General features: G+C 43.2%; 4 protein-coding genes across 6 annotated transcripts in view; 1 reads left to right on the top strand and 3 right to left on the bottom strand.

The window, feature by feature from the left end:
* Positions 1-9,776: 9,776 nt before the first annotated feature.
* On the bottom strand, positions 9,777-54,631 carry nup37 (nucleoporin 37). Its single transcript, XM_043708754.2, has 9 exons — positions 54,377-54,631; positions 50,661-50,785; positions 47,547-47,619; positions 43,044-43,138; positions 17,979-18,069; positions 17,034-17,215; positions 14,396-14,446; positions 12,938-13,031; positions 9,777-10,045 (listed from the first exon to the last, which is right to left on the bottom strand). Exons 1-9 carry the CDS (start codon positions 54,536-54,538, stop codon positions 9,932-9,934), a joined length of 987 nt encoding a protein of 328 aa, XP_043564689.2. The 5' UTR covers positions 54,539-54,631; the 3' UTR covers positions 9,777-9,931.
* Positions 54,632-54,766: 135 nt separating this feature from the next.
* parpbp (PARP1 binding protein) lies at positions 54,767-103,673 on the top strand. Its single transcript, XM_043708752.2, has 11 exons — positions 54,767-54,945; positions 60,171-60,324; positions 65,089-65,322; positions 66,708-66,812; positions 73,126-73,296; positions 78,831-78,985; positions 94,914-95,097; positions 96,909-97,090; positions 97,926-98,010; positions 99,364-99,529; positions 103,137-103,673. Exons 2-11 carry the CDS (start codon positions 60,175-60,177, stop codon positions 103,439-103,441), a joined length of 1,737 nt encoding a protein of 578 aa, XP_043564687.1. The 5' UTR covers positions 54,767-54,945; positions 60,171-60,174; the 3' UTR covers positions 103,442-103,673.
* A 98-nt stretch (positions 103,674-103,771) lies between these two features.
* pmch (pro-melanin-concentrating hormone) lies at positions 103,772-108,507 on the bottom strand. Of its 2 annotated transcripts, none has more exons than XM_043708755.2 (3): positions 108,292-108,507; positions 106,874-107,120; positions 103,772-103,821 (listed from the first exon to the last, which is right to left on the bottom strand). In XM_043708755.2, the coding sequence occupies exons 1-3, from the start codon at positions 108,505-108,507 to the stop codon at positions 103,772-103,774; spliced, it is 513 nt and encodes a 170-aa protein (XP_043564690.1). The 2 variants fall into 2 exon arrangements, with proteins under 2 accessions (XP_043564690.1, XP_087853688.1); XM_087997562.1 differs by having other exon boundaries at positions 108,304-108,507.
* A 13,039-nt stretch (positions 108,508-121,546) lies between these two features.
* igf1 (insulin-like growth factor 1) overlaps positions 121,547-121,896 on the bottom strand; it is a 13,848-nt gene continuing 13,498 nt past the window's right edge. For both annotated transcript variants that reach the window (XM_043708857.2, XM_043708858.2), the window contains exon 4: positions 121,547-121,896. This exon is cut by the window's right edge and continues 4,774 nt beyond it. The gene's annotated coding sequence lies outside the window, so the exon portion shown is untranslated.

Raw genomic sequence — 121,896 nt, 5'->3', positions numbered from 1 at the left:
GAGGTCATTTGTAATGCTTGTTCCAAATTTGCTTGGACTCTGTCCTAAATTAGTATTACCATAATGTTAACAACTATCAGATACACTTGTTGGGAAACTCCTTAAGGAAATCAAATGTGATTTCATCAACGATTACATATTCCAAACTTCTAATGATCATCTTATAACAACTTATGTTAAACATTCCACTTCAACCAAAGATTTGAGCAGATTCCAAATGCAGTCAGATTTCAGCTCAGAGATGTAGAATACCAAATCATTTCCTCATTGGATGAATTCTCAACTAGTGGTTTACATTTTTACTTTAACTACAAAAGTAGATCAAAGGTTGGGAATTCTGCAGTGAGGAACTCACCTCCTGTCTCCTTGAAGCTTATCCATCATCTAAAAGGCAGAAATCAAGATGGCTGCATCTCCAATGACACTGAAGAAACTCATCACCATCCAGGGAAAAAAAAGCAGCTGGCTTGATCAGCACCTTCAACATTCACTGTCCCAAGACTTCAGCATCTTAACAAAAATTCTTTAACAGCACCTCCTAAACCCACAGTCCTCACAAGTAGATGTAAAATAACTCTCACTGCTATTTTTGATAGGTGTTTGGGACCAATTTTTACCATTCAACCAAAGTAGGTTATCAATACCTTTTGTCTCATTGCCGTCTTACACTAACTTTTCAGTTTCACACAAGAGTGACCACATTTCAAATCAAACACAAAAATGTCCTGAAAAAGGGTCACTGGACTCAAAATGGTATCTCTGTTTTCTTTCCACAGATGTCGCTAGACCTGCTGAGTTTCTCCAGCAATTTCTGTTTTTGTTTCAGATTTCCAATAGCCACAATTCTTTATTTTATATTCGCAAATTTCAAAACTCTGAGTTTTGATCCTGAGAGCTGCACAGCCTTTTTCTTTGACAACTAAGATATTAGACTTTCACAGCTATGAGTAACCATTGGACAGCTGTAAAACATTGAGTTATCTTAAGAATGTGAAAAGTGTTACAGGAATGAAAGTTTCACAGGAGGCAAACATTCGTCCCATTAATAACCTTTCTTTCCCCTCTAATTTCATTTCCCTGCATTTTTAAAATATTTCTTGATTTAAATGCTATTGTGATAAAAGATGTACATTTATATATTTTCTACAGTTTAGATTTTAAACTAGTGGTACATGGGTTTAGTTAATTTGTGTGAAGGTCTTCAATAACTAACTAAGTCAGTATTTTCAGCATCTTGATTTAAAATCAATATGTGGCAGAGAGAAGATGATTGGAAACTTATTGGAGTATTAAGACAAGTTTGTTTATATTGTGCTTTTTACATTGCAAGAAAAAAAAATCAGCCAGTAGTTTAGCAGAAGCTCGGATGAGCAAATATTCCGAACTCAGTTCAGAAGATATTTAACTGAACTTAGCTGCAAGAATGGTTTGTCTGAGTAAATAGGAGTTTGTTCAGAGCAGTTAATGAATGAGTTACCTCTCATAAGGGTTTCATTTTGTGAAAACTTCTAAACAGGAGGGCTTGGTTAGATCTCTCCATTGGTTACTCACAGCTGAGAAAGTCTAATATCTTAGTTGTCAAAGAAAAAGGCTGTGCAGCTCACAGGATCTACATTGCAAAGAAGCAGTTAAATCAACCTCCAGAGTTTCCAGGGAAGGAAAATGTCTCTGGATTTCAATTATCTGTAAAGTGATGGTGTTGGGGTTAGATTGGATTTTATTTTGCTGGGGTTTGAACACTTTTAAATTGCCTTATATGTCGATAGTATGGCTTGCTTTATTTCTAGATTAGATTAGATTACTTACAGGCCCTTCAGCCCAACAAGTCCACACCGACCCGCCGAAGCGCAACCCACCCAGACCCATTCCCCTACATTTACCCCTTCACCTTACACTACGGGCAATTTAGCATGGCCAATTCACCTAACCTGCACATTTTTGGATTGTGGGAGGAAACCGGAGCACCCGGAGGAAACCCACGCAGACACGGGGAGAATGTGCAAGGTCCACACAGAGAGTCGCCTGAGGCAGGAATTGAACCCGGGTCTCTGGCGCTGTGAGGCAGCAGTGCTAACTACCGTGTCACCGTTTCCTTTCATGTAATAAACTTCTGTTTTATTATTAAAACCAAATCTGTAGCCTGTTGGGCTTATGTTTCAGGAAAATAATTGAATTGGGAAGGCAATGGCCTCGTGGAATCATTGCTAGACTAATTCAGAAACTCAGCTCATGTTTGAGGGACCCAGGTTTGAAACCTGCCATGGCAGATGGTGGAATTTGAATTCAAATTTTAAAAAAATCTAGAATTAAGAATCTACTGATGACCACAAAACCATCTGGAAAAAAAAACCCACCTGGCTCACTGATTTCCTTCAGAGGAGCAAGTCCACCATCCTTACCTGATCTGACCTACATTTGACTCCAGACCCATAACAATGTGGTTCACTCTCAGCTGCTCTCTGACATCATCTCACAAGCAACACAGTTAAAGGGCAGCTAGGAATGGGCAATGAGTGCTGGCCACCCAGCGATGTCCACATCCTGTGAGTGGATAAATCAAAAACCATTAAAGTAGAAAAAAAATGAAATATGATCTATCAATCTACACTTCATTTTGGAATCTGACTTATCCAATATTTATGAGGAGACAGTGAGGTCTGCTGATGCTGGAGATCAGAGTTAGGAGTGTGTTGCTGGAAAAGCACAGCAGGTCAGACAGCATCCAAGGAGCAGGAGAATCGATGTTTCGGGCTGGAGCCCTGATCCTGATGAAGGATTTTCCTGCTCTTCGGATGCTTCCTGACCTGCTGTGCTTTTCCAGCAACACATTCTTATCCAATATTTACAAAAACTTGGATTATAACAGCACAATAGCTTTAAAATATTCAGCCACACTTAGTTTTATAATAGAAATTGTTATGCAGGGAAACTTGGGATAGTCAGTTATTTTGCTTTTAAGACAATAAGAAAAAGGAACATGAGTAGGCTGTTCAGCTCCTTGAGGCTACTTCGCTATTCAATGGGATCATGGCTGATCCAAAATTCCTCACATCCAATTTCCTACGTTTTCCTAATAACCCTTGATTTCCTGACTCATCAAGAACCTATCTCAGCCTTAAATATACACAAGTCTGCCCCCACACCTCTCTGTGGGAAGGAGTTCCAAAAACTCTAAACCCTCTGAGAGAAGAAATTCCTCCTCATCTGAGTCTTAAATTAGTGCCCCTTTACTCTGAGACCATGCCTTCTCGTCCTAGACTCTCACGTGGAGAAACATCCTCTCAAATTTACTCTGCTAAGCCTCCTGTGAATTCTATATCTTTTAATGAAGTCACAGCTCATTCTTCTAAATTCTATTCATTGGAGTCCCAACGTGTTTAGCCTTTGCATATAAGTCAATCTCAGGGATAGAACATAGAACATTACAGTACAGTACAGGCCCTTTGGCCCTCGATGTTGCGCTGACCTGTCATACCAATCTGAAGCCCATCTAACCTACAATATTCATGTACGTCCATATGCTTGTCCAATGATGACTTAAATGTACATAAAGTTGGCGAATCTACTACTGTTGCAGGCAAAGCATTCCATACCCTTACTACTCTCTGAGTGAAGAAACTACCTCTGATATCTGTCCTATATCTTTAACCCCTCAATTTAAAGCTATGCCCCCTTGTGCTCGCTATCGCCATACTTGGAAAAAGGCTCTCCCTGTCCACCCTATCTAACCCTCTGACCATCCTAGTGAACCTTCTCTGAACTGCTCCCAAAGAAATGATATATTTTATTAAATAGGGCACCTGAGACTTTGATTGATTCATTCTTGGGACATGGGCATTACTGGCTGGACCAGTATTTATTGTCTGCTGCCTAGTTGCCCTTGAGAAGGTGTTGAACTGCCTTTTTGAATTGCAGTTTGACCCACAATGTCCTTAGGGAAGGACTTCCAGGATTTTGACACAGTGACACTGAAGGAACAGCAATATATTTCCAAGTCAGGGTGGTGAGTGGCTTTGAGGGGAACTTGTAGGTGGTGGTGTTCCTTTGTATTTGCTGCCCTTGTCCTTCGAGATGGAAGTGGTCATGAGTTTGGAAGGTGGTGTCTGAACATGTTTGGTGAATTTCTGTAGGGTATCTTGTACTGAGCGTCGGCGGTGAATGGGATGGTTGTTTGTGGACTTAGTGCCAATCAAGCAGGCTGCTTCATCTGTAAGGTGTCAAGCTTCTTGAGTGTTGTTGAAGCTGTGTTCATCCAGGAAAATGGGGTATATTCCAAGGCACTCCTGACTTGTGTCAGTTATTTGATGGACGGGCTTTGGGGAATCATTAGGTGAGTTACTTGCCGCAGTGTTCCTAACCTTTCTCCTGCTCTTTTAGCCACTGTAGATTAGATTTAGATTAGATTACATTACAGTGCGGAAACAGGCCCTTCGGCCCAACAAGTCCACACCGACACGCTGAAGCGCAACCCACCCAGACCCCTACATTTACCCCTTACCTAACACTACGGGCAATTTAGCATGGCCAATTCACCTGACCTGCACATCTTTGGACTGTGGGAGGAAACCGGAGCACCCGGAGGAAACCCACGCAGACAGGGGGAGAACGTGCAAACTCCACACAGTGACCTGAGGTGGGAATTGAACCCGGGTCTCTGGTGCTGAGAGGCACCAGTGCTAACCACTGTGCCACCGTGCCGCCCACTGTATTTATGTGGTGAGTCCACTTGAGTTTCTGGTCAACGATAACCCCAGGATATTGATAGTGGGAAATTCGGTGATGATAACAAGGGTGGAGGTTGGGTTGCCTCAAATTGGAAATGATCATTGCCCGACATTTTTGTACATGCCACTTGTCATCCAAAGCCTGAATATTGCCCAGGTCTTGTTGCATTTGGACATGGACTGCTTCAGTATCTTAGAGGTCGTGAATGGTGCTGAATAGTGTGCAAGCACTGGCACACACATCCCCAATTCTGACGTTATCATGGAGGGAAGGTCATTGATGAAGCAACTGAATATGGTTGTGTTGGGCTAAGACACTGCCCTGAGGAGCTCCTGCAAAGATGTCCTGCAGTTGACCTCCCACCACCACAAGCATCTTCTTAATTGTCAGGTATGTTTCCAACCACTGAAAAGTTTGCCCCTGATACCTGCCACACTCTTGTCAAATGCAGCCTTGATGTCAGGGGCTGTCACTCTCACCTCCCCTCCGGAATTTGGCCATTTTGCCCCTGTTTGAACCAAGGCTGTAATGAAGCCAGGAACTGTGTGGCCCTGGGAGAATGAAAACTGAGAGTCATTGAACAGGTGTTGCTTGATAGCTCTGTTGGTGACAACTTCCATCATTTTATTGATGATTAAGAGTAGAGTGATAGGATGGTAATTGCCAGGTGAGATTTGTCCTGCTTTTTGTCTACAGGACATACCTGGGTGATTTTTTGACATTGTTGAGTCAATGCCAGTGCTGAAGCTATACCAGAACAGCTTGGCTAGGGAAGCAGCAAGCTTTAGAGCACAAGCCTTCAATACTATTGCCAGGACATTGTCTGCCCATAGCATTTGCAGGACGCAGTGATTTGGATATTTCTTGATATCATGTGGAGTGAATCAAATTGGCTGAAGACTGGTACCTGTGATGCTGGGGATCTCTGGACAAGGCTGAGATGGATAATCCACTTGGCATTTCAAACTGAAGATTGCTGCGAATGCTTCAGCCTTACCCTTTGGAATGATGTGTTGGTCTCTTCCATCATTGAAGATGGGGATATTTGTGGAACCCCCTCCTCCAGTAATTGTTTAATTGTTCACAATTCCTGGACTGGAAGTGGCAGGACTGCAGAGCTTATATCTGATTTGTTGGTTGTGGGATTTCTTTAGTTCTGTCTATCACTTACTGCTTACGCTGTTTGGTCTTCTGCGTTTCATTTTTTTTTGTTGAGATTTTATAGCAACTGATACAACTGAGTGGCGAGCTAGGCTATTTCAGAGGGCAGCTGAGAGTCAACCACATTGTTCTGGATCTGGAGTCACATGTAGACTAGATCAGGTAATCAGTGAAAATCAGTGACAATTGCATCTCCTCCACGATAATACTCAACACTGGAGCCCACAAGGATGTGTTCTCAGCCTCCAACCGGGGGTTGGCCCTTCTGGATTAATAGTGTCATGATAATACCATGAGACCATTGCCTTCCCTGATCTATGATGGTGGACCAACATCTTACACTGTTGCAGTTTTTGTTTGATGTTGCTATCACCACACTGGCTTCATTGATTGTCACGTGTACCAAGGTACAGTGAGAAGCTTTGTTTATCAGCAGTACAAGAAGATCATAAAAAGCAAGTGTGTAGAGATCAGAGAGACTTAAAAAGAGGCATACAGGTTCCATTGCACAGGGTGTGCATTTGACGAGATCAGCATTATTTGACGCTACAGTGTCCATCAGTCTAATAAAGGCTGGGAAGAAACACTTCCTGAAACTGCTGGTGCATGGCAGCAAGCCGTGTAAATAGAGCCCATTTGCACTTCAGCCCCACGCTCCTGATCTTTGGGCACCTGGTGCAGAAGGGGGAGGGTAGGTCTGAGGACCTCCTTGTTGGTCTGCTCCTGGGCCTGGCCAAACTGGCCATAAACAGGTTCAGGCAGTGGGCCATGGAGGAGGTTGTTAGGGCTGACTGCCAGTCCCACTTCTGTGGTGACTTTCGAACCCGGGTGTCTCTGGAGAAGGAGCACGCGGTGTCCACCAACACCCTCAAGATTTTCAGGGAGAGGTGGGCACCACAGGGAGTGGAGTGCTTTAATATATAAATATATAAATGGAGCCCATGGATGGAAGGTTGGTTTCCATGATGGTGTGGCCTGTGCACACCACCTTCTGTAGTTTCTTACAGGCCTGGGCAGAGCAGTTGCCGTACCAGGCTGTTATGCACCTGGACAGTATGCTCTCAATGGGGCATCTGTAGCAGTTGGTGAGGGTCCTGTGGACATGTCGAATTTCCTGAGCCAGAGGAAGAGGAGGCGTTGTTGTGCCTTCATTACCGTCGCATGGATGTGGGAGGTCCAGGACAGGGTGTCAATTATCGTCACTCTGAGGAACTTGACCTCTCAACCTCAGCTCCATTGGGGTAGATGGGGTGGGTTCTCTTCCTCTCTTTTTGAAGTCAACGATCAATTCTTTGGTTTTGCCGATGTTGAGAGAGAGGTTGTTCACATTGCACCATTTTACCAAGATTTCTATCTCTCTTCTATATTTTGACTTGTCATTGTTAGATATCCGTCCCATTATGGTGGTGTCATCAGTGAACTTGTGTTGGTGATGGTGTTCATTTGGAATTTGGCAGCACCGTCGTGGGTGTACAGGGAGTACAGTAGGGGCTGAGAACACATCCCTGGGGGACTCCAGTGTTGAGAGTTATTATGGACGAGGTGCTGTTGTCGATCTTCATTAATTGCGATCTGTGGGTCAGGAAGCTGAGGATATAGTTGCAGAGGGCGGAGGTGAGACCGAGGTCACAGGATTTTGAGATCAGTCTGGAGGGGATAACAGTGAAGGCAGAGCTGTAGTCAATGAGCAGGAGTCTGACGTAGGTGTCCTTATTGTTCAATGTTCCAGGGATGCATGCAGGGCTAGGGAAATGCCAACCACTGTGGCCAAAAGAGAAAAAGCTGGAAAATCTCAGCAGGTCTGGCAGCATCCGTAAGGAGAGAAAAGAGCTGATGTTTCGGTCTAACTGACCCTTTGTCAAAGCTCCCACTGTGGACCTGTTACATTAGTTGGCAAATTGTTGGTGATAGAGGCAGACTGGGAGACTGGAGTTGAAGTGGGCCATGACCAGTCTCTCGAAGCACTTCATGATTATTGAGGTTATAGCCACTACACTTCCTTTTCCAGTTTAGTATTGTTCTCTCGGAAACTGGCAGGAAAAATAATGAGTAAATTCCTCTCGAGCTCCACTAAATAAACAGGTCCAAGGTGATTACGATTACCAATACTATGCTAATGAACGTACATGATCAACTTTCCTGCCTCACTTAGCGAATCCCAGTATACTGCTAGTTAGAAATCATCAACTCTTGAATTCCCTTCCTAAACCTCCCCGCGTCTTAATCTCTTTCACTAAGATGCTGAGTGGTGCCTTGACATCTATCTTTAAAAAGGTTCAATACATTAGACATAGAGATGATATTTTTTCTTATAAAATCATAAGATAATTGTGATAAAAGTCAACTGGAAATTCAGAAGAAATTTCTTCATAAAGTGTGGGGAGAATGTGGATATCAGTAGCACAGAGAGTGGTTAAAGTGAATCCGTTTTATAAATTGTTCTATCACAAGGTCAGAAGTGGGGGATGTTCACTGATGACTCAAAATTGTTCAGCACTATTCGCAACTCTTCCATATCCCAAGACAGCAAGACCTGGACAATATCTAGGCTTGGGCTGACATGTGAAAAGTAACATTTATGTTGCACAAATGCCAGGCAATGGCCATTTCCAACAAGAAAGAATCCAACCATTGCCCCTCAACAATCAATGGTATCACAATCACTGAATCAAAGTTCTAGGGTGTTACCAATGACAAGAAACTGAACTGAACTGAACTAGCCATATAAAAACTGTGGTTATGTGAGTAGGTCAGAGGCTACAAATCTTGCAGCAAGTAAGTCACCAACACACTCTCTAAAGTCTGGAATAGAAAAGCATGCCAATGGGGTGAGATGAGATATGACGGGAGGAGGCTTAACATTAACATTAGCATAGATCTACACGGCTTGTTTCTGTGCTGTAAACACTATGTAAGGCCTACCTCTTTGGCTAAGCTTTGGTCATCAGTCCTACTAACATTTCACGTGGCTCAGTGTCATATATATTGTTTGATAATGCTCTTGCAGAGCACCTTGGGACATGTTCCTGAACAACTACAACACTGCCATCTATTCGGCAATGTGGAAAATTGCCCATGTATGTCCTGTCCACAAAAAGCAAGCCAAATCCAACCTGATCAATTACAGAAACAAAAACAGAAATCGCTGGAAAAGCTCAGCAGGTCTGGCAACATCTGTGGAGGGAAATCAGAGTTAAAGTTTTAGGTTGAATTCCTCAGAACACTTTACAGCATCTGCAGTTCTTTCAGTTTTTATCTGGTCAATTCAGTGTACTGTCAGAAGTTATTAATGGTGCTATTAAACAGCACTTGCTCAACAACAGCCTGTTCATCAAAGTTCCAGTATAAAATAAGAAATGAATGTGACTGAATAATTTTCACTTGCTTAGCTTCAACAATGGTCAAAGTCTAGGAGAAAATAACCTGCTTAATTCCCCACCCCCCACCATCTAACACCTTTGACATTTACTAGCCCTATCAAGAGCAGTAGCATGTACCTGATACAAGACACACTGCAACAATTCACCCATGCTCATTATACAGCACGTTCCAAACTAAAATCTCAACCATCTAGAAGGACAAGGACAGCAGATGCATGGAAACACCACCACCTTCTAAGCCACACATCATTCTGATTTGGAAATAAATCTCTATTTTCTCACTGTCACTGGGTCAAAATCCTGGCACTCCCTCCCTTTAACAATATTGTGGTCTACCTACACCACACTGATACAAGAAGGCAGCTAACCACCCAGTTTGAAGAGCAACTATGGATGGACAGTAAATGTCAGAGATGCTCACAGCCTGTAAATGAATGAGAAAAGTTACTACATTTTTAAAAATTACATAAATAGCTATTGTTGCAAATAAATGAGCCACAAAATTACAAGTACAATGGAGAAATCTTTAATTTTCATCTCCAGCTGATGACTGGGTATTTTAGTGCTATGGATTGAGTTAATATTCACATCAACTCATTTCAATTAATCCAGAACACAGTGTGAAAATACTTCACAGTCTGGCTAAAAAACAGAAGTATATTCTTCTACATCTCAGTCATCCAAAATAAAACTTTCCGATCTCCACCAATTGCACATAATGGAAGTGTTCGGTGCCAGCTCAGTCCTGAAGCCACAGACGCCGAGCCAAACAAAATGGCCTGCAGAAAGAAAACAGAAAAAAAGTTCGATTTTTTTTAGTCAAACTCCAGGGTCAGCCTGCCTCAGCTACTATTCTTCATTCAGAGTCAGAGAAGTGGAGGTGCTCTCCCTGCCAACATTTATTTCTCTGCCTCTAGCTAATTATCCTATTTGCTATTTGCAAGAACTTGCTGTGTGCAAATTGGCTGCTGAGTTTGTCTATAACAATGTACAGAGGAACCTCAGTTATCCAAATATCAATTATCCGAATTTCGGATTATCCAAAGGAGATTTCGAGGTCCTGATAGAAACATTACATCAAAGAGGTGTTTCCTACACTGATTGCATCTTTTGTTTACAGTGATTAAATATGAACCCTGCTTGTTGAAATGCTGCGGAGAACACTCCTGGACTGACCTCCCGGCCCCCCTGCCCTCTCTCCCCACACTTTCCCTGGAGTTCTACACAGGGGTGTACATTAAACTCCCCTTCCCCAGATAATCTCTCCAACATTGTCCTGTACAGGACAAAGGTGGAGCTTGGCAAAATGTTGCAGTAGAAAGTTATGTGTGTGGCTGCGCGCACGCTTGTGTGTGGCTGTGTGCGTGTGTGGAGCTCCGTGCGTGTGGAGTGGCATGTGCATGTGTGTGTGGGGGGCTGTGTGTTTGTGTGTGCGTGCGCGCACGTGTGTGGGATTGCGTGCTCGTGTGTGTGTGTGGCTGCTTGTGAGTGTGGGGCTGCGTGTGTGTGCAGGGGGCTGCGCGCGCACGCATGTGTGTGTACGTGGGGCTGCGTGTGTGTGCGTGTGTGTGTGTCGGGCTGCATGTGTGTGTCTGTGTGTGGCTGTGTATGTGTGTGCCTACGCGTGTGTGTGTGGGTGGGTGTGTGTGTATGTGGCTGTGGGTGTGTGGGGCTGTGTGCGTGTGTGGGCTGCGTATGTGTGTGGGCTGCGTATGTGTGTGTGGGACTGTGTGTGTGTGGGGCTGTGTGTGTGTGGGGCTGTGTGTGTGTCGGTGTGCGCGCGTGTGTGGGATTGCGCGCTCGTGTGTGCGTGTGGGTGCAGGTGGGTCTGTGTGCGCGCGCACGTATGTCTGTGTGTATGTCAGGCTGCGTGTGTGTCTGCGCGTGTGTGTGTGTGTGTATGGTTGCGTACGTGTCTGTGTGAGTGTGTGGCTGCATGTGTGTCTGTGTGCGCGCGGGGGGCTGCGTGTGCGTCTGTGTGTATGGGGGTGGGTGTGTGTGTGTGTGGCTACGTGTGTGTGTGTGTGTGTGTGTGTGGATGAGTGGCTGTGTGTGTGGGGCTGTGTCTGTGTGGGTCTGCGTGTGCATGTGTGCGCGCGTGGGGCTGCGTGTGCGTTTGTGTGTGGCTGTGTGTGTGGGGGTGGGCTGTGTGTGTGTGTGTGGGACAGTGTGTGTGCGAAGAACTGTGTGCGTGTGCGCGCGCGCTCGTGTGTGTGTGTGTGTGCGCAGTGTGTGTGTGTGTGTGTGTGTGTGCGCAGTGGGTGTGCGTGCGCATGCGGGGGGGTTGCGTGCACACGCACGCGTGTGTGCGTGCGGCGCGCGCGCTCGCGGGGCTGCGTGTGTCTGTGTGTGTGTAGGTGGGTGTGTGTGGCTGCGTGTGTGTGTGGCTGCGCGCGTGTGTGTGTATAGCTGTGTGTGTGGGGCTGCGCGCGTGTGTGTTGGTGGGTGTGTGTGTCTGTGTGTGGCTGCGTGGGTGGCTGCGTGTGGGTGGCTGCGTGTGTGTGGGTGGCTGCGTGTGTGTGTGTGTAGCTGTGTGTGTGGGGGTGGGTGTGTGTGTGTGGCTGCGTGTGTGTGTGTGTGGGGCTGCGCATGTGTGGGCCTGCGTATGTGTGGGGCTACGCGTGTGTGCGTGGGGCTGTGTGTGTGTAGCTGTGTGTGTGTGGGGCTGCGCATGTGCGCGTGTGTGGGGCTGCGAGTGTGTGGGGCTGCGAGTGTGTGGGGCTGCGCGCGTGTGGGGCTGCGCGCGTGTGGGGCTGCGCGCGCGTGTGTGGGGCTGCGCGAGTGTGTGTGTGTGGGGCTGCGTGTGTGTGTGTGGGGCTGCATGTGTGTGTGTGTGTGTGGGGCTGCGTGTGTGTGTGTGGGGCTGCGTGTGTGTGTGTGTGTGTGTACTTTATTGAGACTTACCCTGCAAAGGCGCAGCAGTCTTTCTGTTGGTGTGGGGGGGGTGTTGGTTGGAGGTGGGAGCTTGCGTACGGTGTCTCCTAAATGGGGAGTGGACGTAGCAAATGCTCGCTGTGTCAATCCCATTGAACGGGGTGGGGGGAGGATGCGGAGGCTTCAGCAATGCTGCAGGTCCCTTACACACAAGTGTGTGCTTGCTCAGAAACAAACCCTGAGACAGAGAGAGAGGGAGCAAGGCAGGAAGAGCAAGGCAAAAGGAAACTTCAGAAAACACTGAGGAGAGGCTTTGAATCATTTAACCGAATAATCAATTATCCAAACAATATACTGCCCACCAATCTCGTTTGGATAATCAAGGTTCCTCTGTAGACACTTTGGTGACAAAGAAATTCACTGCCTCAGAAATGTTTTGGAACATCCTGCTGAATCACATCTGCTCTCGATCGCAAATATAAAAGATCCTGTGATGCTGTTTCAAGGAAGTGGAGGGATGTTTATCCTCAATGTCCTTGACCAAATTTATTGCTCAATTATCACCCAATAACAGATTATCTAGTCACTATCACATTGCTACATGTGAGACTATGCTGAAGTAAAACTGGCTGCCAGGTTTCCTATGCTAGCACAGAAATACTTCAATAAGTGTACTTAATTGACCGCAAAGTAGGTTCCTAAATCCTGATGTAATGTAAGGGTCTAAAGAAACAGAGGTTCTTTTTAAACTGATTGATAGTTATTGAGAAACCCTGCTGGTTGTATTTGTACCATACCTGTGGATGACCCAAATGATGGACAAGTAATTGGCTGTTCGTCTTGCCTGGATAGCCAGTCGTCGCAAAAAGATTCTCGTTGACTTTTGACCATCTAGGAACAAATAGTAGAAGAATTTATAAAGAGTAAATAAATTTCTTTGTCACCAAAGTGTCTACAGAGGAACCTCGATTATCCAAACGAGATTGGTGGGCAGTATTTGTGGGATAATTGAGTATTCGGTTAATTGATTCAATGCTACAAAGTGCAAGTCAGGAGTGTGATGGAGTACTCCCCACTTGCTTAGACGGGTGAAGCTCGAACAACTCTCAAGAAACTTGACAATATCCAGGACAAAGTAGTTTGCTTGTTTGGTGCCATATTCATAAACAATCACTCCTTCCATCAATGGCGTTCAGTTGCAGCAATGTGTACCGTCTACAAGAGGGACTGCAGAAATTCACCAAGGCTCCTTAGATAGTACCTTCCAAACCCATGACCACTGTCACACAGAAGGACAAAATCAGAATACCACCACCTGGAATTTTCCTCCCAAGCCAAACAACAGGATAAATCAGAGCTCTCGCGTTGTTCCTTCACTGTCAATGGGTCAAAATCTTAGTGCTCCATCCTAAATTTCATTGTGGGTGTATCTACGCCAACTGAGCCGCAGCACTTCAACAAGGCAGCTCACTGCCACCTTCCGAAGGGCATTAGGAAAGGACTTTAAACACTGGCCTAACCAGCAAAGCCCACACATTTAACGGAGAAATAAAATTTACCTAACTTCCTGTTGGTCATATGGTACAATGGCAGTGGAGTGATGGACCACTCAGTCTCAATGAACAAGTCAGTGACAGATTTAGACAGGAGATGAAGAACCACCCAACACCCCAGACCTCGAGCGACCATTGTCCAAACTAACTGATACTCTCAAACACACTACACTCAGCATGCATTATCTCACATTATTCACATACTGTATCCAAACCTGGTGTTTTAATGAAGGAAAACCCAGAAATTAATCCAAGTATATCCTCTAATGTAACAACCAGTTACGATCAGGAATGCATTGTCTGACAAAGTATTGGAAGCAGGTTCAAAACTAACTTTCTGAAAGAGAATTATAGATCAAAATGCAGGGCTATGGAAAAGTAAAGTAATGAGGGACTGCGACAAATTAGAGAGCACTTTTGAAGGGACAGCATGAGCTCAATGGGTGAATGGCCTTCATTTGTGCACATTTCCAAGAACAAATCCTGTCACCCACTGCCTGTTCCCAATAATTAATCCAATGAAATCTCTTTATAAATTTTCAACTGTCTAATGCAGGTTTATCTCTGCCCCTCAGTTCAGCCATTTGAAGTGGATCAGCTCTGTACAGTACTCTGCAGTACTTGGATGCTAACCTTTTGAGTAGAAACTATTTCATTGATGAAAGGAATAGGCCTCACATCAATGAATGAACTCTGACTCACCGGAATTGTTGTGCTCCATCCAAGTGTGATGGTCTCTTCTCTTGAGGATAACTAAAAGACAGAAAATAGACATGTAAAGTAAAATACTGCAAACGCTGGGAATTTGAAATAATAACAGAAATGTCTCAACAGATCAGGCAGTACATGTGGACAGAGAAATATAGTTAACTTTCATATCTATTAATTTTTAACCAGAATATGCAAGGACATATGGAAATAACAAGTGGAGGCCTAGTGGTATTATTGCTGGACTGTTAATCCAGAGACCCAGGTAATGTTCCAGGGACCCAGGATCGAATCCCGCCATGGTAGACAGAATTTGAATTCAATAAAAAAAATCTGGAATTAAGAGTCTAATGACAACTATGAATCCATTACCAATTATCTGAAAAAAATACCAATCTAGTTCACTAATGTTGTTTAGGGAAGGACTGGTCTGGCCTACATGTGGCTGCAGAGCCACAGCACTGAGGTTGACTCAATCAGGGATCGGCAGTAAATGCTGATCAAGCCAGCGATGCCTTCATCCTGTGAATGAATACAAGAAAAAACTGGCGAAGGCCCAGAGGGCCTCTTGGACTGCCCTCCCTTCAAAACAATCATTGGCTAATTTTCTACCTCACTATTGCTTAATCTCCTCAGCGCTCAAATATCTATGAACTTCTATCTCAAATTTACTCAACAACTGAGCACATACAGCACTCTCAAAAGTATCATAACCCTCTGAGGGAACGTTTCCTCATCTATGCCCTGAATCACTGACCTTTATCCTAAGACTGTGAGGAGAAAGTGAGGTCTGCAGATGCTGGAGATCAGAGCTGAAAATGATCTCCTAAGACTGTGACCCTATGTTTTAGATTCTCCTAAGACTGTGACCCTATGATTTAGATTCTCCAACTTGGGGGAACATTTCCTCAGCATCATCCCCATCAAGCCCCTTAAGAATTCTACACATTTTCATTAGGATCACCTCCCATTCTCCTAAATTCAATGAATACAAGTCGAGTCTACTCAATCTCTCCTCACAGGACTCCCAGATCTTGTTGCTTTTTCCCCTTTTCCAATCTATCACCATCTAAAGAATAATCTGCCTTCTTGTTTTTACGTACCAAAGTGGATAACCTCACCCTTATCCACATTATACATACAATTGCTTGACTTGTCCAACAGAAAAAATGTGCTTTTCCTCACCTAAACACAAATTTCGAGGCAAGTGTTCCCTAATGCATTCCCCATGGCAACACCTCATTCCCTTGCTTTAAATTTAAACAAATGCTTGAGGAATAACTCACCTGGCACATTTTTCATGGCAAAGCGTGTACCAATCAAAATTCTCTTCTCATGCTGATTTTCCTTTAAAATTTGATATCCTTGCATCTGGCCCAACAAGTGCATAATTTCTTTTACTCATTCACAGAATGGGCATTGCTGACTAGGCCAGCAATTATTGCCCAGGGGACAGTTAGGAGTCACACGTAGGCCAGACCAGCTAAGGACAGCTGTTTATTTCCTTAAAGGACACTAGCAAACCAGACGGGTTTTTCTGACAATCAGTCATGGTGCCATGGTCATCATTAGCTTCTTTAGTTCCAGATTTTTAATCCATCATCTGCTCTGGTCTCCACAACATCACCTGGGTCTCGAGATTAAGAGTCTAGTAAAATACCATTAGGCAATTGCCTCCCTTTGTTTTGATGACTTTAATAGCATGCATCTTTTTTATGCCATGATATATTCGACCTGCCTTATCCTTGCCTACTCACCCAACACATCTATCTTTCTGTATTAGCCTTTGTGTCCTCCACTCTTACTTTCCTATCTAATTTTGTTTCAAGGGAAGAAGATCACAGAGTAAGGAGTTAAGATATTTAAGACTGAGATGAGTTGGAATGTCTTCACATGGAGTAGTAAATCTTTGGAATTCCTTACCTCAGAGAGCCGAGGAAACTCAATATTTGTGCAGGCTCGAGGCAAAAATCAATAGATCTTGGAGACTAGGAAGGAATCAAGGAATATGGGACAATGTGTGGAAGTTGCTTTGATGTATGGTCAGCCATGATCTCATTGAATGGCACAGCAGGCTCTAGAAACTGATAGCCTTACTCCCACGTTCATGACTTGGATATGCACCACACAGTCTCCTCATCCAAGTCATTAATGTAGATTGTAAACAGCTTTGCTAGTTTCCCCTTGCCAACCTGAAAAGTCCCGTTTACTCATAAATCGGTTTCTGGGAAAAGGAGCCCCAATCTGTTTAGTCTTTCTATACTGTCACCCTCTCTGTTCTGGCGTCTTTCTAATCAATCTTATTGTGAGTGAAATTGTTTACAATAATCCAAGTGTGGTCTAACCAAGAGTCAATACAAGTTTAACATAAAGCTTCTCTGACCTAAAAATGAAAATAATTATAATAATAATATTTATACTCTCAGAAACTACATATATATTATACACAAACATGCCCTAAAACTCCTCATCCCAAACACAACTATTTAACTCATTTGATTCTTTCAATCTCTTTGTTTTTCATACACAATGCTAATGGCCATTGAAGGTTTTACGTTATTGTTACAAAGGATTATTTGATCAATTCCCACTGCACCTGCCTCAACCTTCCCAAAAATCCCCAGCAGAGTACCTGGAGCGAGTGATATCCCAAATCAACCAATCATTCCCTGCAACTGCACCAACTTTGATGGTATTGCCTAGGCACCAGTCTGCTGACATCAATGGCATCTGCCCACAATCCAGAGACAGGATGGCCTGCAGAGTGACCAGGTCATAAAACCGAATGATCCCATTCTTCTGCGCCACCATCAGCTACAAAGACAAAAGCAAAGTCACCATTGCATCATCAAGTTGAATATACTCTGGAAGTCAGCAGGTATTGGCTTGACAGGCTGAATGGCTTGCCTCATTCTGAGATGTTTGGTCCTCACATTTACGCTGACAGTAACATCAGATTTATTGGGAGGGGTTAAACTGGCATATCCCATACTGGGGTGACTGAGCAGCAATTTTATAAAGCCTGGGGATGTAACTGAAGAGGCTTTTGAAACAGAGAAATGGGTTTCAACAACTAGGGCGGCATGGAGGTTCAATTCCAGCCTCAGGCAACTGTCTGTGTGGAGTTTGCTCATTCTCCCCATGTCTGCGTGGGTTTCCTCCGGGTGCTCCGGTTTCCTCCCACAGTCCAAAGATGTGCAGGTCAGGTGTATTGGCCATGCTAAATTGCCCGTAGTGTTAGGTGCATTAGTCAGAGGGAAAACGGGTCTGGATGGGTTACTCTTTGGAGGGTCGGTGTGGACTTGTTGGGCCAAACTTTTTCCACACTGTAGGGAGTCTAATCTCAAGGTGGACGTTTTGGGAGGGTTTCAGGGTGAGCTACCCCCAGTATTAATTTACAGAGTTGTTGTGTAGTTTTAGTTTGCTCATTACATGTGAGGTCATAGATATTCCAAAGTGTCCCATATCAATATTCAAATCTTTCCAATTTCTGATTCAATTGATTGCTTTCGCTTTCCATCACAAGGTCACAGCAGCAAACAGAAATATAATGGAGGAAAAAGAAGACCAAGCTAACCTTGTACATCTCCTCAGGATGCCAACACAAGCTCATTCCTGGAGAATTCAGGAGAAATGACGTCTTTTGGTTTCCATCAAGATCCCAGATACTGCAATACATTTCAGAACAATGTCACTCCAAATAATGGTTAGTCAATCTACTTAAGACGCCAGATGCAGAGATGTGATGATTCACCTACTACCTCTTCTGTTGTAATGCAGTTAAATAATCCAGAATGGCTTGTACAAGCATTTTGTGCATGGTAGGATCCCACAAACAGTAATGAAATAAATTGGCTGTCACGCTGTTTTTGGTTAAATCAGTTAAAAGCTTAATAAGACCATAAGACAGAGGAGGAGAGGTAGGCTATTCAGCCCATTAAGTCATTGACATCATGGATGAAGTGAAAATCCTCAACTCCACTTTCTTGTCTTTTTCACAGAACTCTTGATTCCCTTATTGATTAAAATACTTCACAGCCCAGCCTCTATCATCCTCTTGGTAAATGATTCTACAGGTTCATTACTCTCTGAGCAAAGAAACTCCTCCTCATCTATGTCTTATAAGGGGTCACCCATTTTTTTAAAAATGATGCCCTCAGGTCCTAGACTCTCCAACATGGGGGACAACCTCTCCACATGTAGCCTGTCAGTCCCCAAGAATCTTACAAGCTTCAAAAAGGTCACCTCTATTCTTCTAAACTTCACTGAGTACAGGCCCAAACCACTCCTCGTAAGAAAATCAACCCTGTGAACATTCTCTGGACTGCCTTGAATGCCAAGTTCATCTTTGCCTAAATAGGGGGACCAAAACTATTCACAGTATTCCAGCTGTGGTCTGACTGCTGCAGTGTATAGATTTAGCAAGGCTTTCCTATTTTTACACTCCATACTCTGTGAAATAAAGCTCCTTTGTATTTCCTATTACCCACTGAACCTGTATGCCAGCTTTCTGTGATTTAAGCACAAGGACTCCCAAATCTCAGTGTTGCAGCTTTCTGCAGTATTTCTCCATTTAAATACTATTCAGCTCATCTATTCTTTCTGCCAAAGTCCCTAACCCTTCATTTTCAACACTAGGAATATATAGTGTCTTCAAAATGGTATAAAGCATCCAATGCAGAGTGAGTAACCACAGTCCTATGCAGACAGAGAAGGGTACCAGTGTAGTTGAGGACAGGTTAAGCCACAGACGCTAAGTGAGGTAAGGAACCATCATTTTAGTCCCTTTAACATCCTTCAGAGCTCTCTTACACAGACGTGACCAATGGACTGTTTGAAGGACTTGGGGAAATTGACAGTTATCTTGACATAAAAGATTCCTATGATAAATAGAAAGCCAGGTAATCTGAATTAAAAATAGGCATGTGAGATGAAAAAGTTTAAGAGCTAACAAAATGTCAGTTGATGGATTGAAATGACATTCTTTGTTATGTTCCCAGGAAAATATTTTACTGCAGAATACAATAGTCATTAACAGAACAGACATATAGAAAAAACCCAGCTAATCAGTTGTTAATTAATTCCATCATATAAATAATTGAGTTAGGTGGAGTCAATAGATGTGGACAGTCTAACTAAGGAGTATAATATCAGACTAAGGGTTCAGTCATTTTGGACTGCAATGAGGAGAATTTTATTCAGAGAGTTGTGAATCCTTGATATTCCATGTCCAAGATGCTAAATTATTGAGTATGTTCAACTTAAGGTCTATAGGATTTTGGACTTGAATGGAAACAAGGATATGGGAAGTGGCACTGAAATAGCAGACTGACCATGATCTTATAGAATGGCAGAACAGGCTGGAGGGGCCAAATGGCCTCCTCTTGCTTCAATTTCATTTGTGCAAGATTTCCTTTGAAGACATACAGGTAAGATATAAAAGGATGCTAGGACAGTTTTCCTCATTAAATCAGCGTTCTTTGACTGTTGCCCTCATTCTGTTGTATCACACATGCCAGAGTTTTTGTCTATTCTGTGAAAATCTCAACAGCAAACACAGCCACTAGAATAAAAGGTTCAGCCATTGAGGCTGAAGGAAAGAATTCACTGAGACACCACTACATTTTTGCAGGAAGAACTGAGTAGCAGCTCACAGGATTTTATCTCAAGAAGGTTGGAATATAAATGTCTATCTCAAGAGGTTTGGAATATAAATGAAGCGATGTACTTCTGAGAGTTTACAAAGCTCTAGTTGGGCCCAATTTAGAATACTGTGTCCAGTTTTGTGCCCCACACCTCAGGAAGGACATACTGGCACTGGAGCGTGTCCAGCAGAGATTCACACGGATGATCCCTGGAATGGTAGGCCTCACATACGGTGAATGGCTGAGGATCCTGCAATTATATTCATTAGAGTTTGGAAGGTTGAGGGGAGATCTAATAGAAACTTACAAGATAATGCATGGCTTAGAAAGGGTGGACGCTGGGAAGTTGTTTCCGTTAGGACCCGTGGGCATAGCCTTAAAATTAGAGTGGGTCAATTTAGAACGGAAATGAGGAAACATTTCTTCAGCCAGAGAGTGGTGGGCCTGTGGAATTCATTGCCACGGAACGCAATGGAGGCCGGAACATTAAATGTCTTTAAGGCAGAGATCGATAAATTCTTTATCTCGCAAGGAATTAAGGGATACGGGGAGAGTGCGGGTAAGTAGAATTGAAACACCCATCAGCCATGATTAAATGGCGGAGTGGACTCGATGGGCCAAATGGCCTTGCTTCCACTCCTGTGTCTTAAGGTCTTATGGATTGAAACAACTCAGATCAGCCATAATCTTAAATGAATGGGGAACAGGCTCAAAGGCTTTCTCAAGCTGCAAAGTCTAATGTTTCTAACTTGGAGCAGATGAGGAGTAAAAACAAAAGGTTCTATACAAGCCTGCAAGCGTCGAATGCAAAAGTTTAAGCATATGATTAATAAATATTGAAATTGTCCATGTGACGATTCACAACTTTATCAAAGGTAATAATGCTGAGATTGCACAAAACTTCAGGAATACAAATCAGTATTGTTTAGTTTTAACATTTCAAATTTCAGCACTTGTGTACTATCTCTTAGATGTCACAAAGAGGGAGAGGAAACTGGAATATTTAGAATTTAAAGCGTTAGCAATGGTGACCATCATCTTCAATAGTCATTATGATTCACCAAATGCACTAATATCCTTCAGGGAAGGATATCTATCATCCTTACCCAGTCTAGCCAATAGGTGACTCCAGACCTACAGCTGTGTGGTTGACTTCAAAATGCCCTTCGAAATGGCCTAAAAAGCCATTTTGTTGAAGGGCAAAAAGGATGGGCATCAAATGCTAGTCTTAGAAATGCATACATTCCATGAAAGAATGAAAAAAAAACCTATGATTTCTAAATTACATTCATGACATGAGGACATTCCAAAGGACTCCACTGAAACCATTCTTAAAAAAAATATAGTCACTGTTGCAACATAGGAAACATGGTAGTTAATTTGCATAAAGCATGTGGCCAGAATGAGCTAATACTTAAACTATCTGTTTTAGATATTCTAATTTGAACCATCAATAGCAAGGAGAACAGCAAACTCCTCCTCGCACCCTGCTCACTAAAATCAGTGCCACAGGATCTGTTTTTCTCCACCTGAGATGTTCACGTGAACAATCACTGGTTCAGAGAAGGTTCACTAGGATGATCCCTGGGACGGAGGTATTGTCTAATGAGCAAAGGTTAAACAGGTTGGGACTCTACTCACTGGAGTAGAGAGGTGATCTCATTAAAACATGTCGGATTCTGAAGGGGCTTTACGGGGTCAATACTGAGAGAATGTTTCCCCTCCTGGGAGAGTCTAGGACCAGAGGACATAGTCTCAGAATAAAGGGGCACCAATTCAAGACTGAGGTGAGGAGGTGGAATTTCTCAGAGTGTTGAGGGTCTTTGGAACACCTTGCCACAGAGAGCTGTGGGGGCAGAGTCCTTTGTGTATTTAAGACTGAGGCATAAAATTCTTTATCAGCCAGGGAATCAGGGATTATGGGGGAAACACAGATAAGTGGATATGAGGAATGTCAGATTAGCCATGATCCTATTGAATGGTAAAACAGGCTTAAAGGGCCAACCAGCCTACTCTTGCTCCGAGTTATAATGCTCTTGTGGTGTATAGAACAGGAACGGCCTCAGTTTGATGTCATTTCCGTAAGACTGTACTGGGAATGTCAACCTCGACTGTGTGCTCAAATCTCTGGACTGGGACTTGAACTCGCAGCCCCCCGGCTTAAAGGTGAATGTGCTACCCAAAGTGAGCCGTGGTTGCACATAGTACAAGTGTAAGGTAGATGGAAGTAAGCTTGTATCGGCAAGCAACATGACAACTGTTCCACGGGTTATACAGACAATGGAGACAGCTGACCAACTTTGAACAATGCAAATCTTCAAATCACATGTATTTTTGTAAATTTCACTGTCTCTAACAATTATAGAGGATTAAATGGAAAATTTGCAAGAAAATAAATCTACAGTGTTTCTTGGAATCGAAAGGAGTTCTCTGAATAAGAATATTGGTTTCAGCTGTTGGCATACAAGAGAAGAGGCCGTTTAAAAAAAAGTAAAACTGCTTATCCATCTGCAATTCCTTTTCAAAGACTGCATACTGGCGGGAATAATCAGTCAAAATCACAATATGAGTGCACAGGAATTTCACAAAGCCTTGGCTAATCCAGTGTTTTACAGTATTCGGTACCTCCCACACAACAAACTCTTGTCTACTTCACCCACTTGCAAATCCTTGGAGTAGCAAAGGCTTCTCATTGATTCTTGCTTTAAGAGCCAACAAGAGAAATGTAAAGGATTACCTCAGGATTAGATGGTGGTTACTGATGGGGGTTAGATTGGGGTTAGTACATTGGACTGAAAACTATCATGAACTGGTGCCAAATTAAGCTGGCTAGAGAGACAGAGAGAGAAATACAGGTCAAAAAAAGGCTAACTGTATTCAAGGCAGCTGCCACAAAAGAGGTAGAAAGATGTTGCATTTATGCATTACCTTAACAGCCTCAGGAGATTCCCAGAATACTTAACATCCAGAAAATTTATTCCTGGAAGCCCAGTTGCCATTGTGTTGAAAAACCCAGCGGCAAATTGTTCACACAGCAGGATTTAACAAGCAGCATCATCCTCGGTGATGGTGGATGAAAGAAGGGTGTTTGGTCAGGAGAGAGAGAGAGAGAGAGAGAGAGAGAACTTGAGTTTAGACCAGAGTGGTGCTGGAAAAGCACAGCAGGTCAGGCAGCATCGGAGCAGGAAAATCGACGTTTTGGGCAAAAGCCCTTCATCAGGAATGCCCGAAACGTCGATTTTCCTGCTCCTTGGATGCTGCCTGACCTGATTTGTTTTTCCAGCGCCTCTCTGATCTAGATTCTGGTTTCCAGCATCTGCAGTCCTCACTTCTGCCTATAGAGAGACAACTCCCTATTCTTCTTCAAATATTGTTGAAAGATCCTTCCCACCCACCCAAACAGATGGTTTCATGTTTTCTTTTAAAACAACAGCACTTTTTAAAAAAAAATAGTTCTAACTTGGTCTGGCATTGATAGCACTCCACTGAGAAGGACATAAAGTGGGAAGAAAGGAGCAAATATAGCAGCCAAATAGAGCACAGCAAGCTTCCAGAGAGCAACATGATAACCACCAGACAATCCATTTCAGAAGTACTGACAGATTTTACTCAAGAACTCCCCTGCTTTTGTTTTATTTGTTTATGCAATATTGTGTCAGTGGCTGCTCCAGTATTTATTGTCCTTCCCTAATTGCCCAGAGAAGGTGGTGAGTTGCCTCCTTAGACTGCAGCAGTCTTTATGGGGTAGGGACACCCCAGTGGTTTTATGGAAGGTTATTCCAAAATCTTTACCCAGCGACAGGAAAGGAACCACCATATAGTCAGAACGGTGAGTCGCTTTAAAGGGAATACACTTGTGTCTCCATGTAATTGCTGCTCGTGTCTTTCCAGACTGATGTTGTGGGTTTGGGTGGTGATGCAAAGAGCCTTGGTGAGTTTCTGCAGTGCACCTTGTAGATAGTAAACGCAGTCGCTACTATATGTTGGAGGGGGAGAAAATGTTGAAAGTGGTGGCTGGAGTGCCAATTAGGTTTTTTGTCCTAGATGGTGTGGAGCACCTGGAGTGCTGGACTCATCCAGGTAAGTGGAGAGTATTCCATAACTTGTACCTTGTGGATGGTGGACAGGCTTTGAGGAGTCAGGAGGTGAGTTACATCACTGAAAGATTTCTACTCTCTGACATGCTTTTGTAGTCACAGTGTTTATATGGCTATTCCAGTTTCTAATCGTTGGTAACTTGTATGTCACGAATGTTACTTGTCAGCACAAATCTTCTTATTGTCCAGGTGCTGCTGTATTTGAACATGGACTGCTTCAGTATTCGAGGATTCATAAATGGTGCTAAAGATGTACAGTCATTGATGAAGTAGCTGAAGATGGTTGGGCCTAGGACACTACCCTGAGGAACTCTTGCAGAGACATCCTGAACTGAGATTAGTGACCTCCAACGACCATCAGGTATGGTTCCGCTAATTTTACTCAGGCTTCTTGATGCTATACATTATCAAAATAGTGTCAAGCGCAGTCTCCCTCAATCACACTTCACCTCTAGAGTTCAGTTGATTGTTCATATTTGGACCAAGGCTGTAATGAGGTCAGGAGCTGAGTGGCCCTGGAGGAACCAAAACTGAGAGGCAGTGACTCTGTTATTCCTTTGCAAGTGTCTTTTGATAACACTGTCAACAAATGCTTCCGTCACTTGATGATGGAAAGGAGACTGATGGGGTGGTAGTTGGCTGGATGATGAGCAGACAGGATTTAATGCTAGTTTAGACACGGTCATCAGAAACTCTGCTGCCTTTGAGTTTATAGAAGTTAGAACATGGGAGATGTGCCAGGGACAGGGTTCTGACAGTTGTATGGAAGCTGAGAAGAAGGTTGCCGGGGGGGGGGGGAGGAGTCTCATAGAAACCTGTAAAACTTTAGACACATTAAGTGCAGTAGTTGCCCAATGACGAGAGACTCCAGAACCGTAGGTCACAGTCTAAGCATGCAAGCTAGGGCATTCAGGGCTGAGATGAGGAGAAATGTCGGCACCCAGAGAGTGGGGAGCCTGTGGATTCTCTACCAGAGAAAATGGTCGAGGTCAAAACATTAAATGTTTTTGAGAAGGAATTAGACACAGTTCTTACAGCAAAAGGGATCAAAGGGTATGGGGAGAAAGCAGAAACAGGGGAGTGAGCTGGATGATGAGCCGTGACTATATTGAATGGTGGAGCAGGCTCGAAGGGCAGAATGGCCTACTCCTGCTCCTATTTTCTATGTGTCCGTATAAGCCATGATAGTGAGTGGCTCAAAGAGAAACATGCAGGGGGTGGTGGCATCTTGGGCCTGCCTAGGAACAAAGGTTAGCACAAAGTTCATCTCAGGGTAAAACATGGTACCAACTAACAAACAGTCTAGTTTTGCTTCCCCCACTTTCCAGAGAGTAGAATTTCAGTCGGTAGCTAATTTATCCTGGGGAATGAAGACAGCAACTTTGGTTTCTTCAACACTTAGTTGGAGGGGATTTCTGCTGACTGTGGACTGGATGCTGGAGATACAGTCTGAATAATTCTGAGGCAGAGAAGACTGAAGCTGATGGTATTACAGAGCAGGGAATCCACAAGGCACTATCTGAAAACTCATGCACGGTTTCTGGTAATGTAGCAGAACAGAATTGGCAAGACCACTGAGTAAACCCTTCAGGTCACCAGAGGTAGTAGTTCAGGAGCATATTGCCCAGGAACATACAGTTCTTCGAGTCTCCTCCACCATTCAGTGGGATCATACCTAATCTGATAATCCTCAACCCCACTTTCCCGATACCCTTACGGATTAAAATTCTGTATCTCCACCTCAGTCTTGAATGTACTTAATAACAATTGTGAATGACTGAAATGCTTTTTAAAACTTTCCCAGTTTTTAAAACTTTCCCAATTCTCTGGCTTACCTTTATCTTTGGCACATTGTCTGCTTTTTTCATTTCTGTTCATGCTATCATTAATTTCCCTTATTAACCACAGCCAACTTGTCCCTTGCCCAGAAAGCTTCTTTCTCACTGGAATATGCACGTGGTAAGTCATGTTTTCTTCAATGTCTATCATTGTTCCCAATCCACATTTAATGCTAAATCCCTTTCTCAGTTCACTTCAGCTGGCTCTCCCTCATTCCTTTTGTAAGGGATCTATGCTATTCAATGCCCCAATATTTGTCTTTTCACATATGCCTTCCTATTTTGTTAGTGACCAATTTGCAGGTAGGTGAGGGTACAGGGTAGATACAGATAAACTATTTCCACTGGCTGGGGATCCTAGAATGATGGGCATAGTGTGAGAATCAGGGCCAGACCATGCAGGTGAGATGTGTGGAAGTACTTCTACACATAAAGGGTGGTAGCTGGGGTTGTAAGTTTGCTTGCTGAGCTGGTAGGTTTGTTCTTAGATGTTTCACCATCATGCCAGGTAACATCATCAGTGAGCCTCCAGTGAAGCACTGGTGTTTTGTCCTACTTTCTATTTATGTGCCTTGGTCTGTTAAGGTGGGTGTTATCATTTCCGGTCCTATTTCTCAGAGGTTGGTAAATGGGGTCCAAATCGACATGTTTCTTGATGGAGTTTGGTTTGAATAGGATTTCCCGTGCATATCTCTGTTTAACCTGTCCGAGGATGGATGTGTTGTCCCAGTCAAAGTGGTGTCCTTCCTCATCTGTATGTAACGATACTAGTGATAGCTGGTCTTGTCTTTTGGTGGCTCGTTGGTGTTCGTGCGTTTTGGTGGCTAGTTTCCTGCCTGTCTGTCCGATGTAGTGTTTGTTGCAGTCCTTGTAGGGTACTTTGTAAATGACATTTGTTTTGCTGCTTGTTGGTACAGGATCCTTTGGTTCATCAGCTGCTGTTTCAGTGTGTTAGAAGGTTTGTGGGCTACCATGATGCCAAGGGTTGGAGTAGTCTGGTAGTCATCTCTGAGATGTCTTTGATGTGTGGTAATGTGGCTGGAGTCTCTGGGTGTGTTGTGTCTTCTTGTTTGGGTTTGTTGTTTAAGAAGCCAAAGTTTCATGCTGTACTTCAGCTGTGATCTCTTTAAGACCTTGCATAACTGCAGGAAAACATCTCTACTTCTGAACCCAAATCCCCTTGCAATGAAGGCCAATAAACCATTTACCTTCCTAATTGCTTGCTGTACGCCTATTTTCACTGACTAATGTACAAGAACACCCATATACCTTTATGCACATGCTTCCCAATATATCAATGCTTTTTTTTAACAATGAAGTGTATAATTTCATATTTAGTCACATTTTCGTGCAACTGCGATGTGTTTTCCCACTCACTCAACTTGTGCAAATCACCTTGAATCTTCCTCACAACCCCGCCTCGTTCTGTGTCATTAGGAAAGATTGAGTTTTGTTCCTTCACTCAGGTCCTTTTATAGCCACTTTTAGAATACTGTGTACAGTTCTGTTCAACCTGCTAATAGGATGGATATTATTACGTTGGACAGGGTTTAGAAAAGACTTACCAGGATGTTGCTAGGAATGGAGGGTCTGAGTTTTAAGGAGAGGCTGGATAGACTGGGATATTTTTCACTGGACCATAGGAGGTTGAGGGATGACCTTATAGAGGTTTATAAAATCATGAGAGACACAGATAAGATGAAAAGCAAGGTCTTTACCCTTGAGTGGGGAAGTTCAAAACTAGAGGGCACATTTTTAAGGTGAGAGGAGAAAGATTTAAAAAGGACAGGAGGGGCAACGTTTTCACACAGAGGGTAGCTCATATGTGGAATGAACTACAAGAGGAAGTGGTAGATGCAGATACAGTTACAACAATTAAAAGACATTTGGACACGTACATGAAAAGAAAACATGTAGAGGGATATGGGCCAAATGGGATTAGTTTAGTTTGGAAAATTGGTCAATGTGGACTTGTTGGACCAAAGGGTCTGTTTCCGTACTGAATGACTCTATGACTTTATATATCATGAACAGCTGGCATCCCAAGCACTGATCCTTGTGATACCCCATTGGTCACTGCCTGCCAATGGGAAATAGATCAATTTATTCCCACATTGCTTCCTGTCTGACAACCAGTTCCTGATCCGTGGCAAAATGTTATCTACTGTCTCATGTGCTTTAACTTTGCCCCACCACCCTCTAATGGAGGGGCCTCTTCAATAGCCTTCTGAAAATCTAAATATACCACATCCACTGGCTCTCTTATGTCTATTCTACTAGTTACATCCTCAAAAACCTCCAGTCGATTTGTGAAGCATGATTTGCCTTTTATAAACCCATGCTGGCTTTGGCCAATCCCATTAATGCTTTCCAAATGTTTATCATTTTTTAAATGTTAGATTCCAGCATTTTCTATACTACTTAGGTTAGACTAAGTGGTCTGTAATTCTGTGTTTTCTCCCCCTCCCTTCTCAAATAGTGCAGTTATATTTGCCAACTTTCAGTTTGTTGGACCTGTTCCAGAGTCTATAGGATTTTGGAAGGTGACCACCATTGCAATCAATATTTCCATGGCAGCTTCCTTTAGTACTCTGAGATATGGATTATCAGGCACGGGTGATTTATCAGCCTTCAATCACCATTAATTTCCCCAGGATAATTTTCTTACTCATTATGATTTCTTCTAATTCCTGTGTTTCACTAGACCCTTGGTTTCCAAACATTTCTGGGAGGTTATTTGTACCCTCTTGTGATGGTGCAGTGTGCACAGCAATCTCCCACAACAGTAGTAATGTGATAATAGCCAGATAATTTGTTTTTTTGTTGAGGTATAAAATATTTTTAAAAACAAACCGCATTCTTTTTCAAAATGATGCCATAGAGCTCTTTATATTTTCAGCAAGCATGTGGAGTTTTAGTTTAACGTCTCATCCGAAAGACTGCATAACTGTCTGTGCAGCACCCCCCCCGCAAACTCCTGGCACCGGAGTGCTGAGAACACCTGCAAAGGGATTTCTATTTCTCAGTGAAAAGTGAGTCCACCAACTAAACCATAGCTTGGGCAACACAGTGGCTCAGTGGTTAGTACTGCAGCGCCAGGGACCCGGGTTCAATTCCAGCCTCGGACGACTGTCTGTGTGGAGTTTGCACGTTCTCCCTGTGTCTGTGTGTGTGTTTCCTCTGGGTGCTCCGGTTTCCTCCCACAGTCCAAAGATGTGCAGGTTAGGTGAAGGAGCCATGCTAAATTACAGACAGTGTTCAAGGATGTGTGGGTTAGGTGCATTAGTCAGGGATAAATGTAGAGTAATAGGGTAGGGGGATGGGTCTGGGTGGGCTACTGTTCAGGGGGTCAGTGCGGACTTGTTGGACCTAATGGTCTGTTTCCACACTGTGGGGATTCTAAGAGTCACCTGACAGAGCCAGAGGTTGAATTAATTGGCCTGCGAGTCGCCTATACAAGTTGACAAGGCGAAAGTGAGGGCTGGAGATTAGTGTCAAGATTAGAGTGGTGCTGGAAAAGCACAGCAGGTCAGGCAGCATCAGAGGAGCAAGAAAATCGTCGTTTCAGGCAGGAGCCCTTCATCAGGAATGAGGGGTTGATGAAGGGCTCCTGCCTGAAACATTGATTTTTCTGCTCCTTGGATGCTGCCTGACCTGCTGTGCTGTTTCAGCACCACTCTAATCTATACAAGTTGATAGTCAGCCAACTTTAAAGTTGGGCCTTGACATTTCTGTTGCTAAAACTGTGAAATGCTCAATAACTCAATCACAGAAGTTATTACTCAATACTAGAAGATGTCTATAAAAGGTTCCCTACATTGTTGATCTAAATGTACAAAAAGCAACATTTGAAATATATGAGTCTTTGATCTGAATCCAAGTGCAAAGAGATGAAGATAATTGATTTGCAAACAATGTCAGATCTGGTTCATTATAATGGTTTTCCAGATTAGAAATCCTGATCACTTCCATTCATTTCATTGCTCCAACTGAGGCAAGCATCAGGACATCCTGCATCAAATGGGCTGCCAAGGCCAAACAGCTAATAGTTTCAGGCTACAACTTTAAAAGAATTGACAAAATAACCAAAGGCAACTGACAACAGTCTTTTTACAAAACAAGTGGTTAAGATGACAGATTGGGTTACCTGAGGAATACATAGTTAAAGTAGCTTTTAGCAGAGAATTGGATAAACACTTTGGGAACAAAGACTGTGTAAGTGGAGCTGCAGGGTTTTAAGCAATTTTTTTTATTCACTTGTGGGACGTGGGTGTAGCTGGCCAGCCAGCATTTATTACCTGTCTCCAGTTACCCCTCGTGAAGGTGGAGGTGAGCTGCCTTCTTGAACCGCTGCAGTCCATGTGATGTAAACAGACTCACAATGCTGAAAGGAAGGGAATCCCAGGATTTTGATTGAGCATCAATAAAGGAATGGTAATATGTTTCCAAATCAGGATGGTGAGTGGTTTGGAGGAGAACTTGCAGGTGGTTGCGTTCCCAAGGTACCTTCTCCCTTTCACCTTTTATATTGAAGTGGTTCTAACTTTACCCCTTTTCCTTAAACTGTGACCCTTTGTTTTGGACTCGCAGAGGGTGGTGCGTGTATGGAATGAGCTGCCAGAGGAAGTGGTCGAGGCTGGTATAATTACAATAGTTAAAAGGCATCTGGATGGGTATATGAATAGGAAGGGTTTAGAAGGATATGGGCCAACTGCTGGCAAATAGGAATAGGTTAGGTTAGGATGTCTGGTTGGCCTGGATGAGTTGGACTAAAGGGTCTGTTTCTGTGCTGCACGTCTCCATGACTCTATCAACAAGAACATTCTTCCTGTATTTAATCTGTCTTTTCTGTTAGAATTTTGTAGGTTTCTATGAGACTACCTTCCTGATTCTTCTAAACTCCACAGAATACAATCCTAACCAACTGCATCTGACCTCATTTGTCAATCATGCCATTGCAGGAATTAATTGAGTAAACTTTCTGCATTCCCTCTATAGCAAGAACATCCTTTCTCACTTAAATGATGAGACCAAAATTGCATGTAATATTCCAGATGTGACCTCACTAACGTGCTGTATATTTGCAGCAAAACATCCTTGTTCCTGTACTCAAATCCTCTCATCAAGGACTAACATTCAGTTTGTCTTCTTTACTGCCTGTTGCACTTGCATGCTTACTTTGAGCAACTGATGCATGAGGACACCCAGATCTCATTGAACATTTCCCCCCCCTCAATTTATAGCCATTAAAATAATAATCTGCCTTCCTATTTTTGCTACCTAAATGGATAACGTATCATTTAATCACATTATACAGCATCTGCGGTGCCTTTGCCTGCTCCCCCTCCATTTTTTACAGAGTGGGGTGAGGAGAAAGGGCGGAGAGAAGCGAGGGCTGCCAGGAAGGGTAAGTGATTGCTTTTCTTTTGGGCAAGATCTAAACACCGTAGGGTCTTCCTCCCACCCACCTCCTCTAACCTTAATAATAGCCTGTAAATTTGGTAAGTTCTTCAGGTTTTCTTTTCTTCCCTCTTCCTTGTTTAATCCCATGTGGGCTTTCAGAGTAGCAGGGTACGGCTGATAGGGCAGTTGCATGTTCCTCCTGCAGAATGTGGCAGGTGAGAGACAGGACACATGTCTCTGCCGATCACATCTGCGGAAAGTGCTCCCAACTCTCGCTCCTCGAAAACTGAGTTGGGGAACTGGAGCTGGATGAACTGTGGATCATCCGGGAGGCTGAGGGGGAAATGGGAGGATGCACAGGGAGGTGGTCACTACTCAGACACAGGATAAGCTGGGTTACAGTCAGGGAGAGGAAAGGGAACCGACGGTCAGTGCAGGGATCCCCCCGTGGCCATTCCCCTCAGCAATAAGTATATCATTTTGAATACTGCTGGTGGGGACAGCCTACTGGGAAAGCCATAGTTGTTAGGTCTTTGGCACTGAGGCTCAGAAGGGAAGGGGGAAGAATAGAAAAGTACTAGTGGTAGGGGACTCAATAGTTAGACGGATTGACAGGAGATTTTGTGGTGAGGAACGGGACTCCTGGAAGATATGTTGCGTCCCCGGTGCCAGGGTCCAGGATGTCGCCGATTGGGTTTACAAGATTCTGAAGGGGGGAGGGTGAGCAGCCAGAAATTGTGGTACATATTGGCACCAATGATATAGCCAGGAAAGGGATTGAGGATCTGAATAGTGACTACAGAGAGCTAGATTAGATTAGATTAGATTCCCTACAGTATGGAAACAAGCCCTTCGGCCCAACAAGTCCACACCAACCGTCCGAAGAGTAACCCACCCACTCCCATTCCCCTAAATTTACCTCTGACTAATGCACCTAACACTATGGGCAATTTAGCAAGGCCAATTCATCTGACCTGCACATCTTTGGATTGTGGGAGGAAACTGGAGCACCTGGAGGAAGCCCACGCAGACACGGGGAGAATGTGCAAACGCCACACAGACACAGTCACCCAAGACTGGAATTGAACCCTGGTCCCTGGCGCTGAGAGACCGCAGTGCTAACCACTGAGCCACTGTGCCACCCCTGTTTGAAGCTGAAGAGCAGGATGAGTTTGCTACCGGTGCCATGAGACAGTGGGGTGAGGAACAGTCAATGAGTGCAGCTTAACACGTGGCTGCGAGGCTGGTGCAGGAGGGAGGGCTTCAGATACTTAGACCATTGGGATGCCTTCTGGGGAAGGTGGGACCTGTACATGAAGGATAGGTTGCACCTGAACTGGAGGGGCACAAATGTCCTGGGTAGGAGATTAGCTCACGTGGTTCAGGAGGGTTTAAACTAGTTTGGCAGGGGTGGGAACCATAGCTACATATCTGACAGGGGAGTAGTTGTAGATGGGGCAGTGACAGGATGTAGTGAATCTACCAGGAAGGTTTTTCATGTGATGGAACAAAAGGATCAGTTAACGTGTGTCTACTTTAACACAAGGAGTGTCATAAATAAGAGTGACGAACTTAGAGCATGGATCAGTACTTGGGGATACGATGCTGTGGCCATAATGGAGACGGGGGTTTCACAGGGCAGGAATGGTTGCTAGATGTTCCAGGGTTTAGAACATTCAAAAAGAACAGAGTGGGGGAAAAGAGGACAGGGTGCAGCATCGCTAATCAGAGAGTGCATCACAGCTACAGAAATGAAGGTTGGTGAGGAAGGTTCGTCTACTGAGTCAGTATGGGTGGAAGTTAGGAACAGCAAGGGAGCAGCCACCTCATTGGGAGGTTTCTACAGACCACCTAACAGCAGTAGAGAGATTGAAGATCTCATAGGCCAGCAGATTTTGGAAAAATGCAGATGTAGCAGAGTTCTTATTATAGATGACTTCAACTTTCCCAATACGGACTAGAACCTCCTTAGTGCAGATGGTTTGGATGGAGCTGTTTTTGTCAGGTGTGTTCAGGAGGGTTTCCTTACTCAGTATGTAGACAGGCCGATGAGGGGAGAGGCCATTTTCGATTTGATGCTCGACAATGAACCAGGACAGGTGTCAGATCTCGCAGTGGGAGAACATTTTGGTGATAGTGACCACAACTACCTCACATTTAGCAAAGCCTTGGAGGGGAAAGGAGCAGTTAGCATGGGAAAATATTTAATTGGGGAAAAGGAAATTATGACGCTATCAGACAGGAGTTAGGAAGTACAGATTGGGTGCAATTGTTCCATGGAAAGGGCACTATGGAGACATGTGGAGACTGTTTAAGGAGCAGTTGTTGCGAGTGATGCATAAATTTGTTCCTCTGAGACAGCCAAGAAGGGGTAAGAGTAAGGAGCCTTGGACGACGAGGACAGAGGAGCCTCTCATCAAAAGGAAGAAGGCAGCTTTCGTAAGGTGGAGGAAGCAAGGATCTAGCACAACTTAAGAGGATTACAGGCTAACTAGAAAGGAGCTCAAAAATGGACTGAGGAGAGTCAGGAGGGGTCACGAGAAAGGCTTGACAGGAAGGATTAGGGAGAATCCAAAGGCATTTTACTCATACGTGAGGAATAAGAGAATGTTCAGGGAGAAGGTAGGGCCGATCAGGGATAGCGGAGGGAACTTGTGTGTGGAGTCTGAGCAGATAGGGGAAGCCCTGAATGAGTTTTTTGCTCCAGTTTTCACTAAGGAAAGGGACCTTGTTGTGAATGAGAACTTTGAGGAGCCGGGAAATAGGCTTGAACAGATCAAGATTGATGAAGTTGATGTGCTGGAAATTTTGGCAAACATTGAGATTGATAAGTCCCCGGGGCCAGACCAGATTTATCCTAGGCTGCTCCGGGAAGCGAGAAAGGAGGTTGCTAAGCCGCTGGTGAAGATCTTTGCTTCCTCACTCTCCACGGGAGTCGTACCGGAGGATTGAAGAGAGGTGAATGTTCCTCTTTTCATGAAGGGGAATAGGGAAATCCCTGGCAATTACAGACCAGTCAGTCTTATGTCTGTAGTCAGCAAGATTTTAGAAAGAAGTCTGAGGGATACGATTCATGGCTATTTGAAAAAGTATAGTGTGATTAAAAGCAGTCAGCATGGCTTTGTAATGGGCAGGTTATGCCTCACAAATCTTATTGAGTCCTTTGAGGAGATGATGAGACAGACCGATGAAGGTCAGGCAGTGGATGTGGTGTATGTGTACTTCAGCAAGGCATTTGATAAGGTTCCCCATGGTAGGCTCATTCATAATGTCAGGAGGTAGGGCCACGGCCCCATCCTTGGTGGTCATGAAGTGCTTTGAAAGGCTGGTCGTGGCATTAATCAACTCCAGCCTCCCCACTACTCTTTACCCACTCCAATTTGCCTATCGGACCTACAGATCCGCATCACATGTCATATCACTTCCCTTCACTCCTCCCTAGAACATCTTGATATCAAGAATAGTTATATAAGAATCCTACTCATTGACCACAGTTCAGCCTTCAACACTATTATCCCCTCAAGACTGATAAATAAACTTAGTGATCTCGGACTAAGCCCCACTCCCTGCAACTGGATCCTCTGTTTCCTGACCCACAGGCCACAATCAGTGAAGACTGGAGACAATATTTCATCCTCACTAACACTCAACACTGGAGCCTCCCCCCACTCCCCAAGGGGTGCGTACTCATGCCCCCTACTGTATTCATTGTGTCACCAGATATTAGACTAATGCCATTTACAAGTTCGCTGATGACACCACCATAGTCAGTCGAATATCAGATGGCGACGAAACAGACTACAGACAGGAGGTGGATGACCTGGAAAAGTCTTCTAAGAACAACCTAGCTCTCAATGCTGGCAAAACCAAGGAACTCATTATTGACTTTCAGCAGGATGTTACTCATTCCTCCCTAAACATTAACAGCACAGAGGTGGAACAAGTGGAGAATGTCAAGCTCCTGGTAGTGGTCATCCACAACAAGCTTTCTCGAACTCTTCATGTGGACACACTGGTTGCAAAGGCAGAAGTGGGTACTGCAGATGCTGGCAATTAGTTTCAAGATTAGAGTGGTACTGGAAAAGCACAGCAGGTCAGGCAGCATCTGAGGAGCAGGGAAATTGACGTTTTGGGCAAAAACCCTTCATCAGGCACTGGTTACAAAGGCCCAACTATGTCTCTTCTTCCTCAGGCAGTTGAGGAAATTTGGCATGGTGGCGAATACCCTTGCCAACTTTTATAGGTGTGCCATCGAGAGCATTCTGTCTGGATGTATCACTACCTGGTATGGCAACTGTACCATTCAAGATCGGAGTCAGTTACAGAGAGTGATGAACTCGGCCTGGACAATCACAAAGGCCAAGCTCCCATCTATAGAATCCATCTACCAGGCCCGCTGTCAAGGAAAGGCAGCCAGCATTCTCAAAGATCCATCCCACCCTGGCAATGTTTTTCTACAGCTTTACCATCGGGGAGAAGGTACAGAAGCCTGAACACACGCACCAGCCGGTTTCGGAACAGTTTCTACCCTCCTGTTGTTAGAATACTGAATGGACTCTCAAACTCTTAACATTCGCCTGTACCTGTGTTTTTGTTTTTGCCACTGTTTACTAATTATTTACTATCTATGCTACTTAACTCTGTGATCTGCCTGTATTGCTCGCAAGACAAAGCTTTTCACTGTGCCTCTGTACACGTGACAATAAATTCCAATTCAGGTAGTGGATACAGGGAATTTGGCTCTCTGGATTCAGAATTGGTTGGCTGACAAAAGGCAGAGAGTGGTTATTGATGGAAAGAACTGCCTGGAGGTCAGTGTTGAGTGGGATCCCGCAGGGTTCTGTTCTTGGCCCTCTGCTCTTTGTAGTTTTTATAAATGTCTTGGATGAGGAGGTTGAGGGGTGGGTTAGTAAATTTGCTGATGACACAAAGGTTGGAGGTGCCGTCGATAGTATCAAGAGCTGTTGCAGGCTGCAGTGCGACATAGACAGGATGCAGAGCTAGGCTGAGAAATGGCAGATGGAGTTCAACCTGGATAAATGCGAAGTGATGCATTTTGGAAGGTCGAACTCGAATGCTGAATATAGGATTAAAGACAGGATGCTTGGCCGTGTGGAGGAACAGAGGGATCTGCGTGTTCAAGTGCATAGATCCCTCAAAGTTGCCACCCAAGTGAATAGGGTTGTTAAGAAAGCATATGATGTTTTGGCTTTCATTAACAGGGGGATTGAATTTAAGAGCCACGAGGTTTTGCTACACGTTCTATAAGACCCTGGTGAGATCACACTTGGAATATTGTGTCCAGTTCTGGTCGCTTGCCCAGGAAAGATGCAGGGGCTTTGGAAAGGGTGCAAAGAAGGTTTACCAGGATGCTGCCTGGACTGGAGGGCTTATTTTATGAAGAGAGGTTGATTAAGCTCGGACTTTTCTGACTGGAGAGAAGGAAGAAGGGAGGTGACCTGATCAAGGTGTACAAGGTATTGAGAGGCTTGGATAGAGTCAATAGCCAGAGAAAGTTCCCCAGGGCAGGATTGACGAGGTACGAGGGGTCATAGTTCTAAGATATTAGCAGGAAGGTATAAAGGAGACGTCAGAGGAAGGTTCTTTACGCAGAGAGTTGTGAATGCATGGAATGTGTTGCCTGCGGTGGTGGTGGAAGCAGAGTCTTTAGGGACATTTAAGCGACTGCTGGACATGTACATGGATAGCAGTGAATCGAGGTAAAAACAATGACAGGAGATGCTGGAAACCAGGGTCTAGATCAGAGTGGTGCTGGAAAAGCACAGCAGTTCAGGCAGCATCCGAGGAGCAGTAAAATCGACGTTTCGGGCAAAAGCCCTTCATCAGGAATAAAGGCAGATAGGCTGAAACGTGGAGAGAAAAAGGAGAGGAGGGTGGGAGTGGGGAGAAAGTAGCATAGAGTACAATAGGTGAGTGGGGGAGGGGATGAAGATGATAGGTCGGGGGTGGGGGGAGGAGGTTGGAGTGCATAGGTGGGAAAGAAGATAGGCAGGTAGGACAAGTCAGGACAAGTCATGGGGACAGTGCCAAGCTGGAAGTTTGGAACTAGGGTGAGGTGGGGGAAGGGGAAATGAGGAAACTATTGAAGTCCACATTGATGCCCTGGGGTTGAAGTGTTCCGAGGCAGAAGATGAGGCGTTCTTCCTCCAGGCATCTGGTGGTGAGGGGAAGGTGGTCCGGAGTCCGTGTGGGATGAGTTGGTTATGGACGCAGGCACTGAGGAAGCAAATGTGGCTGTGGTAGCGAGTTTGTTTCAGGACATGGTTGAAGAGCATCGGGGCAGAGGAAATGACCTGGGAGTTGCAGTGGGAGAGGGACTCCCTGAGATTCTTGTAGAGAGAGGAGGAAAACTTCAAGGCAGGCATCCTTGCAGTGAATTGAGGGGAGCGTAGGTTAGGTTACTTTATTTTAGATTAGGATTAATCCTCAGCACAACATTGTGGGCCGAAGGGCCTGTTCTGTGCTGTACTTTTCGATGTCCTATGTATTCACTCAGGTAGATAAAAACAAGGACTGCAGAAGCTGGAAACCCAAGTCTGGATTAGAGTGGTGCTGGAAAAGCACAGTAGGTCAGGCAGCATCCGAGGAGCAGGAAAATCAACATTTCGGGCAAAAGCCCTTCATCAGCAATCACTCAGCCTGTCAAATTGTGAAGATGCAAAAATGGCCTTTGCAGTGGTCTTCTTGTCAGATGTGGGAGTTTAAAGAGAGTTTAAGGGTTACTGCGGATTATATCTGCCATAAATGCTGTTGGATGTAAATCTTATCAGATTGAATGGATCGGTTGGAGAGACAGATAGAAGCAATGACGAATTTGCAACAGCAACAGTATGTGATGGATGGCAGTTATAGGAAGGGGGGAAAGTCTCAAGTACAGTCACATTGATGGGTTAACTCCAGGAAGGGTAAGAGAGCTAGGCAGCTAGTGCAGGAGTCTTTTGTGGATATATCCATTTCAAACAGGTATGCTGTTCTGGAAAATGTAGGGGGTGATGGATTCTCAGGGGAACGTAGCACGAACAGCCACATTTCTGGTATTGAGACTGGCTCTAATGCAACAAGGGGTACGTCGGCTTCCAAGAGATCAATTGTGTTAGGGAATTCTGTAGTCCGAGGTACAGACAGATGTTTCTGTGGCCAGCAGAGAAAAAGCAGAATGGTGCGTTGTTTCCCTGGTGCCAGGATCAAGGATGTCTCAGAGAGGGTGCAGAATGTTCTCACAGGAGGGAGGGGCCAGCAAGAGGTCATTGTCCACATTGGAACCAATGATATAGGAAGGGAAAAGGTTGAGACTCTGAAGGTAGATTACAGAGAGTTAGGCAGAAATTTAAAAAGGAGGTAATCAAGGGTAGTAATATCTGGATTACCCCCAGTGCTACGAGCTAGTGAGGGCAGGAATAGGAGGATAGAGCAGATGAATGCATGGCTGAGGAGCTGGTGTATGGGAGAAGGATTCACATTTTTGGATCATTGGAATCTCTTTTGGGGTAAAAGTGACATGTACGAGGAAGACAGATTGCACCTAAATTGGAAGGGGACTAATATACTGGCAGGGAAATTTGCTAGAACTGCTTGGGAGGATTTAAACTAGTAAGGTGGGGGAGGTGGGACCCAGGGAGATAGTGAGGAAAGAGATCGGTCTGAGACGGGTACAGCTGAGAACAGAAGTGAGTCAATCAGTCAGAGCAGGCAGGGACAAGGTAGGACCAATAAATTAAACTGCATTTATTTCAATGCAAGGGGCCTAACAGGGAAGTAATATGAACTCAGGGCATGGTTAGGAACGTGGGACTGGGATTTCATAGCAATTACTGAAACATGGCTCAGGGATGGGCAGGACTGGCAGCTTAAGGTTCCAGGATACAAATACTACAGGAAGGATAGAAAGGGAGGCAAGAGAGGAGGGGGAGTAATGTTTTTGATAAGGGATAGCATTACAGCTGTGCTGAGGGAGGTATTACCGGGAATGCATCCAGGGACGTTATTTGGGTGGAACTGAGAAGTAAGAAAGGGATGATCCCTTATTGGGATTGTATTATAGACCCCCCAATAGTCAGAGGAAAATTGAGAAACATTCTTGTAAGGAGATCTCAGCTATCTGTAAGAATAATAGGGTGGTTATGGTAGGGGATTTTAACTTTCCAAACATCGACTGGGACCGCCATAGTGGTAAAAATTTAGATGGAGAGGAATTTGTTAAGTGTGTACAAGGCAATTTTCTGATTCAGTATGTAGATGTATCTACTAAAGAAGGTGCAAAACTTGACCTACTCTTGGGAATTAAGGCAGGGCAGGTGACTGAGGTGTCAGTGGGGGAGCACTTTGGGGCCAGCGACCATAATTCTATTCATTGGAAAATAGTGATGGAAAAGGATAGACCAGATCTAAAAGTTGAAGTTCTAAATTGGAGAAAGGTCAATTTTGACGGTATTAGACAAGAACTTTTGAAAGCTGATTGGAGGCAGATGTTTGCAGGTAAAGGGACGGTTGGAAAATGGGAAGCCTTCAGAAATGAGATAACAAGAATCCAGAGAAAGTATATTCCTGTCAGGGTGAATATAAAGGCAGGTAGGTATAGGGAATGCTGGATGACTAAAGAAATTGAGGGTTTGGTTAAGAAAAAGGAAGCATATGTCAGGTATAGACAGGATAGATCGAGTGAATCCTTAGAAGAGTATAAAGAAAGTAGGAGTATACTTAAGAGGGAAATCAGGAGGGCAAAACGGGGACATGAGATAGCTTTGGGCAAATAGAATTAAGGAGAATCCAAAGGGTTTTTACAAATACATTAAAGACAAAAGGGTAACTGGGGAGATAATAGGGCCCCTCAAAGATCAGCAAGGCGGCCTTTGTGTGGAGCCACAGAAAATGGGGGAGATACTAAATGAATATTTTGCATCAGTATTTACTGTGGAAAAGGATATGGGAGATATAGACTGTAGGGAACTAGATGGTGACATCTTGCAAAATGCCCAGATTACAGAGGAGGAAGTGCTGGATGTCTTGAAACGGTTAAAGGTGGATAAATCCCCAGGACCTGATCAGGTGCACCCGAGAACTCTGTGGGAAGCTGGGCCTCTTGCTGAGATATTTGTATCATCGATAGTCACAGGTGAGGTGCCGGAAGACTGGAGGTTGGCAAACGTGGTGCCACTGTTTAAGAAGGGCGGTAAGGACAAGCCAGGGAACTATAGACCAGTAAGCCTGACGTCAGTGGTCGGCAAGTTATTGGAGGGGATTCTGAGGGACAAGACTCACATGTATTTGGAAAGGCAAGGACTGATTCGGGATAGTCAACATTGCTTTGTGCGTGGGAAATCATGTCTCACAAACTTGATTGAGTTTTTTGAAGAAGTAACAAAGAAGATTGATGAGGGCAGAGTGGTAGATGTGATCTACATGGACTTCAGTAAGTCATTCGACAAGGTTCCCCATGGGAGACTGATTAGCAAGGTTAGAGCTCATGGAATATAGGGAGAACTAGCCACTTGGATACAGAACTGGCTCAAAGGTAGAAGACAGAGGGTGGTGGTGGTGGGTTGTTTTTCAGACTGGAATGCCACAAGGATCGGTGCTTGGCCCTCTACTTTTTGTCATTTACATAAATGATTTGGATGCGAGCATAAGAGGTACAGTTAGTAAGTTTGCAGATGACACCAAAATTGTAGGCGTAGTGGACATCGAAGAGGGTTACCTCAGATTACAACAGGATCTGGACCAGATGGGCCAATGGGCTGAGAAGTGGCAGATGGAGTTTAATTCAGATAAATGCAAGGTGCTGCATTTTGGGAAAGCAAATCTTAGCAGGACTTATACACTTAATGGTAAGGTCCTAGGGAGTGTTGCTGAACAAAGAGACCTTGGGGTGCAGGTTCATAGCTCCTTGAAAGTGGAGTCTCAGGTAGATAGGATAGTGAAGAAGACTTTATTGGTCAGAGTACTGAGTACAGGAGTTGGGAGGTTATGTTGCAGCTGTACAGGACATTGGTTAGGCCACTGTTGGAATATTGCGTGCAATTCTGGTCTCCTTCCTATCGGAAAGATGTTGTGAAACTTGAAAGGGTTCAGAAAAGATTTACAAGGATGTTGCCAGGGTTGGAGGATCTGAGCTACAGGGAGAGGTTGAACAGGCTGGGGCTGTTTTCCCTGGAGCGTCGGAGGCTGGGGGGTGACCTTATAGAGGTTTACAAAATTATGAGGGGCATGGATAGGATAAGTAGACAAAGTCTTTTCCCTGGGATCGGGGAGCCCAGAACTAGAGGGCATAAGTTTAGGGTGAGAGGGGAAATATATAAAAGAGACTTAAGGGGCAATGTTTTCACACAGAGGGTGGTACGTGTATGGAATGAGCTGCCAGAGGATGTAGTGGAGGCTGGTATAATTGCAACATTTAAGAGGCATTTGGATGGGTATATAAATAGGAAGGTTTTGGAGGGATTTGGGCCGGGTGCTGGCAGGTGGGACTAGATTGGGTTGGGATATCTGGTCGGCATGGACGGGTTGGACTGAAGGGTCTGTTTTCATACTGTACATCTCTATGACTCTAAATCACACTGCAATAGTCTCCCGTCCAGCTTTGGATCATCTGCAAACTTTGAGACAGTACATTTAGTTCCTGCGGAGTGCAGTGGAGGCCGGGACGCTAAATGGCTTCAGGCAGAGATTGATAAATTCTTGATGTCACAAGGAATTAAGGGCTACAGGGAAAATGCTGGTAAGTGAAGTTGAAATGCCCATCAGCCATGATTGAATGGCGGAGTGGACTCGATGGGCCAAATGGCCTTACTTCCACTCCTATGTCTTATGGTCAAGTAAATCATTAACATATATTGTTAATAAGTGGGGTCCTAGTACTAATCCCTAAAGTACCGAAGTAGTCAAGTGTCTGCCATTTAGAAAAAGACTCATTCATTGCTATTCTGTTTACTGTCTGCAAAACACATTTCTGCCCATCTCTCTGCACTACCCCCAATCCCATACATTTTACACATGGAAATTTACACATTAGTGATGTTGCTCAAGGGATGAATGAAACAAGCAAATGAGGGTTCAGCTCCCATGCTTCTTTGAATTAAATACCATGGAATCATTTAAGTCCACTCAAGAGGGAAGACAGAACCTTAGGTTAACATCTCATGGACCAGGCATGACTTTTTTTAAAATCATTATATAAGTATATTGAGCAATCACAGCTATTTCTGCTTGAAATAAAAGGTCTATTTGACACACACTGTAACCGGCAACTTCCAAACTGGCTGTAATATAACTGGCATTATGTTTTGCTCAGCTTTCAATATAAGTAAGAGGCTGCTTTAAGCCTGGGAGCTTTTAGAGCAGTGGCAACCATGGCTCTGGTGTCCTCAACAACAATATCATCCAAAGCCATCTCTGCCAAGTCAGTATGCCGAGAAATCAAAATATCAAAAAGTTTGCCTTGGCAACAGTTTATTTAATCTGGCAACGGGCAGCAGAGAAAAAGAAAATCAATGGAGAAAGACAGAATTAACCAACTTTTCCCTTACGTTAACTGTGAAAGAAACAAAGCACTTCCCCTCTTCCCACACAAGAAAGTTTGTTTGCAGGCTAATAGAGTTTACAGCTTAAACCTGAAAATATGGATAATAAATCCTGTACCTACCGGCATGTGTGATCATCACTAACACTTGCGATTTGTTTCCCAGTGTTGGGGTCAAATACTAGATCGTTGATGTAATCAGTATGACCTTCTATTACCTACATGGAATAATAAATCAGGACACTTCAGTGGAAATCTAAATTTGAACAATGGCCTTATTTCAACTCAGCTGGTTCGATGTCACATTTCATTAATATTTCAGTACTTGGAACTAACTGACGTAGACAGTTCATTTAAGTCCAGCACAACACATTGGCTGAGCAGAGAACTCACTGCAAAATGATTACCTTAACTGCTGCCACTGAATAGCATACAGATAGCTCAGAACCAAATCATCTAACTTATAATTTATCAATTGCACTCATGTTCGGATGAGGTTAACCCTGCCTTAGGGAGGATATCAAAGCTTTGCAAGGAGATTTACTAAACTAGTGTCTGGGATAAGAAACTTCGAAGTTCAGAAAGAGACTGAAGAAACTGGGATTTTGTCTGGACAGCAGAAAAGGAAGAGTGGAATTTTAATCGAGGTGTTCAAAATTATGGAGATTTTTAAAAGAGTAAATCAGGAGAAACTGTTCCTATTGGCAGCAATCAGAGAACATTTAAGATCTTTGGCAGTACAGCTCTGGGGAAGGGGAGATGAAGAGAAATCCTTCTTAATTCTGTGAGCTGTTGTGATCTGGGGCATGTTGCCTGCAAGGGCGATGGAATCACATTCAATAGGAACCTTTGAGAGAAAATACCTCAAAAGATGATATGTTCAGGAGCATGGAAAAGATCAGGGTGGGGGGGAAAATCGGTGCACATTGGCACTTTATCTCAAAACCATACAACCAACAAAGTACCTTTTGAGATGTCCTCATCATTGTGACACAGGAAAACACAACATTCATTTTGTCCACAGCTAGCTCCCCAAAACACCCATACAATAAAACCAGATAAGGTGTTTTGATGATGTTTCACCATGGTCCCTCTCTATCCTATCAGATTCCACAATACTCAAACAGAGTGGCATAACATTGCCAATTTCACAGAAACTACATGATATGCTGGAGTATTATCAGCAAGTCCTGGGTGTAGTTAAGTTTCACAAGTAATTCTTGCTCTGAATCCTGTCTTCTCATCTCCTGAATTCATTAACTCCTTGCTTAGACACAGTTCTTACAACTTAGGGGATCTTTATTCAACTGCAGGTCTGACAAAGTGTCAACGATGGGGGTCATTCCAGAACTGCTACAATGGCCATGCTCTTCTGACACCCAGGGAGAGCTAACGGGGGTGAACACTTCACTCCAGAATATCCTTGATTTGGAGAAGCCTGTGTCGGACAGCATTAAAAAAAACACATACAACTTTCTCCAGAATATCCTGACTGATTGAAATGCCTCCTTTCTTACTATTTATCACTTCAAATGAATTAGGCTTTAAAAATCAGGGTCTGTATATTTCAGGAACTGAACCACTGGGAATCTGAATTTTGTATTTTTAAGAAAGATATAACCACTAATAAAGCACTCCCTCACGTCCTTAGCTTATCTCAACACAACAGGCAGGTAATAATTGTCATGCAGGGGAAAACAGCAGTCAATTTGTTCACAGCAAGCTTATCAAAACAGCAATGTGATAACGAGCAGATAACATGTATTTTGATGATGTTGGTTGCAGGGTAAATATTGGTCATAAATACGAGGGTAAAGCTCCCTACCCTTCTTCAACTAGAAATCTCAACTAGAGAGGCCAGAGGAAGCCCCCAGCTGAAAAGATGTAAGAAAGGAAAATACAAGATTTGCAAAGAGATATAGACACGCCAAGTGTATGTGGGAAATAACTGGAAGACAGATGTGAGAAAATCTGAAGATATTCACTGTGGCAGAAAGAGCAGAAAAGAAGAATATTATTTAATGGAGAGAGACTACAGATTGCTGCAGTACTGAGGGTCCTGGGTATCATTAACATGAATCATAAAGGTACAGCTTGTGTGTGCAGCAAGAGGTTAGGAAGGAGTATGGAATGTTAGCTTTTATAGCAATGAGGATGGAGTATAAAAGGAAAGAGGTCTTGCACCTTCTGTTACAGAGCCTTAGTGAACTGTACCTGGAGTTCTTTGCACAGTTTGGTCTCCTTACTTGAGGGATGGATCTACACTAGATGATGATGCAGGTACTGTTACAATGTTTAAAAGACATTTATAAATACAGAACAACCTCAGTTACCCGAACATCAAATATCCAAATTTTGGATTATCCAAACAAGATCTCAAGGTCCTGTAAAAAAGTTACATCAAAGAGGTGTTACTGACACTGATCACAATCAGGAAATCAGAGTGCATCAGCTAGGAGGGTAATGAGTTGACTGCAACAGCGTATGGGATTTTAAACGATCTAATGTTTATGGAGTGGGGTGGGGGGTGTGGTTGGAAGGATGTTCAGAAGAGTATTTCAGTAATCAAATACGATTGCAAGTGAATTGATAGGTTTTCACCTGGTCTGAAATGGTGAGATGTTATCAGAATTGTGATGAGAATTTTGAACGATCGGTCTCAATTTGAAAGCTGGCAAATGAAATGAAATCAGGATGAGTGAGGAGTTTGTATTGGGTGATGAAAAGGCTGGTTTTGGTATTTCCAGTGTTTTAATTGCAGGAACTTCTAATGAAGCAAAGTTAACAAAATTATCCATATTTACTAAGTTGTAACTAATTTTAAGATAGTAAGTATTTAAAATTAAAAATTACTTCATGTTAGATATAATTATTTTGACTCTTATACCTGCTGTGAGGCATAACGTTACATCTAAAGATATATTCATCCAAGATGGATAAAATCGACACCAACAATATCCATTTAATAGATTACTCATTTGAAGTGGACACAAAGCTGTGATTGGAGCAGGGAAGCAAAGAAACACAAGCACCTCAAGCAACAGCAACTGCATATTTTCTTCAAAAGAGAATAACCGACTTCCACCTCTATGAATTTTATGTACACAAAAAGTGATGTTATTTGTAAAATGTTAAAAGCTTTTAAGCAATACCCAGTGTTTGTGCACAGTTAGAGTCATAGAGATGTACAGCATAGAAACAGATCCTTTGGTCCAACTCGTCCATGCTGACCAGCTATCCCAACCCAATCTAGTCCCACCTGCCAGCACCCGGCCCATATCCCTCCAAACCCTTCCTATTCATATACCCATCCAAATGCCTTTTAAATGTTGTAATTGTACCAGCCTCCACTACATCCTCTGGCAGCTCATTCCATACACGTACCACCCTCTGCATGAAAAAGTTGCCCCTTAGGTTTCTTTTATATCTTTCCCCTCTCACCCTAAACCACACCCTCTAGTTCTGGACTCCCCCACCCCAGGGACTTTATCGATTGAATGAATTAAAAACTCTGTAAACATGCTTTTTTACATAACTATGTTCAATATGGCTTCCTTTGTTTACGATCAGATCAGTAACCTGAACAAAATACTCCCCGCCCATCTCTTTCGAATATTTGAGGTTGTTCTGTACATGGATAGGAAAGATTTGGAGAGACATGGGCCCGGAGCAGGCAGGTGGGAGTAATTTAGTCTGGGATTATGTTTGGCATGGACTGATTGGACCGAAGGGTCTGTTTCGGTGCTATATGACTCCCACTTCACAGAAAGTTCCCTCAACTGCTGCTGGGATGAAGCGATTGCCTTACAAGGAAAGATTGACTGGTTCAGCCTCTATTTATTAGGGTTTAAAAAAATGAGAGGTGATCTTATCGAAATGTGTAAGATCCCAAGAAGGCCTGATGGGGTACATACTGAAAAGATGTTTCTCCGTCCTTGGGACTCTAGAACTGGGTGGGGGTGGTAACACAGTTTAAAAATAAGGGGTCTCTTACATAACATGGAGAGGAGGATTATTTTTTCTCACAGATGATTGTTAATCTTTGTAATTATCTCTCCCAGTGATCAATGGAGGCTAAGTCATTGAATTTGTTCAAAGCTGATTTTGTGTTTTTTCGATTTACAAGTGAGTCACGGGTTATAGGAGACAGACAGAAAATTTCAGTTAAGGTCACAAGATAATTCACAATCTTCTTGAACAGCAGAGGCAACTTGGACGAATGGTCCTTCTGCTGCTGCAACTTCTTAGTATGTTATAATTGAGGGAGATGTGTGTTTTATTTTGTCATTGTGCTGTTAATGTATGTAATGTCCCAGATATTCAAGATTTAGTAAACACATGCTCTCAACGCTTGGTCAGGCCACTGTTTATCCCTCAGTCCAGATTGCAACAGGTCAATCATTAGTTAATGTCTGTGAGATCTGGCTGTGTACAAATTACTTGCCATGTTTCTTACATTGCAAGAGTCATACTTCATTGGTCATAAAACAGTTTGGAATACGAAAGATGCTACTCAAATGCAGCATTGTTCGTTCTCTTCAGTGGATGAATGATATAAATTTCATTTCTATAGTGCCTTTCACAATCAATGATGTATTTTGTGAAGCAGTCACTTAGAAGATGTACCTGCCACCTGGTGTCTTCCTTGAGATCAGATGTTAGCAGCCTCAACTTTCTGTCAGCGTCTGCAGTGCAAAACCTGCAACAATTAAACCAAATTAAAGTATGAAAATTGAAAAGGAAGCACTTTTTACTTAAAAGCAAAATACTGTGCATGTTGGAAATCTGGAGAAATTCCTCAGGTCTGGCACCATCTGTGGACAGAAACAGTTACTGTTTCACGTTCAGTGTGACTCTTCTTTGGACTTGAAAGTGGTTCAAAGTGGGTTCTTTTATACTTTTAATCGAAGAGGAGAAGGTGCAAAGGGAGTCGATAAGACAGTGCACAAGACAGAGGTAATTAATTGTGGAGAAAGAGCAAAAGAGATGTAAAATGGGTAACTAAAATGGGTTTAAATTCAGGTGTGATAGGGAGAAAGTGAGTAAAATATGCAAGACAAGCTCTTTGGGGGTTCGCAGGGGGAAACACAGGATAAGCACTCAGTCTGCGTTTGATCTTGCCAATGTAAAGGTGAGAGGCCAATACATCTGAGCTCTTAAAATAAAGCTGATCTTTATTCTTTCCATTATAGACCATGATACATGTACAGGTTAGAAGTTCCTGGGTTCATAGTGCACCCAGAGATGTCAGCGCAAGGGTAAAGTAGGTTCAGACAAGGCCATAATGATATAAGATGCATGAGCTAGAGTAGACCATTCAGTCCCTCAGGTTTGCTCCACTATTCAATGAGATCATGTCTGATCTAACAATCTTCAACTCCACTTTCCTGCCTTTTCCCCACAACCCTTGCTCGCCTGATTGATTAAAATCTGTCTCAGCGTTGAATATACTGAATGGCCCAGCTTTCAAAGCCCTCTGCAGTAAAGAATTTCACAGATTCACTATTCTCTGAGAGAAGAAATTCCTCCTCATCTCTGTCTTAAATGATAATTGCTTACTTTGAGACTATGAACTAGACTCTCTCAAGAAGGGAAGCAAACTTTCCACATCTACCCTGTCAAGTTCCCTAAGAGTTTTAAGTGCTTCAATAAGGTTGCTTCTCATTATTCTAAACTCCAATGAGTATATGCCCAATCTACTCAACCTCTCCTTATCAGACAGTCTCTTCAGACCTGTGATCAACTGAGTGAACATTCTTTGGACTGCCCCCAGTGCTGGTACATCTTCCCTTTGACAAAGGGCCTAAAATAGTTCATATTCCAGTTATCACCTGACCAACACCTTATATTATTTTTAAGCAAGGCTTTCCTATTTTTATGCTGTCCCTATTACCTGCTGAACTTAGACACTAACTTTTTATGATTCATGCATGAGGACTCCCAAATCCCCCAGTGCTGTAGCTTTCTGCAGTATTTGTCCATTAAAGTAACATTCAGTTCCTCTGTACTGTCTGTTAAAGTATTCTTTATGACAGCAGGTGGGACTTCTGTTTGACATTTCATCCAAAAGTCAACACCTCCAACAGTGCAGCACTCCCTCAGTACTGCACGGGAGAAGCCAGCCTAGGTCTCAAATCTCTGCAGTGGGATTGGTATATACAACATTCTGACTCAGAAACAGACACAGCCACTGAGGCCTGGCCAAAACACAGAGTATCATAAACCAACACAGTGGCTGAAAGTATCCCTTAATTGGTAGTACAAATTCTAACTACACTGAAAAACAAATTGAAAAGCCTCAAAAGTGACTTCTCATTTATAAGCTGAAAGTAATGAGCACATTCTAGTCTGTAATATTTCATATAATTTATCGCTAACTGACATCAGCCTGTATTTACATAGCGACAATCAAGCACATTATCCATTGCATTAGATATATTTAAAATCAATCAATAGAGCAATACTTCTATCTCAATAAGAAAGTTTTTTCTGATTTAATACCTGTCAACATAACTTGCAAACTTGAATGGAAAACTCAACTGTAATTTCTAACAGAATAAAATAGCCTTTTATCGAAAAACATAAAGCAAAATGTGAGTACCGTCACCACAAACAGGCATCGTTCATCACCATCAACTGCTAGAAGTGTTCAAAATCATGAGTGGTTAATACAAAGCAGATGGGGAGAAACCGGTGCCATTATCAGAAGGATCAAAAACAAGGCATTGTTTAGAGTGAAGGGGAAAAAAGCAGAGGCAACATAAGTAAAACTGTTTATATACAGTGGATGTACTATTGGAGACTGTGATGGAGGCAGGCTCCATTGTGTCTATCAAATAGGAACTAGTTAATTATTTGAAGAGGAAGGCTTGCAGGGCTACACAGAAAGGGCATAGTAGTGGGACTAGTTGAATTGTCTTTGTCGAGAGCATGCAAGGATGCGAAGGCTGAATGGTTTCCTCTGTGTTGTCGCCAGTCTATTAGCCTGTTTTAATACAGAAGCACACTAAGGTACTGTTTACGTTCCTGAGATTGTCATCCAAAAGGTCAGGGCTAATAATCCAGAAAACTGAAATCCCACCTTTGCAGTCACAATTCCAATTCAGTTTTACAGGCGGCACGATGGCTGAGTAGTTAGCACTGCCGCCTCACAGCGCCAGGGACCCAGGTTTGATCCCAGCCTTGGGTGATTGTCTGTGTGGAGTTTGCACATTCTCCTTGTGTCTGCATGGGTTTCTTCCGTTGCTCCGGTTTCCTCCCACAATCCAAAGATGTGCAGGTCAGGTGGATTGGCATGTTAAGTTACCCATAGTGTTAGGTGCATGAGTCAGAGGGAAATGGGTTTACTCTTCGGAGGATCGGTGTGGACTTGTTGGGCCGAAGGGCCTGTTTCCGCACTGTAGGGAATCTAATCTAAAAATCTGCAAAATAAGATGTTGGTATTGGGAAAGATGACTTTGACACGATGCTGATTACCATAAAAATTCATCAGGGCCTTGAGGTAATTAAATCTGCCACTTTTACCCAAGGTGGACCTATTCCAGACACACAGCAATGCGGTTGACTCTTGAGTGGCGTTTGCAGTGGCGCAGAGAGATACTCAGTTGTGTTGAACCTGCCGCGTTAAGTCAAAAGCGAAGGATCCATCATACCCTTCTCAATGACAAAGATAATCAATACCAGCCTTCCCAGTGACATCTACATTCTTACAATGAATTAGAAAGTAATCGTATCTCTTACTGGATCAGTTGTGTCAGTGTGTCCATCTTAGTTTCTGGACTCCATGCGATCGAATCTACCCGAATTCCTCGATTAAATGTCTGAAGTGTCTTGAATTCCATACCTCTTATTTCCGCATCTTCTTCCTAAAAGATATTACAATGGAATACTCATAATATTCACAAACAAATTCAGCCCTGAGTTGATAGAGTCCTAGCCTCTGAATCAAAAGGTGCTGGGTTCAGATGTTACCCCTGAACTGAGTGGTTGCTGGGCCATTTCAAAGGGCAGCTAAGAGTCAATCACATTGCTGTGGGCCTGGAGTCACATGTCAATGCCACACTTCCTTCCCTAAAGGACATTCGTGAACCAGATATTTACATGGTCACCTATGCTAAGGTTAGTTTATAAGCCAGGTTTTATTAACTGAATTTAATTTCCCCCAGTGCTCTGATGGGATTTGAACCTGTGTCCCAGAGCATGTGCCTCAGCCTCTGGATTACAAGTCCAGCAATAACATTGAAACATTCAGCCCATTGAGCCTACTCCACCGCTCAATGAGATTAAGGCTGATCACTTACCTTGGCATCTTTTTCCTGGACTATTCCCATATTCTTTGAAGGCATGAGTAGACATTGATAACCCTTTGGCTACTAATGTCTGCCTTCTTGTTATGACAGATCCTAAACTATTATTTTGAAGCTGTGCACTAGGAGTTTTCCCTGGTGGGCATATTAATCCTTCAAACAATGTAATGTATAGAGTAAAAAATACAAACTATGCAATCACCGTGTTGTTATGGTTTGCAAGATCATCCCATATATAAATTGGCTCTTACAGTTTCTATTGCACAAATATACTATAGATATTTTAAAAAGAGCGATGGAGGTATTATGGTAATGTCCTTCATGTTCTTTTGGGAAGGAGATCAGCAGTCCTTACTTGATTTAGACATCATGTGACCCCAGATCATATGGTCAAAAAGACCCTTCAGCCCATCTTGTCTCTGCCAGTCATCAAATATCCATCTATTCCAATTCCATTTTCCAACACTTGACCTTGTATGCTACAGGGCTCATCTAAATACTTTTTAAAAATACCTTGAGGGTTCCCAACTTCACCAACATTTTAGGTAGTGAGTTCAAGATAACCATCTCCCTGTGGGCCAAAGGTTGGGAGGTGTCGTCGATAGTATAGAGGGCTACTGCAGGCTGCAGCGCGACATCGACAGGATGCAGAGTTGGGCTGAGAAATGGCAGATGGAGTTCAAACTGGATAAATGTGAAGTGATGCACTTTGGAAGGTCAAACTTGAATGCTGAATATAGTATTAAAGACAGGATTCTTGGCAGTGTGGGGGAACAGAGGGATCCGGGTGTGCAAGTACATAGATCCCTCAAAGTTGCCACCCAAGTGGATAGGGTTGTTAAGAAAGCATGTGGTGTTTTGGCTTTCATTAACAGGGGGATCAGGTTTAAGAGCTGCGAGGTTTTGCTGCAGCTCTACAAGTCCCTGGTGAGACCACACTTGGAATATTGTGTCCAGTTCTGGTCGCCCTACTATAGGAAAGATACAGAGGCTTTGGAGAGGGTGCAAAGAAGGTTTATCAGGATGCTGCCTGGACTGGAGGGCTTGCTTTATGAAGAAAGGTTGAATAAGCTCAGACTTTTCTCTCTGGAGAGAAGGAGGAAGAGAGGAGACCTGATCGAGGTGTACTAAATAATGAGAGGAATAGATAGAGTCAATAGCCAGAGACTTTTCCCCAGGGCAGGATTGACTGGTACGAGAAGTCATAGTTTGAAGATATTAGGAGGAAGGTATAAAGGAGATGTCAGAGGTAGGTTCTTTACGCAGAGAGTTGTGAATGCATGGAATGCATTGTCAGCTGACGTGGTGGAAGCGAAGTCACTGGGGACATTTAAGCGACTGCTGGACATACACATGGAGAGCAGGGCGTTGTGTGGTGCGTAGGTTAAGTTACAATATTTTACATCAGGATTAAGTCTCAGCACAACATTGTGGGCCGAAGGGCCTGTACTATGCTGTGCGTTTCTATGTTCTAAAATTATTTCCTCAAATCTCATCTAAACCTCCCGCTTCCTATCTCAAAACTGTGAGCCCTGGTTATTAACTCCTACACTAGAAGGAAATGCTTCCCTGTATCAACCCTGTCTATGCCCCTCTTAACTTTCTGCAACTCAATCAGGTCCCCCCTCAGCCTCTCTGCTCTGAGGAAAACAACATCAGCCTATCCAGCTTCTCTTCATAACTGAATCATTTCAGCCCAGACACATCTCCTCTGGACCCTCTCTAGTTCAATCATATCCTTTCTATAACGTGGTACCAGAACTGCACACAGTATTCCCGCTGTGTCCTAACTGATGTTACATTCAGCTCGATCATAAACTCCCTGCTGTTGTATTCAATGTCTTGACTAATAAAGGAAAGCATGTGGTTGACTCTTAACTGCCCTCTGACATGGCCTAGTAAGCCACTCAATTTGAGGGAGGATTGATAAAATTCAGCAAGTCCTGGAAACCAAAAAAAATAGATTCATTGCCTGTAAAGTGCCTAGGGAGCACTGCATCCACACTTTTTTTTGGCTCAGCTCAATTGATCTGCATGCAACATCACTGAACTTGAAGATAAAAACCCCAAAGAACTGTAGATGCTGGAAATCAGAAACTGCCGGAAAAAAATTAACACATCTGGCAGCATATATGAGGAAAGACAATAAAGATAATTCATTCATTCATTCAACATTTCGCCTTCACTGACCCTTCATCAGAACTAATGTAAGCTAGGAAAATATATGCTATATGCTGAAGATGAAGTGGGGGAGTGGCGAAATAAATGATGATTGGAGAGGGAACCCAGAGAGAGAGAAAACATAGTTGCACAGACAAACGAATGAGTATAGGTCAGCCTGGGAGAATCAATAGCTGAATAAGAAAAAAAAGATTAGATCAGAAATCCTGTGGGAAAGAAGAGGAGCGCTTCTTCAAGGTAAGCATACCTGCAAGAAATGTCATGATTTGGAGATGGCGGTGTTGGACTGGGGTGTACAAAGTTAAAAATCACACAACACCAGGTTATAGTCCAACAGGTTTAATTGGAAGCACTAGCTTTCGAAGCGACGCTCCTTCATCAGGTGATATCAGGTGAAAGCCAGTGTGCTTCCAATTAAACCTGTTGGACTATAACCTGGTGTTGTGTGATTTTTAACTTTGCAAGAACATAGAACATAGAAGAATACAGCGCAGTACAGGCCCTTCGGCCCTTGATGTTGCGCTGATCCAAGCCCACCTAACCTACACTAGCCCACTATCCTCCATATGCCTATCCAATGCCCGCTTAAATGCCCATAAGGAGGGAGAGTCCACCACTGCTACTGGCAGGGCATTCCATGAACTCACGACTCGCTGAGTAAAGAACCTACCCCTAACATCTGTCCTATACCTACCCCCCCTTAATTTAAAGCTATGCCCCCTTGTAATAGCTGACTCCATACGAGGAAAAAGATTCTCACTGTCGACCTTATCTAAACCCCTAATCCCCCGTAGCAGTGAGTCAGTTAGTTGAAGCAACCCTTCTTGTTGGGGGTGAAGCTTTGTTTTTTGTGTGCTTGGACGGGACTGTTCCTACTCACTTGTCTTCCTTATCCCTTCCTCACCAACAATCCTCCCCCTCCTCAAAACAATCACACGCTCCCTGGAAGGACCTGCCCGGGCCGCCCACCTGGAAGCGGCAGCTGCCCACCACGATGTAGTTGTCGCCTCCGTAAGCGATCAGGCTGCCGGCGCCGGCGTCCCCGAAAGGGTTAAGCTCCACCACGTGCACCGTCTCCTCGGTGGGCACCGTGTGCGTGGCGCCCCGCGACCCGGCCTCGTTAACCATCATCTCTCCCAGATCGGGTCGCGGAGCCCCGGGGGAAATGGGAGGGAATCCCCGATGGAACTCTCAGACTCGCCGGGGAAACCCTCGGCGGAACGTTGAGACACAGCCGCGCGCCGCTGATTGGCTGCCACCGCTTCGCTTCCGGGAGGAAAGTGCAACATTGTAGCGGCGGCGCTCTGATTGGTTACAGCGGTTCCGGCCCGGGACTTTTAAATTGTCCTGGAGCTCGCTGTGGGGGAATAAGGCTGGCTGGGATCTTTCTTCACCTTTAAGCCGAGAAATAGGGGAGGGGAAAAGATTTACTCGCAGAACAAGGTGTACTGTTCGTGCTGACTTCTTTAGGCAGGGCTTTTGGTGAACAACCTACCTGTCTGCCTAGATTGGGAGTAACTGTACACAAGTGACAGTTGGTAAGTTCAAGAGCTAAGGAGTTGCCCGCTTTCGACTGTCAGCCTCAAAAACTCAGAACAACGGGCTTGACTTGGATAAACGTAGCAAATGGCAAAACACCCATGTTCTCCTCCTTCCGTATAGTCTTTAAACTATAGTGAATGAAGTATTTTTAAACGCTATTCAGCTTGACTGTTTATTGCTTCGCGGGAAAGGTTGTGTGTGGTTGCTTATAGCAACCTGAGCAAGTTTCAGTTCTGGGTGGGTAATCTATTTTTAAAACTGTTACTATCCTTTAGTTTATTAAGTTTTGAAACGTACCCCTGAACCGTTGGGAACTCCTCAAATTTGAGACCACTCGACGTTCCCCCCCTCCCCGAGGCTGGGGGACACCTGGCCTCTTATATACGACATAATTCTCTGGGAAAGAGTTTCCTATTCAGAAACGTATCCACATTGGTGAACGGTTAATGGGGTTGTACCTTATTTGTATACTGTAGGATAACACTGTTCCATTGACGGTGATCATTGTTCCAAGGGAAGTTGGAGTGTGGCTTCAAGTGGAACGACAGGGATTAGATGCCTGATGACTGGCTGGAAGGCATGTTTCCATGCTGTTAAAAATCTATGATTTGCAGGCACTGGTATTCCCGTGAATTGTTGCCCCTGGCCTTCCAGGTGGTCAAGATCATGGTTTGGACAATATTGTGACCTGCTGCTGTGTGCCTTATAAATAGTACATACTGCTTTTGTAAGTTTATAATGGTACATAATCCCAATTACTTTTTAAAAAGTTATTAAATCTACTTTTGCCACACTTTTTTGTGTAGGCAATTCATTAAGTAAATTAAAAAACTTACAGGGGGAAATGGTGAGACTTTATTTTTAAATCCCAAGGCCAGAGAAGCTATGTCCTTACTGGGCCTGGCATATGCATTACTCCAGTCCCAGATGACCTGTTGTGCCTTCATGTCCCCAAGGAATGGGCAGAATAACTGGGCTTCTACTCTTTCCTTTTTATCTTGACTTTTCCCACTTCTATCCAAGCTCCTTGCCAAGTCTGATGCTAGTTTCTCCCTTCAGTATTCTCAGCTTTAAATGTATTCCCACTATGCAGTGTAAGGCAACAAGGCATTGGAGCAGAATGAGGCCATTTGGTCCATCCGGTCTACTTTGCCATTTGATCACAGCTGGTATGTTTCTCAGCCCCATTATAAGAGTCATAGAGATGCACAGCACGGAAACAGACCCTTTGGCCCAACCCATCCATGCTGAATAGATATCTCAACCCAATCTAGTCCCACCTGGCTCATCCTTCCAAACCCTTCCTATTCATATACCCATCCAGATGCCTTTTTAATGTTGCAATTGTACTAGCTTCCACCACTTCCTCTGGCAGTCCATTCCACACATACACAAACTTTGCCCCTTGGGTCTCTTATATTTTTCCTCCTCACCCTAAACCTATGCCCTCTAGTTCTCAACTCCCCCCACCCCAGAGGAAAGACCTTGTCTATTTACTGTATCCATGCCCCTCATGATTTTATAAATCTCTTATAAGGTCACCCCTCAGCTCCAGGGAAAACAGCCCCAGCCTGTTCAGCCTCTCCCTTTAGCTCAAACCCTCCAACCCTGCCAACATCCTTCTAAATCTTTTCTGAACCCTTTCAAGTTTCACAATTTCCTTCCAATAGTAAGGAGACCACAATTGCATGTGGTATTCCAACGGTGGCCTAACCAATGTCCTGTACAGCTGCAACATGATCTCCCAATTCCTGTACTCAATACTCTGACCAATAAAAGAAAGCATACTACACGTTGCCTTCACTATCCTATCTACCTGCGACTCTACTTTCAAGGAACTAGAACCTTTCAGCAACAGTCCCTAGGACCTTACCATTAAGTGTATAAGTCCTGCTAAGATTTAATTTCCCATAATTCAACACCTTGCATTTATCTAAATTAAACTCCATCTGCCACACCTCAGCCCATTGGTTCATCTGACCAAGATGCCATTGCAATCTGAGATAACCTTCGCTGTCCACTAAACCTCCAATTTTGGTGTTATCTGTAAATTTATTAACTATACCTCTTAAGCTCACTTCCAGCTCATTAATATAAATGACAAAATAGTGGACCCAGCACTGATCCTTGTGGCACTCCACTGGTCACAGGCCTCCAGTCTGAAAAACAACCCTCTGTCTTCTACCTTTTGAGCCAGTTCTGTATCCAAATGGCTAGTTCTTCTTGTAATCCATGAGATCTAACCTTGCTAACCAATCTCCCGGGGGAACATTGTCGAATGCCTTACTGAAGTCCATATTGATCACGTCTACTGCTCTGCCTTCATCCATCCTCTTTGTTACTTCAAAAAAACTCAATCAAGTGTGTGAGATGTGATTTCCCATGCCCAACGCCATGTTCACTATCCTCTCCTACCTTCTCCCCATAACCCTAATCCCCTTACGGTCAAGAACTTGTCTTAAAGACACTGAATACCTTGGCCTCAGCAGCAATGAGTTCCACAGCTTGACCATTCTCTGGCTGAAAAAACACTCCCTCATCTAGTTCCTAAAGTGTCATTCCTTTGCTCTGAGACTGTGCCCTCCAATCCTGATGTCTCGTATGAGTGGAAACATCTTCTCCATTCCATTCAGGCCCCTCTGTATTGTGCAAATTTCAATCTGGTTCCCGTGCAGGATCCTGGAATTAATTTCCTAAAGTTGCTTTGGGAGCACCATTATGATATACTGTTGTGGTTCATGGAGAGTCACCAAGAGTGGAAAATAAATTCTGACCTTGGCCGAGAAATATAAAATTCCAAACTTTATCACCATTTCCATATCTCTTCTGGCTCCTCCACTCTCAACTGCTCCAGTGCTGAAGAATCTCCTGAAAGTGTGGGTGGAGAGTTATGTAGTTTATCTTACTCTTCCCGTTACTGATGAGAATTATTGCTGAAGATTGATACAACAGAGCCTAAACTCGTGGTGGATTAATTTAATGTGTTCCCCTTGCTGTCGAGTAGTTGCTTAAGTTGCCTGTGCACCTTCTGGATCTGGAACCTGTACAAAGTCAGTCTAGTCACCAGTTGGCAATGGGGATGTGCAAGGCCTGATTTATATACATGTTCTTTTAACCTCTCCCTCCTGGTGGATTGAGGTCACAGGTCTATCTTAGTCTGCCAGAACTTGCATTCCTGGAACAGTAGAGATTAAAATTAGACAAGGTGTAAAGCAGGTCCCTGAACTGATGCCAGATAGATTAGGATGAAATTGGGGTCTGAGTAATTCCAGGATGACAGCCTGTGACAGTTTAGAACAGTTTCCCGTAAAATCTTGCATGTTGTATAAAATAATAATGATACTACCTGACAATACTGAGTTAGTTGTAGTTGTGGAGATCTACAACAAAGCCCTTCAGCTGATCATGGTCAAAAGCAGTCACCTAACAATTCAAATCCCATTTTCCAACTCTTGGCCCATAGCCTTGTATAACTTGATATCACAAGTACATATTTAAGTATCTCTTAAATATTATGAAGGTTTCTGCCTCTACCATCCTTACAGGCAGTGCGTTATTTCCTCTGATCCAGGGTTAGAAATGTCGCGTTATGTAACATGATGCCTTCCAAGCAGGGTAGAAGCAAAATCCTTGCAGGAAAGTAGGTTCTTTATGCCAAACCTGCCTCAGTTCTTTCATCAAGTTCAATAATATCCCACCCCTTTTTTGTTTACTTTATCATCCAGTCAGTGTTTGATTTGAGAAACTGTACACAGAGAAGGATGTAAAAGTTCTTAATTGATCTAAAACTTATTGAGCATGCTAGGTGGCAGTGATTTACTGAAACTCTGTTCATGGATTGTAGCAATTAGTGTTTGTCATTGGTCTCAAATTCACGTTGAACTTCCTAGTGCATTTCAGAGGGCACTTCAGAGCAAATTGCGTTGCTTTTGGTCTGAAGTCACACAGATCAGACTGAGGAAGGACGACCGATTTCCTTCCCGAAGGACATTAGTGAACCAGATGGGAGTCTGGCAATCTGATAGTCAATAAGATTAACCTTTTTTGATCCCTGATTTATTTAGTTAATTGAATTGAATGGTTTTCTTTGGCTCTGTTGGAACCTGAACCCACATCTTTGGATCATAATGGTGATCTCATGGTTTCTAGCTTGATGTCATATGCACCACAGATTCAACAGAAAAGTTCAAAAGAAATATATGCACTGCCAATTGTCCTTTCTGTCGAAGACTAAGTGGATTGTTCTTTCAAAACAGCCAGGCCATGCATGATATGCCAAATAGACTACAGTACATGGGGAAGGAAACTATATAATATTTCACATTCTTCCATACGATCAAAGTTTTGTTAGAATTAACTTCTGGTAAGTGTCACATTTGCTTTGTGTAACTCTTTTCCCAGTTTGTATTTCGCTGATTTATTATAAAACAGGGTTTGACACCATGGGAAACTTGCCAATAATGTACAGTATTACAAGGCTGGAACTTAGCTTCAAATTTCTGCAAGTGTCATGTTTAATTCCTATTACAGTTTTAAGCATAGCTTCAAATTGTTTATGACCAATGCCACTGGAGATTAGCTAGCTATATGTAATGTTAAAATTTCTTTCTCATTCATGCTGATGAAAAGGAAAATTGAACTGATCCTGTCTCCATCGGTTAACACTTACTTATTATCTCACTTTAAATGCATTAAAAATGCTATATAAATGCAAGCTGTTTCCTCTTGCAAATGTCTAATGGAAACCTTGTGCAAAGTTTCCTGTTAAATGCAGTTTCTGGCTTTTAATTGGTTGGTTAATGTTTCTACAATCCCATTCTAGAAAATAATTGTTTTGTGCATAAAAGCCAAATATTTAAATAAAAAAATACTCCAACATACCCCTGTGATATGCCTGTCACAACATTAATTCTTCAACTCGATAACTAATGATGACCACAAAATCATTAGTCATAAAACACATCTGCTTCATTAATCTTCTTCAGGAAAAGAAATCTCCAATCCCTACCCAATCTGGCCTACATGTGATTCCAGGCCAACAGCAATACGCTTGATGCCTATCTGCCTTTAGGCAACTGGGGATGACCAATAAATGCTGGCCTAGTCAGTGATCCCCCCATCTTGAGAATAAATTAAAAATAAACTCAGAACATCTTAAACAGCGTCTTGAGTTTCTAGATGTTTGCATAATTTATCCTGGTGTTTGTTCACTGTCACACAGAGACATGGATTCTCTTCAGCAGCAAGTATTACAGTTGATAAGGAAATTCCGGAAAGGCTGGTGCCAGTTACTGGAGCGTGAGAGAATGACCATTTGTGGTGCCGATAATATGCTTATGGTTCTGCAGCTTGCTATAGCTGAAATAAACAAAGAGGTGAGTTGAAATCATTAATAGAATAGAACTACAATAGAGGAAGCCATTTAATCCTCCTGTCAATAAAGTCTTGGCTGACTGGGTCCAAAATCCATCTATTCATCTTGTCTTGAACAGGCTGGGGCTGTTTTCCCTGGAGCAACGGAGGCTGAGGGGGTGATCTTAGAGGTTTGCAAAATTATGAAGGACTTGCATAGGGTAAATAGGCAAAGTCTTTTCCCTGGGGTCGGGGAGTCCAGAACTGGAGGGCATAGGTTTAGGGTGAGAGGGGAATGATATAAAAGAGACCTAAGGGGCAATGTTCTCATACAGAGGGTGGTACAGGTATGGAACGAGCTGCCAGAGGAAGTGGTGGAGGCTGGTACAATTGCAACATTTAAAAGGCATCTGGATGGGTATATGAATAGGAAGGGTTTGGAGGGATATGGGCTGGGTGCTGGCAGGTGGGACTATATTGGGTTGGGATATCTGGTCGGCATGGACGGGTTGGACTGAATGGTCTGTTTCCGTGCTGTACATCTCTATGTAGCCTTTTGAAACCATGGCTTGGAAAAGCATTTCCCTCTCCAATTTGGGAGTATCAATTGAGCTTGTGCATGTTGCATTTGGTAACAGAGAATTCCACATTTCTACCACCCCGTGTGCAAAGATATATCTCCTATTTGGTGGTAATGTTACTAGATGGATAAGCCAAAGTCCACATAGATCCCTGAAAGTTGCCACGCAGGTTGATAGGGTTGTTAAGAAGGCATATGGTCTGTTAACTTTTATTGGTAGAGGGATTGAATTTCAGAACCATGAGGTCATGCTGCAGCTGTACAAAACTCTGGTGCGGCCGCATTTAGTGTATTGTGTACAGTTCTGGTCACTGCATTTTGGAAGAATGTGGAAGCATTGGAAAGATGCAGAGGACATTTACCAGGATGTTGCCTGGTATGGAGGGAAGGCCTTATGAGGAAAGACTGAGGGACTTGAGACTGTTTTGGTTATAGAGAAGAAGGTGGAGAGGTGACTTCATTAAGACAGAGAAGATGAGCAGAGGGTTAGATAGGGTGGACAGTGAGAGCCATTTTCCTCGGATGGTGATGGCTAGCACGAGGGGACATACTTTAAATTGAGGGGTGATAGATAGAGGACAGATGTCAGAGGTAGTTTCTTTACTCAGTAGTAAGGATGTGGAATGCCTTGCCTGCAAAAGTAGTAGACTCGCCAACTTTAAGAGCATTTAAATGGTCATTGGATAAGCATGTGGATGAAAATGGAATGTGTAGGTTAGATGGGCTTCAGATTGTTACACTGACCTGTGGAATCATCGAGGGCCAAAGGGCCTGTACTGCAGTGTAACATTCTCGGCCTTCAAACATAGAATAGCATGCTGAGGCTATGGATTCAAATCCCACTAGGGTCCATGGTGAAATTTAAAGTGCACCCTATCCCTGGCAGTCTGGATAGAGTAAAAGAAACAAGAACGAGAGGGCATACGTTCAAAGGGTTGTGAGAAAAACTTTTTCATACAGCTGAATAGTTAGGGTATGGAATGTGCTGCCTGGAAATGTGGCGGAGGCAGGTTCAATTGAATCATTCAAGAGGACTTTTGGATCCAAATAGTGTGCTAGGATTTCGAGACAGTGCTGATTTCCTGGCCTCTGTGATAGATAAGAGAGTTGTTGCAAACATAATGGGCCAAATGGTTTCTCTATGCATCATAATAGTTCTGTGATTGAGAATCTCAATGCTATTCTGAATAGCTCAGCCTGATGTTAAAACTAAGTCTGAGACTATCCAAACTGAGGACTCAGAAACAATCTCCAGCTATTTAATCAACTCCTTTTTAAAGTTCTAAAACATCAATCAAATCTCCCTTCTATATCCCATTAATAATCATTTGAGATTGACATTGACTCAGGAAGTAGTGTCAGTGCACGGGCAATTCACAATGAAATAATTTATGTCCAGTATAGTGAATATGTTGAATGACTTGTTGAGAAAGGCACACGGTATGAGGCAATTTAAGGCATTGGTTCAATATTTGACAGTTTGGGCAATTAGGGGCAAGTGGGGTGTGGGGTTAAAGGATTTCATAGACTAGGTGAAACCCAAACCCAAATTAAAAGATACTATTGACACCAAGTGTTGCGTTTTGGAAAATACCACTGAATCTGCTCCCATTATATTCTGGATGATAACAGAATTCAAAAGAAGGGTATCAAGACCTCGAACTGTAGAAGTGGTCAGGATGGTGCCAGGGCTGGGACCCTCCAAAAATGTGGGCTTTCAAGGGAGAAAAGGAAGGCATTGTGTGGTTCTGGAGGCAGATATAGTGAGTAGGGCAATTTTGATAGCTCTTTTAAAGAGCTGGCACTGGCATGAAGGCAAAATGGTCACTCTCAGAACTTTATTTGAGAATAAATATGTTAATGACATGATCTACGCAATGGTGTAACATTTAACATCAATCACGTACTATCAAGACACTGTGGAGAGCAAAGAGTGGGGATAAATGTATGTTTTTCTGGTTAGCAAACAGTGACTAGTGGTGTGCCTCAGATCAGTGTTGGGACTGCAATTGTTTACAATTTACTATGATGGCAGGTGGGACTAGATTGGGTTGGGATATCTGGTCGGTATGGATGGGTTGGACCGAAGGGTCTGTTTCCATCCTGTATATCTCTATGACATGGAGTTGAGGACCACATGTAGTGTGCCAAAGTTTGCAGATGACACGAGGAAGAGTTGTAGAGCAAAGTGTGCAGAGGACACTGAGTCTGTACAGGGACATAGATAGGTTATGTGAATGGACATTGGTCTGGGGTAGATGGACAATATAATCCGTTTTGGTTGGAATGACAGCAAAATGGGCTAATGTTTAAACAATGAAAAATTGCAGCATGCTGCTGTGCAGAGGGGCCTGAGTATTCTTGTGCATGAATCACAAAAGGTTTGCCGGTACAGCAGGTAATTAAGAAGGCAAATGGAATGTTGTCCTTCATTGCAAGAGAGATGGAGAAGTTTAAAACTAGGGAAGTTATACCACAGCTGTATAGGGTGCTGGTGAGGCCATACTTGGAGTACTGTGTACAGTTTTGGTCTCCCAACTTGAGAAGGCGACATAATGACACTAGAGCGAGTGCCGAGGAGGTCCACTAGGTTGAAAGGGTTGACTTATGAGGAGAAACTGAGTAGACTGGAACTATGCTCATTGGAATTTAGTAGAAAGAGAGGGGGAAATCTTATAAAATTATGAAGGGAATGGATGAGATAGAAGCAGGGAAGTTGTTTCCACTGGTGGGTGAAACTAGAACTAGGGGCATAGTCCAAAATTGGCACCCCCTTATTTTCAGGCTGAGTTGAGGAGGAACTTCTTCACCCAAAGAGTTGTGAATCTGTGGAATTCTCTGCCCAGTGAAGCAGTTGAGGCTACCTTGTTGACTATTTTTAAGACAAAGATAGATGTTTGAACAGAAAATAAATTAAGCATTGTGGTGAGCAGATGAGTAAGTGAAACTGAATCCATGAAAAGATCAACATGATCTTATTGAATAGCAGAGAAGGCTCGAAGGATCAGATGGACTATTCCTGCTCCTAGTTTTTGCGTTCTTATCAGTGGATGGGGAGCTGTGATAGTGATCAATATTCTTTACAATATCTGTGAACAGATAAGCTCATTGGCACTGAGACAAGAATCGCCTTTATGTAAAGCCTCATGATGGGCAGTATCTAGAAGGCTAAAGCAACCTGGAGTTGTATCCATGCAGGTCGCTCAAATTCTGTCAACTCAGAATTCAATTCTGTTTTAATATTTAAATTGTTAAATAACCTCTTATTCCCTTTCAAACCTGAAAAGTAAATTTCCCTTTATCTTTTTGTAATTCAGACATTTTGAAAATAGGAGTCAGGACTGCTGATCCGTTTCACTGGTCTAAACTGACTACTGTTTGTGGGATTGTTTATCAGAGTTATCTTTAAAGAAAGATTTGCATTTGTATAGTGCATTTCAGAATGTCTCAACAGTTTACAGTATGGAATTCCCTGCCCAGTGAAGTAGTTGATGCTACTTTAGTAAATGTCTTTAGTCTTTAAAGTTAAGATCGGTTTTTTTTTGAACAATGAAGGAATTTAAGGGTTATTATGAGGGCAGGAGCAGAGGCCATGATTGTATTGAATGGCGGAGCAGGCTTGAAGGACCAGATGGCCTGCTCCTGCTCCTAGTTCTCATGTACAGTCAATTAAGTACTGCTTGTGCCATCAATATTTTAATGACATGATACAACTAATTTAGATGCAGCAAGATTCCATGAACAGCAATGTGCTTTGTCATTGGTTGAGAGGCAGTTATTGCTTGGGACACCCTCTCTTTCAGGTAATGTTATGGTTGTTAGACTTCTGTCCTAGGTGGTAGGTAGAGCCACCATTCAACACCTCATTCAAAAGATGGCTCACTTGGTAGTGCAGCCTCAATGTGGATTATGTGCTTAAGTCATTGGAGGGGATCTTGAGACTCCAGCCTTCTGACCCAGCAAGGACAGGACCCAGTAAGCCATTGTTGACAGCTGTGAACAGGTAAACTAGGCTAGCATGCAATTCCCAATTTAACATTGAAAGATTCCCACAAATTGGATTGTGCTCCAGTTATCTGGGATCAAACATTTGCTTGTTGAGCCTCCTCCTCTTCAATTTATTAACTTTCTTTGAATCATCTTCCTCTTGTTTTTAACATCATGCCTATAATTTCTGTTTATGCCTTGTTTTCCACTGACTCCTTAGTCCTATGGGGAATTCAGTGTTACCTTGAGTGAACTGCTCCTGTCTTGGAAACACTTACTTCGGGAGAAACTGGAGTCGCTGAGTGAGCTTGATGTGGCACCTGATGGGTACAAGAAAGTCCGAGAAACATATGAGGCTTTTCTGAGCAAAAATAACTCTGTGGACCTGATTGATGTCTACAAGATTTGTGCCAAGTTAAAACCTGAAAGTGATCCTGCAGCAATATTGTCAAAGGTAAGCTGAGAGACTTAGAGAGAAAGAAATGAGGTAAACAAGCTAATTGGGTGAGTTTGGAAGGAGGTGTGTGTGGAACATAAGTAGCTGCTGTGGAAGTTTTGATCCTAATGGACTGTTTCTGTGTAAAAGTGTTTTTTTTAGTATGAACATTGATCAGGACATCACAAACCTTCATGGTCTTGTTCAATATAGTAACCACTGATGCTCACTAACAGCAGTGTATGTTATCTACAAGATGCACTGAAGTAATTCAGCAAGACTCCTCAGACAGCATGACCACTCCTTCCAAACCCATGACCACTCCCATCTCAAAGGACAAGGGCAGCAGATACATGGGAACACCACCCCTTGAAAGTTCCCCTCTAAGTGCTCACCATCCTGACTTGGAAATATACCGCAGTTCTTTCACTATCATCTGGGTTAAATTCCTGGAATTCACTCCCCAAGTGCATTTTACCTTACCTACAGCATTTGTTCTACAGTGGTTCAAGAATGCAGCAATGCCCTGTCACAACAAGTGAAATTAACAAAATGTTTTTAAAAAAAAACATGACAGGATCTTTTACATCCATCGAAGAGGGCAGTTGGAGTCGCAGTTTAATGTCTCATTCTGAATATGGCAGATTTCTTGGTTAAGATTCGCAATCTCCATAAACACAATTAAAACAGCCCACTGTGATGTTACTGTTTCAGTACTTTAGCAGTAAAACACTGAGGAATGTCCTTGGTGTCTCAAGGGGCTATGCAAATATCCAGATGAACAGGTTAACTGGACTAGCATGCAATTCCCAAATTAACATTAAACCTCAATGCACCCGAATTTTCCTTGATGTGGTGGTGTTGCCAAAGCCAGCATTTCTGGCCATTTCAAAATGCTCTTGAGCTGAGTGGCTTGTGAGATCACTTCAGACAGCAGGCAGTAGTCAGCTATCCTGCTGTGAATCTGGAATCACATGTAGACCTGGCAAGTGTTAATGACAATAATCCTATTTTTTCACTGTTCCTTAGACTAGACCATATTCCAGATTGATGAATTGAATCGTTTTGAATTCTACTGCCTCTGAGATTTGAACCTGTGAGCAAGAGCCTGGGCCTCTGGATTACTAGGCTAATGGTTTTCACTATGCCATTGCCTCCCCGACTGACAAGAATTGAACCGCAGCTACTTTGCTGAAACATTTGAAATTGATCACTTTTCCACTATTTCCCTGGAAAGTGCTGAATGGTTGTTAATTTTGGATCATTTAATAAAACAATTGAAAGGTGAAATGAAAATAGCTAGTCTATGTGGAAAAAGCAGCAGAGAGGGATTAATTATTTTTATTTCTGATTTTTGCTAATTTTTTTTTAATGGTTAAGTAATTCATTGCAATTGTTTTCAGATGGAGCTATTGAATTTCCTGTTGGGTACTGCAAAGCCATCGGAGAATTCCCTTTCTCCAGTTCCCACTTCTCCAGCCAATGAGAGTCATCAAACCATTGCTAAGGTGACAGTAACATTATTTGCGAAACAAACTTTTTCTTAGACTTTATTTCAGCTTAATGGTCATCTTGCAACTGAGAACATTTTCCATGGTTGACAAAAAGAACAAGAGAAACAAAGGGGGATTCAGGTCAAAGGGAGGATGAGGTGGGAATCGGTTGTTAGATAAAGTTGAGAATATTCTAGGGACAAAATGTTAGTGATGAATAGAAACAAAATGAAAGTTGATGACCTGCCAGTGTGTCCTTGGCTCAGCTGACTTTCCTGAGTTAGAAACTCATAACCAAGGCTAACACTTGTCTTGTCGTCAGTGCAATATCCAAGACAAGAGGAGGACATGCCCCCATCCACATCAACGGAGCAAAGGTTAATAGCATCAAGTTGCTCGGAGTAACGATACCCAACAGCCTGTCCTGGACTTCCCTTGTTGATGCAATAGTCAAGAGGGCACAACAACTCCTCTTCCTCAGATGGCTCATAAAACCCTCACCAACTTTTACAGATGCACCATTGAAAGCATACTGTCCGGGTGTGTAACAGCCCAGTGCAGCAACTGATCTGCCTAGGATCATGAGAAACTGCAGCATGTGGTGTGCACAGCCCGCAGCATGTGGTGTGCACAGCCCGCAGCATGTGGTGTGCACAGCCCAACCATCAGGGAAGCTAACCTCCCATCAACTTACATGTCTTGTTGCTAGGGAAAGGCTGTCAATATCATCAAAGACTCATCCCATCCTGGTAATGCTCTCCTACAATCTCTGCCGTCAAGGAGAAGATGTAGATCATAGCACGACACAGCGCAGAACAGGCCCTCTGTTGTGCCGACCTGTGAACTATTCTCAGCTCGTCCCCCTACACTATCCCAAAATCATCCATGTGCTTATCTAAGGATTGTTTAAATCTCCCTAATGTGGCTGATTTGACTACATTAGCAGATAGGGCATTCCACGCCCTTGCCACTCTGTAAAGAACCTTCCTCTGTCATCTGTCTTAAATCTATCACCCCTCAATTTGTAGTTATGCCCCCTCATACAAGCTGACGTCATCATCCTAGGAAAAAGATTTTCACTATCTACCCTATCTAATCCTCTGATCATCTTGTATGTCTCTATCAAATCCCCACTTAGCCACCTTCTTTCCAATGAGGACAGACCCAAGTCTCTCAGCCTTTCCTCATAAGACCTTCCCTCCAGACCAGGCAACATTCTGGTAAATCTCCTCTGCACCTTTTCCAAAGCTTCCACATCCTTCCCGAAATATGGGGACCAGAACTGTACACAGTATTCCAAGTGTGGCTGCACCAGCATTTTGTGTAGTTGCAGCATGATATTGCGGCTCCAGAACTCGATCCTTCTACGAATGAAACCTAACACACCGTATGCCTTCTTAACAGAAACTTGCACACATCACCAGGTTCGAGAACAGCTTCTTCCCTGCCATTACTTCCTGATTAATGGACTCTCTAACTTCAAATAATGTTGATCCTGCTGAGCGAACATCCTGTGCAGTGCAACCTATGTGCCTTAATCAGTTCAAGTTTTTTCATCTTGTGATCTGTACTGTTCGCGAGCAGTTTGTCACTGCACTTGCGTACCCATGATGTCACAAATCACTTCTCAGGTGAGGCATCAAATGGGTACTGTCGACTCCTTTGGCAGCTTTTGATAGTCCCAACGTACTAGAGTCATAGATGTACAGCACGGAAACAGACCCTTTAGTCCAACTCGTCCATGCCGACCAGATATCCCAACCTAATCTAGTCCAACTGCCAGTACCCGGCCCATATCCCTCCAAACCCTTCCTATTCATATGCCCTTCCGGATGCCTTTTAAATCTTGCAATTGTACCAGCCTCCACCACTTCCTCTGGCAGTTCATTCCATACACCACCCCCCCCCCCCCCCCCCCTCTCCCCCGGCATGAAAAAGTTGCCCCTTAGGTCTCTTTTATGTCTTTCCCCTCTCACCCTAAACCTATGCCCTCTAGTTCTGGACTCCTCCACGCCAGGGAAAAGATTTTGTCTATTTATCCTATCCATGCCCCTCTTGAGTTTATAAACCTCCTATAAGGTCACCCCTCAGCCTCTGACGCTCCAGGGAAAACAGCCCCAGCCTGTTCAGCCTCTCCCTATAGCTCAAATTCTTCAACCCTGGCAACATCCTTGTACATCTTTTCTGAACCCTTTCAAGTTTCACAACATCTTTCCGACAGGAAGGAGACCAGAATTGCACGCAATATTCCAACAGTGGCCTAACTAATGTCTTGAACAACCGCAACATGACCTCCCAACTCCTGTACTCAATACTCTGACCAATAAAGGAAAGCATACCAAACGCCGCCTTCACTATCCTATCTTCCTGCGACTCCACTTTCAAGGAGCTATGAACCTGCACTCAAAGGACTTTGTTTAGCAGCAGTCCCAAGGACCTTGCCATTTAGTGTATAAGTCCTGCAAAGATTTGCTTTCCCACAATGCAACACCCTTTATTTATCTAAATTAAATTGCATCTGCCACTCTTCATCCCATTGGCCCATCTGATCAAGATCCCGTTGTAATCTGAGGTAACCTTTTTGTCCACTACCCCTCCAATTTTGGTGTCCTCTGCAAACTTACTAACTGTACCTCTTGTGCTCACATCCAAATCATTTATATAAATGATGAAAAGTAGAGGGCCCAGCACCGATCCTTGTGGCACTCCACTGGTCACAGGTGTCCAATCTGAAAAACAACCTTCACCACCACCCTCTGTCTTCAACGTTTGAGCCAGTTCTGTATCCAAATGGCTAGTTCTCCCTGTATTCCCTGAGATCTAACCTAGTGAACCAGTCTCCCATGGGGAACTTTGTTGAACACCTTACCGCTCAGAACTCGTAAACTCTCTGTGCCTCCATTAGTTGCCAGATCTGCTGAGTTTTTCTAATACTTTTTACTTTTCTTTAAAGTCCTGTGTAACCCCTGTATTTTGCTTTTGTTTGGTTGCAACTGTGGTTCTTGTGATAGGAGGCACATTTTAAACTATATGTACATTTCTCTGAATAAGTGCTGGTAAATGTCTGACAAGGCGAGGCTCCAGTTCAATCTCTTGGAGGCAAAGGATCAGATTTGGGAGTGTGTAGAAAATGAGAAAGTAGCGACAAACTTAAACCTTTGTACAGGAAATGATGATAATGCAGGCAGGTTGGACTAGTTTAGTTTGGGAACAAGGTTGGCATGGACTAGTTGGACCAAAGGGTCTATTTCCATTCTGTATGATACCATGACTCTCTAAACAGAGTATGATAGGATGGCGTAATGAGTTTGAATCGATGAGTCAGCCAACAGAGAAGGTTAGACTTTACCAAAGGAGTAATAGAATTAAACTAAAAGCTCTATCAGAATACATATCATGAGAGCACAAATAGAAATGGAATGCAGCCTAGTGGGTTGTGTAGAGACATGTGTGACGATGCTGACTCTTTAAGAGGTTATTTTATCCTTGTTGTGTTTCTTTTGAAGACCAGTTGCAAGGCAGAGGTGCCGAGCTTTCTCTTAAAAGTAAACAATTTGGGACACCTTGGGTTTTGTGGGTTTTTTTAAGCAGGCTGAATGGGTGTGGCTGGCTCTCTCCAATCCAGAGTTTTGGGAAGTTGGTTTTCTCAGTAACATCAGAAGCCTTTGGGGTTTCTGGATGGAAGCTTCAGTCAATGTCTCCTGGCTGCTATTTTCTCTGAATTTTCTCTTTTCCTCCTGAATTGGAGAATTGCATGTGAGAATGTCTGAATTTGCCTTTTCACCAAGGGGTGTGTTTGTGGGATGTTACTATTTAGAACAGTTACTTTGTAATAATTGCTGTAACTATTATTTGATTAAGTTTTCCAATAGTTGTTGTTCTAAATTCCTCTTTGTATTTTAACTGTGTTTTGCTTAATGGAGAGTAACTTGACCAGTTGCATTGCATCTAGAACACTGTATGTCACTTTTACTTTTTTAAAATAAGAAAAAGTTAGGGTCCAGGCTACCTTTAAAATGTTTTGAGGTGGTATGGTCCATAACACATGGCTGCAAGATGGCATTAAATGTGACCTAAATCTTGAAGAGTACAGTATATTTAGGAATGAAAGCAATCTGGGAGAAGGTGACAGAGTGGGTCTTTTTGATGGTGTTTGCACATAGGGAGGAATCACCCACATAGAGAGGAATCGCCCAAATTGAGGATAGTAAGATGTGGAAACAGTGTAGGTGAAAATGGGAAATGATAAAGAGAAGAAGTCGCTTAGAGGAGTGGTATACAGGTGCCCTAACTAACCACAAGATAGGATGGAGTGTGAAGAAATAACTGACAGGAGTGTGTCTGAAAGGCCCAGTAATATACAAGCCCTACAGGCCATTCAGCCCATCAAGTCCACATCAACTATCCGAACAGCATCCTATCCCTGTAACCCTGCATTGTCCATGGCTAACCCACCGAATCATATATCCCTGGATACTATGGACAATTTAACATGGCCAATTCACCCTAACTCCCACATCTTTGTGACTGTGGGAGGAAACTGGAGCACCCGGAGGAAACCCACGCAGACACAGGGAGAATGTGCAAACTCCACACAGACAACCACGTGAGGCTGGAATCGAACCGGACTCCCTGGTGCTGTGAGGCAGCAGTGCTAACTACTGGGCCATTATGCCACTCCTGATTTAATGTCCGATGGACAAAGGAAAACCAGATGAGGATTTCACAATGTTTTGGGGACAGTTTCATACAGCAGCATGTTCTGGAGCTGACCAGAGACTAGCTAAACTTGACCTGGTATGGTGCAATAAAGTGGGATTAATTAATGATCTCATTGTGATTGCGCACCCAGTTACCATGACCATGAAATGAGTGCGTTCTATATTCAATTTGAAGGAGAGGTCATTGGGTAAAAATTAGGTCAGGGCAATTAGGAGGGTGTCAAAGCCTGGCTAAAGTATTAGGGTAAATTAGGCTAAAGAATAGGTTAATAGAGGTGTAGTGGCAGACAGTTAAAGGGACATATCAGTGCATACAGGTTGGAATGAATTTATTCTGTAAGAAAAACATGGAGGGACAGACCCACCACCTGTGATTTGGAATTGTTGAAGATTTCTTTTGCAAGTTTTGTTACTTTCAATTGTGTAAATGCAGATGACGAGTAAGAAAATGAACAGATTATCTTAAAGCAAAGCATGACCAAAAGATGAGTAGAGGGAAAACTAAAATGCCAGAGCCAAGCTGGGCAGCAACGAAGAGTGTTTCTACAAATATTTTAAGAGTTGAAGTGAACATTGATCCTATAAAGTCAATTTTGAGAACTGGAGTATGAATTGAAAAGGTACATTGCATCAATCGTCATTACTGAGACTGCAAGTAACATCCCAGATCAGCAATAAATTAGGTGAGGGAGGAACTCTGGAGAATCCCAATCACTGGAGAAGTGATATTGAGTAAATTGTTGAAGCTGGGGGCAGACCAGTGCATGGGTTCTGAAGGGCTTCATCCCAGGATCTAAAAGAGGGGTTGGATATAATGTTCTAGCTCTTGGGGGAATAAACAGGAAGATGTAGAAGGTTGAATAAAGATTCAGAAAACATGCAATATTAATCGAGGTCACATACTGCCTGAGAAGGAGAATTTGGAGAGGTGTTAGATTTTATAATAAAAAAATAGTTGAGCCTGATGATTCAGTAAACAGCAAACTACTTCTGTCAGTTCAATTTTCATGAATTGGAACATTGCTTGTATAATGTCCTCCATTGTGTGAGCAAGCCCTCAGACTCCTCACTGTCTTGGCCAGTTAAATAATTGTTCAGATCAGCCACTCAATATTGAGTATCAATGAGAAAACAACTTGAATATCATGAGCAGCTTTCTTGCTGAACTTTCAAATCTGACCTCGCCAATATTTAACACAGTTTGTGTTGCACAAATATCAAATGAACACTTTTTTGGGTGGTGTGCCTCCATCTGTCCCCCTATCTTCCTCATTGTGCTTCCTTTATGATCTAGCCAGCCTCTGTTCTTGCATTGGTTCCACTGTGCTGCACTAGGAGTGTTCGATTGGATTTTGTACTGAGGTGTCTGTGTGAGATTTGAACTCCGATTGAGTGCTGCCCACTGAGACCCAGGTTACACAGAGTTTCAACCTTTTTGAATGCAGATCTTTTCACCCTCTATCCATGTTTCTTAAAGTTCTAAATAACATTCCTTAGCTTTACAATTTATTGCACAGTATAATTCTGGCAGCTATTTATTCTGTTTTCTGATTGTGCAACTGTTGTTAACTTTCTTTTTGTTAACATTGCTGTGATCCAAACTGCAGTTGGCACCGGTTTTGAGGAAGCTCCTTTGTGACTATTTGCACTTACTGGTGAACTCGAAGAGTGACCTTGCTCTGGCATGTATCTTCAACGTTCCTGAGCGAGGGTTTGGAAAAACTGCTTTCACTGATCTGCGACATGCAGCACGCAACAAGCAAACATCACTGTACCTGGTAAATGAACAATGTTTTCAATCGTACATAAGTTGATATCATCTTCGATCAAGATTTGGAGATGCCGGTGTTGGACTGGGGTGTACAAAGTTAAAAATCACACAACACCAGGTTATAGTCCAACAAGTTTAATTGGAAGCACACTAGCTTTCGGAGCGATGCTCCTTCATCAGGTGGTAGTGGAGGGCTCAATCCTAACTCACAGAATTTACAGCAAAAATTTACAGTGTGATGTAACTGAAATTATACATTGAAAAATTGATTCTGTTAAGCCTTTCATCTGTTAGAATACAGTGATAGTTTCACTTCTTTCATGTGTAAATCACAAAACCTTCTTTTTAAAAAGTTGCATTCTCGGGTTAGCTGTTAACAATGGTGATCGCTAGACAATATGTTGAAGGTGTTGGCCCCCTGTGTTCTCTGTCTATGCCATGATGTTTAGATTGATTCTGATCTAAAAAGTGCGATAACAGATATCTACATGGATGCATGCAGTTTTTGAGCAAAGTACAATGTAACCCTGCAAGTACAAATTCCCCCGGTGGTGCGGTGCGGTTCGAGGCCCTCCCTATGGGTACTGAACTTAGCTACCAGCCTCTGCTCGGCCACTTTTCTCTGCTGCCTGTCCCGAAGTCCACCTTGGAGGATGGTCACCCAAAGGTCCGAGTCTGAATATCCTGAACCACTGAAGTGTTCCCCAACTGCGAGGGAACCCTCCTGTCTGTTGATTGTTGTGCGGTGCCCATTCATCCGTTGTCATAGCCTTTGCTCGGTTTCCCCAATGTACCATGCCTCCGGGTATACTTGCCTGCAGCGTATAAGATAGACAATGTTGGCTGAATCACATGAATACCTGCCATGTACAAGGTGGGAGGTGTCCCCACGCGTAATGGTAGTATCTATGTCCACACTCTGACACGTCTTGCAGCGCCTACTGTGACAGGTTTGTATGGAGTTGTCCTGAGAGCTGGGCAGCTTGCTATGAATAACTATCTGTTTGAGGTTTGGCGGTTGTTTAAAGGCAAGTAGTGGAGATGTTGGGAAGGTCTTGGTGAGGTGCTCACCCTCATTGATAATGTGTTGCAGGTCACGAAGCACATGGCGTAACTTTTCAGCTCCTGGGAAATACTGAACAACAAGGGGTACCCTGTCGGTTGCAGTATGTGTCTGTCTCCTGATGGAGCGTCACTCCGAAAGCTAGTGTGCTTCCAATTAAACCTGTTGGACTATAACCTGGTGTTGTGATTTTTAACTTTGATCAACACCTCCCAATCCTATGTCGCCTGTAACATAGTCAAACTCCCCCCCTCACCGAAGTGTAATCTGCCCAAAAACAATAGGATCATTAAATTAGAGAATTTTACAGCACTCAGGCGGCCGTGTAGGAAAGGTTGTCAAAAGTTTGTTTTGAGGAGGTAGATTTTAGAGTTATCACAAGCTTTAGCGAGGATTAGCCATGAAGTGGCTGAAGGTAATCTCCTCTGCAGAATATGCAAGAGGCTAGACTTAGTGGAGTGTAGGAGCATTGAAAACCTTGGATGTAAGCTGGAAGGTTCGTTTTCAGACGTTTCATCACCATACCAGGTAACATCAATGGCCCTCCGGTGAAGTGCTGGTATTACAGCCCACTTTCTATTTAGGTTTAGGTTTCCTTGGATAGGTGATGTCATTTCCTATGTTTGTGAATGTCTGAAAATGAGCCTTCTTGCTCAGCGAGCAAACTTGTATCCAGAACCTCAACCTGAGCTACAAATATTCTCCAAACTCGCTAACATTGGAAACCCTTTTGATTGGAGAGTGATACAGAGCTAGGGAGGGGTGAGGCTTTGAAGAGGATTGAATGTTAAAGAATTTTAAAATCGGGATTTTGTTGGACCATGAGCTGATGTAGATCAGTGTGTGATTATGTGAACAGAACTTTGTGCCAGTGCATGTACTTTGTGTTGTTCTTTCATGGAATGTTTGTCATTGGCAAGGCCAGCCTTAATTGCCCACACCTCATAGCCCTTGAATTGAGTGCCTTCCTCAGGCTATTTCAGAGGGGGGTTAAAAGTGAACCACATTGCTGTAGGTCTGGAGTCACATGTGGGCCAGACCAGGTAAGAGCGATAGTGAACCAGATGGATTTTTAATATAGTCAGTGACAGCTTCACCGTCACCAACACTGAGAATAACTTTGCATAAATTAAGCTTAAGTGCCACAAGCAGCAGAGATATTTGAACATATCCCAGACCATGAGCCTGGCACCCTGGATTTTTATCTAACAAAATTGCCACTACACCACTGCTCTCCCCCACATTTTACATATACCTTCTCTCTAAGGGTAAAGATAAATAATAATAATAAAAATTGCACTTTTCAAGAAACAGTTTAAAGTCTCAAACTTGAGAGTTTTTTGAGAAAGTGACAGAGGATTGAGGAGGGTAGAGCTGTAGATGTGATCTATATGGACTTCAGTAAGGCGTTCGACAAGGTTCTCCATGGGAGACTGATTAACAAGGTTAGATCTCACAGAATGCAGTGAGAACTAGCCATTTGGATATAGAAAACGGAGGGTGGTGGTGGTGGGTTGTTTTTCAGACTGGAGGCCTGTGACCAGTGGAGTGCCACAAGGATCGGTGCTGGGTCCTCTACTTTTTGTCATTTACATAAATGATTTGGATGGGAGCATAACAGGTACAGTTAGTAAGTTTGAAGATGACACCAAAATTGGAGGTGTAGTGGACAGTGGAGAGGGTTACCTCAGATTACAACAGGATCTTGACCAGATGGGCCAATGGGCTGAGGAGTGGCAGATGGAGTTTAATTCAGATAAATGTGAGGTGCTGCATTTTGGGAAAGCAAATCTTAGCAGGACTTATACACTTAATGGTAAGGTCGTAGGGAGTGTTGCTGAATAAAGAGACCTTGGACTGCAGGTTCATAGTTCCTTGAAAGTGGAGTCGCAGGTAGATAGGATAGTGAAGAAGGTGTTTGGTATGCTTTCTTTTATTGGGCAGAATATAGAGTACAGGAGTTGGGAGATCGTGTTGCGGCTGTACAGGACATTGGTTAGGCCACTGTTGGAATATTCCGTGCAGTTCTGGTCTCCTTCTTATTGGAAAGATGTTGTGAAACTTGAAAGGGTTCAGAAAAGATTTACAAGGATGTTGCCAGGGTTGGAGGATTTGAGCTATAGGGAGAGGCTGAACAGGCTGGGGCTGTTTTCCCTGGAGCGTCGGAGGCTGAGGGGTGACCTTATAGAAGTTTACAAAATTGAGGGGCATGGATAGGGTAAATAGACAAAGTCTTTTCCTTGGGGACGGGGCAACTTTTTCAGAGGGTGGCACATGTATGGAATGAGCCCCCAGAAGAAGTGGTGAAAGCTGGTACAATTGCAACATTCAAGAGGCATTTGGATGGGTATATGAATAGGAAGGGTTTGGAGGGATATGATCCAGGTGCTGGCAGGTGGGACTAGATTGGATTGGGATATCTGGTCAGCATGGATGGGTTGGACCAAAGGGTCTGTTTCCGTGCTGTACATCTGACTCTGACTCTTTGGCTTTTCACCTCAACTGTGACCCAGCAGTAGTGCTCTTATCTCTGATGCAGAGGACTCTGGGATGCACCACACTCAAAAACTTGGCATGTCGAGAGAGAAATTTAAATCGTTGCCCATTTTCCCATTCATGAATTAAAAAAAAATCACTTGTGTCCGGGCTAAGAATAGGGGGGTTTTGCCTGTTGTCCTTTGCCAATATAAATTCCTTAAATAACGTCACTTAAGCAAGTCATCTGGTTTCTGAACAGAAACTCGGTAGGTTTGGCAGCATTAGTGGAGCGAGGGACAGGCCTAATGTTTCGAGTTCAAAGACAGTTTTTCTTCACAGCTCAGAAGCGTTGTTGGACTTAATGATAACTGCACAATTTTCTGTCCACAATTGCTGAGTATCTCTAACACTTTTTAAATTTCATATTTCCAGCATCTGTAGTATTTTGCTGTCATTACATATTGTCAATCCAAACTTCTAGAAGACAATTTGCCCCCATCTCAAGTGCATTTAGAGATGGGCACCAAACCCTGGTCCAGCCTCATCCCATGAGTAAACCAAATGAAAACCTTTCCTATGTTGCTGTGTTGACAATTCTATTGAAGAAGGTACTTCATTGGCAGACATTCTGTACAACAACAAGGAGTGCTCTACATAGAGCAGAGAAGGCCAGATGGTGATTTCATCTATATCTTCAAAGTCATGCAGGGTTTTGGAGAAGTAAATAAAAAGAAACAGCTTCCACTGCCAGAAGGGTCAATAACCAGAAGATGTCGACTTAAGGTATTTGACTAAAGAACTGGTAGCACAATGGGATTGCCCTATTGTCATGCGTTATGATTTGGAATGTGCTCCTTCAAAGGGCAGTGGAAGCAGATTCAATGGTCAGATTCTAAAGGGAATTGGGATAAAAGAATTAGAGCCATGGGGAAAATGCAGGTTATTTGAAATATTGCATAACACTATCAAAGAAATGGCACCAGTTGTGCTATAATTTTATAATTACAACACCTCAAAAATACTTCAATATCTATAATGCAGATTGGAACATTGAGATTTTGAAAGGTGCTATATAAATGCAAGTTCTTTAGCTGGTTGACATCTTTTGAGCATTATTTGACACCAAGCATTCACTTGATTGGAATTTTCAGCAATAAAATCAGATGTGTTTTTTAATAATAGCTGCCAGAGTACTATTCAATTACATAAATAGGGACAGAGCTATTCAGAACATTATAGGAGCTGGAATAGATTCTCATCATCCCCTCATTGCCTGATATTTTGAGACAATTGAAACACATTCCTGGCCAGTCTCCCATCCTCCACTGCCTGACAAACTTAAAGCCATCTGAACTTCTGCGTTTATCCAAACTTTCATAGCAAGTTCCATTCATTCATCACTACTGTTTTCTGACCTTCATTGGCTCCTGGCTAAATAATGCATTGATTTTTAAAATTGTTTTCATATAGTTACATCCTTGCTCCTGGTTACCTCCTGTAATGTCTTCAAATTCCACACTCTTCTGAAATATCTCCATTTGTCTAATTCTAGTCTCGAACATCTAGCCAATTTCAATTGATCCTTCAATAATTGTCATGCTGAGACCCTTAGGATTGGGAATTCTCTCCCTACATCTCTTAATCTCCTTTTCTCTCTTTCAAGACTCTCCTTTAATATCAACCTCTATGACCAACCTTTTTGTCTTTCTCCTTAAAATATCTATCTACTTTTGGTGACGTTCCCTCCTGCGGACCACCTTTTGGGTTTTTACAATAGTGAAGCAATTTAAACAAGTTTTGATTGATTCCCTTACTTGGGGTTGGATCGTTTCTTTTCCACTAAAGCTACAGCCCAGAACCAATCCTTGACTGTTGACATTGCGATGCATGTGAATCTTGTAAAGAGATTGCTAAAGGTCATTTTATCCTTTTGTTTGCAAAACTGCAAATTCTTTTCTACTGCATATTTTAACAGTGTGTGTTTGCTTGCCTCCTCCAAGGCTGCGACATCCTTTGTTAGGTGTTTAGAACTTGGTGGAAAAAGCTATGCTCCTTCAGACAAGGACCCACTGATGCAGCACGTCAAAGGGCTTCTAGATTTGGTGCATTTCATAGATAAATTGCAAGAAATAATTGGAGAGACCCCAGATTCCAGGTAAATGAACTTTTCTTTAGTGGCTCATGGATTGAATGAAACATGGCAATTTTTTTACCATAAATTTTCTAATGACACTGGTGTAAATTTTGAATGGGAGACCAAGCCTTTATATTTGCTTTATATTAGTTCAGACCTATGGTTGCTAAAGCTTGGGAATGAGAAGAGATTCCTGATGAAAGGCTTTTGCCCGAAACGTCGATTTCAAAGCTCCTTGGATGCTGCCTGAACTGCTGTGCTCTTCCAGCACCACTAATCCAGAATGAGAAGAGATCAGTTCAGGTGGCATGATGGCTCAGTGGTTCACACTGCTGCCTCACAGCACCAGGGGGTTTGGGTTTGATTTCAGCCTTGGGTGATGGTGCAAACTCTATGCAGGCATTCTCCCCGTGTCTGCGTGGGTTTCCTGTAGGTGTCCCGGTTTCCTCCCATAGTCCAAAGATGGATGGATTAGCCATGTTAAATCATCCTGTAGTGTCCAGAGATGTGCAGGCTAGGTGGATTAGCCATAGGAAATGTAGGGGTTACAGGACAGAGGGCTGGGTCTGGCTGGGATGCTCTTTGGAGGGTTGGTGTGGACTTGATGGGCTGAATGGCCTGCTCCCATTCTGTATGATTCAGTGATTTGACATGAGATGCTCAAGGGGATGGGCAAAGTAGATAGAGAAAGGATGTTTCCTCTTAGAACAAGAGGTAGTGGTTTTAGACTGAGGGGTGGAGATTGAAAACTGAGGTGAGGAGGAATTATTTCTCTAAGTCTTAATGAATTTGTGGAATCCTGGTGGAGGCTAGGACGCTGAATAAACTTTGAGAGATTTTCAATTAGTAAAGGGTTATGGGGAGCAGGCAGGAGAGTGGAGTTGAGGTCGAGATGAGATCAGCCATGATTGTATTGAATGGAAGAGCAGACATTCACGGGACTGAATTATCCATTCCAGCTTCTAGTTCTTGCATTCTCCTGCACAGCATTGATTTCATTGAATCTAATAGTGCAGAAGGATGCCATTTGGCCCATAGTTCCTGTGCTGGCTCTTTAGAGCTGTCCATTCAAGCTTGGGACCCTCCAACCACATGGCATCAACATTGATTTCACCAGATTCCTCATCTTCTCTCCCCCCACCGCATCCCGGATAGACAATAGGTGCAGGAGTAGACCATTCTGCCCTTCGAGCCTGCACCACCCATTCAATATAATCATGGCTGATCATCCTTAATCAGTCTCCTGTTCCTGCCTTATCTCCATAACCCTTGATTCCATTATCCTTGAGAGCTCTATCCAACTCTTTCTTAAATGAATCCAGAGACTGGGCCTCCACTGCACTCTGAGGCAGAGCATTCCACACAGCCACCACTCTCTGGGTGAAGAATTACCTCCTCATTAGATTACTTACAATGTGGAAACAGGCCCTTCGGCCCAACAAGTCCACACCGACCCGCCGAAGCGTAACCCACCCATACCCCTACATTTACCCCTTTACCTAACACTACGGGCAATTTAGCATGGCCAATTCACCTGACTCGCCTCATCTCTGGCCTAAACGGTCTACCCTGTATTTTTAAGCTGTGTCCTCTGGTTTGGCACTCACCCATCAGCGGAAACATGTTTCCCGCCTCCAGAGTGTCCAATCCTTTAATAATCTTATGTTTCAATCAGATCCCCTCTCAGTCTTCTAAACTCAAGGGTATACAAGCCTAGTCGCTCCAGTCTTTCAGCGTAAGGTAGTCCCGCCATTCCAGGAATTGACCACTTGGACCTACATTGCACTCCCTCAATAGCCAGAATGTCTTTCCTCAAATTTGGAGACCAGAACTACACACAGTACTCCAGGTGTGGTCTCACCAGGGCCCTGTACAGCTGCAGAAGAACCTCTTTGCTTCTATACTCAATCCCTCTTGTTATGAAGGCCAGCATGCTATTAGCCTTCTTCACTACCTGCTGTACCTGCATGCTTACCTTCATTGACTAGTGTACAAGAACACCCAGATCCAACCCTCCAACTCTGCACTGCCCTCTTGAACTGTTCTACCTGTATCTACCTATTGTCTTCCCTGGTACCTTCACCCTGCCCCCACCTATTTCTCTCTTAACCGCCCCCCCCCCATATTTCGGATGAAGGCCTTATGCCTGAAACATCGACTTTCCTGCTCCTTAGAGGCTGCCTGACCTGCTGCAAACTTCCACTTTTCTGTTTCTCCCACCTTTCTTCTTTTTTAAAAGTTATCATTAAATATGCTCCAACAACCCCCGGCTCACATTCCAATCATCACTTTTTGCTTTGTGTTTTATGAAATGATAAGTTCTAATCTGCCTCTTTTTCATCCATTAATTCTTTTTGTTAAATTCTGTACCCTCAGGTTACTGGTTGTTCTGTCATAACAGTCTCATGATTCCAAGCAGCCCTGTGAAATCTCTCCAATCTTCTCCAATCCATATAATTTGAACTCTTTACTCCTAATACCTTCCAAACCAATCTCTTCTCTGGCCTTCTCCATTACTTTGCTATTGTTCCTGAAGTGTGGTGCCTGGAATTGCTTCTATTTTCCAACAATATACACCATGCATGTCACAATGGGGGAGGTGTGATGAAGCCTCTTGATTTGTTGTTGTTTTTGAAACTTGGGTGGTGGGTGGACAAAACCATGTAGCTTTAAGTTTGTCATGTGTTTCTACGCTGAGCTAAGAATGGAAAGGTGTAGTTTTACTTTCAATTTGAGTTCAGAGAGTGGCAATAGGTTGTCTGGAAATATGTTTTATATGCACTTAAATGAACCTTTGAGAAAACTTCTGAACCATTCAGCACTTTAGAAAGTGGAGTAGAAGAAAAAAAAGATTTGTGCTGTGCCTAGCAGCATGATATCCTGTAACACAAGGAGACAGAAGGAGGAAAAGCTCTTTTAGAAAGATGAAAATCCTTGACAAGTAGGATTTAAGGAGCATCCCAAGGCATTTTATTCATGTATTAGGAGCAAGAGGGTAACTAGGGAAAGGACAAAGGAGGGAATTTGTGCGTGGAGCCAGAGGAAATGGGGGAGATCCTTCATGAGTAATTCACATCTGTATTTATCAAAGAGGAGGACATGTATGATGGTCTGAATAGAGAAGGTTGTTTATATTCTAGGGCATTTTCAATATGAAGAGGTGTTGGGTGCCTTGAAAAACATTTTAAGGAAGTTCAGTCCCCAGCGTCTTCTGGGGTCTATCCCCAAGATACTGAGCTCTCTTCACCTTGCATGCACTCTGCCTCTATTCCTGATGAAGGGCTTTTGCCTGAAACGTCGATTTTCCTGCTCCTCGGATGCTGCCTGAACTGCTGTGCTTTTCCAGCACCACTCTAATCCAAGATACTGAGGGAGGCAAGGGAGACGATTGCTGCTGTCGTGACAGGGATCTTTGTGTCCTTTATTAGCCACAGGTGAGGCCCAGAATAACTGGAATAGTCAATCTTGTTCCATTGTTTAACATGGGCAACAGGAATAATCCAGGAAATTATAGCGCAAACGGGCCATACATCAGTGGTAGGGAAATTATTGCAGAAGATTCATAGGGACAGGATTTTTTTCTCATTTGGAAAAGAATGGACTTAGTAAGGATAGTCAGCATGGCTGTGCAAGTGGAGGTCTTGTCTCTCAATGTCAAAAGTAACTCAACACCAGGTTAAAGTCCAACAGATTTACTTAAAATCACAAGCTTTCGGAGCACTCTCAGGAGTTGACTTTTGACTTTGTCCACCCCAGTCCAACACTGGCATCTGCACATTATTGCTGAAAATGTGTTGCTGGAAAAGCGCAGCAGGTCAGGCAGCATCCAGGGAACAGGAGAATCGATGTTTCGGGCATAAGCCCTTCTTCAGGATTCCTGAAGAAAGGCTTATGCCCGAAACGTCGATTCTCCTGTTCCCTGGATGCTGCCTGACCTGCGCTTTTCCAGCAACACATTTTCAGCTCTGATCTGCAGACCTCACTTTCTCCATCTGCACATTATTGTCTCTCCGATTTGGTTGTGTTTGATGAAGATGATTTGGGGGTAGGGCAGTGGATGTTGGCTACATGGACTTGACTGAAATGTTTGACCAGGTCCCTCATGATAGGCTGGTCTGGAAGATTAAGTACATGGGATCCATGGCAAGTTGGTAAGTTGGACTTTAGCTTGGCTATAGACAGTCATTGAGGTGGAGGAAGGTGGTGGGGGGCTGTCTTTCTGACTGGAAGTCCATGACCAGTGGCATTCTGCAAAAAGAAATGCTGGGACCTCTGCTGTTTGTTATGTGGAAATGATTTGGATGAAAATGTAGTTGGTCTGACTTGTAAGCTTTCAGACCACATAAAAATTGGTTGAATTATGAATAGTGAGGAAGGTTGTCAAAGAATGCAGCAAGGTTTGGATCAGCTGAAAGTTGGGTGGAGAATTGGCAGATGGACTTTATTCCACACAAGGAGGAGGTGTTGTGTTTTGGGAGGTCAAATGCAAGAGGAAAGTATACAATGAAAGGCAGGAAGCTTAGAACATTGATATACAGAGGGATCTTGGGACTTATGTCCATAGCTCCCTGAAAGTCACAACACAAATGGTTAAGGTGGTAAAGAAGGCATATGGCATGCTTGCATTCATTCTTCAGGGAAGAGAAAATGAGGGCTGGAGGTCAGAGTTGAAGTGTGTGGCGCTGGAAAAGCACAGCAGGTCAGGCAGACTCTCGTGCTCCTCAGATGTTGCCTGACCGGCTGTGCTTTTCCAGCACCATACTGTTTGACTTTATTGGTCAGGGCATTGATACAGCTTGATAAAACTTTAGTTAGGCTACTTTTGGGTATTGTGTGCAGTTCTGGTTGTCACGTTATAGGAAGGATGTGGAGGCTCTGGAGATGGTAAGCCCCTTTTGCACCATGGTCTAACCCCAGGAGGTTTACCATGCAAGTGCATGCTTTGAGGACATCCTTAAAGCTTTGAGAAACTGCAGTTATTTTTCACCGACAAACTAGAATGTCTCACCCAAAACTATCTGAACTGGAGAAGATAGATCTCGAAGGTGCCAACCTTGTGAACATCTCTGGGCTCAGAGGCCAAGAGCAAACAGAGGAAGGTGTGCGTGAAAACCAGTGTCCCATTCACTTACCTCTTCAAGCTCCTCCTGCGTATCGTGGGGCTCCAGCATCAGAATGTTTAATCACCTCAGGACTCCCAACTCCAGAATGGGAAAACTATGTCAACCTTTTTCTTTTATTCATTTGCAGGATATGAGTGTCACTAGCTGGGCCAGCATTTACTACTTTTCCCTCATTGCACTAAGCGTCAACCACATTGCTGTTGGTCTGGTCGCATGTAGGCCAGACCAGGTAAGGGTGGCAGTTTCCTTCCCTAAAGGACATTAGTGAACCAGATGGATTTTTTTCCCCAACAATCAGCAATGGATTCATGGTCATCATTAGACTCTTAATTCCAGATATTTATTGAATTCTGATTTGAGCCCAGGCCCCCAGAATATTGCCAGGGTTTCTGGATTAATAGTCTAGCATTATAAGCACTAGGTCATCACCTCTCCAGGTCCTGTGGAATTGTTCAAGATTAAAAGACGTGGCAGGAAGCCATTTACGGCAATGTAATGAATTTTTTTTTTAATCCAAGTGTTTTTCTGCAGTAATAACTGAATCAAGGCATGGTTGAAACTTGACCTTAATTAATCTCAGCATAGATCCCAAGGTCTGCTCATGGAGGAAGTTGGTAAAAGGAACAAAGGGTGATGAGTGAGGGTTCATGTCATGAGTTAACATGAAAGCTATAAAGGGTCATGAGAAGTATGCGAAGCAATGGTAGGTATGAGGGGCTATGGCTATGAGTGGGGAGTCGAGAATATGGTGCTGGTAAAGTACAGCAAGTCAGGCAGCATCTGAGAAGCAGGAGAATTGGCGTTTCGGGCTAAAGCTCATTCCTGATGAAGGGCTTTAGCCCAAAACATCAATCCTCCTCCTCTAATGTTGCCTGACCAGCTGTGTTTTTCCAGCACCACACTCTCGACTCTGATCTCCAGCATCTGAAGTCCTCACTTTCTCCTAATTGGTGGGACTGATGAGCTGGAATGGGGAGTGTATGGGAATGAAGGGTGTTGGGAAGAGGAACTCTTTATTTTACAGTAACTGAGTGAGTGCAGCAACAAGACAGACTCTCTGTGTCTCTGTGTCTCTGTGTCTCTGTGTCTCTGTGTCTCTGTGTCTCTGTGTCTCTGTGTCTCTGTGTCTCTGTGTCTCTGTGTCTCTGTGTCTCTGTGTCTCTGTGTCTCTGTGTCTCTGTGTCTCTGTGTCTCTGTGTCTCTGTGTCTCTGTGTCTCTGTGTCTCTGTGTCTCTGTGTCTCTGTGTCTCTGTGTCTCTGTGTCTCTGATCCATCCTGTTCCTCCATGTACTTATATCCTAATGAAATTCAGGCCTACAAACTAATACAGGGAGCCAAATCAGGAAGAAAAATACGATTCTTTACAGCGTGACTGATTTGATTATTGCAGCAATTTGTACAAGATAAGAGCATCAATTTTTGATTTTTGTCTTGACATTTTAAAGCTGAAAGCTCTAATTATTCTCAATTCAGGGGAAAAAGGTAACTTTTATCTCAACTTTTAACTATTAAACTCAGCATCTCTTTCAAAGAGCTAACACAAGTGCAATGGCAGGGCATTGGTAAACTTCTGTGATTTTCACTGAAACACTTTAGATCTTGTTAAAAAACCTAAACTGTTCAAAGCAAGGCTTAATCAGAAATGACCTTGAACTGCACGAATGAAGAAGCAGGAAAAGTAGTGAAACTCGTCAGATTTTATACATTGAATTGCCAAAGTGGAAAATGCTGACTTTGCATTGACTGGAACATCAAGTTGTGTCTCATTCTGGGAATGAGCATTGCACAGCTGTTCAGTTTAATCCAGTTCCCTTTATTCCCTAATATTCATAAATGACCATGTGCTTAATCAGTTCGCTGTGTCATGGTCACAGTACACAGACAGCTCACAGGGAAATAATTGAAACAAATCTGAGTGACAGTAAGTTAGGCTCTTTAAAGAGACTAGATTATGTAATTCTGTTCTGTTGCCTCTTTCTTTCAATTTTACATTCGAAGATCTGAGTATGTCCAGCTGACCAAGCTCTAGGGAGGATTTGGCAGCTGTTGCAGCTGCACTTTGGACTGTGTTCTGCCAGGACTGCTACAGATCTGGCTGTGAGCTGCACACTCATTGGGCCCCAGCTCCCTCAGTGTGAGGGTCTGGATAGGGGTGGGTCACCTGTTAGAACAAAGGAGCTGACGCATGGGAGGAAAGACCGAACCGCTCAGTGAATAGTGGAATGCTGTGGATGCTGGAAACCTGACTTTACAAAAGCAAAAGAATACACACACCACGCTAGAACTGTTCAGTAGCTCGGGCAAAGTCTCTGAAGGGCCAAATAGTTGGGTATGCAATTGCAACCAGTTTGTGTGGCATTGTCAGTCATGATCTCCTCAATCCAAGCAGCATTGCTGGATAGGAAAGACATGTGCAAGTGTGCTCCTGTTGTGTGCCACAGGACCTTGAATGGATGCCATCCTGACCGCTTCCAGTTGCCTGGTGTGACACCAAGTTCTAGGCTTGGTCAATGAACATTTGGTTAACCTGCTCATTGCCCCCTTGGCAAACAATGAGCAGAAACCTGCATCAGTGTTATTTAAAGGACCAGGCACTTGACTCGCATGTAATTAACTCTGAGGAGTTTCCATGGCAGTGGTTCAAGAATGTGACTCATTCACCCTTTCTCCAGGCCAGTTGGGGGTAGGTGATAAATGCTGATTTAGCCAATATTCTGGGCAACACCACAGCCAATCAGAATCCACTTGCCAACCAATCCTGGGAAACCTGGCAGGAGGAAATTGGAAGGAGAAAGTTGGTATAGGGAAAGGTAAATGATATAGGAAACAGGAGGCCCATAGCATCACCATCAGCTTGCCCCATCATACCAAAGGGCAGGATAATGGTGTCCTTTAGGCTGAGATAGGGCATAAGGAAGCAACATAGCAGCACATTCAATCTGCACCCTGATTTTCCTTTTACTTTGTTCTTGGGGTTCGGACATCTGTCTTATTATCCATCCCTAATTGCCCTTTGAGGGTGTTAATGAACCACCTTCTTGAACCATTCCAAATCTTGTGGCATGGACAGCCTCACAGCACAGTTCGGGAAGGCGTCACAGAAGTTTGACTCAACGATTGATGGTATATTTCCAAATCTGGACCATGAGTGACTTTGAGGGAAACTGACAAGTTGTAGTGTCTTTGTGGGATCTTGAGACAATGTTGAGGACTGTCAGGTCAACTTCCTCCTGACTGTGTATATCACTGTGCCACCGCTTCTGCTAGGTCTGTCCTGCCAGACCCAGGTATCGTGATTAGAATGCTGGAAAAGCACAGCAGGTCAGGCAGCATCTGAGGAGTAGGGAAATCGACATTTCAGACAGGAGCCCTGATGAAGGGTTCTGGCCCAAAACGTCAATTTTCCTACTCCTCGGATGCTGCCTGACCTGTGCTTCTCCAGCACCATTCTAATCTTGACTCTGATCTCCAGCATCTGCAGTCCTCACTTTCGCTCAGGGATAGCGATGGTGATATCGGGTATGATTCTGAGTGTGGCTATGTCTGGTTGTTGCTTGAAGGGGGCTAATATACAGGCTGGGAGGTTTAAATTAGTAAGGGGGGTGGGACCCAGGGAGATGGTGAGGAGAGAGGTCAATCTGAGACTGGTGCAGTTGAGAAGTGAGTCAAACAGGCAGGGGCAAAGTAGGACTAATAAATTAAAATGCATTTATTTCAATGCAAGGGGCCTAACAGGGAAGGCAGATGAACTCCGGGCATGCTGAGAAACATGGGACTGAGATATCCTAGCAATTACAGAAACATAGCTCCGGGATGGGCAGGACTGGCAGCTTAGTGTTCCAGGATACAAATGTTACAGGAAGGATAGAAAGGGTGGCAAGAGAGGAGGGGGAGTGGCCTTTTTGATAAGTGATAGCATTACAGCTGTGCTGGGGGAGGATATTCCTAGAAATACATCCTGGGAAGTTATTTGGGTGGAACTGAGAAATAAGAAAGGGATGGTCATCATATTGGGATTGTATTATAGACCCCTTAATAGTTAGAGGGAAATTGAAAAGCAAACTTGTAAGGAGATCTCAGCTATCTGTAAGAATAATAGGGTGGTTATGGTAGGGGATTTTAACTTTCCAAACATAGACTTGGACTGCCATAGTGTTAAGGGTTAGATGGAGAGGAATTTAAATATGTACAAGAAAATTTTCTGATTCAGTATGTGGATGTACCTACAAAACTTGACCTACTCTTGGGAAATAAGGCAGGGCAGGTGACTGAGGTGTCAGTGGAGGAGCACTTTGGGGCCAGCGACCATAATTCTATTAGATTTAAAATTAGTGATGGAACAAGGTCGACCAGATCTAAAAGTTGATGTTCTAAATTGGAGAAAGGCTAATATTGATGGTATTAGGCAAGAACTTTCAAAAGTTGATTGGGGACAGATGTTCGCAGGTAAAGGGACAGCTGGAAAATGGGAAGCTTTCAGAAATGAGATAACAAGAATTCAGAGAAAGTATATTCCTGTCAGGATGAAAGGGAAGGCTGGTAGGTATAGGGAATGCTGGATGACTAAAGAAATTGATGGTTTGGTTAAGAAACAGAAGGAAGCATATGTCAGGTATAAACCGGATAGATCGAGTGAATCCTTGGAAGAGTATAAAGGCAATAGGAGTATACTTTAAGAGGGAAATCAGGAGGGCAAAAAGGGGACATGAAATAGCTTTGACAAATTGAATTAAGGAGAATCCAAAGGGTCTTTACAAATACATTAAGGACAAAAGGGTAACTAGGGAGAGAATAGGGTCCCTCAAAGATCAAAAAGGCGGCCTTTGTGCGGAACCGCAGAAAATGGGGGAGATACTAAACTAGTATTCTTCATCAGTATTGACTGTGGAAAAGGACTTGGAAGATGTAGAATGTAGGGAAATAGGTGGTGACACCTTGCAAAATAGGAGCAAGTGCTGGATGCCTTGAAATGCATAAAGGTGGATAAATCCCCAGGACCTGATCAGGTGTACCTGAGAAAACTGTGGGAAGCTAGAGAAGTGATTCCTGGGCCTCTTGCTGAGATATTCGTATCATCGATAGTCACAGGTGAGGTGTCGGAAGACTGGAGGTTGGCAAACGTGATGCCACTGTTTAAGAAGGGTGGTAAGGACAATCCAGGGAACTATAGACCAGTGAGCCTGATGTCAGTGATGGGCAGGTTGTTGGAGGGAATCCTGAGGGACAGGATGTACATGTATTTGGAAAGGCAAGGACTGATTAGGGATAGTCAACATGGCTTTGTGTGTGGGAAATCATGTCTCTCAAACTTGATTTGAGGTTTTTGAAGAAGTAACAAAGAGGATTGAGGGCATAGCAGTAGATGTGATCGACATGGACTTCAGTAAGGCGTGCGACAAGGTTCCCCATGGAAGATTGTTTAGCAAGGTTAGATCTCATAGAATACAGGGAGAACTAGCCATTTGGATGCAGAACTTGCTCAAAGGTAGAAGACAGAGGGTGGTGGTGGAGGGTTGTTTTTCAGACTGGAGGCTGTGACCAGTGGAGTGCCACAAGGATCGGTGCTGGGTCCTCTACTTTTTGTCATTTACATAATGATTTGGATGTGAGCGTAAGAGGTATAGTTAGTAAGTTTGCAGATGAGACTAAAATTGGAGGTGTGGTGGATAGCGAAGAAGGTTACCTCAGACTACAACAGGATCTAGGCAAAAGTGAGGACTGCGGATGCTGGAAACCAGAATCTAGATTAGAGTGGTGCTGGAAAAGCACAGCAGGTCAGGCAGCATCTGAGGAGTGGGAAAATCGATGTTTTGGGCAAAAGCCTACTTTTTCACGCAGAGGGTGGTATGTGTATGGTATGAACTGCCAGAGGAAGTGGTGGAGGCTGGTACAATTGCAACATTTAAAAGGCATCTGGATGGGTATATAAGAGGAAGGATTTAGAGGGATATGGGGTGGGTGTTGGCAGGTGGGACCAGATTGGGTTGGGATATCTGGTTGGCATGGACAGGTTGGACCGAAGAGTCTGTTTCCGTGCTGTACACCACTATGACTATGACTCTGTGTGACTCCAGACTCATGCTGTGGATTCTTACACTCCCTCAAATGTGGTTCACAAACCACTAGGTTGTATTTAATATTTATGAAGCCTAAACTACAGAATTAAACCAGACGGACTCTGGTATTGACACAAGCACTGGAAACAACCGTGGCATATTCAGTTCCGTCAACTCCTTTTCACTATTTGGGGGAGCGAGTGCAAAATTGGGGGAGCTATCTCACCGACTAGTCAGAGTCAGATGTACAGCATGGAAACAGACCCTTCGGTCCAACCCATCCATGCTGACCAGATATCCCAACCCAATCTAGTCCCACCTGCCAGCACCCGGCCCATATCCCTCCAAACCCTTCCTATTCATATACCCATCCAAATGCTTCTTGAATGTTGCAATTGTACCAGCCTCCACCACTTCCTCTGGCAGCTCATTCCATACACGTACCACCCTCTGTGTGAAAAAGTTGCCCCTTAGGTCCCTTTTATATCTTTCCCCTCTCACCTTAAACCTATGCCCTCTAGTTCTGGACTCCCCCACCCCAGGGAAAAGACTGTCTATTTACCCTATCCATGCCCCTCATAATTTTGTAAACCTCTATGAAGTCACCCCTCAGCCTCTGATGCTCCAGGGAAAACAGCCCCAACCTGTTCAGCCTCTCCACATAGCTCAAGTCCTCCAACCCTGGCAACATCCTTGTAAATCTTTTCTGAACCGATAGGAAGGAGACCAGAATTGCACGCAATATTCCAACAGTGGCTGAACCAATGTCCTGTACAGCTGCAGCATCATCACGTTAGCCAACCTCCTGTCTTCTGGCACCTCACCTGTGACTATGGATGATACAAGTATCCCAGCAATCACTCCCTAGCTTCCCACAGAGTTCTAGGGTACACCTGATCAGGTCCTGGAGGATTTATCCACCTTTATGCATTTCAAGACATCCAGCATTTCCTCCTCTGTAGTACGGATATTTTTCAAGATGTCACCATCTATTTCCCCCACATTCTATATCTTCCTTGTCCTTTTCCACAGTCAATACTGATGCAAAATACTCGTTTAGTATCTCCCCCAATTTCTGAGGTTCCACACAAAGGCCACCTTGCTGATCTTTGAGGGACCCTATTCTCTCCCTAGTTACCCTTTTGTCCTTAATGCATTTGCAAAAACCCTTTGGATTCTCCTTAATTCTATTTGTCAAAGCTATCTCATGTCCCTTTTTTGCCCTCCTGATTTCCCTCTTCAGTGTACTCCTACTGCCTTTATACTCTTTTAAGGATTCACTCGATCTATCCTGTCTATACCTGACATGTGCTTCCTTCTGTTTCTTAACCAAACCCTCTCTTTCTTTAGTCATCCAGCATTCCCTATACCTACCAGCCTTTCCTTTCACCCTGACAGCAATATACTTTCTCTGGATTCTCATTTCTGAAGGCTCCCCATTTTCCATCATGTAGGCATCAGACACAGAAGGTGCAGACAATCTCTGATACTGCTTTGCTTCATTCATGCCCTTTGTGCCATGTTACCATGAAGGGATAGGACAGCATACCAGTGAATGTGATGCAGGGTGATGTGCCTGCCACTGCTGAATAGCTGGAAGCATGTAGAGGCAGTCAGAGGTGAGGTGAGAGGCTGCGAGCACTGATCATATTCTGCCCTTCTCCGTTTCCTGGCAGCATCTGTAATAGGGCTGAGGGTTAAAAACCAAGATTTGAAGTAGAAATGGGATAAATAAAAAAAGATGGGGCTAAAAGAAGTGTGAATGGTGACAGAAGAATTATTGTCAACAACTGATCTCTGATTAACAAATCAGGTGAGGCTGAGGTGTGACCTTCCAGAGGTTTATAAAATCATAAAGGGCATGGGTAGGGTAAATAGACAAGTCTTTTTTTTTTTCCCCCAGGGGTGGGGGAGTCCAGAACTAGAGGGCATAGATTTTGGGTGAGAGGGGAAAGACTTAAAAGGGACTAAAGGGCAAATTTTTCACACAGTGGTGCGTGTATGGAATGAGCTGCCAGAGGAGATGGTGGAGGTTCGTACAATTGCAACATTTAAAAGCCATCTAGAGGGTAAATGATTAGGAAGGGTTTAGAGGGATATGTGCCAAGTGCTAGCAGATGGGACTAGATTAATTTAAGATATCTGGTAGTATGGACGGGTTAGACCGAAGCGTCTGTTTTCATGCTGTACATCTCTGACTCCTCGTTTGAGTTTATTGTTAGATGTGGAGGTGCTGGTGTTGGACTATAACCTGGTGTCATGTGACTTGAGTTTGTCCATTCCAGTCCACGTTTACTTGGTATCACAAGCTTTTGGAGTGCTGCTCCTTTGTCAGGTGACATCCTTCAGGTAGATATAGGAGACCAATGACACAAGCAGAGGAGGGACATTCTCCCTGGAGTCCTGGTCAATAGTTATCCCTCTGAAGTTACTACTAAAGTAATGGCCATTACTTTAACTAGTTGTTTGTGGGAGTTTGCTGTGTGCAAATTGGGTTGTGCATTATGACTATACTTCATTGGCTGTACTTTGTCACAATTTGAGATGTGAAAGGTGCTATATGAATGTGACTCTTTCAAAGCAGTATCTTTGCAAGTGACTCTAATGGCTTGTGCCATGAGTCCAATGTAAGCAGCTGGGAAAGAGGAATAGCTGAGTCCATCTTCCACATTACTGTTTTGCTTGGCAACTCTGGTTCTATTTGCATTTCTCTTTAAATGATCAGAACTGTGACAGTACCCTGAATTCCTAGTAAAGCTGAGGGACAGCTGCAGAATCGGAGTGCACCTTGCATTCAGTTTTTTTTATAAACTGTCAATTATTATACAATTTGGAATTGGCCAAATAGCTTCACTGTTATGAGGTCAGGGTTGAGCTCTACCAGGTTGTAACATCATGTCCTTTCCCAAACCAAGCACCACTTTCACAGATTCCTACATGTAAAGCAACAAAATTTTAATCCTGCAAACAGCCATTTTTAAAAAATTGTCTTTTAAGTATTATCACTGTTTTATCAAAGTTTTCTCTGCATTAGTGTAAATTGCAGTGAGCAAGTCAGTGTGTGCATTTTCCTCTGTCATTTAGATAATTCCTTTGCATTTCTGACTTATATTTGTGTAGTGTCTTTCAAACCCCCTGTGCATTCCAATGAGCTTTGATCAGTGTAGGAGGCACAGCAAGATCCACCACAGCCATGTGATTTCGATCAGATAATTTCTTGACCAAGTTTATTCTTGCTTGGAATCAGTAAGTTCCATCCTCTGGAGTTTAGATTGAGAGATGGCCTATCTGAAAGACAAAATTCTCAGTTAATTGTGCTGGCTGTTGAAATTGAAGTGTTCAGAATTATTGTATGTTACCCAGAGGAGGCCTATTCACAGGCTGGTCATGTTGGTGTGGGTCTGAAGGTCAAAACTGGCTAAGGGGTAGCAGATATTCCTAAATCAACAAATCAGACGATGGACAACTGTTAAATTCTTATCACCAGACTGATTTTTCTGGTGATGAGACAGGGCTTTTTAAAAAAAACTTTATGAATTGGTTATTGCCATGTTGAACCTGATCAACATTCACTGGATAAGGAGCTCTGTTTAACATTGTAGAACAGTTCCATAGATTCACTTTCTATTTGTCACCTGGTTTTTGTCTCCTCTCGTGTATGTCACTCTCACTCTGTGTCCCTGGGTGTGTGTCTCTCTCTCGGTCTGTCTGTTGCTGTGTTGCCAATTGCAGAGTAATTTCAGTGTATTTGCATTTCTAAAGTAATGCAATGATAGAAATCAGAATGAAATTAACTGAATTCAGAAAGCTTTTGGAGCGTGGGAGGCCATTCAGCCCCTCGGGCCTGTCCTGATGCTCAGGTGAGGTCATGGTTGATCTGTATCCAAACTCCATCCATCAAACTTGGCTCCAGCTTTCTATACTCTTGGGTATCAACAACCCATCAATCTCCAATTCAGAGTCGATTCAGTTAACACCTGCATTTTACCGAGAGCTTCCCCCTTTTATTCTCTTTTCTCACAGTATGTGAAAGTGTATTTGTCAGTCGTGGTTATTGTTGAATAAGTGATCCTTTCATCAGTTTTGCTGACCGAGCATAAGCTGAAGAGGCAGTAATTGGTAGTAGGATTTGTCCTGCTTTTATGGGCCTCCAGTTTACACTGGCTGTTTACTTGTCCATTGCCATTGATGACAGAGTGTGGCAGGACTGCAGAGCTCAAATCTGGCCTATGGAATCACTTAGCTCTGTCTATCCTTTGCTGCTTATGCTATTGGCATACAAGTAGTCCTGTTTGGTAGCTTCAACACATTGACATTGCATTTTGAGGTATGCCTGATGCTGCCCCTGGCATGCCCTCCTGCACTCTCCATTGAACCATAGCTTTTTCTTTTAAATTCCAGATGTAATTGAAATTGCCAGCAGCTTTTGCTGGGATTTCAAGACATTAGTCAAGTCACGTTGTCCTGTTCAATTGTTCCGTGGGGGAGGTGCCAAAGAGGGGAGAATTGGAGAAAGTGATTGCAAAGGGTTGGCATTACAGCAATAGGGAGGAGAGAGGGTGTTTGAAAACTGGACTGGAATTTTGAAATCAAGATGTTTATCGATTGGTAGCCAATCCAGGTTAGTGAGTGCCTAGATGATAGCTAACTGGGACTTGTTGCTTATTAGAACATAGGTAGCAGCATTTTGGAGGAGTTCATGATGGAAGGCAGACTGGCCAGTAACTTAGTGATAGGACAACCAGAGGATAATTGTCTTTGTTTTTTTAGTGTTGCAGCTGGTCAGATCCTATCCTGCATCAAAAGGCGGCTGTTGAAGGGTAAAAGCAGCAAGAGTTCATTCTGTCTGGCCACTGAGGAGGTCTCAGAAGATCTAACGATGAGGATTAATAATGTCGTCAACGATCAGCATGAGTGCACAGATGAAATGATGACTGGCATCAGCCCTGCTCGGGTAATAGCCCTTTCTGATCAACCTCCCGTTGTTGCTTCAGGCAAATTTCCTTATGACATATCTCCCAGGGATTCTAGTTAATCCCTGGATTAGTAGCACAGCCTGACTTTTTGGATAAATGTATTCAATATTTATGCAACAAAGGATGAGCTTACTGATTTAAAATCACTTAGCAACAGGTCTCATTCTGTGCAGATGGTCTCTCTTTGACTTTCAAATTATCTGTCAGATACTTCTTAACTACTGGCTGAAACATTTTACTCCTCTTAAATCACTTTTTTTTTTCCAAAGTGCATTTAAATTTTGAAGCCTCCAGTCTTGGATGTTACAAACTGATCTTTGCTTTTGCTTTTTTTTTAATTTTTGCCTTGTAAATTGAAATTTTATGAAGTTAGTAATTGAGAGGAAATAGGGTGAGGTAAATTTCAATCTGAAAGCACCAATCTTTTACGAACCCTGCTGGGATTTTATTGCAGTTAACAGAATGATCAGGTGGCTGTGTAAGCGAGCAGGAACTTGAGTGGTTCAGTGCAGTAAGGAAAGGATTCCCTTACTCCCATCTTAAATCTGTTGTACTGTAACACCTCACTGGACTAGTACACTGGGAATGAAGTTCCCAATCCCCACTATTTCTGTTGTCAAGTTAAAGTTTTAAAAAAGAACACCGCACTCCCCAACTTCCCTGTCTTTTAGATCCAGGTTGGCAGGAAACAAACTGGGACTACATACTTAACAAGAATTACAAATCAATAGATTCTAGCTACAGACCAACAATGTTGACATATACCTGTACCAGCTGATGCTGCCTACAAAACTGCTCCCTACTACATGCTCCGAAACGAGAAAAGGAATGAGTATGATGAACAAATTGAAATATATGGAAGGTGAAATAATTGCACAGAGGCTGGTATCCTGTCACTAAGTCACCCTTTGTTTATGTGTGCAGTGAACTTGGGCTGTGACCCTAAACTGAGGAGACTACCTGAAGCTCCTGTTTGTTTTTTTTTAAACTGAGGAGACTCTGAATCTCTTTTTTTTTAATTAAACAAATTACAAAAGTTTACCAAAAACAGTTAACATTTACAGCTGTATTTAACAGCAATTTTACAAGGGAAAGCTCCTGTTTATATCTGTCAGCCAGGGCTCCCTGATTAGCCCAGGTTAACAGCCCCAATCAGTGATCTCATCATCAGAGATCCACGTGGCCCTGGTTCCAGTTACTCCAAAAGATGGTCCAATGTTTACAGAGTTTGCGGAGATATTTTTAAAAGGTGCATACTTTCTGTTGGCAGGAGATTCGAAGGTTATTGAGGCCGGGTGGGAGAGTAGAAGTCAGCACACTCCCTCCCTAATAGGATTGTGGGTCTGTCCACAGCACATGGGCTACAACACAGTTCTGGAAGGCAGCTTACCCTCCATAACCATCTCTCAATTAGGGATGGGTAACAAGTGTTGGCCCATTTAGGGATTCCCATGAATGAAATAAAAAATGCCATACAGATCAGCCATAATCTTACAGAATAGTCAAATGGACTCGCAGGGCAGAATAGCCTTCCTTCTATTTTGTAAGTTTGCATATCTTCTCAATTTATGAATCTGGAATTTGCTGCCTTAGAAAGCCAGTGGGAGCGGTTTCGGTATTAAAGGGAATTGATTAAATACATGAAAAGCAAACTTTTGCAGAGCTCTGTGGGTGGGACTCATTAGGACAGTTCCAGCAAAGAGCCAGCACACCTGTGGTTGCCTGAATGTTTGTTTCTTTTTATTTTACAATTGGTCTTATTCTTTCCTTTGGTAAATACTTTTGTTAGCCCAAGGTTTATGCTATCAACCATGCCACAGCATACGGTGGTCGGAGAACGGTGAAAGCTTTGATAGCGCTGCTGGATGAAGAAGCCGCTCGGCCTCCAAGTGAAGGCAAGGCTGAGCTGCTCTATGGCACTGAACAACCTGACAGCATCTTTGGCGTTCCATGCATGCTGACCCTGTTCAGGTATGAGGCTGCTTTATATTTCAGTTAACATTGATTAATAAGGAAAGAACTGCCAGTTAAGTAGTTCCTGAAATGCTGCCACCTTTTGTTATATATAAAACACAAACAGCGTCATTAGCACAAAGCAAGCTCTCCACTACTAACCCGATTATGTTGATTGAGGGATGACCATTGTCCAGGATACCAGGGTGACCTTTTTTTGTTCTTCAAGTTATTGTCGCTGACTCTTTCACATCCACCCAGAAAAGCAGCAATGTTTTTTGTTTGCAGCTGATAGTTGTCCCTCTGACTGTGCAGTCTGAGGGTGGATTGTATGCTCAAGTTTTGGGAATGGAGTTGGACCCCAAATTCTTTGTGACTCTGAACTGACTTGGAGGCACAGTTGGCATTTTACAGTTGATACAAAGAACAGAAGTCTGTACCACACAACCATTCATCAATAGGAGTTCCCCCCTGAGCCCCCATACCATCCTAACTTGGAAATATATCACCATTTGTTTAGTGTAACTGGGTCAAAACTGTACCCACTGCACGTGGACAGCAGCGGTTCAAGAAGGCAGCTCACCAGCACCTTAAGGGCAACTAGGGATGAGTGTCTCTTCCTTTCCCTTAATGTCTTGAGACTGACCTTTTGACCAAACCTTGCTTTAATTGCAATATTCTACTCTCCACATTAATGTTTCCTGAAACTGTCAGTGCATATGCTCCTCATTTAGCTTCTCCCATTTTGCATTGTGGCTGATAGTTGGCACCTTGATGGTAGACTCAGGATCACAGAATGCCACCTCACTAACCTCTCTGCAGTTAATCCTTTCAAATCATCTCTCTATTCTAGGTCTCCAACTCAATCAAGCAGCTTATTGCCAAAACCTTTGTACCATCGTGTTCAGAAAAGAATTCAGAAAGAGAGCCTTGCCAAGGTATTGTTAAACTTTACTACATTAAGCTAATATCGTTGATTACATTACAGCAATGATCATTATTTTCAATTATGAAATCCTGCTGTGCACTCATTGATTCATCTTAATGTCATTTTCTAAAAACAAATAGGAATATTTCTGTGGTTTTACTCATCCCAAGTGTAATGGGAGACTTTTTTCTTTTTTTTTTAAAGCTTTTGCCAGCAGTTCTTGGGCAGACCTTACCGTACTTTTACAGAAGATCTATTTAATCAGGCTCCTTGGGTTTATTTTATTGAATTCTTTGTCTGCAATCCAAAGTGAATAGAACATTTTTCTCCAGAGCTAAGGTGGTCTTGTCTGTCACCAGTGATACTCTTTCTGGCTGCTATTGTGGGACATTATTCCTCCTTGCTTTCTACAACTTGTCTGGCAGCATCTGGAGACCATGGGTCAAGACCCAGGGCAGAGATTGGGATATGTAAACTAGACTGGCAGTGCAGTGCCAAGGGACCGTGGTGCTGATGGAGGGTCAGTGCTATTGTCACTGCCTTGCCCGAATTGCTACTATCAAGCCTATTCCATCCTTTCATAAATGTGAAGCACTCCTGACAATCATGTACAAATGAAGTCATCTTTGTATATTGATGGTTCATTTTTTTTCTTAAGGTTGGGGGAGTGTTATAAGATGTGCCTTTAAGAAAGATTTGTTCTGTTTTTTGTTTCTTTTGAAAGGAAATGGTATAAACTAGGAGCCAAGTTGTCTGCTCAGAGCCTAACAATGCAGCTAGCTTTAGGTTTGAAAAAAAAAAGTTGGAACAATAGAAGCAGCAAGAAAGGGGTGGAGTCAAGCTCCCACAGAACCAGGATTTTAGTTTGACATTCAGTCGCTGTTGGGGTTTGGAAGCTGCTATACATGTCTCCTTGCTGCAGAAAAGCACTTCAGTTCTCGGTCCGAGTTTTCTCTTAATGCTCTGTCTTGAACTAGAGAATTGCATGTGAGAAAATCTATTTTATTGAATTTGCCTTTGCCAAGGGTGTGATTATGTGATTGTTACTATATTACAACATTTACTGTTTAGTCATGAACTAATTTATTAGTCTGCTAAGTTTTCCAGTAGAGTTAGCCAGGTCCAATTCTTATTTCTTTTGTTTGTATCTTAGCATAAGAATAAAGTATGTTTTACTTTAAGCCAGGCAGTTTGACCAATTGATTTACATCTGGAACACAATGCTTTACAGTTGCCTTCTTAAAAAATAAAAAGGCTAGGTTCTAGGCTATCTTAAAATATTTTGAGGGGGTTTTGTCTTCCCCACAACACGGGACAGCTATGTGTTCAGTGCCACCAATGAGATTTTATTTGAATATTTCAGGTGAAGCATACTTTAATCAAGTCACAGTTCTCTTGTACATATAAAGAGGAATCTGCAGCAAGCATCAAACATTGTGATGATCTCCGCTTTGGCCAGGCTCCAACTTGTGTCCAACCTGCACCAAGACCAGCTGTCACGATGTTCTGTGATGATGAATCTGTTGAAGGTAAAGGGATAGCATCATAAATCTTTTTTTTTTTTACTTAAGACAAAAATCACCAGGTTGAAAATTTTCTGTCCACTATCTTTGCTTGTCAGCCTCTTTATGTCAGCACTGACTATTGTCAGTTACTATGCCAGTACCTCCCTTTCAATTCTCCTGTGTCAACGGTCACAGTGCAGTTGCAAATTTTGACCACTGGAAAACCCTACAGGGTTAACATTCTCTTCACAGCAACTTGTGCCCAAAGCAACTTGTTAATCAATTGACTGTGGAGAAACTCCATAGGGAATTTACAGCTGAGATCTTCGAGGCCCATATTACTGTAGTATTGTAAAGTTACAGGTCTTTGTGTGATGCAAAATGTTTTGATGTTTGCTATTTCTGCTCTTTCCTATTGTGTGGCTGAGTACACACGTGATAAATATTGTGCAAAATGTTTTAAATTCCTTGACAAAATCGGCTGCACACAATGATTTAGCTTTTAAAGGGACTGTTACATATTACTTCCAGCTTTCCTTTCAATTTCTGGGAGACCTGTGGGCTGTTGGTTTAGTGTTGCTGTTAAATCCAAAAACTAGAACACCTTTTCGAGCCAAAGTGGGATGAGAATGAGGAGTGGTTGAGTAAACAGCAATTTGAAAGGGCTGTACGTCTGATGAGGCAAGGTTGGACAGGCGAGACTTTTATCCACCGGAGTAAAAACTGATTTAATTGAAACAGAAAAGGTCCTACCGTTTTGACTGGTTGGATGTGGTAAAGCGATCCCCTCTTGTGGGGGAACCTTGAACCAAGGATTGCCGTTTCAAAATAAGTAGGGTCACTGTTTAAGACAGGTGAGGATTTTTTCTGTTTGAATCTTTTGGAAATGTTTGAAAACGTAGACACAACCTTTGACTGCCTTGCTTATCAAGAATATCGGGGGTAGAGCATGAATGGGGGGAAATCTGATCCACCATGATCAAATTGAATAGTGGAACAGTCTTTAGGGACTGGGTGGTCTACTCTTGATCCTTTGTTAGAATAGATACATTTTAAGGGGAAGCTGAATAAACACCAAGGAGAAAGAAATAGAATATGTTGATGAAGTTTTTATTATATTTACTCATGGCTGGTGAAATTTGAACTTAATAAAATTCTAGAAGAGAAAGGTATTTTAATGATGACCATCAATCCTTTTTAAAAAAAAACTAATTTACTGAAACCCTCCAGAGAAGGAGATCTGCCATCCTTAAACAGTCTGGCTGGGCCACCATTTACTGCCCATTCCTACTATCCAGACGGTCAAACCCATTGCTGTGTGACTGGAGTCCAGTTTGATCAGACCAGGTAAGGATGGCAGATTTCCTTGCCTGGAGGTTTCCAATGAATCAGATGGGTTTTTAGTTGGTCATCATTAGAGTAGCTTTATATTCCTGAATTTTAATAAATTCAAATTTGACCAGCCATGGTGGACATAGAACAAATTTGGGTGTGAGGCAGCTACTATGATGTATAAATGCTGCATGAAACTGATTGCAAGCATACGTGTGTACACACACCTGCATCTCCCCAAAGTGACAATTCCATGGGAGAGTGGATTGCCCACTTTCATCCATTCTACTTTCTAACTCACCCCAAACAATGCAGGAGCTTACTAAGTAATTAATGATCTCAAATATGCAACATTTTTGGGAAGTAATCTTGGAATACATGGGTGCTAGTTTTCCCAAACATAGATAAATAGCAAAGTAGTGCAAGTCTTAGTGTTAGAGCTGAAATACAGGAGGACAGGGTGTTAAACCTTAGAGCCTTAGACAGTGGGTGAGAGCTCCCCAATAGAGATGTATGAAAATGGAATGGTTAAACTTCACCTCATGCAAGAGAATGTGGGACAACAGTTGATGGAAAACCAGTTAAGGTCTGCTGTTAGGAAGTCCTCCTTCATGTAGGAGTTATTTAACACTGGGATAATCTCCTCTGTGGGGTCATGTCACACTCCTCAGAAGCTATTTGATTGGCTGTTTGGAAATGATTTCCACCAGCAGGAGTGTTGGTAAGCAGAGGACACAACAACTTGGATTGATGCAGCACCTTAGATTGGTCAAACATCCCAATGTTGTTCAGGAGAGTTTTCAGGGAAAAAGGAAAAAGTCTGAGCCACAGAAGCAGACTTTAAGGCAGGTGACCAAAGGTTTTTGCCAAAGAGATGGATTTTTCAGAAGTTCATAAGATGTAGGAGCAGAATGAGGCCATTCAGCCCATTGAGACTGCTCTACCTTTCAATCATGGCTGATATATTTCTCACTCCCATTTTCCTGCCTTCTCCCCATAACCCTTCAACCGAATACCAATGAAAAATCCAACTCCTTCTTCTTAAATGTACTCCTTGTCCCAGCATCCAACCCACTTTGGGGTTGCAAATTCCACAGATTCGCAACTGTTTTAAATTTGTTACCCCTTATCCTAAGGCTATGACGTCTCACCTGAGAACGCCCACAAGAGAAAGCATCTGCTCCACATCTATTTTATCCACACCTTTTATCATCTTGAATACCTCAATTTGATCTTCCCTCATTCTTCTAAATTCCAGTGAATAAAGTACTAAAGGGTGAGAGTTAGAGGTTTGGGTCAGGAATTCCAGATCTTAAGCAAAATAAGCTGTGGAATTCTTTACTGTAGAAGGCTGACAGGGCTGGGCCATTAAATCTATTCAAGGCTGAGAGATTTTTAATCAGGAAAGGAATCCAGGGTTATGGGGGAAAGGCAGGAAAGTGGAGTTGTGGGAGATCAGATCTGCACTTGGAGTATTGCATCCGGTTCTTTTCACTGCATTATAGGAAGGATGTGGAAGCTTTGGAAAGGGTTCAGGGGAGATTTACTAGGATGTTGCCTGGTATGGAGAGAAGGTCTTACGAGGAAGGGCTGAAGGACTTGAGGCTCTTTTCATTAGAAAGAAGGTTGAAAGGTGACTCCTTAGAGACATCCTAAGATAATCAGAGGATTAGATAAGGTGGACAGTGAGAGCCTTTCCTCAGATGAAGGCTAACATGAGGGGACATAGCTTTAAATTGAGGGGTGATAGATATAGGACAGATATCAGAGGTAGTTTCTTTACTTGGAGTACTAGGGGCATGGAATGCAGTGCCTGCAACAGTAGTAGACTCATTAATTTTAAGAGCATTTAAATGGTCATTGGATAAACATATGGATGACAATGGAATAGTGTAGGTGAGATGGGCTTCAGATTGGTTTCACAGGTTGGTGCAACATTGAGGGCCGAAGGGCCTGTACTGCGCTGTAATGTTCTATCACCCCAAATCTCATTGAATGATGGACTGAACTCAATGGGCTGAATGGCCTACTTCTGCTCCTATATAGAATATTATGGTTTTCAGGCAGCAAGTTGTTACAACCTGGAATTTTGAAAATAGGAATTTTGCGTAAAGATACAGAAGAATTTTGCAGGGCTAAATCCGTGGGATATGGCTGTCGTTGGTTTAGCCAGCGTTTATTACCCATCCTTAAATGCACTGGAGAAATGTTGAGTAATTTACTTTATAATTTAAAATTTGCAAGTTGCCTGGCATTGTCTAATTTTAAGATTTCCCTCCTCTTCTCTGTTCCCTTCAAGTTGAATCCTCTCAAATATTACCACCATCGGCAGGACAGTTGGAATTACCAAGGAAACGAGGACATGAAGCAATTCTCGGGAAAGCTAGGAATGAGGAAGTTGGAAATCGGAAAGGCAGCAGGAAGGTGTCAAAGCGGAAATGCATGGAATTTGATAATGATATGGGCTGTGAAAATGAACTACCTAACTGTCCCCCTGCCTCACTGGAGAGGAAAATGGGGAAGACTACAAAGACTGTCCGAACTAAGGCCAAGAATAAGTTAATTGCCGGACAATCAAAACTCACCAATTTCTTTAGGGTTTAGGATTTTTTTCTGTCCTCTTTTCAAAACTAGATGAGATTTTCAAATGTCAAGTCATTGATCAGTTGTGTAATTTGTGTGAACTTGTTTTCAAAATGCAGTACGCAGGCAACACTCTTGTGATTTATGAACGTAGAATGTTCAAAATTTTATTTTTTTTAAATACACTAAAGTTCAAGAACAATTTCAGCTTAAAGCTTTCACTGTTTAAAAGATGCAGAATAAATCACGTGAAAGTCTAAGTGCACAGTTTCAATCACTTATGAATGCACAGTCACAGTCCGATAACGGGGTGTTAAAGTTTCACCAAATATTGAGGCTGTAACCAGGCCGTCAGTTTTGCCAGCAGGGTCGATAAACTCTTCCCAGCATGCAACGGAGCACTGTGTGATAGAGGAAAGAAAATAGAAAGAGTTGAGAATGAGATCCTGGACTGCAGCTTGTTGTACCTTTTTTGAATTGGGACTTGAACCCAAGGTCTCCTGAGTCCGCTGAAGTAGCAATCCTCAGGCTTTTTCTCCAATACAGTTAGACCCTTCCAAATGATACTGTCTCGAAAGGGAATGTTATAAGGCCACAGTAATGGATTTGTACATCCTTGTTTTTTAGATTACAGTGTGGAAACAGGCCCTTCGGCCCAACAAGTCCATACCGACCCGCCGAAGCGAAACCCACCCATACATTTTACCCATAACCTAACACTACGGGCAATTTAGTATGGCCAATTCACCTGACCCTGCACATCTTTGGACTGTGGGAGGAAACCGGAGCACCCGGAGGAAACCCACGCAGACACGGGGAGAATGTGCAAACTCCACACAGTCGCCTGAGGCGGGAATTGAACCCGGGTCTCTGGCGCTGTGAGGCAGCAGTGCTAACCACTGTGCCACCGTTCCGCCCACAGATTGTGTTTAGATAAAGGGGTGAACTAATTGATGTGGTTGATTTAATACATTTTAAGCCTGCTCCTGGGCCTAGTTTAAGTGGTCAACTGATCTAGGCATTAGGCCATGCAGGGGAGAGTCATTCCCTACTATCTGCCCCTCTTGAGGGTGGCTTGGTGGTCAGCACTGTTGCCTCAGCACCAGGGACCTGGGTTCGATTTCACCCTCCAGTGATTGTCTGTCTGTCTGTCTGTCTCTGTCTGTCTGTGTTTCCTCCTACAGTCCAAAGATGCACAGGTTAGGGTGGATTGGCCATGCTACATTATCCCATGTTCAGGGATGTGTAGATTGTGCGTAGGCTGTAGGGAAATGCAGGGATAGGGTCGTGGGATGGGTCTGGGTGGGATGCTTTTCGGAGGGTCACTGTGGACTCATTGGGTTGAATGGCCTGTTTCCAGACTGTAGGGACTCTAAGATTTTTCAGAGTATATGTTTGTGCCTGGGTGCCCAGGCATGGGAGGGAGCGTCCAGTGCCTGTGAGACAATTAGAGATGGGCACCGTAAGGGCTGGCGTGCGTTCTCTTTCCCTGCTAACACCATTTTAATTTAATCTTCTTCGTTTCATCCTTCTCTGCCTTCACTTTTTTGTTGTTGCTTTGCCCCTGCAGTGCTTGTTAATTGTTGATTTGGTGAATAGATTATTTGGGTGGTGGGTTACCTTTATTTTCAAAAAAAAAAGTAACGGCACTTATGGGTAGAAACACTCTCGCCTGGTTGCGGGTGTCTGGGAGAGTCTAGAACGTCTAAATTGGGAACAGGAATAGGCCATTCAGCCCTCCAGCATGCTCTGCTAGTCAATAAGACCATGGTGGATTTGTTTGTGTATCGGATGCTTGTTCCTGTCTATCCCTCCTGTAACCTTTTAGATTCTGAGTAGGCAGGGAATCAATCTAGAACCACCTACATAAAGCAAAACAAGGCACTTTAATCTTAAGATGAAAGCCAGGTCATTTGGAACTACAGTCAGGAAGCACTCCCTTTATATAAGGAGTTGTGGGGATCTGGAACACTCTCTTTAACCCTCCAACAATCTCTTGAAACTGAGTGGGTTGTAGTGTGGGGATGGCGGGGGAGAGCTTGGGTGAATCAATTGAAATTTTCAAAACAAAACCTTGGATATTTGGATCTCGGTTTTACTGGATGGGTAGATGGAGTCCAGATACACATCAACTGTAATCAAAATGAATGACCACTGACTTGAGGGACTGAAATGGCTTCCTCTTGTCCCAGTGCTCTGCTTTTGGAGGTAACATCTTTCATACAAGAGACATTAAATCAAGGCCCTGAACCACACATTAGATGCTGACAATCCCAAGGCAGTATTTTGAAAAAAAAACAAGCAATTTCTGTCTGGTGACCTGCCCAACACAACTTAGAGTAACAGACACAAAATGTTGAGACATTGCAGTTTTTGTTTGATGCTGTAACAGTATTAATGAGAGTTGATTTTGGAAAGCCCTATTATGGATACAAAGAGCTATGCTCTTTCATCAACTCTCTTAATGGTATAATTTTGAATTTTCAGTCCCACTGCTGCGCAGATATATGTGGGAGCCAGATTTCCAACATCTGTGTTTTACAACTGCCAGGATGGTAAACAGTCAGTTAAATTTTGACTTGGGACTGATATAGAGAATAGGTGCAGGGTTAGGCCATTTGAACTTTCACCATTATCCAGTTTGATTGTGGCTAGTCTCTCAGTTTCAGTATCCCATTCCCATTTTCCCTCCATACCCCATGCTCCCTTTAGCTGTACGGGCCACGTCCAGCTCCCTCTTAAATATACCTAGCTTGAATATAATGCTGCCAGACTTTGATTTTAATTTCTCATCTGAAAGGTGAACCTGCTAGTGTGCAGCACTCCCTCAGTACTGTGTTGCCTCATTGACTGAGGTCCTGTGCCTAAGGAATGTGTGAAAGAGGTATTTATTTGGCCATTATGTTGAATGACAAGGTGGATTTGGTGGGCTGAATGGCCTACTCAACAGTTGTATCCTGCACTTTGCTCTGCTACCCTGTTGCACTTCTATGGTGCTAACTTCCTGTGAAGCACATAAGACAACACTTTGTCACCTGTACAGAGGTACAGTGCAGTAATACATCAAATAAAATCCTATTCATATTCCTACATTCAACACCAGGTTTTGAGCTTCCCCTCCCAATTCTTATGTGGGTGCCAAAATGACACTAAAAATGATGTGATTGGTGTTTGTTCGCCAGCCTACATACTAGTATGGGGTAAACAGTTCTGGCCATTTGCAGTTTTGGACAGACTGGATTCATCTAGAAAAGTGACACTCTGGGGTCAGTCACCACAGGAGATAAAACCACTGCATAATTTATCCACCAGCTACAGAAGCTTTGGAAAATGAAGCAAATTTGTGTGAATCAAAATTAAAACCGATGCAGATTGCTCAATTAATAATATTCTGCGACTTGCCCATCTTCCCCCAGTATATCAACTCAACAGCCATTTCAGCATACCACTTACTGTCAAAATCTCTCCTGCCCACAGGAAGCAGAGCTCCATTTTCTCCATCGTTATTGGCTCGATGTGCCTCTAACATCTCAAACTGTTCCAGTTGATTGGAGTTTTCAGGAGCATCCATCCTCTTGGCTGAGAGGTACAGAGGCTTTTTCATTGGCTCATGCAAGGTGAAAAGTCGTTTAAATAATCTCTGGCCAGCAGTCATAAAAGGTGGTTGAATAATTTTGGGGTCCATTCCAAAACCTAAATCCTAGACCAAAGACAAGAGTGATTTTTGCAACAACAAAAACATGCATTTTCTAGCACATTCTGTGTGGACAGAACACCCTGAGGTCATTTCAAAGGATTGTAAAGTGGGCAAACTGAACATCAATCCAAAGATAGAGACCTTACAGTAGGCAAAACAATTATGATCTGTGTCACTGACTTTAAGACCGAGTCGTAGAGATATGCAACATAGAAACAGACCCTTCGCTCCAGCTCTTCCATGCTGACCAGATATCATAAATTAATCTAGTCCCAATTGCCAGCATTGGCCCATATCCCTGTAAACCCTTCCTATCCAAATCCTTTTAAAAACTGTAATTGTACCAGCCTCTATCACTTCCTCTGGCAGCTCATTCCATACACACACTACCTTCTGCATGAAAACATTGCCCGTTAGGTCCCTTTTAAATCTTTCCCCGCTCAGTCTTGATCTATACCCACTAGTTTATAAACTTCTATAGGGTCACCCCTCAGCCTCCGACACTCAAGGGAAAACAGCCCCAGCCTACTCAGTCTGTTAACCATGCAACCCCAGCAATATCCTTGTAAATCTTTTCTGAACCCTTTCAAGTTTAACAAAGGGACAAGTGGAGAACTATCAGAGTGGGAGCTATAAAGGCAGACAGTGGGATGTGGCAAGTCTAGAGTAACTGGAACTCTTCTTACAATAGAGAAAGCCTTTTTTAAAAAAAAGTAATAATGGTAGTGAACAAAGTTGCAAGCATTTCATAGAATATGTAACAAGAAATTGTTTCCAGAAGATCAGTAACTAGGGGGCACAGATTTAAGATAATTACTATTAGATATAGTGCAGGAGCTGAGAAAAAATTGTGAGCTGGCATGTTTTACCTGTAGAAACCGATATACTAGGAACTATAAAATGAGAATTGGTTAAATATACACAACGAGCCAAATAGCCCTCTGGCAGTGGAAATGGTTTTCCTTATTTGTCCCATTAAGACTACTCCTCAAACAAGAGGGAGCTGCTCATTCTCCCAAATAACTTCCTGATGTGTCCTTGAAGGCTGAAGGAGCAAATAAACATTTAACAACTTATGTTAAAACATTTTAAGGTTAATTGAACACATTTTCCTTCTGATAATGAAAGAATCAGTTAAATATTTTAAGCAAAAGTTTACTGCGATAAGTCATACTTCTGAGTTTACTTTGTCCGGTTCCAGGAGCTGATAGGGTTTGAACAAGCCTGAAGACCTCGGTTGCTTTGGTAGACCAGCGTTTGCCAATATTTCTTGGTTAAAGTCATTCTGCAGCACCTTGCTTTCTTCCAATTGTCCCACAGCAGATGAAATGGTGAGTTCTGCAGAGAACAACACAGAAATAAACAGAGCTATGTAAACCGAGGCATTCATTCTTGCACTAATCCTGCCTCAAGCTAAAGGTGTTTTCTGTACAGAACCTGAGGCACCTGAGAGGAGACAAGTCTCCCTTTTTATCCTTTTACCTTCATTAATCGGCCTCCTGCAGAAACCCATCTAGGGGACCAGGTATGTCATATCTGAAAGATTGGAAGCTGATTCATCACCCCAAGAGGCGAACTGATCATTTTCTTCAATCTAAATCCCTAATGAGTTTCTTTCAATTGCAGCCTTCAGATATCTAAATCAGCAGCAGTCTTAATGAATAGAATGGGATCCATAAAGCCAAAAAGGAAGGTTATGCTTTTGTCTAAAGAGTGACACATTAACATATTCAATTTACAACACCAGCTTTAAAAGATACTTGAAGAAAATCCATCCTGTTCCCTTTTATCTTGAATATCATAGACATGATCAATTGGACAAAGAATGTAAGTTTCATTATGAAATCTTGCTAATCCCTGGAAGATTTATTTTTAAGTGTTTTGGAGAAGTACTTTTTATCTATAAAACTTCTGAAGGTAAAAAATAAAGAACTTAATAAAACTTAAAAAATTGATTTTAAAAATTCATTAGCTAAGTTACTGCTCTGCTGCAATGTTGGAAAAATTTTCAGCATTGAATATTGATAATTGGGTCCTTTAAAGTAAGAGGTCACATCTGGAACTGGTTTGTGCCATGACTATTTTTGATTTTACAAGGTGATTATTTAGAGGTGGTTATTAATTTCAGATTTATTTATTTGTATGGTTTCGATATATAAATAAATCAGAGTTTTGATCTTCTTATTTCAAACCAGAGCAATAACCTTTGTATAATGGACCATTTTGTAAAAAGATTGTTTGAGGTAATGGGAGGACTGACAAGGCAAGAGAGTACATGTGAATGGTAGGATTCTAGGAAGTATGCAGGATAAGAGGAACTGTGGTGTGTACATCCACAGATCCCTGAATGCATCCAGACAGGGAGTAACAGAGGCAGGACACCAGTGGAACAGAGCTGGAAATGTGTTGCTGGAAAAGCGCAGCAGGTCAGGCAGCATCCAGGAAACAGGAGAATCGACGTTTCGGGCATAAGCCCTTCTTCAGGAATCCTGAAGAAGGGCTTATGCCCGAAACGTCGATTCTCCTGTTTCCTGGATGCTGCCTGACCTGCTGCGCTTTTCCAGCAACACATTTCCAGCTCTGATCTCCAGCATCTGCAGACCTCACTTTCTCCACCAGTGGAACAGGTCCAGTAGAGGTGTGACAGAGTGGTATATAGTTGAGAGGAAGTTGTCTTGGGAGTCCTCAACATTGACTTTGGACTCCATGAAGTCTCATAGCATCAGGTTAAACATGGGCAAGGAAATCTCCTTCTAATGACCATGTACCATCCCCCCTCGGCTGAGGAATTGGTACTCCATGTTGAATGACACTTGCAGGAAGCATTGAGGGTGACAAAGGTGCACATTGCACTCTGGGTGGGAGATTTCCTTGAAGAAAATGCATCCTGTTCCCTTTTATCTTGAATGGACAGTGAGTATCATAGACATTATAAAGAAGGTACTAGCTCGGACAGTATGCTTTCTATGGTGCATCTGTAGAAATTGGTGAGGGTCCTTATGAACATGTCGAGTTGCCTGAAGAAGAAGAGATGTTGTTGTGCCTTCTTGACTGTTGCATCTACGTGGGAACCCCAGGACAGGTTGTTGGTTATCATCACTCTGAGGAACTTAATGCTCTCCACCCTCTCAACCTCTGCTCCGTTGATGTAGATGGGGGCGTATTCTCCTGGGCAACACGGTGGCACAGTGGTTAGCACTACTGCCTCACAGCGCCAGAGACCCGGGTTCAATTCCTGCCTCAGGCGACTCTCTGTGTGGAGTTTGCACATTCTCCCCGTGTCTGCGTGGGTTTCCTCCGGGTGCTCCGGTTTCTTCCCATAGTCCAAAAATGTGCAGGTCAGGTGGATTGGCCACGCTAAATTGTCTATAGTGTTAGGTGAAGGGGTAAATGTAGGGGAATGGGTCTGGGTGGGTTGTTCTTCAGAGGATCGGTGTGGACTTGTTGGGCCGAAGGGCCTGTTTCCACACTGTAAGAAATCTATTTCTAAAATCAATGATCAGTTCTTTAGTTTTGCTGACATTGAGAGAGAGGTTGTTCCCATTGCACCAGGTCACCAAGCCCTCTCTCTCTTTTGTATTGTGACTCGTCATTGTTAGGTATGTGTCCCACTATGGTGGTGTTGGCAGCAAACCTGTAGATGGTATTCATTTGGAATTTGGCAACACCATCATGGATGTGTAGGTAGTACAGTAGAGGTTGAGGACACATCCTTGGAGGGGGGTGGGGTCCCAGTGTTGAGTGTTATTGTGGAGGAGGTGCAGTTACCACCTTCGCTGATTGCTGTCTGTGGGTCAGGAAGCTGGGGATCCAATTGCAGGGGCCGGAGCCGAGCCCAAGGTCACAGTTTTGAGATCAGCCCGGAGGGGATAACAGTGAAGGTGGAGCTGTAGCCAACGAGCAGGAGTCTGCTGGAAAGTTCTTAATGTCCAGATGTTCCAGAGATACTTAGTGATTTAATGATAATTTCAAGTCTAAAACTTCTTCCTGAATCTAGGATTAAGACAACACGGGAATCAATGTAAATGTTGGATGACAGGAACGATTCCAAACCTGAGGCAGTAAATAAAGGAGATTGTAGTTAAGAACACTCATACTAATAATCCAGATCAACTGCAATGGAAAATATCTTTGCTTGATACATCAATTGAAAAGACCATAACATATAGGAGCAGCAGTAGGCCATTCAGCCCATTGATTCTGCTCCACTATTCAATGGGATCATGGCTGATCTGATAATCGTCACTTCCACTTTCCTGCCTCTTCCCCATAACGTTTGATTCCCTTACTGTTTAAAAATCAGCACTGAATATACATCGTGACCCAACCTCAACAGCTGTCTGTGGTAAAGAATTCCACAATTTAACAACCCTCAGAGATGAAATTCCTCCTCATCTCTGTCTTAAATGTCCACCTCCTTATTCTGAGAATATGTCCTCTGGTCCCTAAACTCTCTCACAAGTTGAAACAACTTCTCCACATCCACACTGTCAAGTCCCCTAAGAATCTTGTGTTTCTTATTCTCCTAAACTCCAATGAGCACAAGCTCAACCTTACTTCATAAAAAATTCTTAGCTAAAGGGCCCAAAACAGACCACAGTATTTTAGAGGTCTCTGACTAGTGCCTTGTATAGTTTTAGTAAGACTCCTACTTTTATATTTCACTCTCTTTGAAATGAATGAGAGCTTTCCATTTGCCTTCCCAATACCCAATGAACTCAGCTGTTAGTTTTTTGTGATTATGCTCAAAGATTCTCACATTCCTCTACACTGTAGCTTTCTGAAATTTCCCCACATCTATCAAGATTCTTTGTGTTTTACTCACTACTTGTTTTCCCATGTATTTTTGGGTCATCTGTAGATTTGTTAATAGTACATTCACTTTCCTCATCCAACTCATTAATGTTTATTGTAAATAATTGTGACCTTGGCATTAATGCTTGTGGGCCCCAATAGTTACAGGTTGCTATCTGAAATGCCCAACTTGCTGTCTTCTATTAGTTAGCCAACACCATCTTTGCTAATAGACGACTCCCAACAACATTGGCTCTGACCTGGTTGAATAGTTTTATGTGTGGTACCTTATCAAATGCCAAATGTACTACATTTAGTGTTTTCCCCTTTATCTATCATGTTTGTTAGCTCCCCAAAGAATAGATTGGTCAGGCATGATTTCCTCTTGATAGAGCCATTTTGAATCTGATTGATCCATATTGTGTATTTCTTCTGAATGATTTACTACTACATCCTTTATATTTGACTTAAGCAGCTTTCTAATAATAGATGTTAAGATGACTAACATTTACGTGCCTGTTTTTTGGCTCCCTAACATTTAAATAAAGACATTACATTGGCAGTTTTTCACTACTCTGGAAAACTCTAAGGATTCTTGGAGGATTACCATCAGTGCAGTAACTATCTTTGTTACTTTTTTTAAAATCCTAGGGTTAAGGCACAGTAGTCCACAGGACTTATCATGCATTGTCCGTATTAGATTCCCTCTTGCTTTCTCTGCAAACCCTAATTATTATTTTTTTGTTTATTTCTGCTTTGCCTCTTCCCCATAACCCCTCGATTATTTAGTAGATTTTGAATTCTGTTAGTGTCCTATACCACGAAAACTGATGCAAAGCATTAACTGCTGTACCATTTGTTTGTTCTATCACCTCATTCTCTAAGGAATCTGCATTTAGGTTCAGCTTCACTTTTCCTTTTGTACGTTCAAATAAAGTTTTACTATTCATTTTTATGCTATTTGCTAGCTTGCTTCCGTTGTTTATTTTCTCCATCTTTATCACTTTTTGTTCATCTTCTGTTCACTTTTAAAACTTTTCCAATCCTCTACCACTATCTCTTCCACATTTTAGAACATAGAAAAAAGAACATTACAGGCCCTTCAGCCCCGATGTTGTGCTGACCTTTTATCCTACTATAAGATCAAACTAACCTGCATACCCTTCATTTTACTATCATCCATGTGTGTATCCAAGATGTCAATAATGTATCTGACTCTACTACCACTGCTGGCCAATGCATTCCACACACCCACCACTCTCTGTGTAAAGAACCTACCCCTGACATCTCCCCTAAACCTTCCTCCAATCACCTTAAAATTATGCCATCTCATAATAGCCATTTCTGCCATGGGAAAAAGTCTCTGACTATACACTCACTCTGTCTATGCCTCTCATCATCTTGCACACTTCTTTCAAAGTTGCCTCTCACCCTTTTTCACTCCAATGCGAAAAGCCCTAGCTCCTTCAACATTTCTTTGTAAGACATGCCCTCCAGTCTGGGCAGCATCCTGATAAATCTCCTCTGCAACCTCTCTAAAACTTCCACATCCTTCCAATAATGAGGCAACCAGAACTCAACACAATATTCCAAGTGTGGAAAATGGAACTAGGTTAATTTAAGATACCTGATCAGCATGGATAAGTTGGACTGAAGGGTCTGTTTCCATGCTGTACAACTCGATGACTCTACCATCCTCTGTCTTCGATGGGCCAGCCAATACTGTATCCAGACAGCCAAATTTCCCTGTATCCCATGCTTCCATACTTTCTGAATGAGCCTACTATGGGGAACCTTATCAAATGCCTTGCTAAATCCAAGTATTCCATATCCATTGCTCTACCTTCATCAACATGTTTTGTCACAAAGTTTGTGAGAAGATTTGTAGCTCGGATGCTCGTTGCTGTGGTTCTGTTCGCCGAGCTGGAAGTTTTTGACTTTGGACTCACAGAATTTGAACACCTACGGGCGAGAGACACTACGACAAGCCAGGAAATGGGAATCCTGCGCTAACCGCCTAAGCGCCACATACGAACAACTCCGGTTCCTGCATGATTGCCGAAAGAATCGAATCCTTCCACCAAGTGTCAGATACAGACCGCCAGTCAACAATCCACAAGCCAGAGACACAGCCAGATAGAACGGACTCAGGATGATCCAGGTAATGATTACAGACGCTCACAACAGACTTCACAAATACAGACAAGAAATTTTGCGCCAAAAGTCGTTAATTTCAAAATCCACTAATCAGGAATGGACCCGGACCATAGAACAGGCCGTCACCATTGGACAGAACAGGACCACACACCGCAAAAAAACGGCACTAAAAGAAAAAATGGCCAAACTAACACACAACAAAGAGGACACCACAACACACACCTGGGTTAAAAAGCTCTCCCACAGACAGCTCACAGACACGGAAAGAACAATACTGGCCAAGGGACTCAACTTCAACCACAGGGACGCCAAGACAGCAGACTTCCTAGCAGCACTAGAATGCACACTCAGGAACAATGGACTGACAGAAGAGACACAACAAACAGTGAGACAAAGTATTGTACCCCTGATAACAAGGAAAAGACAAACACATAACCTCAACACCAAGGAGAGGGAAGCACTAAAATCACTAAGAAACGATAAGAACATAATCATACTACCAGCAGACAAAGGCAGAATGGCTGTCATCCTGGACAAAGCAGAGTACATCCAAAAAGCACAACAACTACTTGCAGATACCAACACCTACCAAAAGAGGGAGTTTGACCCCACCCCACAGCTCACCAATAGGATAAACAACACACTGAGGAACCTACAAAAAAACGGACAGATAACCAGGTCGGACCTACAAAGAATGAAACCTGAAAGCAACAACACCCCCAGATTCTATGGACTACCTAAAGTGCACAAACCAGACATCCCACTCAGACCCATAGTATCACTACCAGGGACACCATCACACAAACTGGCGAAAGAACTACAGCAGAAACTGAAACACCTGATCAGTGGATCCAGACACTCTATACAATCAACACAGGAATTCTTGGACATCATCAGAAATATACACATAGACAAGGAAGAAACTATGGTCTCATTCGATGTAACGGCAATGTTCACCTCTATTGACAAAGCCCTAGCCAGAGAAACAATAGCCAACCTGCTGAACAGACATAACAGACAACAGGACGTTGAACCCATCAACAAAGATGGCATACTTAAACTACTGGATTTGTGCCTCACAACACACTTCACATTCAACAACCAGATATACGAACAAATCAACGGAACACCCATGGGCTCACCGATCTCGGGACTCATAGCAGAAGCAGTAATGCAAAGGTTAGAACAAAGTCTTACCACAAATTCAACCCAAACTCTGGGTCAGATACGTTGATGACACCTTTGAAATCATTAAAAACACGGAAATAGAGAAAACACACCGGATTATCAACTCCACACTCACAGGAATCCGATTCACGAGAGAGGAAGAAAAGGATAGCCAACTCCCATTCCTAGACGTGAGGGTACAGAGAACACCAAACGGAGAATTCACCACTAAGGTACACAGGAAAGCCACACACATAGACCAAGTCCTGAACTATGAAAGTAACCACCCCAATACACACAAACGAAGTTGCATCAAGACACTATTCAAAAGGGCCACAACACACTGCAGTACACCAGAACTGCAAAAAGAGGAAGAAGAACATCTATACAAGGTATTCACCAAAAACGGATACCTGCACAATTTCATCAACAGATGCCTAAGGGAGAGACAACAGAACGAGGACATGCCGCAACCCAAAGGACTAGCCACACTACCATACATCAAGAACATCTCTGAAATGACAGCCAGACTACTGCGACCACTAGGACTTATAACAGCACACAAACCAACAGCACTCTCAGACAACAACTCACCAGAACGAAGGACCCGATACCCAGCATGAGCAAAACTAATGTTGTGTACAAAATCCCATGCAAGGACTGGACAAAACACTATATAGGACAAACAGGAAGACAGCTAATGATCCGCATCCACGAACATCAACTAGCCACGAAATGACACCACCAGCTATCCCTAGTAGCCACACACGCAGACGACAAGCAACATGAATTTGACTGGGACAACACTACCATTATAGGGCAAGCGAAACAAAGAACAGCCAGGGAATTCCTAGAAGCATGGCACTCATCTACAAACTCCATCAACAAACACATAGACCTGGACCCAATATACCGGCCACTACAGTGGACAGCTGAAACTGACAACCGGAAGCGGCAGGGACAGGCCACTATAAATGCCGGAGGAAACACCACAGAAGCGCTTCACAGGAGGCTCCCAAGCACTGAGGATGTCACCTAGACAGGGAACGAAACGTTTGCAACAAAAACTTCCAGCTCGGCAAACAGAACCACAGCATGTTTTGTCACATCCAAAAGAATTCAGTAAGGCTTATGAGGCATGACCTGCCCCTCACAAAAGCCATGCTGATTATCTCTAATCATACCATGGTTTTCCAAGTAATCATAAATCCTGTCTCTCAAAATCCTCTCCAGTTATTTGTTCACCACAGGCAAAAGACTGACTGGTCTGTAATTTCCAGGATTATCCCTATTCTCTTTCTTGAACAAGCGAATAACATTTACTACCCTCCAATCATCTGGCACTACTCCAGTGGACAGTGTAGGTGCAAAGATCATCGCCAAAGGTGCAGCAATCTCTTCCCTCACTTCCTGTAGTAACCTTGGGTATATTCCATCTGGCCCAGGAGACTTAGCTATCCTTATGCTTTTCAAAATTTTCAGCACGTCCTCCTTCTTAACTTCAATTTGTTCAAGCATATCAGTCTGTTTCACGCTGTCCTCACAAATGACAAGGTCGCTCTCAGCAGTGAATACTGAAGTAAAGTATTCATTAAGGACCTCCCCTACTTCCTCCAACTTCACGGACAAGTTCCCTCCACTATCCCTGATCGGTCCTACCCTCATTCTGGCCATCCACTTGTTCCTCACATAAGTATAGAATGCCTTAGGGTTTTCCTTAATTCTACCCTCCAACGCTTTTTCATGCCCTCTTCTAGCTCTCCTAAGTCCATTCTTCAGTTCCTTCCTGGCTACTTTGTAACCCTCTAGAGCCCTGTCTGATCCTTGCTTCAGTAAAAACAATGACTGCAGATGCTGGAAACCAGATTCTGGATTAGAGTGGTGCTGGAAAAGCACAGCAGTTCAGGCAGCATCCGAGGAGCAGGAAAATCGATGTTTCGGGCAAAAGCCCTTCATCAGGAATAGAGCCAGAGTGCCTGAAGCGTGGAGAGATAAATGAGAGGAGGGTGGGGGTGGGGAGAAAGTAGCATAGAGTACAATAGGTGAGTGGGGATGGGGATGAAGGTGATAGGTCAGAGAGGAGGGTGGAGTGGATAGGTGGAAGGGAAGATAGGCAGGTAGGACAAGTCATTGGGACAGTGCTGAGCTGGAAGTTTGGAGTTGGGGTGAGGTGGGGGAAGGGGAAATGAGGAAACTGGTGAAGTCCACATTGATGCCCTGATGTTGAAGTGTTCCGAGGCGGAAGATGAGGTGTTCTTCCTCCAGGCATCAGGTGGTGAGGGAGTGGCAGTGAAGGAGGCCCAGGACCTCTATGTCCTTGGCAGAGTGGGAGGGGGAGTTGAAATGTTGGGCCACAGGGCGGTGTGGTTGATTGGTGCGGGTGTCCCAGAGATGTTCTCTAAAGCGCTCTGCTAGGAGGCGCCCAGTCTTCCCAATGTAGAGGAGGCCGCATCAGGAGCAACAGGTACAATAAATGAGATTGGTGGATGTGCAGCTAAAACTTTGATGGATGTGGAAGGCTTTGGGGCCTTGGATGGAGGTGAGGCAGGAGGTGTGGATGCAAGTTTTGCAATTCCTGCGGTGGCAGGGGAAGGTGCCAGGACAGGAGGGTGGGTTGTTGGGGGGCGTGGACCTGACCAGGTAGTCACAGAGGGAACGATCTTTGCGGAAGGTGGAAAGGGGTGGGAAATATATACCTGGTGGGGTCTGTTTGGAGGTGGCGGAAATGGCGGATGATGATTTGGTTTATGCGAAGATTGGTAGGATGGAAGGTGAGCACCAGGGGGTTCTGTCCTTGTTACGGTTGGAGGGGTGGGGTCTGAGGTGCGAGATGTGGACAAGATGCATTGGAGGGCATCTTTAACCATGTGGGAAGGGAAATTGCGGTCTCTAAAGAAGGAGGCCATCTGGTATGTTCTGTGGTGGAACTGGTCCTCCTGGGAGCAGATACGGCGGAGGCGGAGGAATTGGGAATACGGGATGGCATTCTTGCAGGAGGTAGGGTGGGAAGAGGTGTAATCCAGGTAGCTGTGGGAGTCGGTGGGTTTGTAAAAAATGTTGGTGTCAAGTCGATCATCATTAATGGAGATGGAGAGGTCCAGGAAGGGGAGGGAGGTGTCAGAGATGGCCCAGGTAAATTTAAGGTCAGGGTGGAATGTGTTGGTCAGGTTGATGAATTGCTCAACCTCCTCGCGGGAGCACGAGGTGGCGCCAATGCAGTTATCAATGTAGCGGAGGAAGAGGTGGGGATCCTTGCTTCCTCAGCCTTAAGTAAGCTTCCTTCTTTCTCTTGACTAGATGTTCCACATCCCTTATCACCCAAAATTCCTTCACCCTATCATCCCCTCCTTGCCTCAGTGAGACAAACCTATCCTGCACTATTAGCAAGCGCTTCCTAAACAAGCTCCACATTTCTGTCATGTATTTCCCTGAGAACATCTGTTCCCAATTTAGGAGCTCCAGTTACTGCCTAATAGCATTGCAATTCCCCCTCCCCCAATTAAATGCTTTCCAATACCATCTGCTCCTATCCCTCTCCACGACTATAGTAAAGGTCAGGGAGTTGTGATCACTATCACCGAAATGCTCTCCCACTGAGAGATCTGATACCCGACCTGTATTTGTTGCCAAGCACCAAATCCAACATGGCCTCTCCGCTGGTTAGCCTATTTACTCAGGAACCTTTCCTGACAAAAACAGCTCCATCCAAACCATTTGAACTAAGGACAAACTCTCTTTCTACAGCTGTCCTACTATCCCTGATTAGCAATGCTACTTTCCCACTTCTCTTACCTCCCTCCCTATTCCTTTTGAAACATCTAAACCCTGGAACGTCCAACAACCATCCCTGCCCCTATGTCATCCAAGTCTCTGTAATGGCTACAATATCATAGTTCCAAGTACTGATTCATGCTCGAAATTCATCACCCTTATTCCTGACATTTCTTGCATTAAAATGGGTACATTTCAACCTATCACACTGACCGCAGCTTTTACGTCAATGGAATGCTCTGCCCCAAAAGGCAGTGGAGGCCAAGTCTCTTGATATTTTCTAGAAAGAGATGGATAGAGCTCTCAGAGATAGTGGAATCAAGGGTTATGGGGATAAGGTAGGAACAGGATACTGATTGTGGATGATCAGCCATGATCATAATGAATGGTGGTGCTGGCTCGAAGGGCCAAATGGCCTAGTCCTGCACCTATTGTCTATTGTCTATCATTTATTGTCTTCTTTCAATTCAATACTATGCTGAATTTCCTTGATTAACCTTGTTAGTAGATCCCTTTCCTTGAATTTTTCATCCTCATTGGGATGTATCTTTGTTGTGAATCGTGAATTATTTTTTAAATGTATGACATTACTCTTTAACTGTCAAAAACTGGAAAAGCACAGCCGGTCAGGCAGTATCTGAGGAGCAGGAGAGTCGACATTTCAATGATAAGCCCTTCATCAGGAACGTGGGGGGAGTAGCTCAAGAGGGTAGAGAGATAAATGGGAGGGGGTTGGGTGGGGCTGGGGGAAAGGTAGCTAGGAATGCGATAGGTAGATAAACCATCACCCCCATCTTCATCTACCTATTGCATTCTCAGCTCCCCCCAGCCCCACCCCCTCCCATTTATCTCCCTACCGCCTTGAGCCGCTCCCCCGACAGTCCTGATGAAGGGCTTATGATCAAAACGTCGACTCACTCCTCAGATGCTGCCTGACCGGCTGTGCTTTTTCAGCGCCACACCTTCTGACTCTGATCTCTAGCATCTGCAGTCGTCACTTTCTCCTAATTGCTCTTTAACTGTCTGTTCTGCTAAACTCCTTCTTCAATCCACCTCAGACAACTCTGCCCTCATCACTTTGACATTATCCTTAATTACATTTAACATAGTTATTTCTTGCCCAAGTTACTCACTTGCAAACTGAAAGTCAAAGTCCACCATGTTATGGTCACTGTTTCTTTGGGGTTCTTTTAGCCTGAGATTATTTATTAAACCTTTCTCATTAACCATTATCCTATCTAAAAGACCCTAAAATCTGAAGGTTATTAGAACCCAAGAAAGTTTAAACATTTGGTTTTGTGAGTATTTACGTAAGAAGAATGTTCCCGATTTTTGAGGGATTTCATAGAAGAATCCCTACTGTATGGGAACAGGCTATTCAGCCCAATGAGTCTACACCAACTCTCCAAAGACCACCTCTCTCCCCTACCCTATAACCCTGCATTTCCCTTGGCTAATCCACCTAACCAACACATCCCTGCACACTACGAGTAATTTAGCATGGCCAATTCACCTAGCCTGCATATCTTTGCACTGTAGGAGGAAACCAACACAGACACAGGGAGAATGTGCAAACTCTACACAGACAGTCACCTGAGGGTGGAATCGAACCCGGATCCCTAGTGCTATGAGGCAGCAGTGGTAACCACTGAGCCACCGTGCTGCCCCAAAGTCCAGAACTAGGGGGCATAGTCTAACAATAAGAAGTAAGCCAATCAGAACTGAGATCAGGAAGAATTTCTTCACCCAGAGACTTGTAACCTGTGGAATTCTAAGCTGTTGGGGCCAGTTCATTAGATATATTCAAGAGGGAGCTGGGCATGGCCCTTGTGGCTAAAGGGATCAAGGGGTATGGAGAGAGGGCAGGAATGGGACACTGAGATTGCATGATCAGCCATGATCATATTGAAAGGTGGTGCAGGCTTGAAGGGTCAAATAGCCTACTCCTGCACCTATTTTCTATGTTCCTAAGACTTCACAGGAAAGAAACTCTGGAGAAATAGTTAAGTAGAACTTAAAGATTTGAGAGGGATATTTCTCTGAACTTGGATCTCCGTAAATTAATGGCATTGGGAAATATGTTAAAAAGATTGTGTTTACATTTTGTCTCAGATGTCTTCTGAATCTAAATAGCTTGGTTTTGTTTTTTTAATCTTTTCTGAAATAAATTTCTATTGTGTTTGAGAAACTCTGCAGCCTCATGTGATTATGTTTCAATGAATAACCACATTAACAACAAGTTAAAAAATAGATCTGTCAAACTAGATTTAATCCTGGTTCCTGAATTGTCTAGTAGTAACATAACCTAAGAACATAACACATGACATTTTGTTATTATTGTTAATACATGTAGTTTACTGAAAACTAATAGTTCATTAAACTTTATTAATTAATTATGTATATTCCCAGTTTGATTACATTTTAACCCTTGGCTGCAATATCTAATCACTTCAATATCATTTTAACTGCATTGAACTTCACCTCATCAAACTTTCTGTGGCTTCAGTTATTCAATAACAAAACTTCACTATCCTGTTTTTACAAAATTTATTGGTTTATTGACAAAATATTTTGTACATAATGATATTAAATCATTTAATAATATAACACAGAATTTGCATTCAGTTGTATAAAGGGTTTAGTTCCTGCACTTTGGGCAAGAGGCAGTGTCTAGCTCAGTCTGTGGCCTTGCAGAATGTTGTGGGATGTATGGTGTAGATTGAGCTACTTTCAGAGACATGAACTACAGACCAAGGCTACCCAATTGCATGTTTGATTTGAGGATTACGCAGGTTTGCTCAAAGAGATAGAGCTTCTCCATTGTCCTAGATAAACAAGCTTCTTTCAACCAACTCTAATAGCTTTTCATTGTTATCAGGCGTAACTCTGC

This window comes from Chiloscyllium plagiosum, unplaced genomic scaffold (genome assembly GCF_037043375.1).
Source record: "Chiloscyllium plagiosum isolate Xiang-an unplaced genomic scaffold, Cpla_swu_hap1 HiC_scaffold_19, whole genome shotgun sequence".
Lineage (NCBI taxonomy): Eukaryota > Metazoa > Chordata > Chondrichthyes > Orectolobiformes > Hemiscylliidae > Chiloscyllium > Chiloscyllium plagiosum.
The sequence above is the reverse complement of the archived record's forward strand: the minus strand, read 5'-3'. Positions and strand labels throughout refer to the sequence as shown.

Bases quoted from the DNA above. Each gene is read 5' to 3' on its own strand.
- nup37 (XM_043708754.2), bottom strand. From the start codon at position 54,538: ATGATGGTTAACGAGGCCGGGTCGCGGGGCGCCACGCACACGGTGCCC. The intron at 43,139-47,546 runs GTACATCTTCTA...TATTCCATGTAG, and splicing joins AGGAAGACACCAGGTGGCAG to GTAATAGAAGGTCATACTGA. The intron at 17,216-17,978 runs GTTAGCTTGGTC...TTGTCTTTGTAG, and splicing joins ATCCTGAGGAGATGTACAAG to CTGATGGTGGCGCAGAAGAA.
- parpbp (XM_043708752.2), top strand. From the start codon at position 60,175: ATGGATTCTCTTCAGCAGCAAGTATTACAGTTGATAAGGAAATTCCGG. The intron at 97,091-97,925 runs GTATGAGGCTGC...TCTCTATTCTAG, and splicing joins TGCATGCTGACCCTGTTCAG to GTCTCCAACTCAATCAAGCA. The intron at 98,011-99,363 runs GTATTGTTAAAC...TGAATATTTCAG, and splicing joins AGAAAGAGAGCCTTGCCAAG to GTGAAGCATACTTTAATCAA.
- pmch (XM_043708755.2), bottom strand. From the start codon at position 108,507: ATGAATGCCTCGGTTTACATAGCTCTGTTTATTTCTGTGTTGTTCTCT. The intron at 107,121-108,291 runs GTATGACTTATC...TCTTTGGTCTAG, and splicing joins CGGACAAAGTAAACTCAGAA to GATTTAGGTTTTGGAATGGA. The intron at 103,822-106,873 runs GTAAGTGGTATG...TCTATCACACAG, and splicing joins GGGCAGGAGAGATTTTGACA to TGCTCCGTTGCATGCTGGGA.